Source organism: Sorex araneus, chromosome X (genome assembly GCF_027595985.1).
Source record: "Sorex araneus isolate mSorAra2 chromosome X, mSorAra2.pri, whole genome shotgun sequence".
NCBI lineage: Eukaryota > Metazoa > Chordata > Mammalia > Eulipotyphla > Soricidae > Sorex > Sorex araneus.
Genome location: NC_073313.1, coordinates 346,309,671 through 346,419,911, shown reverse-complemented (window position 1 = coordinate 346,419,911; position 110,241 = coordinate 346,309,671). Strand labels below are relative to the sequence as shown.

The 110,241-nt window shown below is 38.8% G+C and overlaps 1 protein-coding gene across 1 annotated transcript; it reads left to right on the top strand.

Annotated features, from left to right (window-relative positions):
• The first annotated feature begins 4,097 nt into the window (after positions 1-4,097).
• Positions 4,098-109,514, top strand: ROCK2 (Rho associated coiled-coil containing protein kinase 2). Its single transcript, XM_055119990.1, has 33 exons — positions 4,098-4,790; positions 39,395-39,476; positions 39,906-40,006; positions 46,237-46,374; positions 58,645-58,905; positions 67,847-67,991; positions 69,503-69,641; positions 72,491-72,582; positions 73,367-73,526; positions 75,502-75,562; positions 76,539-76,550; positions 78,272-78,351; positions 78,503-78,551; positions 80,824-80,959; positions 81,047-81,138; positions 81,365-81,611; positions 82,089-82,195; positions 85,076-85,235; positions 88,289-88,449; positions 89,044-89,228; positions 90,805-90,874; positions 91,832-91,935; positions 92,120-92,306; positions 94,131-94,224; positions 94,325-94,419; positions 94,969-95,148; positions 95,308-95,476; positions 97,029-97,099; positions 97,994-98,082; positions 98,476-98,554; positions 99,636-99,897; positions 99,983-100,196; positions 107,457-109,514. Exons 1-33 carry the CDS (start codon positions 4,647-4,649, stop codon positions 107,458-107,460), a joined length of 4,170 nt encoding a protein of 1,389 aa, XP_054975965.1. The 5' UTR covers positions 4,098-4,646; the 3' UTR covers positions 107,461-109,514.
• Positions 109,515-110,241: the final 727 nt, after the last annotated feature.

The following is a 110,241-nucleotide window of genomic DNA, read 5'->3' as shown; positions in this document are numbered from 1 at the left end:
ACTGTAGACAGAGTTGTATTTCATTTCTTTCCCTCCAAGCTCCCACCAGTGTTACATGGGCTCAGGACCATAAGGGACAATGGTTCCTACTTAAAAAGAAAGGAGCCAGTTTGGGACAGAGCTACAGAGCAGCAAAAATCAGGGCTAAATTTCTCGGAGTGAGTGCTCAAGGGAACTGCTCTTTCTATGGCTTCATTTGAGATGTGTTCATAGAAAATTGCCATTTCCTTATGGCCAGTGACAACTTCTTCATAACCAGATCATGGCTAAGTGGTTGGTGTCAGTTTAAACATCAGCTCTCCAGCAATACCTATAAGACCTTCTGACCAGTAAAGTACAAACTGTGGGAACCTCTTTAATCTACCTGACCATTTAACTTCTGTATGCCCCCGTCATTGAGTTTTAATTTTTTTCCCAATTGAGAAATGAAACCTAGATGCTGTAAAAGGAAATATGACAGATTAGACTTCATGAAAAGCTTAAGTTTTGGTGTGATTAAAAATAAGTAAGCCAAAACTGGATGACAAGCAACAGGCTAGACGAAAACATTTGCAAACTCTAACATGTAATTTACTATTGCAATACGAAGGAATATTAATAATGAAGACTAAGCTCCTGTAAACCAATAGGCAGAAGGCAATTTTACTGGATAGAAGGTGCGACTGGGTGATTTCAGAAGAACTAGAAACATGAAATACTCATCTTCAGTAATAACGAAGGGAACACAAATAAAAAGGTGCACACCCACTTGCCTGTTAAGATGACAAAAATTTCAAAAATTTGTAACATTTAATATTGGCAAAGAAAACAGGAAACTGGCAGTGTCCCTTACTGATAGTGAGAATGTAAACTGATGTAGTTTTGTTGTTGGCTTTTGTTTTTGTGGTGGCCACACCCGGTGGTGCAGTGGGGCTACTCTTGGCTGTGGACTTGGTCCCCTGGGATCAAATGTGGGCCTCCAGCACACAAAGCAACACTCTTTGCATTGCATTCTATCTCTGGCCCTGGTCTTTTCAAAGAACACCTTGAAGATCAGTACCCTGTGAGACAAGAATTTCACTTTCATGAATAAATACTATTTAAATATATCCATCTTAAAGGATGTTAACTGAAATGTTGTTTCAGTGAGAGACCAATAGTGATATGTAACATTTATTGAGGACCAGCTGGAGAGGAAGTAGATGTACTCAGCTGTAGTGTGAAAGTAGCAAGGTTGTAGGACAGGCTATCATCTATTTTAAGTTTGTGCTAGACATAGGGAGAATAAAGTATGGTACTCCCATATTATGAAAATTATTACAGCAATTGAAAAGGACAATGTAAACTCTGTATAAGCATGGAGAAACCCCTCTAATGTTATTATTTTCTTATTCATTTTTTTAAAATTTGCTTTTAGGCCAAACCCAGCGATTCTCAGAAGTTATTTCTGGCTCCGAGATCAAGAATTATTCCTGGTGGTGTTTGGGGAACCGTATGGGATGCCAGGAATTGAACCTGGGTTGGCTATTTGCAAGGCGATTGTCCCAGACGTTGTACTCTCTCTCTCTCCCCCCACCCCCAGACATTATTAACCAAAAAAAAAAAAGTTCAAGTTGCAAAACCCTATGCCATGGTTTAATGCTATATTGGTGAGAAAAAGATTGAATAAAGGACTTGAAAGATTGGGGCATGGTGTGTGTAGAAAGACTTTGAAGAATAATTTTTGAAGTTATATTGCTATATATTTGGGGTTTAATTTTTATTAGAATGCATGCCTGCATTACTTGGGTAAGGAAGAATTTTAACAACCAGAGAAAAAAATAACTTATTAAGGGATTAGTTTTCTTTTTATCTGTAAACAATGGTGTGGTTCTTGGATAAAAATCTTTGACACTAATGCCCTTTTCTAGCCTTTATAAAGGAGCATAGGAGAAGGTATGCAGCATTTTGTTGGTCAATACTTTGTTTTTTAGCTATAAGATTATAAAGCTCAGCATTTGATATCAAACTTCCTAATAATGTACATGCAGTCACTGTGAAAGTAATCTGGAACCTAAGAATGCGTTACTACTTTGCATATTCTATTTAAGATATTTACCTGCTGGCTAGAGGTTGGAGCCTTTATTGGAAAGGGAGGAAAAGCTGTATTGGCTCCTCCAGGCCCTTTCGCTACCCGCCCCCTTTTTTGGGGGGGCACAACTGGCATTATTCAGGGCTTACTCCTCGCTCTGATCTCAAGAATCATTCCCTGCACGCTCAGGGGACCCGTGGGGTTCTGCAAGGCAAGCGCCTTACCCGCTGTATTATCACTCTGGTCCCCCAGCCCATAGGCCCTTTCTCCATGGAAATGTGGCTTTAACTTGAAATGAAAGAGGAGACTCCTGGAACACTTACTGGTTAGAAGCGCTTTTTTGCGGTTAGGGTTTTAGAACTAATTTGCCTATCTGCAGTCTTACCTCTAAAGTGATGGTGAGAAAAGTTCTTAAGATTCTTACCACTTAATGCCTAAACAGAGGGCAGCTTTTAAAAAGTGGTTCGTCCACCTTTGCTTTTGAAAAAAAGAGATAGCAGTTTTTGAAATCTTAATATTTATTCCCTTGTCCATCTTCTACCAGAAAAATACACAAAAGCTTATCTCCCCTCCAGCTGAGAACTATTATTTTTTTACAGTTTTAAATAACTATCTTGCATGTACTGTTTTACCGAACTTTATTTCTGATGCATCTTTTTTATATACTGGCCCCAATTTCTTGAACTTGCCATAGTCTGTCTACCACCAGGATTCTGCTGATTTTGGCTGGATGATTTCGCAGATCTTGGACAATTGGTTCGTTCTCAGGTCTTGGTCATTACGAACATTCTGAATAGCCCTGCTATAAACATCTTTATGCAAGTTCCCCCCCCCCTCCCTCCGTTGGATCATTTCCTTAGAAATGTACTTCCTTAAATGGGTTTACTGGGTCAAAGGGGCTCAATGAACAGTTTTATAGTTCTTGGCACATATTTTTCAGATTGCGCCCGGGGTGGATCTGGCCAATAGCATGGCCAGGCCGGGAGAGGGCAGGAATGTGGAGGAGTGGCCCCCTATAACCACCCCTCTTCCGCCCCGCAAAAGGCAAAGACCGCTGGAAGGTCTGAGGATGAAAAGCATTTTTCCAACCCCCCTTTTCGCCTTGTTGTTCTCTTCAAGATTACTGTTGAAGTCCCGGCCTTAGGGACGGGGCAGAAAGCGTTTGGGATTCCAGGACTTCTGCCCCGGGGGCCGCAGCCGCTCCGGCGAGGCGCTCCCGCCCCGGGACGCGGATTCCAACCCCCTCCCGCTCTCTTCCAGACTCCGACGCCCAAATGCACACCCTCCTTTCCCCACGAATCCTCCTGGGAGCCCACTCGGGCCCTCTGCGAGCGCAGAGCTCAGCTGGAGCGGCCAGTGACTAGCGGTCGCTATTATTCTGGCGCGGTCGGAGCGAGGCCCGCATAGCTGTGTGTTGAGTCAGCTGGGCTGGGTGGCGGTGCCGGTGCTGGCGGGCGCGAACCGGAGTCTGGCGGCGGCGGGGCCCCGCGCAGCCCCACCACGCGCCCCCCCACTCCCACCCCCTCCCACTGCAACACCCAGGCACGGCGGCGAAGGGGCCCGCGGGGTCGTCGGTCCCGGCAGGGTCGCGCGGGAGCGGAACCAGATCCCACTCCCCCCCACCACCACCCTTTGCCCTCCCATCCCGGGGCGGGGGCGGGGCGCACTCTCCCCTCCCCCAGCTGCAGTTCGAAGGGTCCAGGCAGCCCGGGACCCGCGCGCCTGGTCATTGACCCCCCCCCTGAGAACTCCAAAAGGGGGAGGAGGAAAGCGGGCCTGGAAGGAGGCTCCTAAAGGAGAAAAGCGTGGCCGAGCAGACAGAAAGAAACGAAATAAATAAATAAATAAAATAAAAGGAGAGAGAGGAGGGGAAAGGGGGCGAAAGCAGGCGGAGGCCGTCGGGCGGGGGCGGTGCGCGCGGGGCGGGGCCGGTGCTCCCGGGGGCGGGGCCTGCGCGCGCGGGGCGGGGCTTGCGGGGCGCGTGGGGGCGGGGCCAGTGCGCGCGGGGCGGGGCTGGGCGCGCGGGGGCGCGCGTCGGCGGCCGCGGGCGGAGGGGCTTGTGGGTAGCGGCTGCGCGCGGCCGGAGACGGGCGCTGCGCGGGAGTGTGTGAAGGGCTGCGGGCTGGTGGGACGCGGGCGGCCGGGGACGGCCATGGGAGGCGGCGGGCGGCGGCCGTAGCGCGGGCAGCCGGCCTCCAGCCTCGCGGCGCCTCCGAGGGCGGGGCGGCCGGTGCCCCCGGGGTGGTGGCGGCGGCGGCGCCACTTCCCCGCTCCCGCCCTCGGGCGTCCTGAGGGGAGCTCGCGGCGGAGTCGCGGAGCGGGCGGCGCGAATCGGAGGGGCGGGGACGCGGCCGTGCGCTGCCCGCCGCCCCCCGGGGGGCCTCCGGGACCCGCCGCGGGCTCGGGAGCGAGCGGCCTCGGCGGTCCCGGCGCGGGGCTCTCCAGGCGGACGGTGGGCCCGGGCGGAAGGCGGCCCGGAGCCGGCGGTTGGGCGGGGGGCGCGGCGGCGGCGGCGGCGCCTTAGGCCCCGCAGCGACCCCGCGGCCGGAGCCCCCGCGCGCGCGCGCCCCCTCCGTGCGTGTCCCGCGGCTGCGGCATGAGCCGGCCCCCGCCGGCGGCGGCGAAAATGCCCGGCGCCCCCGAGGCCGCGGCGGGGGACGGGGCGGGCGCCGGCCGCCAGAGGAAGCTGGAGGCGCTCATCCGAGACCCGCGCTCCCCCATCAACGTGGAGAGCCTGCTGGTAGGTGCCGGCGCGCGCCGGGCTTCCGCGCGCGGAGACCCTCCCCCGGCCCCCGCCCCCGCCCCCCGGCTCCTTCCCGTCCCACCCGGGGCGCGTGTCACCCCGCCGCTTCCCGCCGCCGCCCCCGCCGGCTCCCGCGGCGGGTTCCGCCGCCGCCTGCCGTCGACGGGCCGGCGGTGCGGGGAGGGGAGGGTGCCCCCACCTGGGGCCACCTGGCACCCCCGGGGGCTGCGTTGTTTCCTTCTCCACTTCCGTCTGCAAGCGCGAAACCCCAAGTTGCACTCCGTGTGGGGTTGGTTTTTTTTCCCTCTTTCCTCCTCCTCCCTTGCCGTCTCTGCCTTTGCAGCCCTCCCGCCTGCTGCCCAGCGCTGTCGCGGTGCGGCTGGTGCTGGGAAGTTTGACTTCCCGGGGCCGGCGCTCCGAGGAGCCCGTCCCCATTGTGCCTTGCTCCCACGCCGGCCTTGCAAATCCAAACTAAATTGCCGCGGAAAAGCCGCTCTCGGACCCTTGTAAAATGTGTGTTTGTGTTTCTTTATTTTTTTCTCTCGCCCTCACCCCCCACCACCCTGCAGCCCCTTCCCCCACCCCCTCCCCCATTCTCCGGTGGTGTCTCACCCACCGCCGGGGTCCAGGTGCGCGGATGGGAGAAGAGGGCGTGGGGCTGGGAGGCGGACGGGCGCGGAGAGGGGCTTAGATGCTCTAGTTTCTCTTTGAATCGGCTCTGGGCGGGTGGGGGTGGGGTGGGGGTGAGGTTGGTCCAGGAGTTGGGGGCTGGGGGTCCTGCCCTGCCTCTCCTTCCAGGAACCAGGCTTTGCGGACTGTCCGGGACGCGAGGAAGGGCCTGGGTCCAGCTGCTGGGGCGGCGGGCCGTCCCCGGAGGTTCCCGCACCCGCACCCACACCCGCACCCGCTCGCGGGGTGACTCAGTGCTCCTGGGCCCGAGTCGGGGGCGCACGCCGCAGAATGCGCTTTTCTTCCCGGCCGCGCGGCACGGAACGGTGGGGCGCCTTCGCCTGCGAGCTCTCTCCACCTGTGCCCGCGCGGCGGGACCACCCCCCAGCCGAGGTCCTGCTGGAGACCTGCGCTCCGGGGCTTTGGGTGCTTGCCCGACGGGCAGAGCTTTTCCCTAGGCCAGAGCTAAAGACTGTGGGCTTCTCTCCCCCAGCGTTTTCACTTTGGAATTTTGCTAGCAAAACTTTGACCCGAGGCCAGAAAGTTCAGTTAAAAATAGCACAGCAAATCTCAAGTATTTATCAGGTTCATATGCAACCCCAGATAGATCCTATTTTTTTTTTTACACTTCGCTTTAATGGGTCTTTACTGATGTTAATTATCGTTGTTAGGAGTATTATGAGCTTGGGCATTTTTTTAATACACATAATAGAGTCGGATTTTGTTTAAGTGAGCGATTTTCTTAATTTTTAAACAGAAGGTAGTTTTTTTAGGCAGTCGAATCATCACATCTCAGTGAACACTCTGGTCCATTCATTTATCGTGTGACTGTTGGAGCCGAGACATTTTACATTTTTATTAAGATGACATGTTACCGGTGTGAGAGATTGACATCAGTTGCCGCTGAGTGAACAGAATTTGTTACTGCTATTTTTAGTTGATTAAATATATGGTTTTCAGTTGCTGCAAATCTTACCGTGCCAAAAATTGTTCCTTTTTTTTCTTGGAGCGAGATTGTTGGTGCTTCTGTTTCAAATTGATGAGTTGAAAATTGTTTTTAAAATTTTACCATGTCATAGTACGTTGGCTTTAAAGTATATATATTACCTTGTATGAAATAGAATAAGCTGAATTTTATAAAATTGGGATAGCTTACTTTTTTTAATCATTTTAACCCTTTTTTAATGGTTAAAAGTTTGATGGCATTATTGTGTACATTCTCATTCGTGTGTAACTGTCATGAATGTCTAGATCTTTTTCTTCCTTCCAAAAGAAAACTATGAACTAATCTTAACAGTGTTATGTAATGTTGATGAATTATGGTTGGTATCACTTTTAAGATTTGAAATGTTATTTAACCAGAACATTACAATTGATCATTGTTTTATTGAGTATGACATTTTTCTTTTGGTTTTACTATAGAAACTATTTTTGTTTAACAGAAAACTTGGATATAGTTTAATAAAAACAGTTATAAATCTAAGTTATTTCATTCAGGATTTCACAGAGTATCACCTAAAGCGCATGCTGGGACTAGAGTGGTAGCACAGAGGCGAGGGCTCTGGCCCTCACAGAGCCAGCCTGGTTCAGTCCCCAGCATCTCAGGCAGTGTCCTGAGCTAGCCAGGAGCAGTCCCTTAACTCAGAGCCAGGAGTGAGTCCTGAGCACCTCTGGGGTTACCCCTCTCCCCAAAAATAAAGTGTATGCGTTCTGAAATGACAAAAGTAAGATGAAGTCTGCCAGAAATTACAGTTTAATTATTTTTCAGTAGACTAGGGCTAAAATGAATATTTGCAGCAAAAAAATTAGTTGATTCGTAACATTGATTTAGTTCAGTGCTTGATATTTGGTGGTGCTCATTAAACTTGGGTCATTTCTCTGAGCAGTGAGCATATATTTTATTAATTGCTCCACATTTCCTTCGACAAATAAGTGGTTTTATTTGCAGCTGTTTCTTGCTGTATTGTTTTCTTAAAAATTACTATTCTCTGGGTATTGAGACCAGGTATACAATTTTAAATGACCAGTGTTACTGTTTGTGTTTGCTGTCAGTGTCAAGCACAGATAGAGCTGGATTTCTAGATTATATCTGTGTAGATTCTCAAGTATCTTTTTTCTCTACTGAGGCTTGTTCTGATAGGTTCTTAAATTAATATGAAGAGGATATATACTTCCGTAGAGACTGATTCTTAGTTCTGGCATTATTTTAAAAATAGAGTTTTGTTTCTATGTTGCCCTTTTTTAAAAAAAAGGATTTTCAGTAGACTTTTGCAGTGTTTGAGACTTTTGGATTACTACTAATGCTTTGTCAAGTTTTATTTTTTCATGTTTCTTACTTAAGTTTTAAAGGCTTGTATTTTAGGAGCCAGAGAGACAGTGCAGGGGGTGAGGCTTTAGCTTTCATGTGGCCGACCCTGGCTTTACCCTGGCACCAGCTTTTGGTTTCCTGAGCACCAGCAGAAATGACCCCAAGCGTAGGTAGAGGCAGGAGTGAGTACACCCTTAGTGCGGCCCCCACAACAAAGCGAGATGCCTAAGTATCTGCGCTTAGAGATTTTGTTCTACTATTTAAAAGAGTAGTTATAAACCTAGGATTCAAATTCATGTAGACTATTACTGAAGATTGATACTGAGTGCTGGGGAGATAACTCAGAGATGGAGCCCCAGGTTAGACCCCCAGCACCGCGTACATGGTCCTCCAAACACTGCTGGGGCCACCCTGGAGCCCTGAGGTGGGAGTGCCTCTTGCGTACAGCTGAGTCCTCCCCCAAACAACAACAACAAAAAATCCCAGTAGCAGCAAAAGGACTGCTGTTGGTAGGTGATGGACAGCTTTCAGAGATAGAATACGAAGGCTTTACTTGGTTGGTTCATTACCCCTTGAGCTTGATGAGATGTTTAATACTTATAAGTGTTGTATTGGTTATATGCCTTGTTAAAATTAGATTGTATGTTAACTTCCCCTCACTGTTTTAAGTATGAATATAATAAACATATGAAAAATAGAATCAACATTGCAAAGTTGTTTTATGCACAGTTTTCTTCTTTTGGTGGTGGTGGGAGTCATTCAAACAGTGCTCGGAGGCCAGGCTCCTTGGGGCAGTTTTGGCCAGCGGTTCAGTGCCAGGGCCTGAGGATGCTGTGCTGCTTCGCCTCCTCAGTGCCTGGAGATTGCCCAGGGCCCCTGGCAGTGTGGAGGGACCTGAAGGGCCACACAGTGCAGGGCTCAGGTGGAAGGATCCCGGGCTGTGACGGCGAGGACCATAACGTGCCGAGGATCTTACCAGTGTCAGGCCCCAGCTGGAATGAGCTTCAAGCCCTGTGTTGCTTTCCACCCTTACACACATTTGTCTTTAGCGAAATAGAGTTTGGATATTTATAGTATTAAGTGGAGTTAGTTTTATCTATTTTTTATCATGTCAGTGATTGAACATAGGGGCCTCACAAATGCTTCACATTTACTACTGAGCAACATTCCTGGTTCTTAGGATCTCTTCAGAACTTGTGTTCTGGCAGTCAGGAAATCTTTCTTTTAAAATCTAATTTTAAAAAATTTTAATTGGACACCATGAAATTACAAAATTATTTATGATTGGGTTTCAGACATACCAGTCACTTCATCAGTGTTCCCAAATAAAATAAAATGCAAGCTGTCTGAGATGACAAAAGTAAGATGAAGTATGTCAGAAATCAAAGCGTAATTATTTTTCAGTAGATTAGGGTTAAAATGAATATTTGCACCAATTCCTACAAATTCCCATCCATCCCCTGCCCATTTTGTTTCTCATTCTTCAGTCTGCCTCTACGAGTGGCACATTTTGAAAATAAGTTGTTGCATTGTGGTTTATGGTTCTGTTGGCAGTAAGGAAATTTTAAATGAATTTGCTAGAGAGGTTAAAAAAGTAATCTATAGAACCTAAGTATACTAAGTGAAGTTAAGTCTTTTAAAAAGTATGGGTTCGCAGTCCCTCAACACAATTTGATAGATAAAAAACTCTGAAAACCAAGTTTTTGATAGAATTTACAGGATGGTACCATTAACTCTAGTCTGATGGTAGGATACATCAGTTCATCCCTTTCGATGTGAATAGTAGTTTTTGATGAGAAAGAATATTGTGTTTGACCCTTAAGGGTGTGGACCTAGATTCTCAAGGGTTTTGAGCAATATATCTCATATGTATTTCATTGCCAAGCTGGAGTGATAGCACAGCAGTAGGGTGTTTGCCTTGCATGCAGCCGACCCAGGCTCGATTCCTCTGCCCCTCTTGGAGAGCCTGGCAAGCTACCGAGAGTATCTCGCCCGAACGGCAGAGCCTGGCAAGCTACCCGTGGCGTATTCGATATGCCAAAAACAGTAACAGGTCTCACAATGGAGACGATACTGGTGCCTGCTCGAGCAAATCGATGAGCAACGGGATGACAGTGACTTCACTGCCATTTTAAAATAAAAAAAAATTTGAATTCATAAACATCTCAGTGTACATTAAGGATATAGTGACATACACAACTTTAAATAGTTACAAACAGGGAGTGGAGGAAGAGTACAATGGGTAAGATGTTTGCCTGGCATGTGGCTGACCCTGCTTCAGTGCCTAGCACTGCATAATGTTCTTTGTGCACCACCAGGCATGAACCAAGAGCACAGAGAAATGAGTAGCCCTTGAGCACGCACTGTGGAGAGACTCCCCTACCCTCTCCGCAAAAAAAAAAAAAAAAAGCTTACAAGTAGTGTAAAGTTTTCTGGAGCCTAAGATTTTTTGGAGGGCTTGAGTTCTAATGAGATAGCTCTCTCCCTCCCCTCCTCCCTCGCCTCCCCTTTCTCAAGGTACTTGCTCCTGTGCTTGCTGGGAACCACGCTCGCCCTCTCCTGTTCTATTTGTCAGTTTTATGTTTGATTACGGAAATTTTTATGCAGTTTGAGTATAAGAATTCTCACAGTCATATCATCATTAGTATATATCTTGTTACTGAGACTAAACTGTCATACACTTGAACTTTTTTTTTTTTTTTTGGACACACATGTCTGTGCTGATAAGGCTTACTTCTGATTCTGTGTTTAGGAGTCACTCGTGGTGGTGCCCTGGGGACCATAAGTGGTACTGGGATTGAATTGGGGTTGGCTGCATATACTTTACCTGTGTACTATCTTTCTGGCCCATACTTGAAATTCTTAGCTGTGGGACCAAGGTTACCCAGGCATGCTCAGAGGCCACTAGCATCACTCCTGGCTGTGCTACCATTTGAACCACATCCCCAGCCTCTTAATTTTCTTTTCATACTTTTAAAAAAAAATGTTTGTGGGGGGGGGTTCAGGGAGAAGGGCCTTCCCAAGCAATGCTCAGGGGCCACCCTGGTCACTGCCAGGCTAGATGGCTCAACTTTGAGGTCTATGGATGTGGTGCTGCCTAGATCCCAAGGGGATGGGGAATACTGGGACCATCTCATCTATGTTTGGGGAACCTCTGGGCAGTGCTCAGGGGTCTCCAGTGCCTCACCCTGTGATGCTAGAAATAATTACTTTAGTTTTACGGAATTTTGATAAAAAATGACATGGTGTGCAACTTTTTTTTTTTTTTTTTTATCAGAGTCCTTCTTTGTTGTCATATAGCATCCTGTTTGGAGAGTAGCACTTGGGGGAAGAGAGTAGCACTGTCAGTAGCACTGTCATACCGTTGTTATCAATTTGCTTGAGCGGTCACCAGTAACATCTCCATTGTGAGACTTGTTGTTACTGGTTTTGGCATATTGAATACACCACGGGTAGCTAGCCAGGCTCTGCCGTGTGGGCGGGATACTCTCATTATCTTGCTGGGCTCTCTGAGAGGGACTAAGGAATCGAACCTGGGTTGGCTGAGTGCAAGGCAAACACCCTACCTGCTGTGCTATGGCATATTTGATCTTCATTTGGTTCCCTTGAAATTTTAGTGGAAAATATATTCAGTGACTCCAATATTGTGAATGTTAAGACATTCAGACATACATATACAAGCAGTTACAAGGGAATGCCGTTGATGAGGAGTGGAGTATCAGTAACTAGTAGAGAGTGTGGGGGCGGAGCAAATTGAGGTTTTTCCATTGGTGGTTAGCTAATGCAATTGTTTAAGTTAATGTGCAATCATGATGGCATTCGAGATTCACTGTTAAAAAAATTATTTCTTCTCACTTTATATTCGAATTTGGAGGCATACTAACTTCTTCTTATCTCTGTTTCTAAGTATGCTTAGATGATAGATTTTCTAAGTTCTGGGAGTTGGCTGACCTAAGTGACTTTCGTTTACTTTTTGGAAAGCATTTGGCTCATGAGATCCATCTCTGATTGATTATATCTTGCTGTGTCTGTCTCTTTCTCTCTCAGAAAAGAAATACTAAGACCTGTTTAATTCATTTCTGGTTTATTGTTGAAAATATTTTGAAAATGTGTCTTAAGTCTAAGAATCACTTTATGCTTCTGTTGGCTTCATTTTGGATTTTGATGCAAGATATGGGTTCAGATACCTAACGTGCTTTACCTATTTTTTGCAGTTAGCATGTACTAATGTCCTTTATTCTCTATCAAAGAGTTTTTAGAGATTTTTTTTCTTTTGAGTTTTAGAGATTTTTAATTGTAAAGTAACACAGAGGTTTTCTTTATTTTTATTTTGGGCCACACCTGGCAGTGCTGGGGGTTGAGTCCCAGCAAGTGCTAGGGGGACCGTGTGGTATTGGGGATTGGACCTGGGCCGCTTGTGAGCAAAGCAGGCACACTCGCCCTTTGCACCATCTCCTTGGCCAGAGAGCTTATTTTTTCTTCTTTGCATTTCTTTTCTTTTTTATTGCATGGCGGCGGCGGGGGAGGCATGTGCCGCAGTGCTTAAGGTAGGGCTCAGGGAGCTATGTGGGGTGCCAGGTTTGGCTGGCAGCAAGGCATGCCCTATCCTCTGTATTCTCTCTCCGACCTCTTTTCTTATCTTCTTTGTCTTTTTTTTTTTTTTAAGATTATAGACTTGGAACTACTTTTTAAAATTCTTATTTTTTTCTTTTATCGCCTTGGAAATGAATACAGAGCCATCTCTAGCAATACTGGACTGTAGTTTGGATGGAAACAAACCAGGGTAGATTTGGCATTATCTTTATAACCTGGGTGATTGTGATAAAGAATGTTTAGTAAACTGAGTGCTGTCTCTTTATATACCTCTTGATTTAAGAGTTTATGTAATGGGCATAATAATGCTCTTTTAGGGCATACTTTTTTGCGTGTGTTTCTATTGTGTGTCCTGTAAATATTTGTTGAATGAACTAACAATTCTTTAAATAACAGGACTGATAACTTGTAGAAGTAGATCCCTACTTGAAGAGATAGTAAACTATTCCCCAAATAAATATTTAGATGTATGTTCCTGTGACATATTTTTTACTTAACATAGGAAGGAAGGTGTGTAAACATCTGTATATGCAGAGAGGATGGATTTGAGTGGTAGATTAATTGGAAATAAAGCAGGGAATGTAAATTATGATCTGGATGTTTTCTGGGATTTGCTGAGACAGTTTTGGAAGTGGGACCATCAAATAATACTTAGGGAACCTGGGGACCTGTCCTGGTGATTCCTGGTTAACTGGACTAGCAGTTCAGTGTTTAGGCCTGAGTGTGCAGTGCTGCTCCAGCCCTACATTGTTGAGGCTTACCCTGGCAGTGCTTGGGGTCCTCTAGGACCAAACTGGCTTACTCTGTGATGCTTAGGAGGCCATGCAGTGTCCGGAATTGAACCTGAAGACATGTACCATAATCTCTGGACTGTTTCTCTGGACCTGTGCTGAAACATTTTAAGCTATTTAGTGGTTTTAGGTGAAGTAAAGACAGTTGTGTTTAGGGAAGAGCCTGTCATTTATCATATGTTATGTTTCCCCTCCCTGCCAACTTTTCTTCTCATTAAATATAGCTACTTCTTTTTTATAGTCACACCTAGATGGTGACTGTAGAACAATAATTTCCGAATAAGTTCAGGTGGAATGCTGATGGTATATTCAAAGGGTGAAGTCCATGGTATGTCCAAAATGGTGTATTAGCAGCTATTTCTTTATTGAACAAGTAAAAAGCGTAGCCAGGGGACATGAGAGATTATGATCAGGAGCCAGGATTGTTATTTTAAGTTACAGTGCATGCGATATTTTGGGGTTTTTTGATCACTTCTGACTCAGTGCTCAGGGATTACTCTTGGTGAGGCTTGGGGTAGTCATATGTAGTACTGGGAATCAAATTCTAGGTGGCTGCATGCTAGCCAAGTATTTTACCCACTGTCCTATTACTCTGGGCCACTATGAATTACTTTTTATCACTCCCTTCTTCTACTCTCGCATGGTTATTTGATACTATTTCAGATTGTCAAGTATTCTAATTACTAATGTTTTAATTTAACTTTAAAATGGTTATTGCTCATATTTATGTATTACTCTTTCAAATAGATCCAAATACTTTAAGTGTTACTACATTTATATCACTTAAAACAATTTTAGTTGGGTTGGGAGTGACTCAAAGGGCTGGAGTACATGCTTTGCGAGTCTGAGCCTGGATTTGGTCCCCTACATGGTATGGTCTTCTGAGCAACTTTGGGAGTGACCTCCAAGCACTGGAACACAGGTGTGGATTCAAAACCAAAACCAATAAAAACATTTAACAAGCCCTCAGATATTGCTAATAGGACTAAAAACTGAGGTGGCAAAGGTGGGGGTTGAAGAGGGACTTAGGGAATTACTATTGACTCTTTAAAGGAGGGTGTGGTGCAATAGCATTGAAGGTGTTAAGCAGTTATTATAGTACTGTTATACATTGTGATACATGAGTAACAATGTTATAGAAAGAAGGTAATGTAGAATTACAGTGGTTTTTCTTGTGTACCTGCTGGTGTGTTCAGTTAAAGTAGACCTATAGAGTATCTTGCTTCTAAGTAAGTCTTTGATAATTGTTGGTTGAATGAATAATGGTCTGCAGGTGTAATGCAATTGACAAAGCATGTTTCAATCTCTTATTTGCTCTTAGAATTTGCCCTGAAATAAAGTACTTAAGAGTAGTCAAAAGGTGTTGAAGATAGGTGTCATTGTTTACGAGATCTTTTTATTGAGCAGTAAGTTACCAAGTACACAATTCACCCATTATAACCATACAGTATATATACTGAAATTTAGTAAATTTATGCAGTTGAATAACCATCACCACAACTCATTTTACTCAAATTCCCTTCAGCATATTTGCATCGGTTTTGACTTCCCAGTCTAGCCAATTACTAATCTGGTTTTTATCTCTGCAAACTTTTCTTTTCTAAAATTTCCGTATAAGTAGAGTCATACAATATGTAGTTGTTCATTCTGGCTTCTTTTACCTTGCATAATGGTTTTGGTATTCGTTTATGTTGTAGCATATAATTTTTTCTTTTGAAACATGAACAATTTCCTGTCATATAGATATAATGCATTTTTTATTTTGTTTTTTGGTGGAGTCACACCTGGTGGTGCTCAGGGGTTACTCCTGGTTCTGCATTCAGGGATTAGTCCTGGTGGTGCTTAGAATCCCAGGGATTCAACCCAGGAGGCTGTGTGCAAGCGCCCTACCCACTGTACAGTGCATTTCTTTTATGAATTCCCCATATGTGTGGACATACTTCAATTTCTCTTGGCTAGATTTCCAAGAGTGAATTGGTAGGTCATATGGTAAGTTTAACTTTTAAGAAACACTGTTTGCACTGTTATACATCGCCACCAGCAATGTATGGAGAGAATTCTTTTATCCATCTTCTTAGAAAATACTTGATTTGTTTTTGTGATTATAAGCATTTTAGTATATTTTGCTAATAACAAATAATGCCAAGCCCCATTTCATGTTCTCGTTAATTTTTCTTGTTATTTTGATTTATGAGTGTGGTCCAGTTTGAGTCTTTAAATTAGTTTTGCTTTTGTGAGAGGAGAGGGTTATTAACCAGTCAAAGGAGGTTGATTTTTGGGTACCATAGGCAATTCCAGGGTTTAAAAATAGAATGAAATATAAATCAGATTCTTGGGTAGATTATTCTGAATAGTCTCCACTTAAAAGCCAAGTTTTAAAAAAATTTTTACATTGTTCCATGCATAGTAATGTGACTGTCATTATGTTGTGGTATGTATTTATAGTTTATTCTTAATGCTGGGTGTGAATGTTTATTGATGCATATATTTCAGTACATAAACATGCTGTCATTTTCAGTCTTTTATAGACATTTGTATATTTTCAACTTGGAACTAGTATAAATCTATAAATTTTGCACATGTCTTTCGAAGGCTATCTGATATATATTTCTGGTGTACACTTAGAACTGGAACTTCTGGGTCAGGATATACATGTATCACAATGTTACATACCACCATCAGTATGAAGCCCTCACCAATCATTGGTATTATCAATCTTTTCTATGAAATTAATTTTTTATTTTTTTAAAAGTAAAAATGCAACAGCCCCAATATTTAAAACAGATGTACGTATGACCTTGTAAGGTTATCTTTTGCTTCCAAGTAATGAATAAACCTGCTGAGTGTCACTTTCCTGCTCATGATAATGAGCCTACTATAGTTGGGTTATTTCTAAGCTGCATATCAAGTTGAAGTACTTTCCATTAGTAATACTCCCAGTTTCAAAAGTTACGCTGTATTCTCAGGTGGAGATTTTGGTTTTAGGCGTATCAGGGAAAGTTTAATTTATTGCGTAGAAAAATATATACAAATATATACAATATATTTGCTATGCATAATGATAAATGATGTTTTGTATCTATAGCCTCTTAATGAATAGCTTGAATTTTCTTGCATCCTGTAATTTCGGAGTTGGTTTGGGGTTTAGGATCTGGCTGTTGTGGTTATAACATATGCCTGTTTCCAACTATTTAACAACATCATGCCTGGGATTAGAATACATATTTCTGTAGGCTAGGAAAATGTGCATTTAATATTCAGGTACAGTTAAAGTGAACGGGTCTAGGGAGATAGCTCAGGTGACCGCCAGCACATCATGGGCCCCCAATCACTGCTGGATGTGGCCCTGTGATTCCTTCTCTCCCACCGCCTTGTTAGACACTGCCACAGGGGCCCTTGTTACACCCAGCACTGTACTACTGTATAGGGCTTTGTATTAAATCGTCATGCCTCATTAGCCAAGTATCCCCAGAGTGGAACCCCAGGACACTTCCCATAAGGTGAATGCGAGAATCCTATTGGTAGCCGATGTTAATAGGTTATATTTGTAGTCAATTTTTATAAGTGATAGCTTATACCTGTGTTTCGTTTTGTGTTATCTGTGTATTAGGAAATGAGTTTTATGCCGTTTTGTTGTTGTTGTTTATTTTGTTTTGTTTTTGGCCATGTATGGAGGTGCTCAAGGCATAACTCCTGACTTTGCACTCCAGGATCACTCCTGGACCATATCAGGTGCTGGGGATCGATCCTGGGTGGATCATGTGCACAGGAAGATCCCTTACTGCTGTCCTGTTTCTCCAGCCCCATCTTGCTTTTTTTTTTTTAACTTCAGTATTTTATTTTTCCTTAGACTTCATAGGCTTTTCTATCATGTAAGGAGTAGTCTCTGTTGCTTTAGTGCCCATCTTGCTCTTCCATTAGAAGTTAAAGGAAAGATGGGGCTGGAGTGATAGCACAGTGGGTAGGGTGTTTGCCTTGCACACGGCTGACCCGGGTTCAATTCCCAGCATCCCATATGGTCCCCTGAGCATCGCCAGGAGTAACTCCTGAGTGCAAAGCCAGGAGGTAACCCCTGTGCATTGCCGGGTGTGACCCAAAAAGAAAAAAAAAAAGTTAAAGGAAAGTTATTTTGAATGCTTGTCCTTCGATGGAGAATAACGGCAAAGACTTGATGGATTTTATGTCTCAGGAGGGATAGGCTTTGGACTGGCCAAACAAGTAGAAATAGAGATTAACAAATGGGACTATCTTAAACTAAGAAGCTTCTGCATCTCAAAAGAAACAGTGACCATAATACAAAGACAGTCAACTCAATGGGGAAGGATATTTACCCAATACCCATTGGATAAGGGGTTGATATCAAGGACATACAAGGCACTAGTTGAACTCTACAAAAAGAAGACCTCCAACCCCATCAGAAAATGTGACGATGAAATGAAAAGAAACTTTCTCAAAGAAGATATCCGAATGGCCAAAAGCATATGAAAAAATGCTCTTCATCACTAGTCATCAGGGAGATACACGTCAAAACAACAATGAGATAACATCTCATACCACAGAGATTGGCCCACATCCAAAAGAACAAAAGCAACTGGTGTTGGTGCGGATGTGGGGAGAAAAGGGCTCTTCTTCACTGCTGGTGGGAATGCCAACTGGTTCAGCCCTTTTGGAAAACAATGTGGACGATTCTCAGAAAATTAGATATTGAGCTCCCATTTGACCCATCTATACCACTTTTGGGAATATATCCTGGAGAGGCAAAAGAGTGTAGTAGAAATGACATCTGCACTTGTATGTTCATTGCTGCACTGTTTACAATAGCCAAAATCTGGAAAAAACCCGAGTGCCCAAGAATAGATGACTAATTAAAGAAACTTTGGTACATGTACACAATGGAATACTATGCAACTGTTGGAAAAGATGAAGTCATGAAATTTGCATATAAATGGATCAACATTGAAAGTATCATGTTAAGTGAAATAAGTCAGAAAGAGAGGGACAGACATAGAAAGATTGCACTCATCTGTGGAATGTAAAGTAACAGAATGGGAGACTAACACCCAAGAATAGTAGAGATAAGGACCAGGAGGCTTACGCCATGGCTTGGAAGCTGGCCTCAAATGCTGGGGGAAAAGGCAGCTCAGATAGAGAAGGGAACACCAACTAAAGGGTATTTGGAGGACCAGCTTGGGTTGGGAGATGCGAATCAATGTAGACTATAGATCAAACACAATGGCCTCTCAATGCCTCTGTGCAAACTGCAACACCCAAAAGGAAAGAGAACAAAAGCAAATGCTCTGCCACAGAGGCAGGGTGGGGGTGGTGGGAGTGATACTGGGACCATTGGTGGTGGCGAATGGGCACTGGTGGAGGGACGGGTACTTGATCATTGTATTAGTGAAACGCAAGCACAAAAGTTGTAAATCTGTAACTGTACCCCAAGGTGATGCACTATTAAAAAGTAAAAATTAAAAAAAAAGAATAGGCTTTGGGATAGAGGCTAAGAAGGAAAGAGCAGCATCTGGGATAGAGGCAGCCATCCTTTAATTGATAACCATGTTTTTTTATATTTTTCGTTTTCAGTTCTGTCTGGAATGCTCCCTTTCCTTCCCTGCTTTGTCATTATGTAAAGCCAAATAAGCAAACATTTAAAAAATTCAAAATAAGTACCTGCTTATTTAAAACATTAGAAATTGAGTCAGTGGACTGACTCAAAGGACTGGACTGCGTGCTTTGCTTACAAGAGTCCTGGGTTTGGTTCCTAAGCACTGCAGGGTTTGTTACCAAAACAAAAAAACAAAACCCCTTCAAAACCAAGAAAAATTATGCAAGTGTCATTAAATTCTCTTCTTACCCCTCTCTCCTTGATCCTCATTTTTGGAGGGAACCACTTTATAAGCATATCAATATCAATTTCTGGTTTACTGTGTATATAAAAATGAATACAGTTTTTAAAAATCAAAATGCAACTATAACATATCTATTGTGTAATTACTTTTAAATTTTACTTGGAGGTCTTTTCAGACAGAACCTACAATTTTCCTAATTCTTTTTAAGGCTGCGGAGATTTCTATTACTGGGTTTGCTGTAATTTATTTTACTGTTCTAATGTTGATAGATATTTGGGTTGTTTGTATTCTTCTGCTATAAACTTTGCTGCAGGAAAGATGGGGAAAGAGCCAGTATCTCCCTTTGTTTATGCTTGTATTTCAATATTTGATAGCATATGAAATTTAGTACCTATTTTTAGTCATTCCTGGGTTTTAGTTTCCCTTGAAGATACACCTAAGTTTTTTTCTGAGGTCTTCAATTACTCCGCAACCCTTTCCCCTTCCTTAGGCAGTTTCTTCCTCTCCTGTGCTCATATAGTACTTTTATTGTAATTGTTTGAAGAAATTATAATCTTATTACATTGTGATTATTATATAATAGAATCAGGATATCCTCTGGGATTGCGACAAGATTTCCCCCTCCACCCCTCTCTTTGCTTGTATATCTTAACTTACTGGCAGTCTGGAAGCTAAAATCTTCCAGGTTTTAGGTAATGGGATTTAAGTGCTTACAAGTTGATTTTTTTTCTTTCTCTTTTAGTTGTTTTAGTTTTGTCTGGGTTTCTTTGGTATTGCCGGAATCAAACCCAGAGCTGAATACATGTAAGGCAAATGCTTGCTGCTGAGCCTACATCCCAGCCTCCTTTCTGTTCTAAATGTATAATTGATGCTAAGCACTGCAGTGTGTTTAAGGTATACAACATTGTATCTTACATATATTGTATATCTAAGGTTACATATGCAGTGAGATTGTCCATCATCTCATGTAGTTTTGTAGTATATGTTTCAGAAGCTTTAGCAAATGATTATTCTGATTTCCCAACAGGTTGTCTATACATTGGATGTGTCGCATTTGGGGGGTGGGGGGAAAGGATGGTTGGTTGACTCTAAATGGTAAATACTCTGATTTATTCCTTTTTAAAAATAACCAATTCCAAATAAGGCATGTCTTATTTCACTAATTATTTCATTAATTAAAAAGGAAAAAATTAATAGAACTTTCCTAAGTTCTTTCAGACCAAGCCTAGCAAACAGGGCTTTGCCTGATTCTCTCTGTAGCCATGAGTCAATACAGTTCATCCAAACTTCTTTTTTTTTGCAAGGGAGAGAGACGCACCTGACAGTGTTCAGGTCTTACACCTGACTGTGATCCGGGATCTCTCCAAGAGGTACTCAGGGACCATCTGTGTTGCTTGGGATTGAACAGGGTCAGTTGTGTTCAAAGCCAAGTGCCTTGCCTACCCATGCACTCTCTCCAATCCCTAGTTAATCCAAACTTGCTTTGGTGCCTTCAGATGAAAGCTTGCAAAGGGGGTTTGAGTCTTTTTTCATAGTAAAGGTAGACTTTCTGGATTTTCAAAGAGCCTGGCTTGAACTGTGGATTGTGAACCCATAGGGATTTGTGCAAATTCAATATGGGGGATATGAAAATTTTGCTTGAAGGTAAATTTATGATTTATTTTCAGTAGGTGATTGATTTTTATGCCTATTATATATATCCAGGGTTGCATAAACATTCCAAAGTGGAAAGGGGTCATGAGTAGAAAACATTTAAGAGTCCTTAAGAGAACTCGTGGCTACCTTCCCGTAAAAGACCCCATGGAATCGCTTTTCATTGTTGCCTTTTTCTGCCCCAAATACAAGCTTTTGTGAACAACTCTTCTCTCTTTCTCCCCTCTATCTTCCCTTCCTTTTCAAAAATTTCCGGTGTTCTAAATTTTGACATCTTCAAATGCTTTGTTGAAATGTCACTTTTAGTTATGTTAAACACCCATATTTCTTTTGAGGAAGTTGTACCTTTTACTGTACAGATTAAATTCAATATAGAAAAAGGCAGGAGGAAATTTTCTTCTCATTTTACTTTGCTGTGTCTGAAAAAAAATCTTTCTGTTACAGTTACTGTTATTGAGGTTTGTATGACCTTGCAGTGCTCCAGCCCATTTAGTTAATCTCTCACACCCAATTTCAGTGTAAGCATAGAGTACCATAGGTCTCTGGCTTCATAGTTTCGTCACCTCTGTGGGCTTTATTTTTCAGGTAGCACATTTATTTATTTTCATGAAGCTACTCTGAATCTCACCATTACTTGAAATCAGCTTCACTCTTGAAGTTAATTTAAACACCCTGCTTCTGACACTGTTATATTATCTTTTTTTATTAGACCTGTTCGTTGACACCTGAGACCTGCAGTTTGTTGGTGCCTTTTTCACAGATGCCTTTCTTATAAGCAGACAAGGTTCTATTGACCATCACTGCATACTGAAATCCATTGTTCTTACCTCTTGCCAGAATCCAGTTCCTTTGCCTTGTTGAATTTCTTGTCTCAGACATCTGGAAAAACCTGGAGTTTAAGTCAGGTGTCTCTCTCGCCTACACAAATGATGTTTGTTGAGCACTGATAGAGTGAAAACAGAACAGACCACTTACCCCACCCAGATTGGTGGTCTCTGATTCTTGGTATGTAGTCCTTGTAAGAGCTGCCAGAGCAGCTGAGCAATTCTTTCACCTTCCTGAGGAAGCTGTTTTACAAGAAACAGAGTCTTCTCCACAGACAGTCCTTCTGCTTCATGAGAAAACGGAAGACATTAAGAGGAGATCCCTTAAATTTCTTATTATTTGACTCACCAATTTTATCTTTTCAGTACCACTTGTTCTTCTTTCCTTCTGTTTCAGTGGATATGTCTGTCCATCATTCTCTCTCAGGCTGCTTTTCCAACTGGGATTTCCTTCTCCTTGCTGGTAACTGTCTAACCTTTCTCTTAGTTCTGACCTCTTTTGCTAAACTAAGTCAAATGTCTCATCCAAAACAAATAAAATACACCTAGAAAATAGTCTCCATTCTTTCTGGCTTCTTCTCCCTCCATCATCAGCAAGAATGATCCCCAGATTTCCTTTTGATTGTCTCATTTTCTATTCACTCCTCATAGACTATAGCTGTCCACTTAGTTTAGCAGTATTGACACTTTTAAAATTGCTGTCTTCATTTGACTTCTCTGACAGCAGTGAGGTCATCTTACTGTTCCTGCCCATGTTTCTTTGCTGCTTCCTCATTCTTTGCTTATTTAGCCTCCTTTATTTATTTTAAACATGTTCTTTGATATTTAAATTTTGTATGTTATCATTTGTACTTTATCATATGTAGTCTCATAATTTTTCAGTTTGAAAACTTGCTGACAAGTTCTTTTATAGGTCTGATTTTGATGCAGATGAAAGTGCTAATGATGTCCTTTTAAATAAAGGAGTTGATGAAACCTTTCATCTGGGTAGCAAAATTAGGGAGAAACTAAGATGATGATTAGTGTTAGTGTAGATACTGACTTTAACCAGACTAGGTGAAGAAATGGAAATGTGTAACTTAGAAACTGTGGTGTATCACATTGATAAAATTAGTATTTAAGCAAAAGTTTTTATCACATAGTTGCTAGAGGAGGTAAAGTGACATGCATGGTACTCTATTAATAACTGTATCATAAACACATGCCTAAAAAAATGGTTCAGGGGGGAAGAAAAGAAAAAGAAAAAGAATGCCTGTGATAGAGGTTGCTTGGGGAGCAGGAGGGAAATGGGACATTGGTGGTGGGAAATGGAAGCTGGTGAAGGAATTAGTATTGAAACATTGTATGCCTGAAATGCAATCATGACTGACTTTGTAGTTATTAAAAGATGTTTCTATGACATAAAAGATAATGTTAGAGATATGGTCCAGGTACTACTAAGTTAGAGTATATTCGGGAACAGTTTGTTTAGGAAGATAAAATTTACCAAATGAAAAGTTTTTTGATGACCATTAGGCACAATTATATAAAGTAATAATGCATTGATTATTATAGTAGCACCTAGCAAACACCATGAATTAATTAAGAAAAGGTAGAAGTTGCTAGACTTTGGAGATAAAGCAGCATTATGAAGGAGTAGAAACTTGATTTGTATGTTGAGCTGATGATGAAGGTGGTGGTAAATAATAGAAGCAGCAAACATATAGCAATATTTCTGGCAGTTTGAGGAAGGAGGGATTTTGTCTAGGACCTAACACTTGTAAGTGGTAGAGCTGGAATTCTGCAGTTTAATTCTAGGTTCTCCATATCTACTCTTGATCTCTATAGATTTCGAAGTTCAACTCACACAGGATTGTCAGGATTAGGGAGGACTTAGTTGGTAGAATGGAATTTGTGTAGCACTTTGGAAAAGCTGTATTTCACTATAGCTGTTGCTGAATAAAAATAAGCTCTTATTCTGGCCATAGACTGTATGTGACATTTTGGTTATAATTTTTTTTTCTTCCAAATAGAATGCACTTCTAGTAAGGAAAGTTAAAAACCCAGATAGCTTGGGATGGAAAGATTGTACAATGGTAGAACATTTGCCTTGCATGTGGCTGACTCAGGTTTTATCCCTGGCACCCTGTATGGTTCCAACCACTGCCAGTATTGATCCTTGAGAGCAGAGCCAGGAGTAAGCCCTGAGCACCATTAGTTGTAGCCAAAGCCCAAACCAAAACAAACAAAAGCCCACATGGCAGTTTAAAAATAAATAAAAAGAACACAGCCACCAGTGACACAACTGGCATTACTTTGGGCACCATGTCAAGCTGGGGAGTGAACCCAGAGCCTCATTCATGCAAGGCATGTGCTCTGTCACCTGAGTTACATCCATGTTCCAAGACACTTTTTTTGGGGGGGTGCTTTTTGGGTCACCTGTGGTGATGCTCAGGGCTTACTCCTGGCTCTGCACTCAGGAATTACTCCTGGTGGTGCTTGGGGGACCATATGGGATGCCAGGGATCGAACCCGGGTTTGACCACATGCAAGTAAATGCCTTACCCACTGTACTATTGCTCCAACCCTTAGAACATGTTTTAACCTTTGTGGGTGTAGTGTTTATATATATATATATATATATGTATATATATATATATTTCTTTTTTGATCATGTTAGGACATTTGAGTAAAACTCTCTAAAATAGTATGACTATTCTGTATTGAAAAAAATAAATGGAAGATCTCAGTTTGATCTCTGGAAGTGCATGGTCCCAAGAATGTTCCTTGAAATGATCCCCAAAATACTGAGTTGGAGCTAGTCCCTGAGCACTGCTAGATGTGGGCACCTACCCCCAGCTAAAGCAATACTCTATAAATAAGAAAAAAACTTAAAATTAAGAATTGCTCAGAATCAGTAATGCTGAATTAAATCAGAAGACCCTGTATGACCCTTGATATGTTTAAAATTTTAGACCACCAAAAAGTGCTCTATATAAACAATTTTCAGTATTGTTGATATATATTACAGAGATGCTGTTTTATAGCAATACGTAGAATAAAATACTTAATGATGTTTGTATTTAAACATGAAATTGTTCCATTGTATATAGTATCCTGTATCATCATTATATATAGCCATTTAAGCCAAGAACTTACTCTATTATGAACACTTATAACGCTGCCTTTATAAAAATAGCAGCTTGCAGAGAATATAATAGTGCTTCTAGGCTCTAGAGGCATTGTCTTTTTCTTGCTTTTTGGGTCACACCCAGCGATGCTCAGGGGTCACTCCTGGCTCTGCACTCAGGAATTACCCCTTGCCGTGCTCATGGAACCATATGGGATGCTGGGAATCGAACCTGGGTTGGCCGCGTGCAAGGCAAACGCCCTACCCGCTGTGCTATCACTCCAGCCCTCTAGAGGCATATTTTAAACTTGTTGAACATCCTCATCATAGTATCACTAGAGACATTGTCGAGGATTTACTGGTGTTGCTTATGTCTTTGGTGATACTGGTTCCATGCATTGAGCTTGGTGGATTTCCGTGTCTTTTCCCCATTTGTTTTTGAGTATTCTTGCTGTGCTGGGGAGTCTTTGTAGTTGGACACCCTGGAAGATGCTGAGGGATTAAGCCAGCCGAGGTTGCTCTCTTTCTTCTCTATTCCTCTTCACTAAATGACAGGAAGAATAACTTTCGTGGCCATGTGCTTCAAGAGCTGTGGTGTGAACACGTTTATATGGTGCAGGTTGGGTGTGGGGGGCTGCTGGACGCTAGTTGGAAGGGAGGGGGTCTGTCTTCCACTCTCTAGCAGTCCCAGTGATGTCAGCCGGCACAGGCCCCACCTGTGGGAGCAGCTGGGGAGGAGTGGGGGAGGAGTTATGATGTGGGAGGGGTGGGGGAGGAGTGGGGGAGGAGTTATGATGTGGGAGGGGTGGGGGAGGAGTGGGGGAGGAGTTATGATGCGTCTCATCTGAACCTTCGTAAGGTGGTTTTCAGGGACTGTTTTTGACTCTGTGTTCAGAAGTGTTCCTGGCATTACTTGGGAGACCATATGCAGTGCTGTGGTTTGAACCCGAGTAAGCCGCGTGCAAGGCAAGCACCTAATGTCCTGTACTATCTCCCCTGCCCTATGATTGCTTTTTTCCTACTTAGTCTGTTCGGAATTTTCCTGTTTCTTGGTTTACATGGTAATTTTTCATGGTTGTGAGATACTGCCAATTTTACCTTTTTGGGTGCTAGATATTTATTTCTGTATTACTATAAATGGTCTTGAATTTTGTTCTAGGATGTGGTTGTTTTTCTTGTAAACAGTTTGATCCTTTTGCTGTGTGTGATTGACCTCATAAGTATGTGGTAGTTTATAGAACATGAATATAAAAGGATTGTGAATAGTACCGAAATAGAGTGGTTAGGGAGCCTATTAAGGCTTAGAGGTTATATGATTTGATTGCAGTGATAGAGTTCATATATTCTTTTTAAATCTTCATGACACCAGATCACACTTTTTACTAATCCATGCCTTTCTAATGCCTTTGTCTTAAATCTTTAATTCTGAAAGACCTTTTAGTTAGTAAATTAATCTTTTTACTTAGATGGGGTATCTTGTACAGTCATCTACTAAATTGTTTAAGGTCGCTTCTTCAGTTAAAGAATGAGAAGTTCAAGACAACAGTAAATCCTAGGCTAGTGGCAATTCAACCCTTGGTTTGTAACATAGATGATGGTTATTCTGAAGATCTGTACCTAGACTTTGTTTAATTAAATAAATCTTCAAATTATGTTTGTGTCCATCAGTTGGATGTTTCATTTTATGTATGGTTAGCTTTGATTCATTGTACTTAGGATTAGAGTACTTTTGTTTGTTTGTTTGTTTTTGTTTTTGGGTCACACCCAGCGATGCACAGGGGTTACTCCTGGCTCTTTACTCAGGGTGCTCAGGGTACCATATGGGATTCTGGAATTAGAACCCGGGTCGGCCACGTGCAAGGCAAACGCCCTACCCCCTACCCGCTGTGCTATCGCTCAGCCCCCAGATTAGAGTACTTTGTATTGTGCACTTTTAGTGTATTCTGATTTTTGGGGGGGGTGAAGAAAAAGTTTTTTATTGGAACTTATTAAGAAAGATGTGAGGAGAGAGAAAGGGAGAAGTGTGTGTTCAAGAGAGAAAACAGGTTTCTCCAGAGTGGAAATAGACAAGCAAAGAAACATCAAGGGCAAGGAAGTGAAATTTCTACTCAAAAGAGGATATGGACTTGAAGACAAGCCACATTTAGTTTATAACTAACTCTCAATTCATTGAGAAAATTTGGTGCTTTTTTTTTTTTTGGTTTCATTCTCTTGCTTGAACCTACTTTTAACTGTTCCGACATGATAACAGTTGTTACTGAATACATTACATGAGCTTTAGAGTGCCAAGAATTACTTAAAATACATGATCACGTAAAATGCTTCTTAAGGGAATCTAATTTTTGTAATCTGTTACGGCAAAATATCTTCAAAGTCTTGTTGTTCAGAACCTGTTTTACTTGTTATTTCCTAACTGATTGCATACTTGAAAAAGAAATTCAGTGGTGAAAGAAACAAATGCCAGGACTGTGGAGAGTAAGTCCTTGTTTGTGTAACCTTTTCTTTTGTGAAGTCTTTTCTTTTTTGAAATACAGGAAGTACTGTGGAGGAATATGTCATTCCCTGCTGCTCAAACAGTCACCAAGCTATAGGCTCTCTAATATGGTTATTATTTTATAAACCTGACTTGGTTTTTGTCTTTATTGACAAAGTATAGATATAAATTTAACAAGGAGAATTAAGAAAGACATTTTTTGGACTAGCGATCAAATCTTAGATCTTATACATGCAGAGGTCCTACTTGCCCCCCCCAAACTATAAAAAAATCTTTAGATTATATACACAGATGTATAAACTGACTTAATTTTGTGCATGGTCCTGTGTATTGTTTTCCTCTTCTTCCAGCCTCTGATATTTGATGTATGTAGCACCCCTCCTTTGCTTTTATAGTACTTTCCTACATTTCCCCCTTCTCAAGTTTGAGAGCTACCGAGTGAAGATGATTATTTTGAGTAACTTTTAATAATTAGTTTTATACATTTTTGTGGTGTCAAGGATTGAACCCAGAGCCTCACACACGTAAAGCATAGTCTTTTTTTTTGGGGGGGGGAGGTAGGGGTGAGAAACAGGTAATTTGGGCCATATCTGACAGAACCCAGGAGCTATTTCTCACTCTGCTTAGGAGTGACTCCTGGTTGTGCCCCGGGGATCATGTGTGGTGTCTGGGACCAAACTGGGGTCAGCCATGTGCAAGGCAAGTGCCGTTATCCCTGTACCATCTGTCTTGTCCCATGACATTTATTTTACCATACTGTCACATCCTTGGTTCCTTGCCCAGTTTTTTTTTTAATGTCTTGTTAGTAATTTGCCTTTTTTCTTTTAGCTTTTTTTAATTGCACAAAGGTTTTAACTATACCGAAGAGAAAAATGTTTTTTTCAAGGACATTCATATGTTAAGCATTACATTTGCTTCACTTTACACATGCTACAATATGGTTTAGTTATTTGAAGATGTCTTTAGTGGTGCATACCAAAAAGTGATTCATGAGTGCTAAGGTATTCATCAGATTTAATTATGAGATGGCTTTCTAACTATTTTATTTTATTTTTGGTTTGGGGGCCACATTGGGCAATGCTTAGGGGTTATTCCTGGCTCTGTGCTCAAGAATCACTCCTGGTGGTGTTCTGGGAACCATACGAAATGCCAGGGATCAAACCCATGTTTGCCACATGCAGTGCAAGTGCCTTACCCATTGTACTATGTCTCCAGCCCCATCCCATGGCTTTCTTTTTGTATGTTTGTTTTTATTTTGGGGCCATACCTGTCTATCCTCAAGAGTTACTCCTGGCAGTGTCCAGGGGACCAGGGATGCCAGGGATCGAATCTGGGCACTGTACTGCCTTTCTGGACTCTGCTTTCTTTTATAAGTAGGTTTCAACGGTGTTCTAACTAGCAACCTTGAAAAGCAGAATTAGCCTGAGAAAATTGCTCAGGTGGTAGAGCACATGGAGGCCCTAATTTCAATCATTAGCATTGCATTCTTACTATAGCGTTCTGTTCTCTCTCTCTTCCCTTCTCCCTCTTCCTCTCTCCCCCCTCCCTCCCTTCCTTTCATCATACTTGACTTGTCTGCCCACCTCCAAGCAACCTTCTTCCTCAGCACTGGTGGGCATACCTTCTATTTAAAAACTGGTAAAACAAAATTATTATATATAGTTTGTGTAGTTTGTATTCTGTTTTCTGTGAATACTGGATTTGATGGCATTTAACTCTGGAGAATGAGGTCTTATTTTTATTCATGAAATACAGTATAAAGATCATACTGGTGCCAAGAATTGTTTGTTACCAACAAATGTACTAGTTAAACAAAATTTGAAATTATTCATATGATGGGCTGGAGCAATAGCACAGCAGGTAGGGCATTTTGCCTTGCATGCGGCCGACCCAAGTTCGATTCCACTGCCCTTTTCAGTGAGCCGGGCAAGCTACTGGGAGTATCCCGCCTGCACGACAGAGCCTGGCAAGCTACCCGTGGCATATTCGATACGCCAAAACCAGTGACAACAAGTCTCACAATGGAGATGTTACTGGTGCCCACTCTAACAAATCGATGAGCAACGGGATGACTGTGACCATGACCATGATTCATATGATATTTTAAATACTCTTAGATACTATTTTTCATTAAATAATCCAAAAACTCTAGCATGTACAAAGTCTGAATTATCTCCTTTATAGAGTATGCACACAAGGAACTATGCCAACCAAAATTGGTATACTGAGAACAGCAAAAGTACTTGTGGTAATGTTTTTAGTTGCTATCTTGAATTGTGAGATTATTATTGTTATTTGAGATGCTGACTGAGTAATTAGTTTTTTCCTGTCCATTTTAATGTTTATTCATGTAATAACATATCTTATATTTAGTATTAAGTTTAAACTACTTAATTTTTAGGATTTCTGTAGTTTTCTATTAACTACATTGTATATCACTTACTATTAGCTTTTTCTATGAAAGAATTTTCTGTTAGTTGCCGGCATCCAGGTAGCCAAAGATATTTTTAGAAATTATATACACATACGTATACAGATTCTAGAAAAAGTTTAGAATATATTTTCAGTTATTTCTCACCTTTCAATTAGTGTTATGTGTTTTTTCAGTAAGAACATTCCATGTTCCATGCTTAGGAATGATAAACCAGATTTTTGCATTTTACATTGTATTTTGGTATTTTTTTTCTTTTTTGCCAGCTGCAGGGGAGAAGTCGTAAATTAGATTTCCAAGTTCTAGAACCCAAATTTGTACTATTTTTGTTGAAAATTATAATGTGATGAATATGTAAATTTACGTGTAATTCATTGCTAAAATGGGCCACACTACTGATGCTCAGGGCATATTCCTGGTAGTGGTTAGGAAACCATAGGGAATAGAACCTGGGTCAGCCCTGTGCAAAAGCAAGCATCTTTTCTGCTGCACTATCTCTTTGGCCCCTATTCAGTATGTTTTATAATACTCTTAATTGATATAATTGTGGTTAGCATAATTATGGTCTTGGTAATTTTTTCCGGGAAATGTAAATACCAGACCATATGTCTCTAGATTTGCACTGTTGACTATTTAAGTCCTATTTTATTGTTGTTTCTGTCCCACTCACCCACTCCCCCCCAAAAACCCAGACTAAAAACAAAAAGCACAAAATTTGATTCATGTATTTGCATTAAAAGTGAAGTCTCATGCAGTTAATTCTTATCTGTCAGCCTTTAAATAGTTTATACTTTCATCTGCAGATAATTTTCTTGTTGTGTTAACTGGCTTCAGTATTACAACTTTGCTTTTTGATGGAAGTAGGGTAGTTCACTGAGCTCTCATCGTACAGCAAGTAGCTTGTTTATTTTTGCTGAAGATACAGGTGCTGATACATCCTAGAACTAGTAAGTTAATAGTAGAGATTTTTTTTTCCTTTTTAAAAACAACCTGTGTCTAGTTTCTATGAATGAGAATAGTGAACTTTGTAATTATATGTGTGTATATATATGCTTTTGTTTGCTTGTTTTTGTTTTGGGCTACACCCAGCAGCACTCCAGGCTTATCCTGGCTCTGTGCTCAGGGATCACTACAAGGCAAATGCTGTACATGCTGTACTATCTCTCTGACTCCTGTAATTATATCTTTCAAGTGCTTTGTGTTCAAGGACTTTGTACATTTCGCCATTTAATATTTGTTTAACAGCTAGTATGTGCCACTCCCAGGTTTAAGTTCTGAGAACGTAACGATAAACAAAAACATGAAAATTCCCTTCTGTTAGTTTACATTTAATGGGAAGCATATAGTAATTATCTGTGAGATATTTATGTTAAGAAAAAGAAGAAGTCATACGAAGATTGAAATGTTGAAAGGTTAGATATTAGACATAGCTTAAAAGGCTGGAGCACATGTTTTGCATGCTGGAGCTCAGTGTTTGATCCCTGGCACTGCATGGTCCCCTGAACATCTAGCCAGGAGCAACCCTGGCCACCTCTCTGTGTGGCCCTCAAACAAGCTAATGAACAAACAAAACCGCAACAAGGAAAATTGTTACTAAAGTTTCCTTAAAATGGTGATTTTTTTTTTTTTTTACTGAAGACCTGGTAGACTTGGGAGAATTAACATAATAGAAACATAACAAATCCAAAAGTTCTGAGTCAGAAATGTACCTTAGAGTGATTTAAAAAAAAATAAAACTTGACATTTAATTTTGGAACAGTTTCTAACTTAGAAAATTTGAAAACTTCCCTATATGTTTTGCTTGTGTGTTTTGTCAGTTCCTCAAACAGTATTCTTTAGAACAAAAAGATCCAGTCCAAGATCATTCGGTACATCTAGCCCTGATGTCTCTTCAGTTTCTTTCAGTTTGGAACAGTTTTTCAGGATTTCTTGACTTTCATGCTGTTCATGGCTTTAAAGAGTACAGATTCCTCCCTTACATATTTTTGACTGCAGCTTAGCAGAAGTGATGTGTTTTGAATGACTCCTATGTGGTGGCATATAGTTTATACACTAGGTAGTATTGACTGTGATTACTTCATTAAAGATTATTTTGAGCTAAATTTCTGCTGTCGTTCTTTCCTTTATAATAAAGCATTTTGTGGAGAGACACTTTTACTATGTAAAATTCTTATATTTCTTTTATACCTACTATAGCATCTGTTGATATTTCTCACCTAAATTTTAGCATGTCACCTATCTGGGTTTGATTCCTGGCATCCCATAGGGTCCCCCAAGACTGCCAGGAGTAACCCCTGAACACTTTCAGGAGTAGTAGCTGCAAACCAAAGCCAAAACAAAACAAGAAGAGCAAGTTAACTCCTTAACTAATATAAATTTATTTGTACCACTAATTCCTGAGCAGTGGGATATAGTACATAACTGTCATTTACTCTTCCTTCTTGTGATTTTGTTGCTGTGGTTGGGGGTCACACACATGCTTGGTAGTGATGCTTGCACATTTTGTTGTGCTCACTGTGGATCACACATCAGGTTTGTGATGCTCACACCACTGAGGCTGCCCGGGTGCCCACTGGAGGCTGCATTTCTTTAGTTGTGGTGGTCACAGCGTTCCCCATTTTTCACCAGACTGCTGCAGTGCTTACACACAGGCTTGCCCAGGGGGTTGCACATCTGGCCACAGTGACACAAGTCATTTTGGTTGCAGTGCTTGCTGGGGTTTGCATCCATCTGACTGGGGTGCAGCTGGAAATTTCTCATGCTGTGGGGATCCCAGACAGCAGAGCCACTGGGCACAACAGTCGTGCAATCAGGATCATGTTCAGCACAGGCAGGTGGCACCAGGAATTGAACTTTGACTCTTGCTAACAAGGTGGCAGTTTAGCCATTGGGCTCTCTCCTGACCCTGTCACTGTTTATTTTAATGCTCAGATTGTTCCAGATTTGCCACTGGGAACTCTTTCAAGCTGACTTATATTTATTTCCTTTTGACATGTTCCACCACTCTTGTGTACTTCTTTTACTTGTAAGCTTTGATCTCAAAATAATTACAAAGTCACAGGAAGTTAAAAATAATACAGACTGGTGCTTTATGCCATCTCCCTTAGTGTTTATATTTTACATACCCCTAGTACATTGCCCCTGTTCTGTGATTGATTGATGTAATGCATGTATATGCAGTGCCTTTTTAACACCTACATATCCTTCTACTTTTGGCATGACATGTTACAGACTCATTTAAAAATTTTGCTATTCCCAGAACCTGCCATTTCTCCAAGGAACCCTACTTCCTTTCAGTGCAACATATTATATCAAATAATGATCAGGGTACTGGGACAGCTCATTCTTCTTCCAGCATCTTCGTAGATGAAACAGTAATGCCCTTTTAGTAGACAGATCAATGAAGCATTAATATGGGTATATACACCTTTATCCATGTTACTGCGTATTTCTATATTGAAAGCCATGATGTAAATATTGTTCTAATTTCAGACCGATTCTGTGTGTTCATTCTAGTCTCCTTTCTTTTTCTTCTCTTATATTCCTCTTCTCCCTTCCCCTCCCCAATGCAAATATCCCTTTTTCCAGTATTAAGAGCTGGTTCCTATTATCATGAATTTACTCATTTGCTTAGTTCTCCAGTATAAACCAATATATTACACATTGGGCTGTGATGCTGCTCGGATGTCCTCAACTTGAGAAAACATGGATCAACTGAGTTACCTTTCTGTTTCACCTGATAGGGTTAAAATGAATTGGGGACAGAGAGATAGTACAGTGGGTGGAACATTTGCCCTCCCAGGAGTGTTCGCTGAGCACAGAGCAAGGAATGAGCCGTGAGCATTGCCAGGTGTGGTTCAAAAACTAGGAAGAAAAATTGTTTTCACTTAAAAAAATACCCTTTTTTAGTGAATGTAAATTAATCTTAGATGATTGTGTTGATACCTGATTTAATATTTGAAGGTGTGCTCTGTAAAGTATTTTGACAGAAACCTTTTAGAGGAATTATTGAATTTAAAGTGTTTTGCACTGAGAAATTCACAGGTAATGAATACAAAAGATTGTGGATGTAAATATTCTAAGTACAGAGTGACATCTTTCGTAAAGACTGTGTAATATAAAGATATTCAAAGGGGGAATTTTTATTCTGATTGGGTATAGAAGGTTTTATGGAAATAATGATGCATTTAACTTTGAATCAGAGTTTAACTTTGAATCAGAGATAAGGTTTGGCAGGTATTGATGAACATGCAGAACATTTTCTCTTAGCACTCAGTCATAGTACTTAATTGCCTTTCAAAAAATGCTGCTAAGTGTCAAGTGTTCTCTGATGTTCTGTGATTAAAGAAAAGTATGAGCAGAGTTTAATGTTAGAAAAATTAGTGTGAAGGTGACTTTATTTCATCTAAGGGTTCTTAAACTTTGCCCACTCAAGATAATGAGAAATTTCTACAGTGGCTTGGGGTGTACATATAGTCAAAGATCACGAATCACGAAATCCCATTGATCGTCGATTTCTCGAGTGGGCTCAGTAACCTCTCCATTCGCCCTAACCCTGAGATTTTTTTTTTTTCTTTTTGGGTCACACCTGGCGATGCACAGGGGTTACTCCTGGCTCTGCACTCAGGAATTACCCCTAGCCATGCTCAGGAGACCATATGGGATGCTGGGATTTGAACCCGGGTCGGCCGCGTGCAAGGCAAACGCCCTGCCCGCTGTGCTCTCTCTCCAGCCCCAACCCTGAGATTTTAGAAGCCTCTCTCTACTCCGCATCAGGAGGGTCAGGGGAATGAGATCCACTTGTTACTGGCTTTAGCATATGAATACACCATGGGAAGCTTGCTAGGCTGTCCCAGGTGGGCAGGAAACTCAGTAGCTTGCTAGTTTCTCCCAGAGGGAGAAGTAGGTTGTAAGATATTACTTCTGGGAGCTTGCTTTTAAGTCTCTGGATATTGGCCGTTGATGGGATTGCACACACCTGGGTTCCTCTGCCGGTATCTTCATGCGTGAGGCTTGTCCGAACGTGTGGAGAGGGGCCTTGAGCATGGCTGTGGCTAAGTTCCAGTGGTCTTCGGCCTCCGGGAGCTCTGCTTGGGGTGGGGAGGGAAGCTGGAGCCCATCCCCCTCCGAGGGGCCCCAGGGAAGACAGCCAGGCGTGCAATCAAGAGACTCTCTTGTACATATAGGTATATGTAATAAATATATAAATCAAACATTTACTAGTAATACATTTGGGGTGGGAGATTTGACCACACCCAGCATTGCTCAGGGTTTTCTCCTGGCTCTGATTTAGGGATCACTCCTAGTAGTGCACAGGGGAACTTATGGGATTCCAGGAGTTGAACTCGGGTCAGCCACATGCAAGACAAGTGCCTTACTATCTCTCTGGCCTGTACTGGTAATAAATATTAAATAAATGTATTTTAAGGCAAGTTTTAAAGATTTTTTTCATGACCCCCACATATAGTTGCATTTTAAGAAGCTAAAGTCTAGTCTATCCAACATGATTTAAGCCACGTTAGTACAATTTTTCTAATAGTTGTAATCACAAACTTAGAAGGGTCAAATAGTTTCAATCAATCACTGTATCGCTGTCATCCCTTTGTTCATCGATTCGCTCGAGTGGGCACCAGTAACATCTCCATTGTGAGACTTGTTACTGTTTTTGGCAAATACGCCATAGTAACTTGCCAGGCTCTGCCATGAGGGCGGGATTCTTTTCGTAGCTTGCCCGGCTCGCCAAGAGGGGCGGAGGAATCGAACCCGGGTTGGCTGAGTGGAAGGCAGACGCCCTACCCACTGTGCTATCACTCCAGCCCAGTTTTAATATATTTAATTAAATGTAATTGGAGCTCACTTCAACATCAATAGTATAACTTACTAATGAGATATTTTATGTTCTTATTCTAAGTCATAAGTTTTTTAAATTCAGGGTTTACTTGTATTCATAGAACATTTACATTTGGACTAACCACATAATCAAGTGCCCACGAGGCATATTATATAACTTCTTACTTCTGTACTAACAGTACACGTATCTGGAGCAAAAGTGAGTGAAATTCATCAACTCATGCAAGGGAAGATTTGGAAAAGTTTGGTGGGACCAGATGGCCAAGGAAAGCATAGAGTATATAGATTACATTTTCAAGAAAATTAACTGCTTGATAATAGAATGTAGAAGAATTGAAGCAGAGCTTGATAAAAGGTAGGGAAACTAGTTTTAGGTTAAGAAATGATGAAAAGGGGCCGGAGCGATAGCACAGCGGGTAGGGCGTTTGCCTTGCACGCGGCCGACCCGGGTTCGATCCCCGGCATCCCATATGGTCCCCCAAGCACCGCCAGGAGTAATTCCTGAGTGCAAAGCCAGGAGTAACCCCTGAGCATCGCTGGGTGTGACCCAAAAAGAAAAAAAAAAAAAAAAGAAATGATGAAAAACTGAGAACAAAATAGGGAGTGGAATTAAAAAGGGAGCTCCAGTGAGTGATACCTCAGAGAGAATGTCAACAATTCAGAGGCAGTTACTTGGTGATGTAAAGGACAAAAAGAAGTACATATTCTACTCTTTGGGGTCAAGGGAGATTGGGCCACACCTTGGCTCTGTTCTAATGGGTCTCTTGGAGGACTTGTAGTGTGGGGAATCTAACCAGAGTCTCTGGTACAATATTCTACTCTTAAAATACAGAAAATGAAAAACAATGTACCTTTAAGGAAGTATATTTTCTTTTTTATAAGTAATATATTTATAATAATACTTATATTTTATAAGTAATATGTATATTATATATTATTATAAAAGAAATATATATTACTTATTTAAAAAGAAAATAAAAAGTGTAAGCTAAATCTAATTTTTTTAGATATCCATTTTAAAACTGGCATTTTTACGGTGTGTTGGCATTCTTTTAATGATTAAAAATTAAAAATTTAGGTGCTGGAGTGATAATACATAGGGTAGAGTGTTTGCCTTGTACCTGGCTGATCCTGGCACCTCCTACTGTTCCCTGAGCCCTTCAGGAGTGATTCCTGGGCACAGAGTCAGGAATTAGCCCTGAGCACTGCAGATGTGGCCTGAAAAACGAAATGAAACAAAGAAAATTAGAAATATGAGAGATAACTGAATAATACAGTATGTACATTTCTTCTCTTTTAAACACCTTTTGAGGTAAGATTGGCTTACAAGAGTGTAAACATTAGTAAGTTTTAGGGATACAGTGTTATCACACCACACTCATCTCAAAAGTGTCAATATCCCTCTGTTCTGTCCTCAGAGTCTAAGGGTTTGTGTTTACTGGATATTGTTTATTCCGGTTTGTTTCTTTATGTGTGGTATGTAAATTATGTGCAGTTCTTTAACATGTTTTAATTGTAGTTTATGTAATATGATTGCAGTTGTGTTTAATAGTATTGATGTACAGTTATGGTACTTACTACCTACTACCAAAATTTCAGGACCCTCCTAGAAATAGAACTTCTGCTTACTTTTCTAAGTTTTGTATGTCTAGTTGGCCCTCGAATTATATAGAACGTAAGATCACCAACCACCATGAGAGATCAGAAGTATTAAGTTATACTTTTGACCTTTTGCAATTGGAATCGTACTGACATTTGTTTATATTTCTCTGAATTCCAATGGTGTTGTGCTTACTCTGTCAGTATAAAAGTTTTGCTAGATTTTGAGGGGAGGAGGACCATACCTGGCAGTGCTCAGGGGATCCTCCTAGCTCTGTGCTCAGCGGTTGTTCTTGTGGGGCTCAAGGGACCTTTTGCTGCTCAGGAAATAACCAGGGTTGACTGCTTGAACAGCAAGTGCCTTAATTTCTCCGTTCCAGTTTCCAGACTTCTTTTCAATGTATTTTCTTCACTTTTCTTTCTTTCTTTCTTTCTTTCTTTCTTTCTTTCTTTCTTTCTTTCTTTCTTTCTTTCTTTCTTTCTTTCTTTCTTTCTTTCTTTCTTTCTTTCTTTCTTTCTCTCTTTCTCTCTTTCTTTCTCTCTCTTTCTCTCTCTTTCTTTCTTTCTTTCTTTCTTTCTTTCTTTCTTTCTTTCTTTCTTTCTTTCTTTCTTTCTTTCTTTCTTTCTTTCTTTCTTTCTTTCTTTCTTTCTTTCTTTCTTTCCTTCCTTCCTTCCTTCCTTCCTTCTTTCTTTCTTTCTTTCTTTCCTTCTTTCTTTCTTTCTTTCCTTTCCTCCTTTCCTTTCTTTCTTTCTTTCTTTCTTTCTTTCTTTCTTTCTTTCTTTCTTTCTTTCTTTCTTTCTTTCTTTCCTTCTTTCCTTCTTTCCTTCTTTCCTTCTTTCCTTCTTTCCTTCTTTCCTTCTTTCCTTCTTTCCTTCTTTCCTTCTTTCTTTCTTTCTTTCTTTCTTTCTTTCTTTCTTTCTTTCTTTCTTTCTTTCTTTCTTTCTTTCTTCTTTCCTTCTTTCCTTCTTTCCTTCTTTCCTTCTTTCCTTCTTTCCTTTCTTTCTTTCTTTCTTTCTTTCTTTCTTTCTTTCTTTCTTTCTTTCTTTCTTTCTTTCTTTCTTTCTTTCTTTCTTTCTTTCTTTCTTCTCTCTCTTTCTTTCTTTCTTTCTCTCTCTCTCTCTCCCCCCTCCCTCCCTCCCTCCCTCCCTCCCTCCCTCCCTCCCTCCCTCCCTTTCCTGCTTGCTTGCTTGCTTGCTTGCTTGCTTTCCTTCTTTTTTAGATTATATTTGTTGTAAAAGGTCTGTGTGAGTGGATTTTGTGACTTTTCCCCGTCTCAGTCAGGTTATATTGTTGTATTTATTGTAACATTTTTTTTGTTACAATGTTTTGATTATAAATTCAATGCATGCTTGTTTTTAAAGTTTGGAAAATACAGAAAATTTAAAATATAAATATAAAGTATGTATTATACTATTCTCATTTTTTCAGGGAAAATTTAGTTTTGAGGCTGAGCTCCTTTAGGCAAAGTGTCATTTGGGGGTTTCTGTTCTCTCTATGTACGAGACACAAAATTAATTCTTGCTTGCATGGGAGCTAGCTTAGTCTGGATGCTACTTCTTTTCTTCTTTTTCTTTTCTAAGTAAAACTGTTTGGGGTCCTCACAATCACTACTCTTGAAGTCCAGATATCCCTGGTGGTTATTCTGTTCTAGTCGGACTGTGGTTGAATGTGAGGACCTAAGGAGGCAGGTGCTTCTGGGCCCTCTGGTGCCTTGGATTACCATGCCACCCCAGTGGTGCTGGGGATAGGGCACCACCAGGACACACCCTGTGTGCTTGGGGTCCTCTGTTGCAATATCTGGTGATTCATGGAGGACCATCCAGTGCTAGGATCTACGGGTTGGCTGCATGCAATGCAAGCATTTTTGTTCAACCTTGCATTGTCTTTCCAGCCCCTGTATGTTCTTTCTCTCTCTCTCTCTCTTTTTTTCTTTATGGGTCACACCTGGTGATGCACAGGGGTTACTCCTGGCTCTGCACTCAGGAATTACTCCTGGGGGTGCTCAGGGGACCATATGGGATGCTGGGAATCAGACCCGGTCAGCCATGCGAAAGGCGAATGCCCTACCCGCTGTGCTATTGCTCCAGCCCCCTTATGTTATTTTTTAAAGTTAAAATCATGGTGAAATTTTACTGAACAGTGAAAGGAAGAGAAAGAAGTCATCTGACTGGCAAAAACATTAGTGAATATGTATATTTAATTTTTTTTTTTACTTAAAATAACAAAAGGGAAGCATGATATATAGTTAGCCCAAGTTATTTGTAGCAGAGACAGAAAACTAAAGCTGTTTAATATGGAACCAATGGGTAATTTTATGTCAGTTAGTTGATATTTATTCAGCAGGAAACAGCATATGATACAATATTAAAGATAAATTTTGAAAGGTTGGAAATAATAACTCTTTTTTCTCTTTTATGTTTTGTTAAACAGGATGGCTTAAATTCATTGGTCCTTGATTTGGATTTTCCTGCTTTGAGGAAAAACAAGAATATAGATAATTTTTTAAATAGATGTAAGTATATTTAAACTTAATATAACTATTTTGGGGGGATTTCATTTTATTTATTTTTAACATTGTAATTTAAAAAAAATTATTTATTTTTTTTATTAATGAGTCACCATGAGGATACAGTTATAAATTTACCCATTTTCGTACTTGTGTTTCTCTCATACAATGTTCGAGAACTCATCCCTCCACCTAATATAACTATTTTAATAAGAGATTTATGTTTGATATCATAATAGCCCTCCCAATTTAACATATTTAAAATAATCCCATGATGGGCCCCCAAACTAGCCAATCAAAAAAATAATTACAGATTTAACTGAAGATTAAAGTCCAGTTTCTTGTAATAAAAACTTATTAACAATGATGGTGAGTTTCTAAAATATTTTTTATAAATATGATTGATTTGACAAATGCAATTTTTTTAAATTGTAGATGAGAAAATAGTTAAAAAAATCAGAGGTCTGCAGATGAAGGCAGAAGACTATGATGTTGTAAAAGTTATTGGAAGAGGTGCTTTTGGTGAAGTTCAATTGGTAAGAAGTTTTGTTTTGTTCATTTGAGATTATTTTTGAGGGATGAGATGGGATACTTTTAGCAGTGCTGAGGGGACTATATGATACTAGGAATTGAAGTGTGATTGTGAAATAAGTACTAGAATTTACTAGTTTTTAGAGGAGAAATTATAGACTCTGATGTGTCATGTTGTTGTATAGGGTAGTCATTGAAAATTTAGTGTGTTTAAATTTTAAAATTTAAATTTTAAATCTTAAATTTAAAAAATTTTAAATTTTAAATTGGGTTGGAGCGATAGCACAGCGGTTGGGCTTTTGCCTTTCATGTGGCCGACCTGAGTTTGATTCCTCCGCCCCTCTGGGAGAGCCCGGCAAGCTACTGAGAGTATCGAGCCCGTGCGGCAGAGCCCAGCAAGCTAACTGTTGGTATTGGATATGCCAAACACAGTAACAGTAAGTCTCTCAATGAGAGACATTACTGGTGCCTGCTCGAACAAATCGATGAGCAACGGGATGACAGTGACAGTGTGTTTAAAATGAAAAGGGATGGGGCTGGAGTGATAGCACAGTGGGTAGGGCATTTGCCTTGCACATGACTGACCTGGGTTTGATTCTCAGCATCCCATATGGTCCCCTGAGCACTGCTGGGAGTTAATTCCTGAGTGCAAAGCCAGGAGTAGCCCCTGTGCATCGCCGGGTATGACCTAAAAGCAAAAAAAAAATGAGAAGGGAAATGAAGAAAAATTTAGATGGATTTTTGTTGTTAGTTTTCAATCTTAAATTTTATTTGGCTTTAAAATATGCAGAACAAAGAAAAACCTATGCATTTTAAGATGAAAAATAGTTTAGCATATTGTTAATCTTGACCCTAGAACTTTTAGTCTTAGATCTTAGTCTGTTCCTTTAGGTGGAAACTCTTGAGTGAGAATGAAATGAAAAATATCTAAGTGCTTCTTGATAGCCTTTTTTTTCCCCCCCTCTTTTTGGGTCACACTTGGCAATACTCAGGGGTTACTCCTGGCTTTGCACTCAGAAATTACTCCTGGGGGTGCTCAGGAGACCATATGGGATGCTGGGAATCGAACCTGGGTTGGCCGCATGCAAGGCAAATGCCCTACCCACTGTGCTTCACTTCAGTCCCTTCCATAGCCTTTCAAGATTGATTTGTGCATGGTAGTTCAGAAGATATGTAGGGAATGTTTTACATTTGGTGTATATTCAGCATCCTGCACCGAGTTGCCAGGTTTCCATCAAGCCTAGGGCTTTATAATACAAGGAAACTGCTCCACTGCCGAGGTAAATGCCTGATCCTACGGTTGGCATATCTTTATGATGATTTTTTTTTTCTGGTATACTGAAGAAAGTTTTATGGTAGGAAGTATACATTTGATCCTGTGAAGTACTTTTTTGGTAGTCACGATCACGATCACGAAATCCCGTTAATCACCGATTTCTCGGGCGGGCTCAGTAACATCTCATTTCGTCCTTTTCCTGATATCTTAGAAGTCTTATCTTGACTCAGCCCTCCTAATGATGTTGCACTGGGGGTTCTTCAGGGTCAGGGGAATGAGATCCAGCCTGTTACTGGATTTTGCATATGAATACATTATGGGAAGCTTGCAAGGTTGTCCCACGTGGGCAGGAAACTCTCAGAAGATTGCCAGTTTCTCCCAGAGGAAGAAGTAGGCTAAAGATATCGCGTGGCCGCAAAGCGGCTTTTTTGGTAGTAGAGTTAAAAAATACATTGCCACTAGGGATGTAGCTGAGTGATTAAGTCTTACTTGTGTGAGGACCTGGGTTCAATTACTGGTAAAGTGGTCTGCACCCAGCCATGTTCACACCAGAAGGCTTATAATTGATGTCCTCAGAGAAAAGGCTTATTGTGAAACTAACTTTGGTAGGTTACAGCAGTTGTGACATAGTATTTAAGAACTAGAATCAGAATCACTGTTGAATTTCCGGTCTTACTTGACTGTGAATTTCAGACAAGTTATTAAACCTCTCTGCTTCAGTTTTCTCTCTGCTTAGTGAGGATAATGATAACACAATATATAGGAGAGTTAGTATAAGCATTAAATGTGATGTACATAATTTGTTTCTGTAGTATAATTGCTCAGTAAATGTTAGCAGTTAATGTCCGATATAAAATAGTTCATTTATTCATGTATCCAAATATTTAATCAGGGTCTGTTATGTTGCAAGAGCCATGCTTATCTTCATAGATAAAATAATGTGGTGTCTTATTTTTCTGAAAATGGTAGGTTTTATGGAGGAGATAAAGACTTTCATTTAAACAAGTATTTTCAGATTATGAGAAGTACTGTGAAGAACAGAGGCACATGCTGAGAATAAGGGAGAGTTATACTTGGGAATAAGCAAAGACCTTTCACTGAGAACATGACAGTTGTATCAAGAACTAGAAGAATTAGCCACAGGAGGTATTGGGGTCAGAGGCAAAACTCAGAGGAAATGTCATTAATCCAGAGAATGCCAATTAATTGGAGCATAGATTTCCTCATTGGAAAGCTGCAGTTATTACTGATAAAATTTTTGTAATTCCAGGAAAGTAAAGCTTGTTTAGCCTTTTTTATCTTTTGTTCCTAGAGGTGTATAAGTTTTTATATAATGAAAGGTCTGTGACCATAGGTAATTTTATCTAATATCACTATTATATTTGCTCTTTGAGCTCATTTATCACCCTTTATCGTATCAACATGTCTCACCCAACACCCCCCTTGGTTTTTGGACTACACCTGGAGGTGCTCAGGGCTTACTCCTGGCTCTGCTCAGGGATCTTTTTCTGTTAGTGCTTGGGGATCATATGCTGTGCCAGGGATCGAACCTGTACCAGGAATCAAGGCAAGCACCCTACCTGCTGTACTGTTTATCCAGCCTCATCTCTCTCTCTTTTTTTTAATGGCAGATAAAATGGTTCAGTGATTCGGTATAGTGGACTGATTATGAGCATGTACTTTGGAGCAGTCTTCTTTTCTTACTCAGCCCCAAAGTCACCTGGAGTACTGGGAATGTAGCTTATCGGAGAGCGCATGCCTTGCATGTAGAAGGGTTTTATCCCTGACACCATCAAAAAGAGCATGCCAACTCTTATTCCCACCACTGAATAACCTTCTTATCATTAATATACAGCTTTTAAATAGATCTAGTGATGTATAAGTGGTGTTGTGTACATGATTTTGTAACTTCTTAAATGTATTTTAAAAATGTATCTTGCCACATTTGTATAGCAATTATAATACACTGGCACGTTTCTAAGCAATTTATAATATTAAGTCTTTACAATAGTCCTTCTAGTTTAAGAGTAGAGATTATCCATCCTGCAAGCCACATGAAATCATGTAGGCTGACCCTGGAACACGACAGGATGTATCCTTACAGGCTGCCTGAAGCCCATCTGCCTGTATTGTATGGCCCACAAATGATAGCATAAATATCCAAATAGCCGTTGGCAGAAGAAAGGTTCCCCATCTCTGTTGTAGGCATCTACTGCTAGTACCCATTTTATAAATGGGGAAGTTTAGGTAAATAGAATAAATAGACCTTCAAATTCTCTCCCTTAGCCCTCTTTTATTGCCTTCACATTTTAATCCAAGTTAATCTTTTTGTTGTTTTATTGATTTTTGTCAGAAAGTGAAAGTGCTGGTTAAAATGGATGAAGACCATATTAATTACATCTTTGCAAATTTATTGTCTAAAGTTAACTGAACTCACGTTACTGTTTGACAGACTATTTCTCTCAGATGTCATATACATTTGTTTTTGTGTGTCTTGCTCGTGGGCCTTGTACAGTCAGCCTTTCTAAGAAGTGTATGTTTGTGTGCATGCGTGTGTGCACTTTTATTTTCTCTGGAGAGAAACAAGAATGAACATTCCTTTGGTTCACCTTATTTTCATCCCTGTAATTACTGATTATAAGTGTGGGTAGTGCTTTCTGAAAAATAGCTAGAAGTACTTGGGTGAGTGGAGGGCTACTGAGGATTAAGCCCAGAACTTTGTATATTAGAGGCGTGCATTTTACCACCAAACTGTATTCCTGGTTTCCTTTTTCCTTTGATATTTTAGTCACTGTGGCTTACAAAGCTATTAAAGGTAGGGTTTTTACACAGGAAACATTCCAGCATTACACTCTCCAACACAGTATCCCAGTGGCTCCCCCATTGCCATCTTCCCCTGTTGTAAACTTCCCACTGAAGTTTCTGTTTCTGTTGCCTTTGAGTCCCTTGACTTGTACTAGAAATATTAACTGTTGATATTTTTTGGGGGGTTAGGGTTGAGGGGTGGGACTGGAAATTCATAGTTTGACTAATTCTCAGATTAAAAATTGCAGCACATTAATTCATTTACCACATACTTAGTGAGCGTCTATTTTATTACTAATGCTGGTGTTGTGCCAGTCACCATGGTATAATGGAGATGAAGATGGGAATGGACAGTCTCTGCCTTTGTTGAGTTTACATTCTAGTATGGGTGACAGACAGTAGTACCTGCTAGGAAGAACACAGGTGGGCCTCTAATGCAGAGAACCATGAGAACCAAGAGTTCCTACTTTGGAATAGGGGGTTATGAGGAATTAGTTTATTAGCTGAATCAAAAAGGACCTAGTCTTTTAGTGGGACTGAAGTTATGTAGTGTGATCGATTTTTCTAGTCCCTTCTTAGTAACATTAAGGATGATGATGATGATGATGATGATGATGATGATGATGATGATGATGATGATGATTGATGATGATGATGATGATGATGATGATGATGATTTTCGCTTTTGGCTTTTTTGGGTCACACCCAGTGATGCAGGGTATTATTCCTGGCTCTACACTCAGGAATTTCTTCTGTTGGTGTTCAGGGTACTATGGGAAGTCAGGTAATTGAATCCGGGTCAGCCACATGTAAAGCAAATGCCCTACCCACTCCCACTGCACTCTCACTCTGCCCCATCTTAAAGGTTATTGATCTCCTGCCCCACACGTTCCCTGATCATCCTTGATACAGCCATAGGTCACATCGCTGGGTGTGACCCTGGAGCCCAGCCCCAGATCCTAGCACTGCCAGGGTGGCCTGAATAGTCTCTTGCACCCCAGGGTCCAAACAGGGCTGCATCCCAGGGCCCTTACACTAAACCGCTGGCCTGGTTGACTGAGAATCACTGAGAGGGACCTCCAAGCACCCCCAAAGAAAACAAAAAAATTATGACAAAAGACGGGAATTCAGAAAAACTAAAGAAAGGTAAAATGTACCTGAAGAGAAAAAGAAGTGACAGGACATGAATTGTAATTTATTAAGGTGATTTATTTGGCTAGGTCATTAGTTTATACTCTGTAGACTATTCGGAAGCGTCTTTCCTCCAACCCTCAGTGGGGTAACTACATCATATGTTGTACAAAAAAACGCATGTATGAGTAAAAAGGACATGCAGCTGAACACGGGTCAACAGAGGTAATCTGGCCCTGTTCTAGTTTGTAAAGTATTATAGTCACACATATATAGAATTAGTGTAAGTGGTTGGTAGCATAAATTCTGGATTCAGACTACTTTTAAACCTTGGTTTAATCATTGTCTTTACGGTTTTCAGCCAATTTTTTACTGAATCATCACTAACCCTAATGAGAAGATAAACATTCATTGAACAGCCATATTTGTTGACAGCTTATTTTTGCCTCCTTTAAAACACAATTAAAACTCCTTTAAAATCATGATTTTTCCTTGCTATATAAATATACTGGATTCTGGGGCTGGAGAGATAGCACAGCGGGTAGGGCGTTTGCCTTGCACTCGGCCGACCCGGGTTCAAATCCCAGCATCCCATATGGTCCCCTGAGCACGGCCAGGGGTAATTCCTGAGTGCAGAGCCAGGAGTAGCCCCTGTGCATCGCCAGGTGTGACCCAAAAAGCAAAAAAAAAAATAATAATAATAAATAAATAAATAAATATACTGGATTCTTCTGTTCTGATAGTAAGGGATATATTCAATAAATTTATTCAATATTCAAGAAATAGAGCCAGTATGTTGAGTAAACATATTTTATGTTTGAAAAATTGAAAATTTTATTTTCAATGTTTATATTTCATGAAATATTTAGTCCATTAAGATTTTTCTCCTTTATTTTCTGTAAAATGTTATGCTTATATTTTTTATTGTTTAACCCACAGTTAATTTTATTAACTCTTTAATATGATTATGTTTTCTCATTAAATTAACATACTAATAATTTTTGTGTTTTAAAAAATTAACAGGTTCGTCATAAGGCATCACAAAAGGTTTATGCAATGAAGCTTCTTAGTAAGTTTGAAATGATAAAAAGATCAGATTCTGCTTTTTTCTGGGAAGAAAGAGATATTATGGCCTTTGCCAACAGTCCCTGGGTAGTTCAGGTAAGCATACTAACTTTTATAAATTTATTTCTAAAATGGTTTATTATTTATAAGAATTGATTTTGTGTGCTGAAAGTTTCACATTTCATTGATACAGTGACAGTGCAGTTATTTTTGATGAGATACAATTCATTATACTTGTTTAATGTTCTTAAATAGCATGTTACTAGACATCACAGGTAATACTTAAATTGGTGGATAAAAGCAACAATTGTTTCTTTTTTATTTTTGATGTCTCTAGAACAAATTGGGTTGATTACTAGTGTGTTGTTATTCTCTGCTGATTCTTTTTCTTGATTTACTTTTTAGGGACAATAATCAGTCTTTCTGGGAGAAAACAACTTCTAGGGACCGGAGCGTTAGTACAGTGGGTAGGGCATTTGCCTTGCACATAGCCAACGAGGGTTCAATCTGCAGCATCCCATATGGTTCTCAAGCTCCGCCAGGAGTAATTCCTGAGTGCAGAGTCAGAATATTCCTTGAGCATCGCTGGGTGTGACCCAAAAAGAAAAAAAATCCCCCCAAATCCCGACTTCCTATAATAAAACTTTTTTTTTTTTTTTTTGCTTTTTGGGACACATCCAGATAAATTCTTAATCATTAAATGGAGGGTAATAAATTCCACTTTTAGTTTGGTTTCATAGCAACACTGATTACCATTTTCAGTTTATCATTTCATAAGTTGATATCTTTTTTTTTTTTTTTATTGCCAGGGTGGTGGCCATACCAAGCAATACTTAGGTGAACCTGGTGACTATTAAACCAGCCAGGCCATATGGCTCAATGCTAAAGCTGAGGATGCAGCTGGGGCCCTGTAAGGCCAGAGACCACCAGGACTATCTCCCGGCAGTGCTTGGTGGTCACCACAGCCAAAAGGGGCAGTACAGGGAAAGGGAATTTTCCAGGACTATGCCTTGTGATGCTGAGATGGAACATGGGGTACCAAGGATGCTTTTATGATTTTGTTTTATTTGGGGGCCATACCTGCCTGTGCTCCGGACTTACTCCTGATTCTGTGCTCGGGGATCACTCCTGACAGGCTTGGGGGACTGCAGGGGTTGCCAGGGAAAGAACCCAGGTCTGCTGCATACAGGGCAAATACCTTAGGTGCTGTACTATCTCTTTGGCCCCTCGTCCTTAACATGCTATCTTCTTGGCATGTTAACATGCCATCTCCTTGGCATTTTTGCTTTATAAATATGCTAACTAGACATTCATAAAGGATTGCTTAAGCAATAGAAGATTAGCTAAACTCTTGACTTCTGCAGAGCATTGTACAGTTGAAGAAGTAACAGATTACAATCGTGGCTTTCATAAATTGATCTGTAAATATATAAGTTAAACTTATATATTTAACATATATATAAGTTAAACATAAACATATATATGTTTACATATATATTTCATATATATATATAAACACACATGTATATGAAATGTTTAACTTTTAAAATTCTTTCTTTTCCCATGGGGCTGGAGTGATAGCACTGCGGGTAGGGCGTTTGCCTTGCACACGGCCGACCCGGGTTCAATTCCCAGCATCCCATACGGTCCCCTGAGCACCGCCAGGAGTAATTCCTGAGTGCAGAGCCAGGAGTAGCCCCTGTGCATCGCCAGGTGTGACCCAAAAAAAAAAACAAAAACAAAAAAAAAAAAATAAAATTCTTTCTTTTCCCTTTATTGATGTGTGGTGGGAGGAGGTGGTGGTGGAGGATTTGCATCCACACTCGGCAGTAGTGCTTATGCATTTCTGTTTTTTTTGTTTGTTTGTTTGTTTGTTTGGGGGCCACACTTGGTCTTGCTCAGGGCTTAATCCTGGCTCTTCACTCAGTGGTTGGCTGTGTGCCAGGCACGTGCCTTTCCCACTGTACTATCACCCCAGCCTCCCACATCTTTAGCTGTTGTGCTTGTTGAGGTCTCATGTTAATGCCTACCCTGACCACTGAGGTTAGCACTTTATTTGTGGTGCTTGTAGGATGCTTTGTCCTGAGTTGCACTCTCAGTTGAAACACACAAGTTATGGTTGGTGGTACCCAGTGGGGGTTGTTGTGGTGCTCATGTGTTTATCACTTTTGTGGTGTTTACATACATTTGCCTCTACTGTTGGTTTTGGTTTCATGGCTGGGATGGTAGACAGCAGAGACGCCAGAAAAGTGCTTTTGTATGTGGAACATCGGGATTTGAACTCACAACCATATGCTTTCAAAGCTGGTGCTCTAAGCCTCTGTGCTGTTCTCCCAGGTCCTTGAGAAAATTTGTCAAAATAGTGAACTTAGAATTAAAAAAAAATACTGTTTTTAATGTATTTATAGAGTTGTATAGCCACTTCTGCATTCTTTTATAGTAGCTCTTATCAGCTCAAAAATGCCCTGAACTTAGCAGTTTTTCTATAATCTTCTGTCTTCAAATCGTAACAATCCCTAATCTGCTTTTGTTGTCTGTATTTGCTTATATTAGAAATTTTATGTAATGAGATTATACAGTGCATATTTTGGTGGCATCTTCTTTCACTAAGCATAGTGTTTTTCAACGTTCATGTGATAGCATGCACCAGCACGATATTCCTTATTATTACTGAGTAATAGTCTGTTGTATGGCTATCACCACACTATTCACTTACTATATTTGACAGCCACTTGGGTTATTTTTATTTTTAGGTTTCCCTTTTCCCCTTACTTTAGGCACCATAATTTACAATACTTTAAATGGTAGGGTTTCCTGCTTACGGTATTCCAATACCATGCTCTCCACCAGACTGTACCCCCACTTTCCTACCTTTACCTGACCTGGCTAAGCTCAGTTCTGTAGACAAGTTCTCAGGTTTCTTTGCCTTTAGCCATTAGTGTTATATGCCACACAAGGGCTGTCATTCTGTACCTCTGCTTTTGACTAATTTCACTCAGCATGGTACTTTCCAGACCCATCCATGTAGCAGCAAATTGCATAGTTTAGTTTCTTATAATCAAGCAGTATTCCATTATTGTTTCCACTTTTTTGCTGTTATTAATGGTGCTGCTCTGAATTTTAAATATGGTGTATATGTTGACATATATATTAATGCATTTTTGTAAAGAATATATTTTGCCGTAAGATTAATGGATCAGATTGATAGGTCATCAATTTTCGTAGATTACTCAAACTGGGATTTAATTTTAAATTACTTATTTTTAAATTGCAGTCCTTATTTTTTAATTACTTTAGTATTTAATTATATTAAGTCCCCAATCTGACGTACTATTTATATTTTTATTGGAAAGCTCTTTATTTTTCTTATTATGGTGCAGTATAAATCATTGCTATCTGCATTTCTTAGAGATATATTCTCAGTTTAAATTCAATAGGTGAATATTGGCATGTTTCACACTTACTGATTTGATTGTATAGAAATTTTTTCTTGCAGCATTGAAGAGCAAACTCAAGACCTTCCTCTTTTTCTTTTTTTAAAGCCTTTTTATATCTGATTGTCCTTTGCCTTTTTTTTTTTCTGGTGTTGTTTCATCACCTAAATAGGTGTATATCTTAATAGGTGTATTCCCAAAAATTCAGTTCACTTTTAATTTAAAAAATTTTAAGTTTAAATGTCTTATGTTTCTCATTCTAGTCGCTCAACTTTTTAATTTGTGGCCGTTAGCTTACTTGCTGAAAAAGCCTGGAATTTGCTTAATTTTATCTTTATGGTATAGTTTAATATGTTCCTCTCTCATTTGTGTTTTGTAAGATGGCAGTTAGATACAGAAGCTTAGATTCAGGTGTGATTTGGTGGGGGCAGTGTGGTGGGACAGCTTTATGGTAATGTCTTGTCTGTCAGGAGGCGCATGCCTATTTTTATTCTGTTGTTCATCAGATCTTATGTTTCTTCCCTGGATTCATGAATATATAAAAGCTTCCATTAAGGGAACATTCTAAGTAGTAGTACTGTGCACATATAGGAGGGGCATGAGAAAAGAGACAAAGCAGACCAGAAAAACGTGAAACACAGTCATAAATTTGATTTGCATTACTTTGGGGTTTTGAGGTTTTTTTTAATTACTGTTGTTCTCCGGATATTTGGAATATAATTTTTAACTAATAGTTTATCACCGTGTAGAGCCTGCTCTTTACTAAAGATGAATTACTTTTTTTTAATCACAGATAAGTTCAGAAGAAACTTATTAATAAGAAAACTATTTCTAAAGTTATGTGGATATTTTAAAATGTGCCCCTCCCCCTCCAAGGTGTCAGCTTTCATTGTAGAGTGAATAGTAAACATTTTTCAACTTACCTTTTGTGTGTAAATTTCAGTGGACTTGTGTCGTTATATATTAAATTTGATGTTTGCTGAAGCTTTCTGGCTAAATATATTAACATTATTCCTGACTCAAAGGGAAAAACATTTGTACTCGGTACAGATAATTTGAACCTTAATAAGCTGTTCAAAGAGTTAATTCACATCAAATAGATTTTAAATTCAAACAGGTACTCCCTCTGCCAAAATGGTTACTTTTAGAGGATAAAAGGAAACTAATCTCTTACTTTGAAAACTGGCAAATACAAGAAAAGCATACTGAATTTGGTTTGCTAATATTTAAACTAATTTTCTATCTATTTGCATTAGTGGGATTTGACTACTTGTTAGGGTATAGTTCATATAAAATAAAAAATGTTTTATGGACCTTGATTGAGCTTATTTACAGATCTTTCAGGAAAAATATTACTATCTTTATGATAGTTTTAAAATTTTTTGTGATAAAATTTGTAGTATTTCCAAAGTAGAAAGTATCTTGAATCTACATGTTGTATTCAACTTCAACAGTTACCGCACATGACCAATTTTATTTCAGTCATACGGGTAATTGGCAGCTTTTAAATAAGACATCAAAAAGTTGGGGCTGGAGTGATAGCACAGTGGGTAGGGCGTTTGCCTTGCATGTGGCCGACCCGGGTTTGATTCCCAGCATCCCATATGGTCCCCTGAGCAGTGCCAGGAGTGACTCCTGAGTGCAGAGCCAGGAGTAACCCCTGTGCATCGCCGGGTGTGACCCAAAAAAAGCAAAAAAAAAAAAAGACATCAAAAAGTAAATATTTAGTTACTTATTTTTTAATTGAGTCACCTTGAGATACATAGTTACAAAGCTGTTGTTGATCTGGTCTCAGTCATACCATGTTCCAACGCTCATCCCTCCACCAGTGTGCATTTCCCACCACCAGTGACCCCAGTTTCCCTCCTGCTACATCCCCCACAGGCACATTCCATATATATATAATTCTTTAATAGAATCACCATGTGGAAAGTTACAAAGCTTTCAGGTTTAAGTCTCAGTTATACAATGCTCAAACACCCATCCCTTCACCAGTGCACATGTTCCACCACCAAGAATCACAGTATACCTCCCCCCCACCCCCCATCTCCCCAGCCCCCCACTCCGCCTGTGTAACTGGTAAATTTCACTTTACTTTTACTTTACTTTGATTACATTCAATATTTCAACAAAAAACTCACTATTATTGATTTGGAGTTTCTCCCCCCTAAAGTCGACCTGCTGAAAAGGAAGCATTTGATAATTTGTTTTCCATTGCTGAGAATGAAGCCATATGAGGTCGAGAGGCCGCACTAGCAGCAGACACATTCCTTTTCTCTCTCTTCGCCCCCCCCCCTTCCTTCCCTTTTGGGCATTATGGTTTGCAACACAGATACTGAGAGGTTATCATGTTTGTTCCTTTACCTACATTTAGCACCCAGTTCTTATCCAGAGTGATCATTTGCAACTGTCATTGCCATGGTGGTTTCTTCTCTATTCCAACAGCCTCCTCCCTCAGCACCTGAGGCAGGCTTCATATATTTGTCATAAAGTCAGATATATGGTGCCTAAAGTAAGGGGAAAAGGGAAACCTAAAAATAAAAATAACCCAAGTGGCTATCAAATATAATAAGTGAATAGTGTGGTGATAGCCATACAACAGACTATTATTCAGTAATAATAAGGATTTATAGGCGTGCACTCACACTCTCTCTCTCTCTCTCTCACACACACACACACACACACACACACACACACGTCTTTGGATCACAGTTGACATTGCTTGGAAGCACTCCTGGCTCAGATACTGAGGGGACCATGCCAGTACCAGGAATTGAATCTTGGCTTTTGCATGCAAAGCATGGACTTGAGCTGTATTCTGAGTTGAAAATCAAATAATAGTATATAGTACTTAGATAGTAAGGAAAAGAAGTCTATATACATTTTGATGAAATTGAAAATATTTCAATGTTTTTTAAAAAAATACGTCTGTAGGGGCCGGAGCGATAGCACAGCGGGTAGGGCGTTTGCCTTGCACGCGGCTGACCCGGGTTCGATCCCCGGCATCCCATATGGTCCCCCAAGCACCGCCAGGAGTAATTCCTGAGTGCAAAGCCAGGAGTAACCCCTGAGCATCGCTGGGTGTGACCCAAAAAGAAAAAAAAAATACGTCTGTAGGGGCTGGAGAGATAGCACAGTGGGTAGGGCGTTTGCCTTGCATGTGGCCGACCTAGGTTCGATTCCCAGCATCCCATATGATCCCCCTGAGCACCGAGAGGGGTAATTCCTGAGTGCAGAGCCAGGAGTGACCCAAAAAGAAAAAAAAGTCTGTAAAAAGAGAATAAAATTATTTTCAGGGAGAGATAATATGTTAGTAGTATATGCTTAATTGGGCTTCATAATGTTTCCTGCCTAAATTGATTGCAAATGTTCTGTTAATGCTAATATGCAGTAATATTTTAAAACTCATTTCTTAGGTAATTACTTTTTCACATAGGCACTGCCAAATACTACATATCATATAACATGTTTATTTTTTGATGATAGTCTGCTTCTAAAAGAAATTTAGAAAAATAGCTTTCATATGCTTTTTTATAGTTTCTCTTATTAATAACATCTTACTCTAATAAGTTACATTTGTTACCATAAATTACCAATATTGGTGCTTTGGTATAAACTAAAGTCTATAATCTACAGCTATTTTCTTAGCTTTTATCTAACATCCCTTTATTGTTCCAGGATTTCTTTCTAAAGAAATAAAGGCATATTACGTTAAATTATCACATCTTAGGCTCTTCTTGCTTGGGCAGTTTTTCACATCATTATTTTTTGGTGTTATTATTAATTAATTTTAGTTTTGGGGTCACTCCTAGCTCTCCACTCAATAATCACTCCTGGCCGTGCTTGTGGGACCATACGGGATACCAGAGATCAAAGCCAGTTGGGCGTGTGTAAGGCAAGTGCCTTACCCCACTACACGATCTCTCCAGCCCCTGCCTTTGAGTTATCTTTACAACTTTGAAGATTACTAGTTTATGTTGTTAAGCATAAATCATCTTCTGTTGAAGTTTCATGACATTTTTTTCATTATTTTGGGGTTTTTTTATACTTTATTTAAACACTGATTTACAAAGCTGTTTGTAATAGCATTTCAGGCATTTTGTGTTCCCACACCAATCCCACCACCAGTGTGAACTTCCCTTCACCGTTCTCCCATTTCCCACCCACCTCAAAACCTGCCCTTTTAGCAGGCACAAGATAATTTATTTTGTATTGCTGTTACAAGTAAATGGGTAATAGAATTATCAAAACATACTTCAGTAAAAAAAATAGTGAAAATGGTTGTATCTCACAATGGGGTTGTTGTCTGAGGGTTAGCTAAGCTGTTTGTTGCTACTTGATCCTTCTGTGTTAAACTGATGTACCGAGAATTTTCATCACCTTGATACCTCTACAGAGGTTCCTCATGAAGCAGTGAAGTTGGGCTGTTGGCTTGGCTGTGACTGGGGTGTGGATGTAAATGCTGGGGCTTCAGTGGGGCGAGGACTCAGCCCAGCCCCAGCCCCAGGGCATCCCAGAGTTTTCGGCCAGAAGACCAGTGTAGCCGTGAATTCTAGTGGCTTGGTTTGCATCTCTTCTGAGAGTAGTTGTGAGTCTGAGACTGGGTTGATGTATTTACGTGAGGGTGGCTATGGAATGTGTGTGGGGTTAAGGGCTTTTGAGGAAAAAAAGATGAAAGGCCAGTTTCACCATTTATAAGGGTACAAACTACTGTGTAGTCTGTAACTTGATGTTAAGCATATTTATTAAGTATATAGTTTTAATTAAGCATATTTATTACCTGTGAGATATTTTAGAAACTTGTCAATGTCTTCTTTTGGTATTTACCATTTAGCAATCTTTCTACTTTGTTAATAACTTCAGTTTGAAGCTCCTCTGTTGCAAAGTCTAAATAGATTTTGCAGTATAGCTATTTTCTTAAATGCTGTTGAAAATGTGGGGCTGTATTGGAGACTTTTATTTCGATTGTTATATCACGATACAAATTTTGCATATATACACTACTATGCCCTAAATGTTAGGTTGTATTGAGAAAGATTATCAAGTCTGTCGCCAAAGTTAATTTCCAAAGTTATTCAGTATATGATAATAGTTATTTGAGGGTGACTCCTTTTGTTAGATAAAGCTTACTCTCTGATGAGTTTGTTTAAATTTTGTAAAACTGTACCCTGCTCAACCATTGGTGTGCTGTGTGATACAGCAAGTGAAGATACTTAACTTCTGCTTTTGATCTACTCTGATACTTCACAGTCTGACTCCCAGGATTCATTCTAGTGTTCTTCCTTTCTGTCTTTATCACTTTTTCCCCTCCAATGCTACATGTTGTCTTTGGATCTCTGGTCTCTTTCAGACCTTAATCTTCTGTTGTTGAAGTTCATGTGCATTGTCTCATATTGTAGTTTATTTCTTAATAGTACTAAACAGTAGAAAATTATATAATAACATCGATTTCCACCAATACCTAGCATGTAACATAAAAAGCTCTTGAATTTTTTAAGTGATAGGAATGTCTTTGATGTGCTACTGAGGCAACTTCTTTGGCATTATGTGGATGAAGGAAGACTGGTGTCCAGACAGAATACACACATAATTTAGAGGACTGGAACTTTTATCTGTACAACCTTCCAGGAGGGAAAGGGAGCTAGAGATTGAGTTTAATCATAGGCCTAGTGATTGATTTAGCTGTGCTTTATGTGCCTCATGTAGGATGAGGCCCTGATAAAACGAAACGCTGGCTCGTGGTGGAGTTTCCTGGTTGATGAACACATGACTTTGTTAGGTGGGAGATTCACCCTGTTCCATGAAAAGGAAGGAAAGCTCTGTGCTCCCTCCCAGACCATGCATCCTTTAATATAAATCTACAAACCTGAGTTCTGCACAAGTTTTCAGAGTATGACTGAGTTCTGTGAGTCATTCTAGTAATTTTTCAAACCTAAATTGGTCTTAGGTTTCTTGTTTGTGATCTGTCAGAATGCAGGTGGGCTGGTCACACCCTGAGTATGGTCGAAGACTGGAAAGAGACTATTCTTTCTGTTTGTTTGGTTTGGTTTGTTTTTTGGGTCACACCCGTTGGTGTTAAACGTTACTCTTGGTTCTGCCCTCAGGGACTACTACTGGTGAGCTCGGGTACCATCTGGGGTGCCAAGGATAGACCCCAGTAAGGCGGTGCTCAAGGGAAGCACCGTACCTGCTGTTTTACTGCTTTGGACCTGGAGACCATTATTGTGGAAGATTGAACTTGTGGCGTTTAATTATAACTCTGAAATTTAGTATGAGAATTGCATTGGAAATAGCCAGTCAGGTGGAAGTCATATAGGGATATACACCACTTTTTGTTTATTCATTAGATAACAGACATTTGAATTGTTTAAAATAGTTTGAGTTGTAACAATGAGTAGTGCTACTATGGGCATTTGCATACAAGCTTTTCATTTAGATTATATTAGGGCGTAAGTGTTAAGTTCTATTTCGTTACTGTTATTCTAGAATCCTTGCACTTCCGTATTTATTTTAGAATCATTTTGTTGGTTTCAGTGGTGGGTGCAGGAGGGGTTTAGACTTGCTTTGAATCTAATTTAGGGAGAATTGCCATATTTAACAAAGTAATTAAAATAACTTTGCATTATAACAGACTAGTTTAAGTGTGCATTGATTTTGTATTAGTAATTAATAAGTCTCTCGAGTCTTGAGTCTTTCATTTGCTTCTTTTTCTTAGGTATCACATACTCCTCTTCAGTTTGTTTCTATTTTGGCAAATTATATCCTTGAATAATTCTTTGAGATGTGGTTTGTGAATTCATTCCCTCCCTCTTTCTTCTCCCCTTCCCTCTCCTCCCCTCCCTTTTTCTTCCCTCTTTGTGAAGTAAGGACATTTTTGAAATTTATTTAGGAAGATGTGAGGGGAGAGAGAGGGAGAAGTGGAGAAGTGTGTGTGTTCGAGAGAGAATCTAGACTTGTGTGAGGAAGAAACAAGCAGTGCTTGTTCAAGAAGAGCAAGCTTGAGGAGCAAGCTGTGGTTTCTGCATTTCTATAACTATACATAGTTTCTTGCCTTCTCACTTATTTTCTGACATTTTTCAGTATCGAGGTTACTTTCCTCAAAATTTTGAAGACATAATTCTGTTGTCTTTGACATTTATATTGTCGGAGAGATTTGCTGCTAGTATTACTTATTTTATGTTTTTGTACATGATACCTTTTCAAAAACTTTGAGAACTTTGCCATTAGATTTTTGTAAGTTCAGCACATTTTATAGTTTCTTTAGCACTTGGATATTCTTTTAGTCTCAGAAGTAGGGGGAAGGGGGCCTTCTAAGTGAGGTTTTTTTTTTTCTTTTTGGGTCACACGCAACAGTGCACAGGGGTTTCTCCTGGCTCTGCACTCAGGAATTATTCCTGGTGGTGCTGGGGGACCATATGGGATGCTGGGAATCGAACCCGGGTCAGCCGTGTGCAAGACAAACACCCTACCCTCTGTGCTATCGCTCCAGCCCCAGTCAGGGTTTTTTTTAAAATTTCTAGATCTTTTTGGAAAAAGTTCCTTTGCCAAATTTCTAGCTCTGTAATTTGCTTTCTCACTAGTCATATAGTTCTAAAACTCAGGTTCCTTTTTTTATATGAAATTATTATTTGACGTTACTTGTTATTCTATTGAGAATATTGATTCTTCATGTTTAATGTTTTTTTCTTTTTGAGACCCTGTCCTGTGGTGCTCAGGGACCCCTCTTGGTTTATTGCTCAGTGGTCAAACTCAGGCCTCTCGCCTGCAGAGCCTGTCCTCAGTCTGCTGAGCTATCCGTTTAGCCTGTTCTTAGTTTGTCCTTATTTTTCTGTTTCTTGTGTTAGTTTCCCTCAAGTGTTGGTAGGCTTGTTCTATTTGCCCCTACTTGTTCTTATAGAAACCGTTGCTATTTGCATTGACTTTTAGTACAGAGGAACATTTGTTGGGTGGGACATATGAGAATTGAGATGATTTTTTCTCCAGCTCTGCATGGGGTCAGTATCACTTACTCTAATACATGTAACACTTCCACTTGCTTGTTATGAGCAGGGGAGGAGAGGAGAAAGCCCTGTTTCAAATTTTGTTAGGGTCAGAGAAAGGGTATGGATAGAAAGCACTTGCCTAGTGTTCCAACAGGGTTCCATCCCTGGTTCTGCTGGGAGTGATCCTTGAGCTCTGCTGGGTGTGACCCAAACTCCCCCACTTGACTGTCACTATCACTGTCATTGTCACTGTCATCCCTGTGCTCATCAATTTGCTCAAGCGAGCACCAGTAACGTCTCCATTGTGAGACTTGTTACTGTTTTTGGCATCTTGAGTACACCACGGGTAGCTTGCCAGGCTCTGCCGTGCCGGCAGGATACTCTCGGTAGCTTGCCCTGCTCTCTGAGAGGGATGGAGGAATTGAACCTGCGTCGGCCGCATGCAAGGCAAACAGCCCCACTTGACTACTTGCCCAAATTCCAGTAGGACTGTCGGTTGTTCTTTCTAGGCATATGGGGCTTATGTCCGTTGAATCTGTTATCTTTGGGGTTCCTCCCAACAGTTCCTACCTACTTTACTCTTTTTCAGCGTGAGTTATATGCAATAATTTGTTTTCTCAGAAAATCTTTCCAAATTAAAACTTTCTGTCATTCGTTGTGTTCCTTCTTAGTATTATTTCTTTTTTAAAAAAATACTTCTCTTTAGATTGCTGCAGTGTCCTCCAAGAGTGAAATGATTTATTCATGTATTTTTTGATAGTTAAGCATGTATATACCTATGTTTGGTTTTTCTATAATTGTTTTTTTTTCTCTTGAAGATGTCCAATATGAAGTAATAAGTTGTTTGGGTAGTAAGGTCATTTGTCTTTGATAATAGTAATAATAGCTTTTGAATTTTATTCGATTAATGGTTTCAGTTTTATTAAACTTTGAAAAAATTTATTTTGTAGCTCTTTTGTGCCTTTCAAGATGATAAATATCTATACATGGTAATGGAATACATGCCTGGTGGAGACCTTGTAAACCTAATGAGTAACTATGATGTGCCTGAAAAATGGGCCAAATTTTATACTGCTGAAGTTGTTCTTGCTCTGGATGCTATACACTCCATGGGCTTAATCCACCGAGATGTAAAGCCTGACAACATGCTCTTGGATAGACACGGGCATCTGAAGCTAGCAGATTTTGGCACATGTATGAAGATGGATGAGGTAAGTATATTAGCAAGTAAAAAAACTATGAGTTATTTTAGAAACTAACTTTAAATCAGAACTTCATGGTTTTAAACAAAGATAAATTCATTTTGGCTAATTGTGGATGACTCAAAGTAAAATGTCCAGCCAGAACATTTCTTTACTAATGTTCATCAATGTGTAGAATGCTTCATTAGTTGGTTAGTGATTCCAAGAGAAAAAACTTCTCAAGTAACTTACTTTCCCGTTGAATGTTGACAGACCTTTGTTACCAATCAGTACTAGTTCATGTATACTGGGTAAAGAAGTACAGCACAAGAAATTAAGGAACCTCATGTTCTTGCCTCCCCTCCCCATATAAAAAAAATAAGAAGTTTGCCTCTTTTTCACCAACTCTGTGTGCATTAACCACATAGAATAAAATTGGGGGCATCATTTATTATGGTGTTTTATTTAACTGTTCAACATTTCATATTATGACAAATAGATTCTATAGAATTAACCTAACTTATTACAGTAGTTTTTGTTATAGAATTTATATCTTGGCTTTAAAATATAGTATGTTTTATATCATTTGTATTCTATCAACAGGTAGATTTAGATTTAGGTACATAGCTTTTCTATATGTTAATATATATTAACAGCAAATGAAATACTACCTTTTGTATAGTTTATCTAACCCTTCACTCTGCTTATAGCTATGTTTCTCTCTCTCTTTTTTTTTTCTTTTTGGGTCACACCCGGCGATGCACAGGGGTTACTTCTGGCTCATGCACTCAGGAATTACTCCTGGCGGTGCTCAGGGGACCATATGGGATGCTGGGAATCGAACTCGGGTCGGCCTCGTGTAAGGCAAACGCCCTACCCTCTGTGCTATTGCTCCAGCCCCAATATAGCTATGTTTCTCTTAGTTGTCAAGACATTTATTTTTTATTAGGTTGATTTTTTTCTTTTTTTCTTTTTCTCTCTCGTAGATGCACATGTGGTACTATTTTATTCTTCTGTCTTCTTTAGTGATCCATATTTTTCCAAGCTCAGCTGAGATTTAACCTAACCTAAAAAATTCTCCCTGATAATTCTCTTACTACTATCAATATAATAATGTCCTTATATGCTTTATAAACCATTATCTAGATTGTATGTCCTATCTACCCACCAAAACTTAACATCTTCTTACTTTATCTTCCTCATTGAGTCTGTTCCTGTGTTCTGCTGCATATATCAATCAATGCTTAGTAGGTGGAATATTGTACTCAAAGCTCCCTCTTGTGGTGTTTATCATAATACAGTATGGAATTGGCAAAATGATCTTTAATGAAAATGAAATGTAAAATAACTTTTTGATAGCATAGTAATTCTTTTAAAATTAATTATATTTAATTAGTAATGTGTTACATAACTCTCCCTAGAGTGTATTCTGATTTTCAGTTAAGCCAGAAACCTTTGGGTGTATGCAGAAACAGTAATCACACTCAGAATTTTAGGGTAGATAAAGATGAGTTGAGAAAAGAAAGCTGAGGCTCCAGAGAGCCAGTACAGTGGTTGGGCCACTTGCCTTGCATGCAGCCAACCTGGATTTGATCTCCCCAGCATCCTATATAGTCTCCTTAACACCGTCAGAAGTGATTCATGAGTGCAGAGCCAGGAGTAACCCCTGAGCATCACTAGGTGTGGCCAAAATCCAGAGTGGGGGGGTGGGGGGAGGGAAGAGGGGAGGGAGAAGATGTAGAGTATGGGGAACTTGCTATTTCCGAATAAGTTTAGAAGTGTAAGTAAACATTAAATTAGCTATCGAAACATTTAAGATGATCTCTTTACAATGTAAAGAACAGCGTCAGGGGCCAGTAGTAATAGTACAGTGGGTAGTGTGCTTGCCTTGCACGTAGCCAACCCAGGTTGGATCCCTGGTATCCCAAATGGTCCATTGAGTACAGCAGGAGTGATCCCTGAGGTACAGAGCCAGAAGTAAGCCCTGAGCACAACGGTGTGGCTCCAAAACAAAACAAAAAGAGGAAAGAGTACCTTCTATCCTTTTTTTTTTAAACTCAAGTGCCTATTGTTAGCTAATTATACTCTCGATACAACTTAGTATCATTAGTATTCTGTATAAGGACCCCCATCTTTTAAAAATTATGTTTCTTGCTTCTAGTTTTACTCTTTCTCAAGTAGGCAGCCACTGTAATAAATTTACTCTTGTAGACTCTTAGTGTATGTATAGCAATATAATACATAGATTATATTTTCTTCTTTCATTTAGCATTGTTTAATATCTAATTCAAATATGTGTGCACTATCTAATTTCTTCTTAGCACTCCATTGTATCTATATTAAGTTAACTTTTTGTATTCCTAGATCACATTTTAAATTTTATTTTTTGAGGCCACTCGTGGTGGTCTTCAGGACTTACTCCTAGCCTGTGCTTAGTGATCACTCCTAGCGTGGCTGGGGAACGAACACCCAGGTCAGCTGCGTGCAAGGCAAATGCCCTATGTACTGTACTAATGCCCTAGCCCTCCTGTGTCACATTCAACTCCTTGTTTTCAGTGGTGCTATGTTGAACAGATTCATAATGCTGTTCATGTGTATCCTGACAAGGGTATTTCTAAATACAGACCTAAAAGTGAGATTACTATAGTACAGGATACATGAAATATTTCCTGATCTTCAGAATTGCTGTAAATGTTAGGGTCTCTTGTTAGTAGTGAATGAGAAATCCTGTCTTTGCATACTCTTAATTGCTCTTCTCATTATTAACTCTCTAAGTGCTACCAAATCTGTTGGTATAAAGTAGTACTATTTTTGTGTGTGTGTATGTTTTGGGTCACACCCGGCAATGCTCAGAGAGGTTATTCCTGGCTCTGCACTCAGAAATTACTCCTGGCAGTGATGGGGGACCATGTGGGATTCTGGGGGATTGAACCCAGGTCGGCCGCATGCAAGGCAAATGCCCTACCTTCTGTACTGTCACTCCAGCCCTAAAGTAGTACTTTTTAAATTGTGTTTATCTGTACCTAGTGATGTCAGTGTTTCTTCATATACTTGTCAGTCTTACCTCTTTGTATAAATTGCCAGTTTTGCGTATCTTTTGATCTTTTTAAAAACTGACTTACTGAATCATTGTGGCCAAACCGCCAGGCATTCAGCCTCTGAAGAGTAGCCAGCTGGCATCTGCAGCACCCAGGAGTTGGGGATGGGCTACAAACCCATCGACCCTAGCTCCAGCATCCCTGGACTTGGTACCCACGTCCCTTTGGCTGAAAGTGTTCCATTGCTGTTGGGCAAGGTGCCCGGAGCTGTGGCCCCTTTCAGGCCATTGTTTAAGGACTTTGGGCCACCCTCCATGGACTGTGTGCTGGCAGTAAAGCCGCTGGGTGCCCAGGGCTTCCAGAGTACTACAAGGACCTGTCAGGGTCATGGAGGAAATGGGCAAAGAGATCCGGCTAACCTATGCCAGCAGCGAGAGTGCCCTGGAGCGCCTGAGGAGAGGCATCATTCATGCCCAGGCCCTAGTCACTGGCCTAGGCGGAGCGGAACCCCCACCCAAAACCCACTCAGAACTCCACATGCAGCACCTGCTTCTCCCTGGTCTTCCCCTCCTGTCGCTCTTTCCCTCCTGCGTTCCTCACCTGTGTTCCATGGTGGGCACCTGCTGGGATCCAGGGAACAGAGCTCATGCCGTGCAGCAGCATTCACAAGGACACCCTTGCTGCTGTCCCCGCACCCCAGACCCCAGACCTGTGGACAGTGGTGCAGAGATGATAGATCCTCTTGGCTCTTGCTCCTTGCTCTGTCCCACCACGGGCCCTGCCCTGGCCGCCTCCTCCCCCAGCAGGGCCTGCCTCCTCCCTACCTTGTCTCCTGGGTCAGAGCCACATGTCTCCCCTCAGTGTGTCTTTTGCTAAGCCCTTTTTATTTAAAGGATAAGTTGGAGTTCTGCTCTCAAAAAAAAAAATTGACATCTTTTTGATATCTAGGGATTCCTTATAAACAAGTGATTCAACAGTTATCTTTTGTGTCATCTTCCAGTTTATTTGCATTTGTATCTTTTAACAAAAATCTCCCTTTTTTTTTTTTGGTTTTGTTTTTTGTTTTCTCTTTTGGGCTGGTGGTCAGTCCACACCCAGGGATACTCATGTCTTACTCCTGGCTCTGTGTTCAGGGATCACTCCTGGTGATACTTGGAAACTACATGGGATGCTGGGGATTGCACGTATGTCAGCTGTGTGCGTGGCAAATACCCTACCCTCTGTACCACTGCTCCAGCCTTCTGCCTTTCTCATAAGTCAACAGCCAAACTTTAAAAATTCTTTTATCCAAATCTTCATTCTTTAATTAATGAGAATTGTGTAATGTTAAAGAACAGATAAATTTTTATTAAAAACTGTAGTATAAATTACCTAATTTATAAATTAGCTGTATCCACTGTTAATATGGAAAACAGTGCTACAAAGTTTATTGCTTTGTTTGCCTCTGACCTTGTTACTACTTAAAAGCTTTTAGAAGTGTCCATTTTTATTCTCAATAATCTATATACATGTAGAAGGAATCTGTAGTACATAGAGCCAAGTCTGGTCTGTGGCTTGGTTTTATACAGTTTTTGTGTTAAAAATGATTTTTCTTTACTGACTGGAGTGATAGTATAGAGGGTAGGACACTTGCCTTGCACACGACCAACCTGGGTTCTTTCCCTGGCATCCCATATGATGTACCAAGAGTAATTTCTGAGTGCAGAGCCAGTAGTAACCTTTGAGCATCAATATGTATGGCCCAAAAACAAAAACAAAGAATGTGAAAAAAAGATTTTTCTGTTTTTAAAAGCTGTTCCAGTGTGTCCCACAAAGCATATGTATAATGTAAACTTATATTCATGCCTATATAAAATAAACATGTATCTGTATAATTTTCCTGTTACATAGTATACATATTATATAATATGTATAATGCTACATGTTATTCTAGACATATAATGTGGACAGAAATGGTAGAATAATTTTTATATTCATATAAAATACCATTATGCTGTGCACTGTAGCACTGTCATCCTATTGTTCATCCATCTTGCTCGAGCGGGCATCAGTAACGTCTAGAGAAATTATGCTATGAATCAAAGTAAAAATAAAATGCAACCTATAGAATCTAAAATAATTTGTTAGAATCACAATTGTATCTTATTAAGTTGTCATTGGTATTTTAGTGTTCCTAGTTTTCTAGGCCCATGAAACATTCACAAATATTGACCTCTATTAGGGAACAAAGATAGCTCGATACATCCCCTGAAGTCTAAAATAGACATTATTCTCTGATAGCAGTGCAGGTAGAAATTAGGGTAAACATTAATAGTAAATTTAGAAAGTCAAAGGACAGATGCACAATTACACAAAACCAAGTCAAAAGCAGCAGAGAGGAAACTAAAAGCTGAAATGACAGATTTTCTGGAAAATAGTGATTAATGATAACACTATCAAAAATGCATGTGATCTAGTTAAAGCCACATTCAACAGAATAACCATGACCTTCAGTATTTACTCAGAAGACTGGGAATGCATGAATTAGCCATCCAAGTCAAGGAGCTGTATCAGAATTAAACAGATTCCAGCAGTGGGAAAGCAGAAGGAAGAAATAGATAAAAGTGAAAAATTAATGAGTTAGAAAACAAAGCCATTGAAGTAACTTTCCAAGCTAGATTTTAGGAGGGGAAATTGGCTGAACTACTTGTAGAACTAATCAAGAGCATATGGGAGCAAGTGCGGATGCATAAAGTAAGAAGTGATACCTAGGAAATGACATCTATTGGCAGAAACAGGAAGTTAAAGGAATTGTCAGATATGACTCTGCTCAGCTTTATGCAAATCCATGTGAATGCCTGAATGAACTAGATTATTTCTTCGTGGACAAAATTTACTAAATTTGGGGCTGGAGTGATGGCACAGCGGGTGGGGCTTTTGCCTTGCACGCGGCTGACCCGGGTTCAAATCCCAGCATCTCATATGGTCCCCTGAGCACTGCCAGGGGTGATTCCTGAGTGCATGAGCCAGGAGTGACCCTGTGCATTGCGGGGTGTGACCCAAAAAGCAAAAAAAAAAAAAAAAAGAAGAAGAAATTTACTAAATTTACCCCAGAAAAACATCTAAAATCTTCAAGGTGGAAATGAATACAAAATGAATGGAGGGGCTGGAGCGATAGTACAGTGGGTAGGGCGTTTGCCTTGCATGTGGCCGACCCGGGTTCGATTCCCAGCATCCCATATGGTCCACCGGGCATCGCCAGGAGTACTTCCTGAGTGCAGTCAGGAGAAGCCCCTGAGCATCGCCGGGTGTGAGCAAAAAAAAAGCGGGGGGCGGGCAGGAGAGAGTGTGTAGGGGTTAAGGCAGTTGTTGCCTTGCAACCCTGTTTGATCCAGGGCAATGCACAGTTTCCTGTGCACCACTGGGAGTGACTCTGAGCACAGCACTGAGAGCAAACCCCTAAGCACTGCCAAGGGTGACATAATTAACACACACCCCAATTAGTGAACAGATTAAATTATAAGACCTGAAGTCATTAAATTCCTAGAAGAAAACATAGGAAGTAAACTCCTTGACACAAGTCTTGGGGGAAATCGATTTTTAATCCAATCACAAAAGCAAAAATAAATACAAAAGAATTAACCTTGGACTGGAGCAATAGCACAGCAGGTAAGGCGTTTACCTTGCACCTGGCTGACGTGGATTCGATTCTTCCATCCCTCTTGGAGAGCCCGGCAAGCTACCAGAGTATCCTGCCCGCATGGCAGAGCCTGGCAAGCTACCCGTGGCATATTTGATATGCCAAAAACAGTAACAAGAAGTCTCACAATGGAGACATTACTGGTGCCTGCTTGAGCAAATCGATGAACAATGGAATGACAGTGCTACAGTGCAGTGCTAGTTTTCTAGGTATTGATTTGTTTTTTCCTGAATAAAATCTGAAGTTGAGTGAAAGTCACAAGTCTAAAACTAGATAAATCTTGATCATAGTTAAAAAATACTATTTAAAATTATTTACCTATAACTGCATTTCAGAGCAATCATTATACGTTTTCAGGCACATTTTATATTACTATTTTAGGTTATCTGAACATACGTAAGATTTTACTCATTTTCTGTTTTGTGTCTAGTGATTAGTTAAATTTAAAGGTAAGTGGTAAATTAATGTTACTAACTCTTTAAGTGATATTACTTTAAAAATACAGGTGCTGGGACTGGAGCAGTAGCACAGCGGGTAGGGTGTTTGCCTTGCACGCGGCCGACCCGAGTTCGATTCCCAGCATCCCATATGGTCCCCTGAATCACTCAGGGGTGATTCCTGAGTGCAGAGCCAGGAGTAACCCCTGTGCATTGCTGGGTTGCTGGGTGTGACCCAAAAAGAAAATATATGTGTGTGTGTGTGTGTGTGTGTGTGTGTGTGTGTGTGTGTGCTTTTTACAAAATTACTCGTGTTTTTGATAACCCTTTTTTTCTGCAAAATTTACATTTAGAAGAACATGTTTTGGGGAATGAGAACAGACATTTAAAAGCTATGTAACTTTGTAACCAGAGGCCTAATGAGTCATAATCAGTAGTTAGAGAAATAGAGTAATAGGTAGCTTTGTGTTCTTGTGGGTACTGTACAATGTAAATAGAAATTTATTTCTGAGCCAGTTTGTTTTAGATAGAACACAAGAAATGGGACATTATACTTGCAAAGAATCTTAAAAGGGCAAGGGATATGCCTCCCTGAGAAAATTAGCTCCTGTTGCAAATGCTCATTTTTTGTTTGTTTGGGGGCAGTGCTCAGGTCTTACTCCTGGCTCTGTACTCTGGGATCACTTCTGGCAGGGCTCTGGGTTTATATATACAGGCAGGAGTTGAGTAGGCTGTGTGCAAGAAAAGCAGAAAGCACCTTAACCTCTGTACTAACTCTGGCCCCCAGGTGCTCATTTTTAATTACTAAAATGGACTGAAGAAACTCTTGCCTATGGAGCAGCCAAATTAAGGCAATTAATATTTCAGATAATTAAAAATTCCATTTATGTTTTTTTTTCCGCCTTCACAGGAAGCATATTTTTAATGACTTCTCAAATTCAAGATGTGTTACTGAGGCATTTTGTATTTTTAGCGAATTTCTTGGTTTATAATATTTTGTCAGTTACAAAACAGGGTATATTTAGCAAAAATGTATTTAATGTGTGCAATTAAAATGAACTTTAAAAAAACGTACACCTATTCATGTTTTAGGTTAAAAATTCTCAGTAGATTTCTTTGACCTACAGAGTAAAATTCAAACTTCTTGTTTTATTGGGCTTTTTAAAAATGATATGTATAGGGGCCGGAGCGATAGCACAGCGGGTAGGGCGTTTGCCTTGCACGTGGTCGACCTGGGTTCGATCCCCGGCATCCCATATGGTCCCCCAACCACCGCCAGGAGTAATTCCTGAGTGCAAAACCAGGAGTAACCCCTGAGCATAGCTGGGTGTGACCCAAAAAGAAAAAAAAATGATATGTATAATCCCTTCTTATTTTTTCATTCTGTTCATCATTTACCCTTTTATGCTAATTTATGATAATAAGTTATCCTAAAAGAGATAAATTTTTAAGTTCCATGCTTAGGGGTTATTTCTGGCTCTGCACTCAGGAATTACTCCTGGTAGTGCTCAGGTGATCATATGGGATGCTGGGAGTTGAGCCCAGGATCGCCATGTGCAAGGCAAGCATCTTACCTGCTATACTATCACTCTGACCCCTCTTGCGTTGATTTTAAAACTGGGCTTTTCTTTACTCTCTCATATGTAGGCATTTCATGCATATTTCACAGTCCTCTGTTTTCAGAGGGGATCAATAATAACGTTAATCTGGTAGTAATTTGTTGAAACTATATATGTAATAATAAGTTGGACTTTTGATTATATCTTTTAATACATTTTATACACTCCTAGTTTTCTTCATCTCTGCTATTTACCCAGACAGGCATGGTGCATTGTGACACGGCAGTTGGAACACCTGATTATATATCTCCCGAGGTTTTGAAATCACAAGGAGGTGACGGTTACTATGGACGGGAGTGTGATTGGTGGTCTGTGGGTGTTTTCCTTTTTGAAATGTTAGTGGGTAAGTAAATCGTTTAATTTGATTCTTTTTTTAAAAAGAAAGAAAGAAAGAAACCATCTTGTAACACTTTGAATTCTAAGTTAAGAATTTGGAAGTATGCATGTCCTCGGCCCAGAGTTGATCCTTGGTACCATGTTACTAATGCCCCACACTGCCACCCACCACTACCATCCCTGTCCCCCAGTGTTCTGGGTGTGACCTGGTGCCTCCCAGCACTGGCCCACCAGTATCTCGTGCTTACTAGCTATAACATTAGTATATAACTGTTGGACTCGGTACAGCCAGGCCAAGTATTTCTAAGAATTGATCCTGGGCTCCCAGTCACCCCCCAGCTGGCACTAGAAAATCTTGAATTCAACCCTATGTTCCCCTGACTTTCTTTTGCAAACAAACGAGCAAACTACCTGAATACCTGTTCTGGATTTTGGTGTTGACTCGTGTAGGTGCTTTATAATTGAGATATACTGGCAGGGCCTCTAACCCTTGTTGGAATTTAATCTTTCAGTCCTTCAAAGCCAAAATGGTGCTTTCAGCTTTTTACTATCTCCTTTCTTTGTTTAACTTTGTCTTTAAGATAGCCATTCGTTAAGAGGAGTACTACATTGGGAGACCATTTTCAATTCTAGTTATATGTCATCTTAGGCAAGTTGTGTTTCATCCAACTGGAGCTGGCCTATTCATGTGTAAAATTGTAGGACTGGTGTCTTACGGCTGCATTGTCCAGTCTGTCATATTAAAAATGGCTTTATATGCTCTGCCCAGTATGGTTAGCTCTAGTCATACCTGCACTTAAAATGCACGTTAGTGTCACTGGGGAACAGAATTGTTAATAGAATTATTTCTTTTAACTTGAAGGTGTCTCATTGCTAGTGACTAACATACTTACAGAATAATCTCAAGCCTAATAGCTTCATCAGAGTTAATTGATCCAGCTCAATCTGATTCTTTTGTTTCATCTTTTTTTCCCCTGAGTCAATTTTTAAGTAGTCTTTTCCTTTAATTCTTCATAAATTTTTTCCCCCTCATGGTAAAAAATCCAACAAAATTTTGAAGTTATCATTGATTTTCTCTCCTCATTCATAAATTGGTTTTTTTTCCCCCTTCATGGTAAAAAAGAACTCAACAAAATTTTGGAGTTACCATTGATTTTCTTTTCTCATTCATAAATTGGTTTTTTCCCCCCTCATGGTAAAAAGAACTCAACAAAATTTTGGAGTTACCATTGATTTTCTTTTCTCATTCATAAATTGGTTTTTTCCCCCCTCATGGTAAAAAGAACCCAACAAAATTTTGTAGTTATCACTGATTTTCTTTCCTCATAAAGGTTCACTGATACGGTTAAAATTTAAGTATATTCTTGGTGTGTGCCTGTATGTTTTGACTGAAACTCCTGGCCCATAGATTCTTCCATGTATGTGACAAACCTAAATGTAACATGTTTAAATATTAGGGGCAAAGAATTTAATATGCATTATTTAATACATTACGTATCTTCTTTCTTGAAATTTTAGGAGATACTCCATTTTATGCTGATTCGCTTGTAGGAACTTACAGCAAAATTATGGATCATAAAAACTCACTATCTTTCCCTGAAGATGCAGAAATTTCTAAACATGCCAAGAATCTCATCTGTGCCTTCCTAACAGACAGGTAATATACATTAGATTTCTTTGCAGATTTCTTTAACTTTTAAGCATGTAGAAATGAAAGTATATCTAACTCTTATTAGCATAAAAGTCAATCTCTGCCCAGGTTGCTTTTAATTCTGGGTCATCCATTTCTAAATGGTAAGCCAGGGGTTATGTTAGCCTCCTCATTTTTTCTAATTGTGATCAACTCTAATTTTAACCCCCATGTCTTAAAACCCAAGAATTTGGTAAAATAATGATGCATATGAAATAAGTATTTGTGATTTTTTTTATTCTATTAAGAGGATCCACACATAAAAGAGTGTTTTTATGTGGTCCAGTTTGTGTCAAGCTCTAAAATGTTATCACGCCTCAGTAATGCCTCATTGTTTCTGGTAGTGAGAAGCGGTACTGCAGTGATTACTCACATTCATCTCTGCTTGTTTTTTGTGGATAAAATCTCAAATGTAGAATTTGGGGGAGAAGATATAGTTGGGTGTATTTTCAATTGTTTCTCAATTATCAATTGTTTCTCTCACCCTCGTGAAACAATATTACGATTTAAATTTTCTGTTTGAGCCAAAGGAAGGTATTTTTCACTTTTCACTAGAAAGGTTAATCATGTTTATGTTTGCTAATTTAATTTTTTTGTTTTACAATTAAACAGTATATCTGATAAACTAAAAATAAATTCTGTGTAACATTTAATCTAATGGCTAGCTGAAGCTGATGTAGATGGCTGGTTTATAAAATGTAAGACAGGATACAGCATATATTATAGTTCACAGGTTTCAGACTACTTGCCTTGAGTGCAACTCACCTGGGTTTGATCCCCACTGCACCACCGGGGACATTCCTGAGCACAGAGCCAGGAATAACTCCTAAGTATCAAAAGGTAACCCTCCACCCCCAAAAGTCATTAAAAGCTAATTGTATTAAATATAACATAATAAGTTATGTGTATTGAAGTTGGGCTGGAGCGATAGCACAGCGGTTGGGCATTCACCTTTCACATGGCTGGCCTGAGTTTGATTCCTCCGCCCCTCTCGGAGAGCCCGGCAAGCTACCGAGAGTATCGTGCCCACACGGCAGAGCCTGGCAAGATACCCGTGTGTACTGGATATGCCAAAAACAGTAACAATAAGTCTCTCAATGAGAGACGTTACTGGTGCCTGCTCGAACAAATCGATGAGCAACGGGATGTATTGAAGTTAACATTTATATTAATACCATATTGATATTTTCTTTTTTATGTTGAACGAGATAGCCACAATGATTATTTCTTTGCCACTGTCATGAAAGACTCAAAAGGGTTAAAAAAATCAGTAGTTATGTTTTTGTGTATTCAGAATAATTTTTTAAAAATTTAATATAAGGGCTTGGAGAGATAGTACAACCAGTAGGACCCTTGCCTTACACGCTGCTGACCCAGGTCCAGTCCTTGGCACCACACATGGTCCCTAGCCTGAAAGGAGAGTTTCCTGAGCTCAGGAGCCAGAAGTTAGTCCTGAGAACCACTCGGTGTGATCCAAACTTTTCTCCCACATTCTTTTTTTTTTTTTTTTTTTTTGCTTTTTGGGTCACACCCAGCAATGCACAGGGGTCACTCCTGGCTCATGCATTCAGGAATCACCCCTGGCGGTGCTCTGGGGACCATATGGGATGCTGGGATTTGAACCCAGGTCGGCCGCGTGCAAGGCAAACGCCCTACCCGCTGTGCTATCACTCCAGCCCTGCTCCCACATTCTTAATGCACACACATTTAGAGTAAATATGGACAGCTTCAACTATAATATGCGAATTACATTTAAGAATCGGAGAAAATTTTAAGCCTAAAATTTTAGATCTCTATAGAGATCTTTGATGATCCTTCTCTGCCTAAAGTCAGTCTTTGTTTATTATTATTATTATTATTATTATTTGCTTTTTGGGTCACACTCAGCGATGCTCAGGGGTTCCTCCTGGCTCTGCACTCAGGAATTACTCCTGGCGGTGCTCAGGGGACCATATGGGATGCTGGGAATAGAACCCAGGTCGGCCGCATGCAAGGCAAATGCCCTCCCCACTGTGCTATCTCTCTCCAGCCCCAAGTCTTTGTCCATTATATATCCTGGATACTGGTCATGTGGTTTTGGCACATACAAGTGAATTTTTTTGTTTGGTTTTGTTTTTGTTCTTTTGTTTTGGGGCTACACCTGCTAATGCACAAGCAGTTTACTCACTGTACTGTCTTTTCAGACCGTGTATCTTTTTGTTTGAAACTCTCATGTACACTTTTGCTTGATAGAAGTACAGATGGAAATACATTTTCTGTGATTTTGCTATATATTGTGGCCTTTGGAAATTTTGTTTGGTTTTGTTTCGGGCCCATACCCAGCAGTGCTCAGGGCTTACTCCTGGCTCTGCACTCAGTCATCCCTTGTGGCTAGGCTTGCAGGACCTTATGGAGTGCCGGGAATTGAATGCAGATCGGTCATGTACAGGGCAAGTGTCCTGCCTGATGTATACTATGTTTTGGTCCCTGCCATTTTTTGTTTTGTTCTTTTTTTTTTTTTTTGCTCTTGGGCCATACCCAGAGTTGCTCACAGCTTCTGCCTCTGTGCACTTGGGGATCACTCCTTGCTAGGCTCAGGGGAGCATGTTTGACCGTGCCAGGATCAAACCTACGTAGCCCATGTGCAAAGCAAGTGCCTTAGCCGTTGTATTATCACTCTGACCTGCAGTCTTCGCAGCTGATCTCGAGACTGTTTACTGTAAATTGAGATTGTTTATTTTTGAGAAATATTAAATCATTTCATAGAGGTATTGCAAACTCATTTGTGGTCCTTATTTTGTTCCTTGTGGAGATAATACAATCTTTACGTTGTTTAGGGAGGTTCGACTTGGGAGGAATGGGGTAGAAGAAATCAAACAACATCCTTTCTTTAAGAATGACCAATGGAATTGGGATAACATAAGAGAGAGTAAGTCAATAAATGCAGGTATTTCCATTCAGCACACTTTACATCTTATAAATTGATTCCTCACTTGAATTAAAAGCTTGTTTAATGCATTTAGTGCTAACTAGTTTTTAGATTAAGATTTCTCTAAAATGTGCCAACATTCATAACTAAATATTATCTCAGTACCATAGCAAATCAATGTGTATTTTCACAGTATTTTTTCAATTATTTTATGTTATATTTTTATATAACAAAAATACATAAATATTTTATGTTATATTTATCATGTTTATTAATCTTAGTGATCTTCAGAATGGGAAAATTCAATATTTTTGTTTGAGTGTATTTGAATTGCTAAGTAATAATTTAAAGAGACCATACATGGGCATAACATTTAACTTTAACATTTATTTGATATTAAATTTAAGAGTAAGAACTATTTTTGCTTCAGGACAATAGGGACCAGGAAAGATACCTGTCCTGGGTTGGATGTCCAGCACTTCATGGTCCTCCAATCATAGAACCAGTAGTAGTCCCCAGTGGCACTAGGTGTGTCCCCAGGACCCCCCAAAAAAATTAAAGACTAAAGAATGTAGGTAAAAGTTATTGTTAATTGTAATACCTTAAATATAAACTGATCAAATAAATTCTTATAGTGGCAATTAAAACATGACAATTGTTCGAGTACTGTAATAAAATTGGTATTACTATATAATCATTGATTTTAAAATTAATGTCACGTTATAAAATAGGATATTTTTATTATAATGACAATTCACTTTTTCACTTTTTTTTTTTTTAATAGCGGCAGCTCCTGTGGTACCTGAGCTCAGCAGTGACATAGACAGCAGCAATTTTGATGACATTGAAGATGATAAAGGAGATGTAGAAACCTTTCCAATTCCCAAAGCTTTTGTGGGAAATCAACTGCCTTTTATAGGATTTACCTACTATAGAGAAAATTTGTATGTAACTTTTGTGCTAAATTTCTGTTATTTTAGAATATAGAAATGCCCTGCTTCAAGACTCTGGGTTGTAGAAAATTGTTACTGTAGCTTATTTTTATCTTTGTGCTTTTGCAAAAGCACTGTCAAAAGAGTTGTTTTTTAATTGAGTTCATTTCTGAATGGTTGACGACATTCAGTTGCAAATTAAGAATGAAAGACTGTATTCAGTGTTCTTGTGAGGGGTATAGACTAAAACCAAAAATAAAAAACCCACAAAATCCTCTTTTTTGAAGGAGCCTGTAGGTAATGAGATAATAAAGATAATTATAATCTAGGGTAGAATATAATATTTGCCTTAAAAGGTATTTGAAATCTGAGATGACTCAAAAGAAAAATTATTCACACCTGTTTAGGATGGGGGGGAGAAGTCAAATAAGAACTCCAGGAAGAGGTGGCATTTTATCCCAGTTTAAAGGTAAGAAGTTTTTAGTAATCAAGAGGTAGGGAGGTTATTGCGAGTTGTAGGGAGGGTAGGTTCAGAAGTTTGGAATGTGAGTATATATAGGTAATAGTGCAGTTTGTTATGGCTCAGGCACAGAGCATGTCATTTGACTATTTGGAGGACTAGATGAGGCTAATTCTTTTGCTTGTGAATTGTCCGTCTACCCAGAACTTGACACAAGGTCCTTCAATAAAAATTAGTCTGCCAAAGTGAGTTGTAATTGCAGAAATAGAAAATAAATTGAAATTGGACTTTAGAAATACAACGCAGTAGATGATGTTTGTGTGCAGAGCTTGAGGGATTTTTTTTTATTTTGATGGACAGTGGGAAGCCATTGAAAACTTAAATAGTTGAATGAAGCATCATGAGACATTGAAAAGCTTGGCACATTAATATATGTAATGATAGCATAGCTGGTAGGGTGTTTGCCTTGCACGAGGCTGACCTAGGTGTTCGATTCCTCCATCCCTCTCGGAGAGCCGGGCAAGTGACAGAGAGTATTTGCCCGCACCGCAGAGCCTGGCAAGCTCCCTGTGGCATATTTAATGTGCCAAAAACAGTAACAAGAAATCTCACAATGGAGACGTTACTGGTGCCTGCTTGAGCAAATAGATGAACAACTGGACAACACTGCTACAGTGCTAATGATGAGTAACCAATCGCCATGACTTTTGTTCAGGATTGTAGGAGTTTTCGAGGATGTGACATAAGTTTTCATGCTAAACTGGGAAATAGGAGTGAGTTGGTCACCTGCTAACAATAGTATTCTAAAAATTATTGTATTGCTAACTAAAATGAAAGTTGGTTCAAGGAAAACATAAACATGTTTATAGGCAGTAAGGAAGGGTCCACTTAAGAGAAACTGTAAACAAAAAAAGTGAAAATTCATATATTATAACGTATTATGACCCAGCGATCAAGAGATGTTATATTTGAAAAGTAAGGGAGATGTCTTCTTCGATTTCTTAAAAAAGAATAAAGTTGTTATAGAAACTAAAAATGAGATGAAAGAACTAAAAATGAAAGAAGGAAGTTTAACTCCACTTAATGACTCCAATCTCAACAATGTTGAAAATTTAAAACATGCTTAAGAGTGAGAGGCAATGGGCCTGGAGCAATAGCATAGCAGGTAGGGCGTTTGCTTGCTCGAGGCCGACCTGGGTTCCATTCCCAGCATCCCATATGGTCCCCCAAGCACCGCCAGAAGTAATTCCTGAGTGCATGAGCCAGGAGTAACCCCTGTGCATTGCTGGATGTGACCGAAAAAAAAAAAAAAAAGAAAGAGGGCAAGAAAAGATTAGTATTTTGAATTATTGAAAGTAGTATAAATGTCAAGAGGAGAGAGCAATGCTTCCTTTAAAATATGTTGACATGAAAACAGAAATATTTATAAATATTTAAAATAAATAAAATTTGATTATGAGTGACTTGATATTAGAAGATGAATTAAAGTGATGTGCAAGATAATTTTATTTCCTAATTTTCCCTCAGGTTATTAAGTGATTCACCATCTTGTAGAGAAAATGATACGATTCAATCAAGAAAAAATGAAGTATGTACATATATTTGTTACATGTTCGAATATCTTAATAATATGTATTTAAAGTATGATGCAATTAATATTTATTATACTTTAGTTGAATATAACATTGAGATGATATAATGATACAACTTATTTGACAAGTGTTAAGTGTTAGATATAATACCTAGTTTAAAAGTTGAATCATTCATGCGTTTAGGCCTAATTTTAATGCCTAAAATAATGCAATTGGGTAAGGGGGTGTAGCTGGACAGGCTAGAGTCCATTCATGCTTTGCATGTGGGAACCTCAGGTTCAATTAGATCTACATTGTATCTGAATACCAACAGGTATAGCCCACCCCACTCCCCTTACTCCCTACAGGAAAAAAAATGTCTTGATGAAAAAATAAAAATGATGGGGCTGGAGCAGTAGTACAGTAGATAGTATAATTGCTTTGTACTCAGTTGATCCAGGTTCAATCCCCAGCACCCCAGGTGGTTCGCCTAGCCGGGTCCTTAAGCTCAGAGCCAGGAGTAAGCTCCCCACACTGCCGGGGTGTGGCCCAAAAAACCAAAAATAACTGTTACAGGACGAGAGTGATGAGTAGCTTTATTAACAAGTGTAATGCCAGTTAGACCATTTGTAATCTATAATACTGTCACTGTCATAATACACTTTTAAAAAATAAAATTATCTGAATGGGTATAGGCGAAAAGCTAAGGGTGCAGAAATAGCGCAGAGATTCAAGTGTGAAAATTCAGGGAAGAATTTATATAAAGGATAATTTTATCAGTTATGATATTTTATGATCTATATATAATTTGTGATTGCATATAAACCTACGTCATAAGTATGCATGCATGTACATATAACTCATCATGCTAAACATTTTTCTTTTCAAAACTTATAGAAACCTTAAGAGTTGGTCATATATATTTGGTATGATTTATATTTCAAGAATTTGTATAAAGCACAGCAAGCATTTTAATTATTTTTTTTTTAACAGGAAAGTCAAGAGGTATGTTGGTGTTGTGAAACTCGGAGAAAAATTCATCGCTCTAGGAATGTTTTGATTTATACAAAGTCCACCTAGCCCCTGGAATATTACATCTACCCCAGTGAAGTTATTGGCTTTTTTCTGTCAAGTATCTCTTTTATTATTGCTCCTACTGATCTTTTTTAAAATACATATTCTATAATTTTCTTTTTATTTATTAGAAATATGTAACTTACAGCAAGAACTCCTGAATGGCACTTGATAATGAATGTGATTGTGTTATACTGAAAAAAGCCAAAGGCAGTTAAACCTGACTTGTTCATTGGCCAGTATATTCTTATTGGGGAGGAATAGTTTTGCTTAATATATGTGAAATCTGGGCTGGAGTGATAGCACAGTGGGTAGGGCGTTTGCCTTGCACGAGGCTGACCCGGGTTCTATTCCCAGCATCCCATATGGACCCCTGTGCATCGCAGGTTGTGACCCAAAAAGAAAAAAAAAGAAATAAAAGATATGTGAAAAAAAATTTTTTTTAATCGGCAGCATGTAGGGAATCTAATCATTGAAAGCCTAGAAGTAAGAACATTTGCATTGGCATATAATGTATTTTACGTATTTTGTTGAAAAAAATTTTTTTGTTGAATCACTATGAGATAAGAGTTACAAAGCTGTTCGTGGTGGGGTTTCAGTCATATACAGTGTTGCAATAGCTATGCTTTATTAACCCAGTTATTAAACTTCTGGTTTTTGGTTGGCCAATATGGTGTAACACTACTATCTTCTTAATATTTTTGCTAATTTTATTAATAGAAGGCACCAAATGTACAATGGGACCTTTAAAGTTAAATTCTTTGGGGCCAGAAAGATAGAACAGCAGATAGGGTGCTTGCCTTGTGCGCGACTGACTTGAGTTCAGTCCCCGGAACCATGTATGGTTCCCCAAGACCTGCCAGGAGTGATGGCAGCACGGAGTCAGGAATAAGCCCTGAGCCCCACCTGGTGTAGCCCCAGAACACCCCCTACCCTGCCCCGAAGTTAAATTTAAACGTAATTTTAAAAAACTAATTATTTCAGTAGCTTCTGTGATTTTCATTTTTAAAAGGCTGGTATAACCAGAGAAAGCTACCAAGGAAATGACATAATAGCTGTTGTCATTTGTCTAAGTGAGACATAGCTCTTCAAAGTACAGTGTCTGGCACTATGTAGGGAAATACAGAAAAGAGGTTATATTCTTACATTTTAAGACCAAATAAACTGCAGGGTAGTGGAACATATAACAGTATATTACTTATTTCTTTTATAATGAATGTGAAACGTCTTGTCCTAGAAGAATTCCAACAAGGTTAGAGCCTTCCATTCATTTATGTTTGTGTGGTGTGTTCTTACTTACTTTTTTGTATATGTGTTCACAGAAGATGATTTTTCCCCCCTCTGTTCACAAGAAGCATATTAAGAAAGTATACAGTATTGGCCAGTTTATGAAAGTATATCGAAAGAGAAAATTTTCGTGGTTTTTGTTATTCCTTGATTTTTATTTTCAAAGATTTTATTATTGAGTCACCGTGAGATCTTTACAAATCTGTTTATGATTAGGTTTCAGTCATACAATGTTCCAACACCCATCCCTCTACCAGCGTACATTTCCCCGCACCATTGTTCCCAGTTTCCGTCCCATCATCTCCCCTTCTATCCTTTTAAATGTGATCAGATTTCTAATATAGTTCCTTTTTTTTTTTTGACAGATTCAGAAAAAACTCTATACATTAGAAGAGCACCTTAGCACTGAAATGCAAGCTAAAGAAGAACTAGAGCAGAAGTGCAAGTATGTAGATAATTAAATGTATAGAGATCTTTTAAACCTTTATTTTAAGAAGAAAATTACAAAGTGAATATATAATTTTAAAATTTACTGTTTCTCTTGTGTTTCTATTGTAAATTAGAATTATATTTTATTTGTTGTCTCTTGATTTTAGATCTGTTAATATTCGCTTAGAGAAGGTATCAAAGGAGCTAGAAGAAGAGGTAAAGTTTTTCTATACTTTTATCAGCATTTTTGTTTGTAAAATAATTTGTGTGTGCTCAAGGATGTGGCTCATTGATATAGCACTTACCTTGTGTGTGTGAAGCCCTGAGTTCAATTCCTGCCACTGCTGGTCCCCTGAGCTCTGTCAAGGGTCACCCCTGAGCACTGGGTTTCATAATAGCCCCCACGCACTGCCAGGTGTGGCCCGGAAAATAACTGTTTGTTTTTACCTGTATAGTTCTCCTACTACTAGACTAACTAAGTGTCTAGGCTGGAGCAATAGCACAGCAGGTAGGGCGTTCAACTTGCAGGTGGCTGACCTGGGTTCGATTCCTCCACCCCTTTCGGAGAGCCTGGCAAGCTACCGAGAGTATCTCACCCGCACGGCAGAGCCTGGCAAGCTACCCGTGGCATATTCGATATGCCAAAAACAGTAACAACAAGTCTCACAATTGAGATGTTACTGGTGCCCGCTCGAGCAAATCGATGAGCAACGGGATGACAGTGACATAGGGTGAAACTTACAGCACTGATGGGTAAGACTACAGTTACAGGGTAATGAGGAAAATAAACTTAATTTGATATTTTTTGTGTTTGTTTTGGTTTGGGTCACACCAGGTGGTGCTTAGGGCTTACTCCTGGTTTTGTGCTGAAGACCCACTCCTTTCAGCAGGAGACCATATGCATGGCCAGGTAGCAACTAAGGTTGGCCACAAGCAAGGCAAGCACTTCTCCGCCTGCATTCTCTCTTTAGCTTCAGTAGACTTCATTTTGTTTATTTTTGCAAGCAAGTTAATTTAGTGTATGTTCCAAATAGAAAATTTACATATGAGACTGGGGAGACAGTTTAAAGGACTAGAGCCCCTGTGTGGCATCTACATGATACTGAATTAGGTACCCAGCACTGCCTGGTTTCCCACCCGCCCTCAGGAATAGCTCTGGTGGCCTCTAGCACCATTATGCCTGAGCAGTATTGCAGGCTGGCCAAACATTAAACTGTACAGCCTATAGCTGCACTGTGCCATTGGGAGCGGCCAGAACACTTACGTTTGTGCTAACATGGCTTAAAAATAGAATCCTTGGTTGGTTGATCTGTTTGGTTTTAGATAGCTGTTCATAACATTCTAAACCTATTGTTTGTGCTAACCAAGTATGTCTTTGTTAATGGGAAGTTATAGAAAGTTTGAGTTTTGATAGTAGGCAAAACACTTATAATATTTATTTATTTATTTTAAAAGTATGTGCTATTTAAGGGTCTAGAGATATAACAAAGTGGTAGATCACTAGCCTTGCATAATTGAAGTGCTGGGTTCAGTCTCTGGCACCACTGAAAAAAAGTATGTGCTATTTTTGTTTTTTGCTTGTTTCTGGGTCATACTAGACAATGCTGAGGGCTTACTCCTGGCTTTGTGCTCAGGAATCACTTAGGCAGTACTCAGAGGACTATATGAGCACTGGGGATTGAATGCAGTTTACCATATGCAAGGCAAGCATCCTACCCACTGTACTACCACTCTGGCCTCTGTGTGTGTGTGTGCTTAAGAGAGATCACTTAAGCAGTACTCAGAGGATTATACGGGCACTGGGATTGAAAGCAGTTTACCGTGTGTGTGTGTGTGTGTGTGTGTGTGTGTGTGTGTGTGAGATCACTTAGACAGTACTCAGAGGACTATATGGGCACTGGGATTGAATACAGTTTACCGTGTGTGTGTGTGTGTGTGTGTGTGTGTGTGTGTGTGTGTGTGTGTGTGTGTGTGTGTGTGTGTGTGTGTGTGTGTGTGTGTGTGTGTGATCACTTAGGCAGTACTCAGAGGACCAAAAGGGCACTGGGATTGAATGCAGCTTACCATATGCGTGTGTGTGTGTGTGTGTGTGTGTCTGTGTGTGTGTGTGTGTGTACCACTCTGGCGCATGTGTGTGTGCATGCATGCTATTTTTTTTAACATGAAAAATATTACTGCAAATTTTTTTGGTTTTGGTTTTTGGGCCACATCTACCAGTGTTCAAGAGTTACTCCTGGCTCTGCATTCAGGGATCATTTCTTTCGGTGCTCAGGAACCATATTGAGTGCTGGGGATTGAACCTGGTTCAGTCTCAGGGAAGGAAGGCAAGCTCCCTACCCACAGTGCTATCTCTCCACTCCATTATTGCAATTTTAACATAGCAGCAGTTAGAGCATTTTTTTAGAAATTTTTAAAAATTTGCTTAAAATAATTGGTATTTTTAATTTTTATATCCACTTTCCTTTGTATAATTTAACCATTATTTCAGGTTACCTTAAGGAAAAATGTGGAATCAGCATTAAGGCAATTAGAAAGAGAAAAAGCACTTCTTCAGCACAAAAATGCAGAATATCAACGGAAAGCTGATCATGAAGCAGATAAGAAACGGAATTTGGAAAATGATGGTTCGTGATGTGGAATATTTAATACTTAGAAAAATTTTAAGTGTGCATATTATATTGAAACTGAATTGCTTTTTTTAAAAATCGTAGTTAACAGTTTAAAAGATCAACTCGAAGATTTGAAAAAAAGAAACCAGAACTCTCAAATATCCTCTGAGAAAGTGAATCAACTCCAGAGACAAGTAGGTTGATTATTATTTACAATAAGGATACCTAATCTTATTTATGACTTTTAGTATTAATAATGGTACAGAAAACTTTTGCCTCTAATATTAGAGGGAAATCCTCAGGAAATTATTTTGGGCTTTTACTTATATTCAGGTGTTTATAATGGGTAATAAGTTGAAATATTTTCATTATATAGACCTATTTTAAAATTTTTTGTTTTATTTCGCATGGAATAAATAGCTGGATGAAACTAATGCTTTGCTGAGAACAGAATCTGATACTGCAGCTCGATTAAGAAAAACCCAGGCAGAAAGTTCAAAGCAGATTCAGCAGTTGGAATCTAACAATAGAGATCTACAAGATAAAAATTGCCTTTTGGAGACTGCCAAGTTAAAGCTTGAAAAGGATTTTATGAATCTTCAGTCAGTTCTAGAATCTGAAAGGAGGGACCGAACCCATGGATCAGAAATAATTAATGATTTACAAGGTATCAAAATATTAATTACTCTTAAATTTATCCTGATGATTTGTAATTTGGAGATAACTTTAATGGATAATAAGATGAAGATGGGCAGTTCTGATTTGCTATTCTGTTCTAGAAACCATGTTAGAAATTCATTGACTTATAGTTTGGGAAATGAAAGATAGGTTTTCAAATAGTAGAAAGTATTTTAAGTACTATAAGTACTGTTCATTTCTTCAGTGGTAGACTGGGTTCTAGTTCACTAACTATAAAGTTTCCTACTAATAATTATAAGACCTCTGGTCATAAATAATAGCTTCAGCATATATATAATGTTTCCTAATCTTTTGAGCATCTTTTAAAATTATTTTTATTGAGGTAATGTTTAATAAGATAATATGTTTTAGCTGTATAGTTTTACATTTCCAGTTTTTCACTCCTGATTTAATGCATATATTTTATAGTCTTACTGGCTTTTTGTTTTTAATGTTGCAATTTTAGGTCGATTATCTGGCCTAGAAGAAGATGTGAAGAATGGCAAAATGTTGTTAGCAAAAGTAGAGATAGAAAAGAGACAACTACAGGAGAGGTTTACTGATTTGGAGAAGGTAAACATACTCATCTTTGTGTTTATGTTAAGCTAAAGGTAGAATTTCTCATGGGAAATGAGTTCCGAGGATATTTTTGCATACTCATGGCCTTATAGTTGATGGTATAAACTAGATAGTCATGTATATTTTAAAGCGTATAACACTATGAAGTAACCTTCGGATTGTTAGATGTTTATGAAAGAAGATACCATCTTGGATTAAGTATAATGAGTATGCTTCTCAAGAAATCCAAGGAAACTCAAATTTTGACATGTTTTAAAAGTTACATAAAGTTAGCTTAAGGGAGATAGCTTAAAGGGCTGAAGGCCGAAGTACATGCTTTGCAAGCAGGCGTCCTGGGCATGATCCTCTGGCGTTGCGTGGTCTGCCAGCAACCTGGGAACGACCCCCAACTACTGAACTGGAGTAGCCTTAAAACAAAAATATTACATAAAGTTATTGACTTTTTATTTTCTTTTTAGATTATACCCGGTGGTGCTCAGGGATTACTTCTGGCTTTGCACTCAGGAATTATTCCTGGTGGTGCTTGGGGAACCATATGGGATGCTGGAATCGAGCAAGGCAACCCCCTACCCACTGTACTATTGCTCCAGCCCCAAAGTTATGACTTTTTAAAAAAGTTATTATTACTTGCATAAAGATATTGTGATAGTTTTTCTTCAAAAATATTATAAGGCAAGCTGGTGAGCATACTTTGTATAAGGACTCCCGCCTTTAGTCCCCTGCATCACGTGATCCCCAGAGCATCACTGGGAGCAACCCTCATGTACCATCAGTGTGGCCAAACACTCACGTTCCCTCAAATTGTATACCAGTGATCACATCTAGTCTCTGTGAAGTTAATATTTTACTTTTGTATTTAAATATTAATGTTGTTTTCCATAGGAATAAGACGATGCAGTCTGTGTCTAGCAATCTCACAGTGTATCCAATAATTTTATAAGTAATAATAAATAACAGATAATTAGAATGCACTGTGATAAATACAGAATGATAGCTATATGGTCAGGCTGTCTTGCATCTAACTGAATGAATTTAGGACAGGATTAATTGGTGGGCAAAGGGACTTCTTAGCTGGGGGAGGATAGTATGAGAAATGCACATCAGATAGGAATTTATAAAACAGAATTTCTTGAAATATGAACAGTTAAATATTTCTGGAGTATAGAGCAGAAGTAATAAAGTTTTAATATTTAAGGAAATACAATGAATATTTAGTATGACAGGTCATATTGCCTCTGTTATAATAATCCAGTTCTGCTGTAATATATCAATAGGCCATAACTGGCCCGTAGACCATCACTGTCCTAATGCTATAGGACAAGTAATCCAGTGACCGAAGTTTGGCTACAGAGCTTGTCATGAGGTAACCAAGAGAAGATTGCGAATGCTCTGTGAAGAAACATATTTTCCGTTTCTTGACCCATCCAGGAAACATAATAGGCTAGCCACTGAATGCCTTAGAATTAAATCTTCTTGGAGGTTCATTTAAAATAGATGGCTTGGCACTATGTAGAGAATTAATTGAGGAAAAGAGGCAAAAAGACTTATAAGAGACTTCTTCAGTAAATCTGACAATATAGTTCGGTAGTTACAAGGATGAAAAAAGAATGAGTCGAATATTTGAGGGAGAAATATTGGTTGTGTGTTATGTCAGTAGATATAAAGATAAGTTCCAGGTTCCTATGTTGTGATAAGAAATATCATTACTAGTAAAGATTAAATGAAAAATAACTCTTCCAAAGGTATACATTGTTCAGTCCATTTGAGCCTCATGCTTGAGGTGCCTATGAAGTTGTGAATTAAAATGTGTACAAAGAAGTAAACTGTGGTAACAGAAGCTAGAACTATTTGAGAATTATCAGTGCAGATGTATCTGAAATCACGGAAGTAAAGGAGCCCGTCTGGAAACAGATTGTTTAGAGAGGTAGAAATAGTTTTTAAGGGCAGAATAGACTACACTGTTGGTGGATTGTATGATTTGAAGAAAATAATTTGTATTTTATTTGGAAAATAAATACCTTTATTTGTGATATAAACTATAGAAAATAATTATAAAATCTTTTTTTTGTTTTGGGGCAGTACCCTGCAGTGCTCAGGGATTAGTCCTGACTGCTCAAATCACTCCTGGAAGACTCGGGACCATAGGCTTTGCAGGGGGTTTAACCCAGGTCAGTGCACGCAAAGCAAGCAAGCATTGCCTGCTGTACTATCTCTCTGGCTCCTATTAAGGATTCTAAACTTGAAATAGCCCCTCTATATGGGGTATAAAAATGACCGGAGCGATCAAACAGTGGCTAAGCCTTGTGTACAGCTGCCCCAGGTTTGATCCCTAGTTCCCCAATAATAGCCTGATAAGCAGGTGTGGCCCAAAAACAAAAGAAAAAAAAATAGAGGATTCTGAAATTAATTTTTTCTTAGGCATATAAAAAGGAAAAATAGGTATATTTTAAAAGTTTGAGAAATTACAATAGGAAGATGAGCATTGTGGCAAAAGACTACTAACTACAAAGAGCCATCAGTGTTAGGAGATAACAAAGGAAAACTTCATATAGAACTGACAGACGAGAAACAGGATGTGGAAAGTCAAGTGAATCCAACATCAGGTATGTTAAGCAAATAGTTTGAAGGGCAGCCATCACATCAAGTAAAGAATGTGATTGGTTAGTTTATAATCTCATACATGTCAAAGAGAAGAATGGAGATACAGGAGATGTGCACAGGAAGAAGGAAGTATACAGGGGAGAGAGGACAGAGATTACTTCTATAAGAATTCTGAAGAAAGAGGACGGTAAGTGATAAGCATTCTTACTAACTCCGAAATGTAGCCTCATTTTGTGAGCCAGGGTTTTTTTTTTCTTCCTGTCTTTTAAATAGGAAAAGAACAACATGGAAATTGATATGACATACCAACTAAAAGTTATACAGCAGAGCTTAGAGCAAGAGGAAACGGAACATAAGACAACAAAAGCAAGGCTGGCAGATAAAAATAAAATTTATGAATCCATTGAAGAAGCAAAATCAGAAGCCATGAAAGGTAAGCAGTTTTATTACGTGTGTGTTCGGGCGGGACTGGGGGTAGGGCAGTGCTCAGAGCTATGTGAGATTTGGTGCGCAGGGCAACCGTATGTCCTGTGGGGAGTCAGTGGGGAGATTGAACCTGGACCAACAGCAGTGCAAGGAAAAAGCCTCATTTCTTGTACTATCTTTTCAGCCCCCAAAAGATGAAAGCATTTTTTAAAGTGTTTTCTTGGGACCACAGAGATAACTCTGGGCTGGGGCTCATGTTTTATAACCAGGAAATTTGGTTCAATCTCTAGCACTGCATGGTTAGACTATCCCAGTGCCCACTGCATCAGGAGCAACCACCAGGCACCACTTGATGTGGCCCAAATCACACACACGTGCACACGCACACACACACATTTTTAAGTTTTCTTGAAGCACTTTACTCCAAATTGGTTCAGTAGTAAACCTCTTTAATTTAGAAAAATAATTTATTATTCATTGCCAATAAACTGGAAACTGGAGTTTCCAGGGCAAGGGATAGAATTGGCTTAATAGTAGAACTTCAGCTTCACATATTTGGGTACAATCCCACAAAAAGCAGATGAAAATCCCCAAAAACAACTTTCACAGGAACAATGCATGAATAACTTTTTTCTTTCTTTAATGACCACAATCATTTCTAAAATACAAACAAAACTATTCAACAAAAGTTTTAGATTTGGGGCTGGACATGTGGGCAAGGCAACTTCTTGAGCTGGACAGAGAGTGCAGGCGGTATAGCCCTTCACTTGCTTGTAGCCAACACACATCCGATCCCTGGCAGCACATATGATCTCCCTAGCATTGCCAGTATAACCCAAAAACAACAAGTTTTAGATCCAAAACATTAATGTTTAAGTGGTATCAATAGTGACAGACACAGAAGTATGAAGTTATATAGTCAGTTTCAGGGATGAACTCTTTTTTTGAATATTGAGTTTGATAGTTCACCAGTTTGTGTTAGAAAATTCTTGCCAGTTTATGCAGGATAAAGAATTACAAATAGGGGCTAGAGCCAGATACAGTGAGTGTTTGCCTTGCTTGTGGCTGACCCAGGCGCCATCCCCTGTACTCCCTCTGACCCACGATCTCTACCAGGAGTGATCCCTGAATGCAGAGCCGGGAGTGAGTCCTGAGCACTGATGCATATGCCCTCCTCCCCCCACCCCCAATTTACAAATAATAACTGATTTAACGAGTATAAATTCACTGAATATTTTGGAACTTTGGCATGATGAAGATATTAGCTAATTTAGTGATTTTTTTTTTTTTAAAAAAGAAGAAAATTTTTTACAATACTAATGAATCTAGGATAACAAAGTTTTCTACAAACCAGCCTTATCTTGAAATTGTTTTGGGTAATTTCTTGTCTCCCAAGTATTATTTATTTATTTTTTAATCATGATGGATTTGAAGTTTCAAAGAAAATCAGTCCAGTATTTTTATGAAAGAATCATAGAACTTAAAGAAAAGAACACTGGCACTGCACATAATGTTATATAAGCCTCAGGTTTACATCAGTATAAATCAGCAGCTGTTTGTATTGCATTGTGTTTACCACTGTCCAGATCTTCTCTTCATCTTACATCTTGGCTCCTTTACCTGATTTACCCGTCCACTTTCTCCTTTTCTTCTGATAAATACTAATTTGTGAGGCTGGAGACATAGTATCTGGCTTAGATACCGGCCTCCCTCATTCCTAACCTTGCTCCTGGGCAAAACTCAGTGCTCTGGACTGAATCTTATGGTTTATATTCGTTGGCCATTATCTGTTCCCTTGCTTTATTCCTTTATATTCCCCATACATGTGAGATCATCTAGTATTTTTATATCTCCTAATTTATTTAGTTTAATATGACACCCTATAGTTTCTCCTAAATTCTAGGAAAATGCAAATGTTTATAACAGTAGTAATCATTATGTACATATAATACCTCACAATTTATCCATTCATCTGTTGTTGGATAGTTGAGTGTTTCCAGATTTTAGCTATTGTAAATAGTGTCGCAGGGAACATAGGTGTGCATTTATCTTTTCAAATTATTTTTTGCGTTCTTGGAATAGATGCCAGGGAGTGGAATTACTGGGTCATATGGTGGATAGCTTTATACCAGATACTTTGAGAATTCTCTGTACTGTTTTTCATGGAGACTGAGCCTCATTGCATTCCCACCAACAGTAAATGAAGGTTCTTTTTTATCCCCCTCAGCACTCATTGTTTCCAGTCCTTTTTTGGTTTGGCTTATTTTTCTTTGGGGGGCCACACCCATTGGTTCACAGTGGCTATTCCTGGACCTGTGACACTCAGAAATAACCCGTGGCTGTGCTCGGGGGTTCGTACGCAGTGCTAGTAAGCACCCGACCTCTCGGTCTGTTTCTTTGGTCCAAGGTTCCGGTCCTTGTGCTCCAGGTCATTCTCGCTGATGTGAAGTAATTTTCTTTTGGGTTTTGGGCCACACCAACCAATTCCTAGGAGACTGTGCAGTGCCAGGGATTGAATTCAGCCCCTGGAGATTACATGAACTCTTGTGGCACTGGGGCGCCCAGAGAGCTGTGACAAGGCTCTGCACATGTGAGGGCACCAGTGATCAGACTCTGGGCATTATGTTTCTGCGGCAGGCATTTCCTACCCTGAACTATCCCTGATCTCAGGCTGGTAAACCCCGATTCCCTGAAAATGAACCTTCTACATTTTAAGGATGAACTTGTTGACATAAGAAACTTATCAAAAAGAGTGATGAGGATATTAAATTGGGAATTAAAAATACCTTAAGTTGGGGGCAGAGGGACGATACAGGATGTAAGCTCTTGCTTGCCTTGCCTGTAGCTGTGGTGACTGTGACCTGGCATCACATAGGGTTCAGATCTCCGGCACCACATGTGATCTCTGAGTACGGAGCCAGGATGACCTTTGAGCACTGCTGTGTGTGGCCCAAAACCAAATAAATGATTTTTCAAAAGTGGTATTATTTTAATGTCACTTTGTCATATATTTGATATGTTCCTTTTGATTTATTATTATATCCGTTTTTGTGGAACTAGAAATGGAAAAAAAGCTCTTAGAGGAAAGGACATTAAAGCAGAAAGTGGAGAACCTATTGCTGGAAGCTGAGAAAAGGTGTTCTATATTAGACTGTGACCTCAAGCAATCTCAACAGAAAATAAATGAGCTTCTTAAACAGAAGGATGTGCTAAATGAGGATGTAAGTATGGTATTTACTACTAAATAATAAACCAGATTTTTATAAACATTCATTGATGGCTTCATCAATGAAGATGATGAAGGAAAAATGGCTTTTTTCTTTTATGAAATAATATTCTATAATCTCTCAATTTTATTGAATTTCATTGATAAACTAATCATAATAAATAGTTAAAGACCACATTTTAAGATACAACTCAAAAATATCCCCAAAATGTATTCTTTTCTTTTTAAAATTAAACTCTCTTGAATTTAGCTAGTAAGGGTTTGTGGGACTGTTAATGTTATATTTTAGGTTGGGACAGTATTACCAGTATTACTAAACTATGCCCACAACCAAAGTGCCTCCACCACTGACCAGTCTACATTGGGCCCATTCTGCTCATTTCCTCCTTTCCCCTGTATGTGTCCATCCCCACTCCTTGATAATATCACTTCTGTGGACAGAGTCTAAGAATCTCAAAGTATTTATGTGTGAAATGAATTAACTGTGTAGGGCAAAAGCCTGTTTTATATGATTATTTGCTGCTAGCTTAACTGATAGCACAAATCAAAATAATTTACTTGTATATCAATACTTTTTTTTATTTTTTAGGTTAGAAACTTGACATTAAAGATAGAGCAAGAGACTCAAAAGCGTTGCCTTACACAAAATGACTTGAAGATGCAAACACAGCAAGTTAACACACTAAAAATGTCAGAAAAGCAGTTAAAGCAGGAGAATAATCACCTCATGGAAATGAAAATGAGTTTAGAAAAACAAAATGCTGAACTTCGAAAGTAAGTTAATTGTTTAAAACTAAGTTTTATTAATACAGCTATTCATTCATGTGTTGTATCTTAAGTCAGATTTCTTTTTTTTTTTTTTTTTTTTTTTGCTTTTTGGGTCACACTTGGTGATGCTCAGGGGTTACTCCTGGCTTTGCATTCAGGAATTATTCCTGGCGGTGCTCAGGGGACCAAATGGGATGCTGGGAACTGAACCCGGGTCGGACGCGTGCAAGGCAAATGCCCTACCCGCTGTGCTATCGCTCCAGCCCCAAGTTTGATTTATCTTTCAACCAAAGGGATTTTCTCTTAACCATTTATATTTTCATTATTTTTCTTTTTTGCCTATACAAGTTGAGTACCACTTTTATACTTCGTGTCATGGATGTGAATATATAATTCGGTTTAGTGGTTTATTATTTAGCACTATACATTTTTTTTTCAAAGGGAGGCACCTAGGCCACAGTGAGAGTGTAACAGGGCATTTGCCTTGCTCACAGCTGACCTGCCTTTGCTCCATGACCATTCCATAGGGTCCCCAAGCACCCCCAGAAGTAATCCTGAGTACAGAGCCGGGAGTAACTCCTGGGCACCACTGGGTGTTACCATGCTCCCCTCCCCTCTCCCCTTGGCCATATAATAAAATAAAATAGGGGCCAGACCTAAAGGTGAGGACGCAGAGACAGAGGCCGTTTCCAGTGATGCTGGACCTTGTGGTGGTGTCTAATGAATTAGATACCCCAGGCCCAGCAGTGCTATGGACTCCGTTACCAGTCCAGTGGTACTTGGAAAGCCGTGCATTGCTGGAGAATCTAGCCCAGGTTCTCACCAGTGCTAGAAATGTCTTTGAGCCATATCGTCTTTATACGATTAAAGTTACCAAGGACTTTTAAGAAAGTTTGAGTATGAGTTATAGGTAATAATATTTTTGTTTTAGAAAAGAGGCGGAAATTATACATGATCACAAACACTTTATTACCGTTAGGAGTCTTTATGTCACAAGGGATACCGGACAATGCCTCCCCTGACCACATTTAATTTAAAACAAAATGGGGAGATGTAGGGAGCCATTTTACCTTACTGATCTTATCCTGTCACTATTTGTTTATCACTAGCTAACCCCATGCCACACCTAGCAAAGGTTGCCACTCCTAATCTTACTGATCTTATCCTATCAGCATTTGTTTATTACTAGCTAAAGCCCATGCCACACCCTGCATTTCTATTGGGGGTCCCGGCGTGCATGCTATACCACCTCCTCCCAGCAGGGAGGTATAAATACTATAACTGCCATAGAATAAATGCCTTTTCTCCCTCCTCCGGCCTCTGCGTCTCTTCATTTAGCTGCGTCCCCTTCTCAGCCCCACGAAGGGTTCTCCCTGCTGAACAGAACGAGACCTCCACATCGACTTCCACACAATACTAGAGAATAAATGAGAATGTTTAAGTGTTGATTTTAGGAAATGATTTAATCTTGTGAATTTTCTGAAAGGACCTTAGAGACTCCTAGGATACCTTGGGCCACTCTTCATGTGATTTTTTTTTTTTTAATGTGTGTAACTTACTTAAAATTTTCAATGTACCACAGAGAACGTCAAGATGCAGACGGACAAATGAAAGAGCTACAAGATCAACTTGAAGCAGAGCAGTATTTCTCAGTAAGTTCCACAGTTCTCAATTGTGGTAGGATTTTTTTATTTCTTTTTTTGTAATTTTTGTTGCAGAGCCAGGAGAATGATTCTTGTCTTTAGAATAGATGCTTAAAACAATACCAGGCTTGGGGCCAGGGAGATAGTATAGTGGGAAGGGTACTTGCCTTGTATGTGTTCTGTCCAACTTTGATCCCAGCACCCCTGAGCACAGAACCAGAGTTAAGCCCTGAATAATGCTGGGTGTGTCTCTCTCCATTGGACACATTTAACCCCCCCCCACCCCAGCCCCTCAATAAAAGAACCACCCCAGAGTTTTGTTGTGATGGAATGTTTTGTATCACTTAGGAAAAAGATAATTGCAAAGGATTGTAGGTAGTTTAACAGAAATCCATTATTATTGCTAGGAAAAATAGTTCTAAGCACATATTCTATACCCTACAAAGTTGATTTTAAAAGTATTTTTATAGTGAAAGTAATGTAATTGTCATTTTAACATTTGTACTTTTTTGAGATCAGTCTTAAATCACCTTTTGTTGATTGAAGCAAACACCTTTTTTTGTATTTAAGAAAATATAATCTTTCGCTTTCTTACTCGTCTTACTACTCATCTCTGTCATTTATTGAAAAAAAATTCACTCTGCTTTCCAGTTGAAAATCACACTTCCTGTTTGCATCACAACCAGTGAGACACATGCTCTTGCTCGTCATGTTTCCCTCCAAATAAAAACTATTTTACTTCAAAAAAGAAAAAAAGAATTGCACTTAAATTATCAGTTAAATACCAGAAATTAGCAAAGTTTATTAAACTATTGATTTGCACAGGTTTCAACATTATTCCTCTTAGGAACATGTTTGCTTAGTTTCAGCTTGTCTTTTTTGTCTGGATAAATTTAGACTATAAAAATTATTTCTAATAACTGACAAATATTTCTATTAAATTTTGCTTTTTTTAATGCTTTTTAGACCCTCTATAAGACACAGGTTAGGGAGCTGAAAGAAGAATGTGAAGAAAAGACTAAACTCTGTAAAGAACTACAGCAGAAGAAACAGGAATTACAGGATGAAAGGTAAAAATCACAAAGTCCTGTCTATTTTATTTCAGGAGCTTTTTTCCATACTCCTAAAATAGTTTCTGCTTTACTTTAATGAAAATTTTCTTTATGATGTGAGTTGGACAAAAGCATTTAGTGAATAGTGAGATATGGACTGTATTTCATTGAACTTATGAAGTGATCCCTCTCTCTAATATAGGGACTCGTTGGCTGCCCAGTTGGAGATAACCTTGACCAAAGCAGATTCTGAGCAGTTGGCTCGTTCAATTGCCGAAGAACAATACTCTGATTTGGAAAAGGAAAAGATCATGAAAGAGCTGGAAATCAAAGAGATGATGGCTAGGCACAAACAGGAACTCACTGAAAAAGATGCTACAATTGCATCTGTGAGTAAAAATTTTGGCTGTCGGTTGTTTATAGCTAAATATGTCATGATTCTTCCTTAGAAAGCACTAGGGAGGTAAAATCAATCCTAATAAAAAGCTGTCATAAGGGTTTTTTTTTTTTTTTTCTGAGGCACTACTGTTGGTATTTTGGGGGACCATACATTGCTGGAGATGGAATCCCAGACTTCAATCTTTCAAATGATCTCTCTGGCCTCTGGGAATAGATTTTTTTGGTTCAATTATATCAGCTCCTCAGTATAATTTGACACAGATTGAAAAACGAACTACATATAACAATTTAAGTTTTCAGTAAATTCAGAGTTAGAGGAATAAAGTGAAAGGAAAATACCAGAAACAGAAAGCAGTTAATCTTGCGGCCGGATCGGTAGCACATTGCACGCAGCTGACCTGGGTTCTATCCCCAGCATCCCATATGATCCCCCAAGCACCACTAGGAGTGATTCCTGAGTGCAGAATCAGGAGGAACCTCTGAGCATTGCCGGGGTGACCCAAAAAGAAAACAGTTAATCTAGCTGAACAAAATTTGGTTCAAAGGAATCTTGAAACTGCCATGAACATAATCACATACAGTTGAAAAAAAATTCAATGAAAACTTTAGAAGGAAGTGTCAAATACTTTCATTTGCCTTTTCACTTGCCAGATTCATAAAAACAGTAGTAATTTTCAAAGGTGGTACTAGAACAGAAAGAACAGAACTATGTAACTCTGAAAATAAATTTTTCAGTATTTGCAGAAATACACTTTGTATTTCTATTCAGTCTACCTGAGTTCATTGGGCACCACCAGGCATCGTGATACCTGAGGTCAGAGCCAGGAATAAACCCTTAGCATAGTTGAGAGGCTCAGAAACCACACAACAACAAAATAAGTGTAATAAAATGATACAATCATGGATGAAAGGAAGAATAAGCACATAGTGATAAAAAAAAAAATTCCTTCACAGGCCAAGGTATTATATAGACTAAAGTTGCTTGCCTTCTATGTGGCCAAACCCAGTTTGATACCCACCACTACATACAAATCTTTGAGTGACCCTTCAATGCCACCAGCTATGACTCAAGTTTTAAAAAAGAAGAGTAAAGAAAAATTGCCTTCCGGAAAGATTAAAAAATAGAATTTGGAGGGGCCGGAGCGATAGCACAGCGGGTAGGGCGTTTGCCTTGTACGCGGCCGACCCGGGTTCGATCCCCGGCATCCCATATGGTCCCCCAAGCACTGCCAGGAGTAATTCCTGAGTGCAGAACCAGGAGTAACCCCTGAGCATCGCTGGGTGTGACCCAAAAAGCAAAAAAAAAAAAAAAAAATAGAATTTGGAGAAAATACTATAGGATATGCATTTCTGTAGTAAAATTGCATTTTTCGTCTTAAAATAATCTTCTGAAATTTGTTTACTTTGTTGTTTACTATTTTTTCATTTGCAAAACATTTCTCATTAAGAAGTACTACAAAGCCGTACCAGTCATACTGCTCATTCCATCATGCATGTCTCCACTTAGCTCACTCCTTAGAAGATCTTTACCCCAAAGCTTCGTGTGACACTCATTTATATGTACCCTTACTCTCCCCTGGGCTGTTGAAGGATACATTTAAATGTCTATCATTTAAAAATAGTAATACGAAAGTATTTCCAGATAGGGCAGGTTTTTGTTTGTTTCCTCGAGTGTATGTGAAGTGTGTTATGGCAATTTGGTTCTAAGATAGATCAAAGACATGAAGTATAGAGATGGAATATGCTTTATAAAATAAGTCTTAATATTTTGAGGCATGTCAGGGTATGACCTGTATTCCTTTTTGATTTATTAGCTTGAAGAAACAAATAGGACACTAACCAGTGATGTTGCCAATCTTGCAAATGAGAAAGAGGAATTAAACAACAAGTTAAAAGATGCTCAAGAACGTATGTATTAACAAAGACAAGTTTATGCTTAATATGTTTATTCTTGATATTTGTCAGATGTGATATTTATTAACATACTTTTGTATTTTTAATGTTTTAGAACTGTCAAGGTTAAAAGATGAAGAGATTAGTGCAACTGCTATTAAAGCACAATTTGAGAAGCAGCTGTTAAATGAAAGAACACTTAAAACTCAAGTATGTATAGTAGATTCTAGATAGGGTCTTGAACTTTCTCATTAGCATGTCAATTCTGTCTTCTAAATGTATAGGTTAACATTAACTCATTGAATATGTTGGTATTAGTAGTTAATGATTTTTACCCAATCGAGAGGACCTTGATTAACAATCATCCAGTTCAGAATTCATGAAAACTTATGATTTTTTTGTTTGGAATATTTTCTTTTAATCTTTTAAAATTGTAATGTTTCAGTTATTTTGCTCTTAAGAAGACTCTTCCCTTGTGAATAAAAGATCTACCTTGTTAAAGTTACTCTTTAAAAAATAAATCAAACTTTAAAAACTTAAATTACATTTCTTAGAGGACATGTAGGTGAAAAACTAATACAGTATAAACTAGGGAGAAATAATAAGTAATGGAAGTATATTATTTAATGTAGAAAGCGTATGTAGAATAGGATTTTTATTAGTAGTTGTTTAGGTTACTATTATTCGTGGGTTATGAAGAAGCCATTAATAAGATGTATTTTATTTATGTGCTTATTTTTGTTTTGTTTTGTTTCCAAGGCTGTGAATAAGTTGGCTGAGATCATGAATCGAAAGGAACCTGTCAAGCGTGGCAGTGACACAGACGTGCGCAGGAAAGAGAAGGAGAATAGGAAACTGCATATGGAGCTTAAATCGGAGCGTGAAAAGTTCACCCAGCAGATGATCAAGTACCAGAAAGAACTGAATGAAATGCAGGCCGTAAGAGCACTTTTCTCATTCTAGACCAAGTTGCTTTTTAAGAAGAACAGTTCTTTATGTCGATATCTTTTACTCTTCTATTTCTATTAGTAATTACTGAACTAAGCACAATTATGAAATGGCATCCCATTAATTTTAGGTTATTTAATTTCTTAACAGCAAATAGCTGAAGAGAACCAAATTCGAATTGAGCTGCAGATGACACTGGACAGTAAAGACAGTGACATTGAGCAGCTGCGCTCGCAGCTCCAGGCCCTGCATCTCGGCATGGATACTTCTAGCATAGGCAGCGGACCAGGAGACGCCGAAGCCGATGATGGCTTTCCAGGTACAGGCTTGTTTTTATTTCTTACTCTTATTGCAAGTCTTGAATTTTAAGTCCTTTGACTAGCTAGGAAAACTCGCTTCTTGGGTAATAATTTAAATGTTATTTTATTTATTGAACTTTGACAAAAGTCAACATTAAAACTACAAAAGAATATTCTGTACATTTAGTTACTTAAGTTCTTTGTCACAGCTCTCTCTTTTAAGCTTTCATTTTACTTTCTCTTAACTTTATGCATTTTCTTATGTTGGGTGTTTAGTTCATATCACTCAGTCACACACTATGGAATCTATGTCATTCACCTACCAGCGTTCCACTACTTCTCTCAGTATTGCCACTAAGCCTTCCAGCTCTCATATGTTTGACTCTGATTCTGAATCAGAAGAAGAAATCTTGCCTTATTTACCTATTTCATCGGAACCTAATGGTATAGTTGATATTGTAAAGACCTTTTGCCTTTGGGGTTCTACCCTTAATTTTGAAAAAATAATTATTTTTAACATGAACTAATCACCACTAACTCTAACCAGTTGCTTTGAGCTCAGTTAAAAAGAAACTGCTGCATGGATTTAAAAAAAAAATTATGGATATTTTTGCTCAGCATTACTTTTACAGTTGATACATTTAGTAGACTTATGAAAAAGGAGTATATTGTTTTGCTGCCTGTTTCATCCATTTTATACCAAGAAAAAAATTCTGAACTTTCTTTTCAAGAATGACAGTACAGAAAAAGCATATAGACTCCCATTGAATACTTACCTAATCAACATTGTTGTAGGCATTAAAAGAGAGTCTTAATTTATTTTGTCCTCATCCTTGCCTTAAAAGGGCTTAGTGTTTAAATGAAGAAATCAGTTAGAAAATAGATAAAATTGTGTTGTCTGACACAAATAGTATGAGTCAAAAGCCACTTAGTGAATGCCACTGGAAATTTATGTGTGAACAGTTGATTGTAAAGTAAAAATCTCTTACTAATGAATTTATAATGCTACATAGCTTTAGTTTAGAATTCATATAGCTGTAGTTATTTACTTTTGTTGTCCCATTTCCCAGGTATGTACCCATTTAAAGTATTCATAAAATGATTGTATTGAAGTTGTTCTAGATCTGTACTCGCGACACTACTGGGTGAAAACACCCCTTTTATTAATTTTTAATTGTCTTCAGAGAAGACATGCACTGTATTCAGTTAGGTCTTTTTCCAAAAGAAAAAGTAATGGATTGTAATACAGATGGACTTGTGAGGATAGACAGCTGCTTCTGGCAACTTTTCTCCTGCGTTTTGGCAGATGCATGAATTTAATAAAAAATATATTTGGCCACAGAATATATTTACAACGTGATATAACCTGTTTTTTTATTGTATGACTTGCCTTTACTTATCCAACATATAATATCCGTGTATAATGATGTTATGGAGGATCTCTTTGGTGCTTTTTTTTTATTAAATTGTTTTAAAGTTTTTGATTAAAATGTTATTGATGAAATTGTTTCTGTATTTAATTCCTAATTTTCTTGGGGAAATTGTCATTCACATAATCTCTTTATTTTGTAGAATCAAGACTAGAAGGATGGCTTTCTTTGCCTGTGCGAAATAACACTAAGAAATTCGGCTGGGTTAAAAAGGTAATTCATGTTTTTAAATATTGTTTTTTGCTTTTGTTTATGCCTTGCTTTTCATCTAGCTACAGCCATTTTACTTCTACAGTTTTAAGATTTATAGAACTTTCAGGTACAATAAGCTTGTTTACACTTTCTGATTTTGAATGATACAGTTTACATTGTCTTTGTAAATCTTTTTCATCTCTAGTGTTTAATTATAAAACAGATTCTGGTATTTGGAAATAAAATCCTATTGACCATGGTATTTTTGCTGGTTCAGTGGAAAAACAATTGAATTTGCCAGAATGATCTGTTATTTTCATTTTTCTCTATTATGTTGATTACTGATGTTTTTGTGTGTCTTTTTTATGTGTCTTAGTTCATTCAGGTGACTTTAACAGACTGGGTTAACAGCTAATATTTATTTCTCAGTTCCGGACTCTGAAAATGTAAAATTATTTTATCAGCATGGTTAGATTCTGAACGGTGCTCTTTTTAGAGTTCTTGCTTCTCATGTGTTCTCACTTGGAAGATTGAGCAGAAGTGGAATCCCTAATTATGTGGACATTAATGTCTAAACTCATGAAAGAATTGCCTGTCAAGAAGACCCTTCTTCTGAAATCATCCCATTAGGTGTTGGGATTTAACATGTGCATTTTAGAGAAATAAAAACATTCAAGCTGTAGCAATAAGGCTTCTTAAGAATGTTACTGAATTTTGAAGATAATTAATTTAAAAATTATTTTTCATAATTTCCTTTCCAATTTGCTTATTTAAATATATACAAACAGAATTTTGCTATGTTAAGACTTTTCTAAGGCTATATTAAGACTTATTTATTTGAATAATTAGTTATTTGAATATTTAATATATAAAGAAGGTATATGTTAACTTTAATCATTCCATCCTTTTTAACAGTACGTGATTGTAAGCAGTAAGAAGATTCTTTTCTATGACAGCGAACAAGATAAAGAGCAATCTAATCCTTACATGGTTTTAGATATAGAGTAAGTGTTTTTATTAGAATATTTAGAGGCTTCTTTTTTTTTTAAAGTCAAGAGAGTAATGTGACTTTTTGTCATATAACTTATTATGTAGTATATTTACTCATAGCTACTACTGAATATTACTATTATATTTGCTTCATGCAAATAAAAATATAGCATATAGATTAAAATATCCTTATTTGTGCATCTTTATTATTCAAGTTTACTGAAACATTTTTATCTTTTTACTAATTTCTTGAAATCTCAAGGAATTTATAATTAGAGTGAGGTTTTCCTCTCGCATGACTCAAAGTAGTTAAATTATTTTCTTTAATTATAGTAAGTATAGTAAGTATAGATATCTGATATAATTTGATCATTTGGTAATACTCCTTCATTTAAAATCTTTTATAGCAAGTTATTTCATGTCCGACCAGTTACGCAGACAGATGTGTATAGAGCTGATGTTAGAGAAATTCCAAGGATATTCCAGGTAATCATTGTTTTATCTTGTGGGTTGGTTAATTGAGTTAGTTTGCCTTTTTCACCTCTCAAGATTCTCAGAATAATATGATGTATAAAATTCTTGTTCCTTCTTCAGACCACCTTTTAATTTCGGTATCACTAAATGATTCTTTATTGAGTCTTATTAAAAGATATTTTTTTATTGCTTATTCTCTTTCAATGCATCTTTATTCATTTCTCCATTTTACTTGTTAAGGTCTGTATTGTATTTTCTTATTAACTTTCTGTTCTTTGCTGCCCCTTTATGTAAAGCTGGTTATGTTATTTTGTTTTTGGACTGCAACCAGTGGTGCTCAGGGCTTGCTTCTGGCTGTGCTCTTGGATCACTCCTGGCAGGGTTTGGGCAATGGTATGGGATGCCAGGGATCCAACCCTGGTCAGCCACTTGCTAGACAAGTGCCCTTCCTGCTATACTATCTCTTCTAGCCACCTGGTTTTGTTATTTTTTTATGCATAAACTTTAAATTTGTATACATTTTCTTCTCAATAATTTAGGCTAATTCTGTTTGTGAGAATTTTTCCATCAGTTTGTTTTGGTTTTTGGGTGGGTCTGGGGGTGCACACCAGACTGTGCTCAGGGCTTGCTCTTGGCTCTGTGCTCAGAGATCATTCCTGGCAGTGCTCAGGGCACTATATGGTGTGCCAGCAATCGAACCTGGGTCAGCTGTATGTAAATAAGGCAGACACACCCTGCCTGTTGTATTATTAAAATTAGTGACTAAAGAAAAAAATCAACAAATTCAGAAACCGTGAATACTGTTTTTAATAGGTGCAAAATATGACCAGATTAAATTTGTTACAATCACTCTGGCCCCCAAAATGTTACTTCGTTTAAAAAAAGGCACCCCTTAAGTAGCTTAACTCAACAGGCTAAGCTTATACTGCACGTGCAGAAGGCCCATGGTCTCTCAAGCCATACCCAAAGTGGACCTCTCACAGAGCCTGGAGTGGCTCCCAAGCACCACTTGGGTGTTATTCGATAAGAACAAGCTAACAACAACAAAACACTTAGTTTTGGAACTCATCCATTGTTCTATTTTATATTACAGATTCTGTATGCCAACGAAGGAGAAAGTAAAAAGGAACAAGAATTCCCAGTAGAGCCAGTGGGAGAAAAATCAAATTATATTTGCCACAAGGGACATGAATTTATTCCTACTCTGTATCATTTCCCAACCAATTGTGAGGCTTGTATGAAGCCGTTGTGGCATATGTTTAAACCCCCTCCTGCTTTAGAGTGTCGCCGCTGCCATATTAAGTGTCATAAAGATCACATGGATAAAAAGGAGGAGATTATAGCCCCATGCAAAGGTAAATACCAAATTACTTACTTCATCAATATTATTTATGTCCAGATCATTTTAAGCATCTTAATATTTTTCAAATATTTTTATAGTGTATTATGATATTTCAACGGCAAAGAACCTGTTGTTGTTAGCAAATTCAACGGAAGACCAGCAGAAATGGGTTAGTCGGTTGGTGAAAAAAATACCCAAAAAACCTCCAGCACCCGACCCTTTTGCAAGATCATCTCCTAGAACTTCAATGAAGATACAACAAAACCAGTCTATTAGGCGGCCAAGTCGGCAGCTTGCCCCTAACAAACCGAGGTAATAGAAGTTTAATAAAAATATTTTGCAGTTTTTATTCACAGTACAAAATTTTCCAATATTTATGTGAGGTATGATAAAGCTTAAATATCATAAAATTAGTGACTAAAGAAAAAAATCAACAAATTCAGAAACCGTGAATACTGTTTTTAATAGGTGCAAAATATGACCAGATTAAATTTGTTACAATTATAGTATTATTAAAGAAAAATATGCCCATTTTTTGTTACCTTACAATATTTAGTGCTTTCAGCTTTTAATACCCTTACATATATATTCTGTTTTTTTCATTTAATTTTTTACATATTCTCTTATCTGATCTTTAAGTGACTCCTGTGGAGTGAAATAGGTGGTTTTGTTTTTGTTTTTTTAATTTTTGTTTTTGTTTTTATTGAGTTGCCAGAAAGACAATTGTAGATCAGGTCTATGGGAACCTTTATCCTTTTGATCATTTATTTTGCTCCAGCCTGCAAACGAATTCATTTGTTAATTTATTGAGATTCTGCAGTTTGCCATACTGTTAATGATTTTTGTTTTTATATGGTCTTTTCCATTTCTAAATATTAGAAAATTAGTTATGTTCAACTTAAAGTTTCCTAGATAAAACATAAATAGAATAGGTGACTATATAACTGATCTCTTGAATTGGAAAACTTCCTAAAACTAAAAATAAAGAATGTAAATTGAGTCCAAAGCTGACTACCAAAAATTAAATCAGAAGATGCCAAACTTAGATGGCCTACTGTCCCCTCTACAAGAAAATATAAAAAGACTCAGCACCCACCTGGAAATCTATCTTCTTTAAACCAGCCTTCTTGAACCACTGAGTCGCAGGCCGGTCCACACACATGTAGAAAGGTTGAAAATCACTTGTCTGCAACCTTGGTTAAAATTGGCATTCGTGTGCATGCGTGCTTTTCGTGCGTGTGTGAGTGTTATGGTATTCAGGACAAGTCCTAGTCCGTGGCGTAAAAGTTACCAGAAAATATCCTTACCCATCTTGCACCTAAGGCGTCTTAGTTTCCAGTATCCCCTGGGGGAACAGTACTGCCCATTTTGAGAAACACTGAAATATTTTCAAGCACCACATAGTTGATGCTTCCCTTATCTTTAAAGGAAAGATGGGTTAGTACCTCTGTGTATGCCTCTTCCCAAAATAATGGTTTGTGAGGAATATGTAGGTATTAACCACAAATAGAGCTCTTAAATATGGAAAGTGATCAACATGACATCATCATCATCATACCGTGAGTGTCGAATTTCTCTAGCGGTCTCAGTAACGTCTCCATTCGTCTTAGCCCTGAGATTTTAGAAGCCTCTCTTTACTCGTCCTTCCCAACGAGAGAGGCTCTTTTAGGGTAAGGGAATGAGATCCAGCATTGTTACTGGTTTTGGCATATGAATACACCATGGGGAGTTTTCAAGGCTCTCCCATGTGGGCAGGAAACTCTCGGTAGCTTGCCAGGTTCTCCCAGAGGGAGAACTAGGCTATAAGATGTCGCTTCTGGGAGCTTGGTTTTAAGTCTCTGGGTGCTGGCCATTGGTGGGATTATCAACATGGCTAGTAAGAAAAAGTAAAGTTAAATTAAGGCTATAATAACCACATTCACCTGCCAAACTAAAGGATTAAAATAGTTCATTTTGACCAGGTGTAAAATAATGGGAACTTGGCATGGACTGAATTAGAATTCAAATGTGCCCAATCTGAAAAGTTAAAACTGTTGTCAGTTAATGAGAGTGATAGACAAGCAAACAGATCATTTCAGTTTTATAATATATGTTGGGCTGTAATAGTGTCATAAGGAGTATTACAGAAGAACAAAGTAAAGCCTGAAAAATTTCATTTGAATATGTCCAAGTTCTCCTAAAATGGTGTGTTGGTTATTTCCAGACAAAGAAATAGGGAAAAGATAATCTAGATAAAATATCATGCTAAGGTACCAAGTTGCCAGAATTCTTTGTGTGTTTATAATGTTAATGGGTATGGTGACTTGATGATGACAGGGAGTGGTAGAGAAGATGATGCTGGAGAGAAAGTGTGAACCATGTTGAAGAGGACTGCATATTCTATGCCAAGGAATTTGGATGTTGTTCTACAAATGGAAGTCTTTCAGCAAGAGACTGCTAGGTTTATGAGCTTGCATGAAGGTTGTTGGTAGACTTCCATGCCAAACATGAACTCCCGGGCATCAGTCTGGCATTGTAAAACCAAAAGGTTACCCCCATTCTTCTCTTCCACTTTCCCCTCAGCCTAGCCCCTGGTGACCAAAGAACTTAGGGTACTGACAGTGAAGACCAGAGCGAGAGCTCACCACACTGAAGTGCATGCTTTGCATGCAGAAGTCTTCAGTGTAATCCTCAGTACCACTTGGTCTCCCAAGTACGTCTAGAAGTAGCTCTTGAGCACTGGCAGATGTGGGCCCAAAACAAAGACAAACCAGAAAGCACTGATAGTGAAACTGAAGGGAAGAAACCAAGTGATGATTTCTTATGTTTATTCCTAGCTTGCTAAGGGCTTTTTACTTTTTTAATAATGAATTAATGTTTTATTTATATTGGGTAATTTTTTACATCTAAGATTTTTTTTTTTTTTGGTTTTTGGGTCACACCTGGCGATTCACAGGGGTTACTCCTGGCTCATGCACTCAGGAATGACTCCTGGTGGTGCTTGGGGGACCATATTGGATGCTGGGAATCGAACCCGGGACGGCCGGGTGCAAGGCAAACGCCCTACCAGCTCTGCTATCGCTCTAGCCCTTACATTTAAGATTTTATATGGGTTCAATTCCTCCACCCCTCAAGGTACCGACAACCTACCAAGAGTATCCCGCCCACCCGAATGGCAGAGCCTGGCAAGCTACCCTTGGCGTATTCAATATGCCAAAAACAATAACAAGTCTCACAATGAAGATGTTACTGGTGCCCGCTTGAGCAAATCAATGAGCAATGGGATGACAGTGAGACAGTGAAGATTTTTATAGAGGTTTTTACTAATGCAGATATTTAAGCATTATCTGTGATATTTCTAATATAGTTAGTTTTCCCTTTTTAGGATAAAACAATTTTTATAAAATTTTCCCTTAAAATTTCCTTAAAATTCTCTCCATATTCTTACTAACTTGTATATTTAAAATATATTAGCAGAGAATTATTTGTTACTGATTTTTTAAAATTTATACCTGTACAAAGGGAAAGATACACAACTTTAGAAAACAATATTTTGAAGTTTATTGATTTACAGTTTTGTGGGATTTTAGGAGTTTAGCTTTATTCATCTATACGTGTAGGTATTACCATCTCCACTATAAATATATTTTTTTAAGATTTCTCTAATATGTGGGATGTTAAGAACCATGACAAGGGTACAACAGATGGCCAGTGTCATTGGAACTGGAGGTTTTTGTTTTTGGGCCACACCCCAGCAGGACTCCTGCTTACTCCTGGCTCTGTGCTGAGGGTACCCTGGCAGGCTCTGGGAACCATATGTGATGCTGGATAAAACCCAGGCTCACCGTGCGCAAGACCAAGCGCCTTATCCACTGTACTAATCTCTCCTGCCCCATTCCTGGAGAATTTGTCTGTAGAACTGAGCTTGCATGATGGGAGGTGGAGGAGGGCACTGGGAATGGTCCTTGGGGCACCAGCAGAGGGAGATGGGCACTCTGGTGAGGTGTGGTGTTGGGATGATGTGTGCATGAAGAGTAAAAATAACAGTATTATAAAGTCCTGATACTTAATAAAAATGGTAAAAAAAAAACTTTTTTTGCTGGGGGACCACACACAGCGGTACTTGGGGAGTTACTCCCAGCTCTGCAATCAGGAATTATTCTTGGCAGTGCCTGGGAAACCATGCTCAGAGCTTACGTCTGGCTCTATACTCAATAATTAGTCATGGCAATGGCTGGTTTTTGAACCTGGGTTGGCTGTGTGCAAGCAAGGCAAGCTCCTTACCCTCTGTGCTGTCGATCTGGCCCTGGTGAGAATATTTTTTTTAAAAGCATTTACTGTATTAAATAGGAGCTACATGTTGCTTAGAAGAAGATAAGGGAGATGCTTTCTGAGAAGTAGTGTCATTTATTCCACCAATACTCTACTCGATTTTTAAAATTTGAAGATTATGACACAGATTCAACCTTTGTGCATTTGACAACTTTGTACATATCCCAAAGGTTTTGGCAGGATGTAAAATGTAGGTTTTTCATAAAGTGTATCAGAATTGGGGTTTGAATATGCAGGAACAACTACTACTATCATTTTCCGAAAGCAGTAGAGTTGAAACCACGGCTAAACTTTCTATATAAGTAAGCCTGCTTAGAAACCTGTGAATGAATAACAGTTTATGATAATATGCTAAGGGAATAATTAGGTCTCTGTGTGAGTTATTTTGTTGGTTGGTTTTGGTCTGGGGGGGCCACACCCTACTGTGCTCAGGGATTTCTCCTGGGGATACACAGGGACCGTAGGGGGGTGCCAGGGATCAAACCATATGCAAGGCAAGCGCCTTTTTGTGCTGTACTATCTCTGGCCCAGTTTTTATGTTTTTACACATACTATTTTTTGTAGGACCTCTAAGCAGTGGTCAGGAGTCCAGGTGACATTCCTGGTGATATTCAGCCATCTGGCTTAGTTGAGTGCTAAGATCCCGAAGCGCCAAAGGGCCTTCAAGACCCCACCTAGTGATGCTTAGGAGAACCAGGTCAACTGCATACCTTACTATCTCCCCAACCCTCTTTATTTTTAAATTACAGCAGTCATGCATCAGCTTTCCTTGTCAGTGATTCTCAAAGTTAATCAGCTACATCAGAATTACATGTTTTTATTTGCAATGCTGGGAAATTGAACCTAGGTCTCATGCTTGCGAGGCATTTGCTTTACTACTGAGCCACACACTAATTCCCATTTTTTAAAAATCAGGTTTCTGATTTAAAAATACAAATACTTGCTCTGTTCCCCATCTCTCACAGTAATTTAGTCCAAGTGTATCAATCTCTTGTGATGAGGTTTGGGAATATCCATTATAAATAGGATCAGGTAAATCATTCTGCTAAAGACTGACAGTGGTCAGTGAGATCTCAGGAAATGGATGAGCTCTTTGCTGTATGTCAGTGAATGAATGTCACAGTTACGAACAATAGATGTTACTCCTAATTTTAAAACAAAGATCATTGCATTATTTGGTTGTTTGATTTGATTGGTGAGAAAAGACCACTCTGAAGCCACGTTCTTTCATCAAGATAAGCTGTTAATGTTGCTTATATACCTGTGTTTTTTCCCATATCCCTAGTTTTTCATGGAGAGGATAAACTGTTGGTGAATGGTTGAGGAATAGTATTTTTCTGAATTTAGAAAGCTGTGTTCTTTTAAACCAGTGCCATGGTACTGGTCTTGAAGAGTGTGAGTTGTCATTCTGGGGATGTAAGTGAAGGAAATGCTGACAAATGTTGAGTTTTCACAGCTTCTTACTAAAGTAAGCCTTGGGATGGTTACATCATCATCTGGACATCATCATCTGAACTGCAGCACGGGAAAATGGCTGAGGGATTGGGAGAAGATTGTGTCTTATCCTTGTGTACTCTCTGTCTTTAATTCTCCGGTATCCTGGAAAATACCTGATCAAAAGTGTGTGTGTGTGTGTGTGTGTGTGTGTGTGTGTGTGTAGAGAAGATTTTACTTGGTGCTTCCATCTTAAGTCATGTTATTAGGGAAAGTAAATATGCTTGCAGTGAATTCTGAGTGTGATTATTTTTTAGATCACAGCATAACAAACTGCTGTTTCTCAAAGTCAGTATAAATTTGCAAACCTCCTGTTACAGATTGCTTGATTTGGCATTTAAAGACTGGGATTGGTCATTTGATGATGTTGATGGTGGTGATGATGATGATGACGATGTTTTTGATTTCTGAAGAAATAAATGGGGTAAATGAAACGATGGAAAATGAGTTCTTTTAGTACTTCCAAGTAGTGCATGTGATTTGCACTGGGTTTTTATTATATTTGACTAGTTTTGAATTTTCAAGTTAGTTTAAATAACATATTTTAAAACTAGTTTTCAAAAAAGTTTCTAACTTGAAATTTTTCATGTTAAGTATAAAAGTGAAATGCTATGTTCAGATTCTTTATTGACTGCATAGTCTTAATACAGCTGGAATTATAATTTTATGAATGACACATGTAGAAATGGAAAATGAAGCTAATTCTAGTATTTTTTCTAGTTTTTTTTTCTAGTTTTTATTCCAAAGAAACAATATTCAAAGGAGAAATAAAATCTAGTATTTTCAAGTTCCTGCAGCTATATTAGTTTGTGAACATAGCATGGAATTATTTTTTTCTCTCCATTCATTCTTTTTCATTACCTTTTTCTTTCTAACTTGAAAGAATTGAAATGAAACTGTAAATCTAAAAAGTGCTATGAAGTAGCTGCTTCTGCTTTGGTTTTCTTTGTGATGTTGTGAAATGTTTGCTTTTTGAATATTGCGTATTCTTGCTGAGGAATGCTCATGATATGTTGTGAAAATTCTTGTGCTTTTAGAAAACAAAATAGCTGGTTGATACCGGCTAAAGAAGACTTAATGAAATTGGGCCTCTCTAATTACATCTTTTACATGGCATGGATTGTAAAAGTCATGTCTATCTTAACCTAAGCATGTTCCAAAATTAAGTAGTATTAGAATCTGTTTCTGGGCAGGATTTACAGATTTTAATGCAACAGTGTGTTTGTTCCCTTTTTTGCATATATGAAAAATATTTTTGTTATATAATTAAAATATATATTTTTTTAATGTGGCAGATTAGATACACTATTTAGTCTTTTCAATTATAGTCATGAGTTTTTCAGTGATATATTGTCTAGCACTAATAGCAGGTTAACTGTTCTGAACCCTTGTGGCACATAAGCTATGTGAGAAATGTAAGAAAGAATCTCATTGCATGTACCTAAAAACTAAGAGAAACAAGGTCAGGCAGCTCAGTGAATTGAAGGTATGCTTTGCATGCGGGTGGCCTGGGTTCCATCCTCTGCCCTGCGTGGTCCCCTTAGCACCACTGAGACTGATCCCCAAGCAGTGCTCTGATCCAGAAAAGCCTGAAAAATAAATAAAAACAACATAGTAAATGCAGTATGCATGATTTAGGTTTTTAAAAAATAGTAGTTGGAAGACCATCTAACTTAATAACATAATATGGAATGAGTTTTCAGAGGTTTTAGTAATCTCTCAAATTATTTGTTTTGACTAATTTTTTTTTTGTTCTTTTTTTCTCAGCTAACTGCCTTCTGTGAATGCAGTCATTATTCAAGGTGATAATTTTCTCCCAGTTAAGACAAGACTGAAATGTGATGGCCCCAAAATTATTAAAAAGTTATATTTTCCTGAGAGACTGGTAATACACAAGCATCTCTATATATGTTTTCTTTTCCCTGCAATATATATTATAGATTTTGGAGAGATTTTACTGGCTCTTTTGAAGCAACAAGGTGAACCAACAATAATTAATAGAGTAAGGATGTCATGTACAACTCTTCCAGATTTGTTCTTATTAAGCTGTCTTGGCAGTTACACTACATTGTTCAAAAGAATTGAGAAGAGTTCAAGTTTACGGAAATCGTCTTTCCAGCTTCAACAGAGAGATTTCACCAGCATATTTACTAGAAGAACCGAGGAATGGATTCCACTACAGTGATAACAGACTGCATCTTTAACAAGTGAACATTATATTATGTGTATGTACATATACATACACCTTATACACATACATGCATATTTATATATATATATATCGTACTGCGAGAGGATTTTTTTAACTTCTCACTTTATTTTTTATACACATTAATCAGATATCATTACTTATTGCAGTTTCAGCTATGCACTTGTATAAAGCCATAATGTTGGAATTTGTCATTCATTCTTGTGTACCTGATAAAAGTTGCATGTTCAAATGTTAAAACAATTGCTGTAACAAGAAGTTTAAAGTTAATTATATCATTTCCCTAATGCTCCATGATAGGCAACTTTTAACCATTTTGAATGCCTTAATTTAATTTTTTTGTCCCATTCCTTTTCTATATTTAAAAAAAGTTTACCAGCTCTTAGGATGGATATTTGCTTTCGCAGAAAAAAAGTAGTGCACTATTTTTACACATAGTAATTATCAGTGTCAGCCTATTTTGATTGTATAACAATTTTTTTTAAGTATTGGTGATAGAAAAATAATGAATAGTATTGAAACTAATATATCTTTTATGTGTATTTTTCATCCAACCCTTTTTTTACAGACCTCAGTATTAGTGTGTGACTATGAAACATTTTCTTTGCTTTGAATTTGTTGGTTATACTAGATGTTTTCTTATTTCTTGTAAAGACATTTGTGACTTTTACATTTTCACACTCAAGATTCAAAAATTATCTGAAATATAAAGAAAGACATACTGTAGATATATTTTAAATATTTTAATGTGATCCCTTAAAATTTAACTATGGGTGGCAACATTACTGTTTGGGTTAAGAAAATCGGTGTCTGGGTGTAAGTGGTGTCAAAGGCATTTGACTTTGGGGTGTTTTTGGTTTTGGGGGTTTTTTGGGTTTTTTTTTTCTTTTTTTTTTTTTCTTTTGGTTTGGGTAGTGCCAGGGCTTCAAACCCAGGGGCCTCACACATGCAAGGCATGTAGTCAACCACTGAGCCACTTTCCCCAGCCTAGTCCTTTGATTTTTAAAAAACTTTTCTTGACGTTAAATTGGTTTATAGCAATATATGTGTTCCAAATATACAATGTTACAAATCAATACTGTACAGGTTACTTTATGATCCCCTCCAGATTTTATGTTTTAAATGCTGTTAAAGTTATAAGTTAAGACAAAATCTTGCTGTGTTTCTTACTCCAGAATGTTTTATACTGCTACAGTATGTATCAATGATAAGCTTCAAGTTAAAAAGCTATTATGTAACTTTATCAGTCTGTCTTTGTATACATGCACATACACAAACTTTTATTAAGATATATCATCTAACATTTCAATGAAGGAAGTATACATTTTTCACTGATTCCCTGTATAGAAATGTTGAGTTAGCTCCCCAAATAGAGATGCTGTTGTGGAAGCTGGAGAGAGGCTTTTGGCCTGCCAAGGTCCTGAATCTTATTCTTACAGTATCTACCAGTCTGCATTCTTTCATGCTGTCTGTGCTAAAACTAGATACGCATGCCAGGTTCCTTACAAGTATGTTTTTTGCAGTTCTAGTTTTGGGGCACAGCTGTTTTTAAAGTAAGATTTAAAAAAAGGAAAATATATTAAATTTATATAGAATAAATATTTGCTTTCATTAGACTTATTAAAAGACTGAATTAATATTTTATATAAAGATTTTGTTACACTATGGGAGGTTCTATCATATTCTGAATTGGAGAGTATATATATATTTTTAATAGACTTTATTAAGGTGAAATAATTTGAAGTTTACACGTGAGTAATTGAAATATTTGAGTAAAAATGGCAAAAGTTTAAATTTTGAATGCTGTGTATATTAGACTATGAAAATCATGGTGTGATGCAACTACACAAAGAAAATCAATGTGAAGTTTGGGCGTTGCAGGTTATTCTAAGGGGTGAAAAAAATCTCTCCCATGGAGATTCTTCACATTTTATGGTTTGACATACAAGGTTACTTGTCCAATTAAGAGAAATATACTTAATTTTAAAAATTCTGACCTTGGGTAAGAATTTGCTTTTTACCCCTGTTCCTGGTTTCATGTACTTATGTGCATGCACCTGTCCAAATGTTCTCTTCCCCATAAATACGATGTCGACTTGGTTTAACAAGCTGATGTTGTGCCAGCTTCTCCTTTTTGAGGCTCCAAGATAATTAGACCAAAAGTTGTATTTCCTGGATACCTGATTTCTCCTCGAGCCACAAATACCTCCTCTAAGAACTAAGAAATAATGAATACTGGGATTCTTTTCATTGGGTTTTATGTTTGTGGGGAAAGTGAGTCAGAAGTAGAAGGAAAACTGGTCAGTTGTATTCTTGAAAAGTATAATGAATTTTTTAGAATTT

Coding starts and splice junctions, on each gene's coding strand:
- ROCK2 (XM_055119990.1), top strand. CDS start 4,647: ATGAGCCGGCCCCCGCCGGCGGCGGCGAAAATGCCCGGCGCCCCCGAG. Junction 73,527..75,501: donor ACCTACTATAGAGAAAATTT/GTATGTAACTTT, acceptor ATTTTCCCTCAG/GTTATTAAGTGATTCACCAT. Junction 98,555..99,635: donor AAATTCCAAGGATATTCCAG/GTAATCATTGTT, acceptor TTTATATTACAG/ATTCTGTATGCCAACGAAGG.